At 34.4% G+C, this 144,179-nt stretch overlaps 1 protein-coding gene and 1 pseudogene across 1 annotated transcript; one reads left to right on the top strand and one right to left on the bottom strand.

Moving 5' to 3' along the window:
• Positions 1 to 10,328: 10,328 nt before the first annotated feature.
• On the bottom strand, positions 10,329 to 89,646 carry CENPF (centromere protein F). Its single transcript, XM_051996751.1, has 22 exons — positions 89,547 to 89,646; positions 80,571 to 80,811; positions 79,301 to 79,497; positions 75,953 to 76,068; positions 73,574 to 73,665; positions 66,988 to 67,270; positions 65,756 to 65,958; positions 58,020 to 58,145; positions 52,988 to 53,116; positions 47,173 to 47,295; positions 39,992 to 40,127; positions 34,550 to 37,947; positions 29,768 to 33,261; positions 27,360 to 29,555; positions 25,493 to 26,810; positions 22,884 to 23,036; positions 21,410 to 21,586; positions 20,090 to 20,251; positions 17,501 to 17,663; positions 15,329 to 15,811; positions 13,019 to 13,200; positions 10,329 to 11,083 (listed from the first exon to the last, which is right to left on the bottom strand). Exons 2-22 carry the CDS (start codon positions 80,730 to 80,732, stop codon positions 10,877 to 10,879), a joined length of 13,500 nt encoding a protein of 4,499 aa, XP_051852711.1. The 5' UTR covers positions 80,733 to 80,811; positions 89,547 to 89,646; the 3' UTR covers positions 10,329 to 10,876.
• Positions 89,647 to 113,753: 24,107 nt separating this feature from the next.
• LOC127561574 (casein kinase II subunit beta-like) lies at positions 113,754 to 114,839 on the top strand (annotated as a pseudogene).
• The last annotated feature ends 29,340 nt before the right edge of the window (positions 114,840 to 144,179 follow it).

The raw sequence follows: 144,179 nt of genomic DNA on the forward strand, positions 1-144,179 counted from the left end.
CTATTATTACTGTTCTTGTTCCATTGTATATGACTCTTCATGGCCCTGTTTAGGGTTTTCTAAGGTTGTTAGGGTTTTTGAGGCTTGCCCAAGATCACACAACTAGTAATTATTTGAGGCCAGATTTGAACTAAGAAATACATCTTCCTGAACTCTATCCTATACTCACTGTACTACTATCTAGCTGCCCCCATTGAGCCTATAACACTCCACCATAGATAGAGCAAACTCTTGTTCAAGTATACGTTGGACTAAGTGATCCCTGAGGTCTATTCCAATTATGAGATGCTATGAATCTGTTTTAGGAATTAGCGTGTCTAAAAAGGAACCCAAATCTCTAACTTCTTGACCTTTCATCTCTGGACCTCCGGGAACATATGGACAATCCTGACCTGCTTCAAAAAAATTTGCAATTTAAAAGTGAAATGTATTGTGCACAAAGTAACAGCAACATTGTAAGATGGTTAGCTATGAATGACTTAGTTATTCTCAACAGTACAATGATCTAAGACAATGAATAGAGCACCAGACCTGAAAATCTGAGTTCAAATCCAGCTTCAGAAATTTACTGGCCATGTGACCCTGGGCAAGTCACTTAATCCTGTTTACCTCAGTTTCCTCATCTGTAAAACGAGCTAGAAAAGGAAAGGACAAACCCACTTCAGTATTTTTGCCAAGAAAATCTCAAATCAGATCACAAGAATAAGAAACAACAGAAGAATCAGTTAGCAGAAGTTGGAAAGGCATCATGGAGAATATAATGAAATTTAGTCAAGCAGAAAATAGGTGAAATGTTCTTTCTAATTGGGATGTCTTCGAAATTCAGTTATCTTTTTTTCTCCTTCTCCCAATCCACTAAAACCATTCATTGGTAAAATCTGCTATAATCAATCTCTTCTCCTATTCATCCTACCATTTTTACTCATCTATTTTTATTCATTTATTTCATCACTTTAATCCAGACCCTATATGATTCTTACCTATAATGTGGTAACAGACTTCTAATTCATTTCTCCCCATCTGTTTTAGTCTCTTCTGCATCCATCCCATCCTGCCAGATTCATATCCTGCCATTCATCCATACTTTCTGCCAGATTCATCTTCTTGAAACATATCTTTGATCACGTCTGTTACTTATACAAAAAGATTCCCTGGTTTCCTATTATCTACTGAATATAGTTCAGACTTCTTTTTTTTTTTAGCATCATACATAAGTGTACCCAATAACTTGTTTATATATCAATAGCTAAATTGTAAGGGCCTCACACAAAATAAAAACAGCTTTCATTTTGCTAAGAACAATCAACAAAAAACTCAGAAGTAGAAAGATTATACCTTGTCCTTAAATTTTAACAACGTTTAACATTTTAACATTTTATTTTTAATTAAAATATCTTTACTAATATTTTTAACTAAATATATTTGCATTCATTTTTTTAACCTTACAAGATTGCTTTTTGATGAGCTGGGCATAAATATATTATGAATTTACATGTCTCCCCAAAATTTACACTGACATAACATAGTTGAGGTAAAGAAATTTTGGATGTTGCTGAAACAAGAATTTTGAAAAATATTTCCAAATATTTTTCTATCTCAGAATCTTTTTTTAAAATTTTCATTTATTTTAAATAAAAAAGAGGGGGAACATTGTCATGTGAACAACAGAACATAAGAGAGGATTCAAAATATAGCACAATATATTTTCATCTCAAGAAAGCCTAGATAATAAATACTACCCATTGTTTTAGAGTTGTCCATCTTTTCTACTTTGTAGATTTTCTTTTGTTCTCTGTTGTGTATATTTACTTTATTCTTTTTTCCCCTTTTCTCCCCCTATCTATGTCAAGAAGGATATAATTAAGCATGCATATATTCATATATATATATAATCTGTAATGTTCAGGCTAGCTTTTTGGAGGTCCTTTGGATAGGCCTTGGTCTCAGCAGGATACAATTCACGAGAATGGTCAGGAATAGAGTCTAGAGTCTTTATTCTGGCCCAGTATTGATCTTAGTGGAGGAATGCAGGAGATAGGAGAGCCAAATGGAATGTCTCATTTCCAGTCCTTCTCAGCCCTTAAATACTTTAGTATGATTGCATCATTACCACATACTGATCATGTGTGAACTAGAGAATCATTATATCACCATGCTAAGTACTAAGTATATGTATACTAGAGAACTATCATCTCATCAGTTCCACTGAGTTAACACCTTGTTTCAAGTATACTTCTCCAGAGTTTCGGCCCTCTACGATAATCTATATTCTCTATATGCTTATACACATATATACACAAAAATATTCATATACATTTTACTAAAGCCATATTATGCTTGCTCTGTGTTTCTCTGAAGGTGGATAACATAATTTTTCATAAGTCCGAGTCCTCCATAATTCTCTAAATCTACTAACTCATCATTACTTACATCATAGCAATATTCCAACCTGATACTATCTAATTATTTTAAATAGTCTAAAACAATATTAATTACTACAACAGACATTCTCTATTTCTTCCTTTTTGATTAAATCTATTTTGCTTTAACTTTTTCTGGAATCAATGATTACTACCCCTGATTATTTTTCTAGTGAATTTTATCTCTAATCATTATTATGTTTGTGTGTATTTCTTATTTCCTATCCCTGATGGCTCCTCTGTTTTACTTCTACTGGCTACTTTGCCTTGCTATCATTTAACCTATCCCTCTTCTAAGGATCTTTCCCTTCTCCTCTTCCCACCCCCTTTTCCCTCCCTGTTTATGCCATTCCCGTTTTTTTAATAAAAAGGTTTTTTTTTAAATTTTGAAATATATGTAAAAATAATTTTCAGCATTCACCCTTGCAAAACCTTGTGTTCCAAATTTTTCTCCTTCCTTTCCCCCAGACTCCCTTCTCTAGATGGCAGATAATCCAACATACATTAAACATGGGTAATTCCTCTATACATATTTCCACATTTATCATGCTGCACAAGATCAGATCAAAAAGGAAAAAGAAAAAAAACAAGCAAACAGTAACAAAAAGAGTGAAAATGCTATGTCGTGGTCCACACTCAATTCCTACAGTCCTCTCTCTGGGTATAGATGGCTCTCTTCATCACAAGATCATTGGAACTGGCCTGAATCATCTCACTGTTGAAAAGAGCCACGTCCATTAGAATTGGTCATCATATAGTATTGTTGTTGTCATGTACAATGTTCTTCTGATCCTGCTTATTTCATTCAGCATCAATTCATGTAAGTTTCTCCAGGCCTCTCTGAAATCATCCTGCTGGTCATTTCTTACCAAACAATAATATTTCATAATATTCATATACCATGATTTATTCAGCCATTCTCCAAGTGATGGGCATTCACTCAATTTTCCAGTTTCTAGCCATTACAAAAAGGGCTGCCACAAACATTTTTGCACATGTGGGTCCCTTTCCCTCTTTTAAGATCTCTTTAGGGTATAAGCCCAATAAAAACACTTCTGGATCAAAGGTTATGCAGAGTTTGATAGTATCCCATTCCCTTTAAGCTACAACCTCATCCATAATCTATTCTCTCCCCCATTTTATTTCTTTATAAATTGAGACTTCTATACTTTACTGGATATACATGTATTCTTTCTTTTAACTCATTCCTCATGAGTAAGATTTCAGAATGGCCAGCCCCATCTAAATCCTGTCAATTTTTCCTCTTTCACCTAATTCATACAATATAATTTATCTTTTCCTATAGTTTTGTTTTTTAGAATCAAATCATATTCCAATCTATCCTAGATTATGCTCAACTTTGATGGATATGATATAATGTAGCTACTGCTGGATCTTGTGTGGTCCTAATTGTGGCTCCACTCTATTCGAATTTTTTTTCCTTGTTGCTCATATTTTCTCCTTGACCTAGGACTTTCAAATTTTGGCTAGGCCTTTCCTGTAGGTATTCTTTATAAGATCTCTTTCAAAAGGTATTTGCTAATTTTTTTCTAATTTTAATTTCCCCTCTTCTAACATTTTAGGGCAATTTTCTTTAATTATTTTTTGTATTATTGCATTGATTCTTTTTTTGATTGTAGTTTTCAGGTAGTCTGATTATTCTTATACTTTCTCTTTTTTATCTGTTCTCTGGAGCAGTTATTTTTCTTATTAGATGTCTCACTTTCTTTTCAATTTTTTCATTCTTAACATTTTATTAGTTCTTGGTTTCTTATAACTTCATGGCTTCTTTCCCTTATCTAATCCTAATTTTCAAGGAGTCATTTTCTTCCTTGAAATTCTAGATCTCCTTTTCTACTTGGTTGACTTTCTTTTCATAATCTTATTTTCCTTAATTTATTTTTTAATTTTCTCTCAATCTCTCATTTGATTTTTGAAGTCTTTGTGGAGTTCTATGAATTTTTTTGGTCAGGTGACCATTTACATTACTCTTTGGGGTAGAAAAGGCTTTTTTTTTTTTTTGCTTTAGTATTCTCCACTGAAGGGAAACCCTCTTCTTCCCTATCCACATAGTAAATTTTTGTAACTGGGTTCTTTTTCTTTTGTTAGCTCATTTAAAATATATATATGACAGATTATTGGTATAATCCCCTGTAGTCCTGGAGGACTGGCCTAGAATACAAAACCGAGAATTCTGCCCTTTGTTAGTGCCCACAGGCAGCAATATTCCTGCCCCACTGCTCTTACACTCACCAAATATGTACTGGTTCCTTTTCTCCCCAGGCACACTACACCTACCATTCCTTATCAGCAGAGTTTCTCTCAATCTTTCCCAACTCAGATGCTCAACTCCTCACACTGCCTAGGAGGTGAAAATTCCTGTGGCTGAGGCTGCCTCCTAACCCTGCTAGCCCCAGAGATTAATTGTTTTCTGATTCAGCAAAATTAGCCTGGATGTGTTCTATAGCCACATCTCTGTCCTGGTTTTTTGTTTGTTTTGTTTTGTTTTGTTTTGTTTTGTTTTGTTTTGATCTTCTCTGTCTCAGGAAGATCACAGTTCAGTTTGTTTTTAACCACATTGTATGTTCACCTTCAGGCACTATTTTGTCTTGTTTGTGGGATATATCTGAAAACTTTGGAATTTCCTGACCTACTCCATCATCTTCCCAGAATCCTCCCTGAAATTCAGATTTCTTAACCTAATTTTCAAGGTCCTCCATAATCTTTCCCCAAACTACCATTTTCTAAATTTATTGATTTCCCTTTATTCATCCTAGGCTTTACCAAAGTTCTTGTTTCCTGATTACCACATACCCACCTTTATATCTTTAATCCTCTGAAAAAGCCTTCTTCCAATCTCCTGGTAGATACTTTACCCATCCTTCAAGAGAGAATTCAAATGTTAATCAGTCAATATATATTAATAAGCACCTATTATGTGCCAGGCATGATACTTAATGCTGGGAATACAAATGTAAGGGGACTTAACCATTTAATAATTAATAATGTAATGGGTATTTACCCCATTATACAAGGAAAGTTAAGACAGTTTCTGTTCTCAAGGTGCCCATGGTCCCTTGGGGAAGACAATGTGCAAATAAAAGTCCACACTAAATATGTCCAGAATAAATTGAAAATAATCCATAAAGAAAAGGCACTAGAATTACAAGGGAATTGGGAAAGACTGCCTATACTTCAAAGGTAAGATTTTAGCTGGCACTTAAAAGGAAGCCTGGCAGCCAAGAAAGAGCAAAACCCTGAACCATTTTAACTCTCCTCAGTATTCTAGGTAATTCTCCAGGTGCTAAGAAGGCAATGACCTATGTTAATAGAGGGAGTTCCATCACTCCAGTGTTCCTTCTATGAACAAAAGCAGAGATCCAGTCCCTAATTCCTCTTTTATGATTCGGATTAACCTCTAGTGATTATTGATAGTGTACAATTCTCTTGAGAACTGTTAGTTTTTGGCCAGTTTATCTATGGAAGAATGGGTCTCATTCTCATATATTTATGTCAATTAACCCTTTATCTTAAACATAAGACCTCTATCAGTGATATTTGAAGGAAAGATAAAAGAAATCAAATTAAATAAGTGAGATCTTACCTTATGCCAAAGAAATTGGCAAAAAAGACAAAAAAATGGAAATAGTCAATTTGGGATGGACCATAGAAAGACAGGCACTTTAAAATGCTATTGATAGAGTTGTGAATTGGTTTCTGAAAAGCTATTTGATGCTTTTTTAAAAGGTGAATGCCGAGTAATTTTAATGATATAGCTTGATCAAGGAGAAGAGATAAGAAAACACATCTCTTCCTCTCAGCAGAGATATCTGATTTGGGATTGTGTGAATATTACTTATGTCATGAGGCTTTTAATTTTGCTGAACTGCTTTTTATCTTTCCACATTTTTTCTTTTTTTTTTTTTTTACAAAACACATCTCAGGAGTCAGACAAAGGAAAGATATAGTTTTTTTATTTTTTTTAATGATAACATGAACATAAACAAAAAAAATTTGTTTAAAAATAAAACTTCTTTCTTTGTATTTTGTTTTCTTTCTCTTTTTTTCTTTTTTGATCTGTTTTTTCTTGCGCAGCATGATAATTGTGGAAATATGTATAGAAGAAATGTACATGTTTAACATAGATTGGATTATTTGCCATCTACGAGAGGTGGTAGGACGAAGAAAAAAATTTGGAACACAGGGTTTTACAATAGTGAATGTTGAAAACTATATGCATGTTTTAAAAATAAAAAGCTTTTAAAAAATAAAAATGAAAAAATTTGACACCCTCTCAAAAAAATAAAATAAATTGTAGTTTCATTCAATTCACACCCAAGAAAGTTGACTATTTCTGTCTATTGCCATCTTTTCCAATATTAGAAGAGCTCTGAAAAGGTATTCACATGAAATCAAAAAGTATAAATTAAAATGAATAAATTTTAAAGAAAAATGCATATTAGCCCTTCTAAAAACTTTTTAATATTATTCCCTAACTTACTGCTGGTTCTCTTAGTATGTCCTATACTACATTTTGTAACCCACTTATTGGCAAATTGCTTTTCACCAATACATTTGAAATCTAAAAATATTTCATGTTTTTTTTTCTTTATTAGACTATAAAATCTATTAAGTCAGAACTATCTTCTTTATTTTCTTTGTCATTCATCCCATATAATGATATGCCTACAGTGGATATTCAATAAATGCTTAACAATAGGTTTTTTTTTTCATATTTGCCATGAGAAGTGAGGATTAAATCATAGAGCTGACCAAGGGGTATTTACATATTTTAGTAATATTATGAACAATTCTTGGAAAGAATGACAATTAGAATTATACTCAGATTCTTCATTGCTTTTCTAAGAAGTAAGAAATGATTTGATTTCCCTTTTGGTGTCGTTCCCAAGATAAGATGCAAGTATTTCAGGACCTTATGAATTCACTACAACCATAGAATGTATTCTTCCATCCATTGTACTGGTAATTAGTCAATTGAGTTTGATGACCTTCCCTCTCTAGAACCATAAATTGTTGCTGTTTCACATATCCTTGATCAGTTATTAACCTTGGCATATATTTAATAAGGACATTCCACCCCTCAAATAAATAGGAAGAAAAAAAACAACAGGAAAACCAGTATGACATTTTCAGTGGGTAAAAGATCAAACCATACCTCAACCCTCCATAAGAAGCCCCAGTTTGAGCCTCGTCCCTCCCCATGCTCCCACTAGAACACCAATCTTCCCATCTACCTTTATCCCTCCCCCTCCACATCCTCAAACTTTCTCCTTTCTTAGGAAATAAAAGCCAAATAAATGTAATCATTGCTATTGGGAACCAGATAAAAGTTTATTGCCCAATGGTTCTATTTGGAATCATAAATTCAAGACTCGGGCAACCTATTATTGGAGCTTCTCTTTCACTACTAAGGATCCTCATACTTATCCCTTCTTGGTTCCTCCTCTACCCTCTCCTCCCTTTCCACAGTGCTCTATATAGAACCCTCTATTTGCATATTGTTTAACTTTCCTTTTAAAATTTCTTCTTTTAACTGTTCCTTGCAATCCTGAAAACCTGGATCTCCTCAGAAAACATTATTTTTGGACATACCCTCAAATACTAGACAGACCTTTTACACATACATACAGCCAAAAAGAGAAATTAGACTATTTGTTACCTATGTCAGATCATTTGCTGTCTTGGAGAGAAGGGACAGAAGGGATAGAGGGAGAAAAAAATTTGGAAAATTTTACAAAAATGAATGGTGAAAATTATTGTAATTGGGGAGAGGAAAAAGTAGAAAAAAATGAAAAAATATCAATCTCTTCAGATTTTTTTTTTAATAATCCTGGGGTGGGGGGAAAAGAATGTTTACTTTAAGTGACTCTGTCCTTTGAGATTCACTTCATTTCTAGATAGATAAGATAGATTAAATATAGATATGCATATCACTGATCATCTATAGAGGAATATGTGTGAATATATGTATAGATCCAATATCAAAGTAGATTTTTTTTTCCCAGCTTGCCTAGCAGAGATTTTCAATCTCTGACTATAGTAGCCAGCTTACCTGACTAGCTGCAGGCTCCAAGTATTCCTGTCTCCTCCCAACCCAAACTTTCTAAGGTGTCACTTCAAAGCTACCTACTTCTTCCATGGTGTTCTCAGGAATGCCTGACTGCTCCACAGATAACAAATGAGCTTTCATCTTAAAACCTTATCTTCTACTTACAATTGATTCTTCTATGAGTTTTCCTGGATACTCTCTCGAGTTCTTGCACGCTGATTCTTATCTTCCAAATCTCCGGTCATGGTGGGAGGATTGGAATGACTTGTTTACAATGGCACTTCTAGGTGCTCCCTTTACCAGATTCAGTAACTTCACTTCTTTTGAGATTCATATAACACATATTTATGACCCAATTAAGAGTCTGGTTGCTATTATTTACCAATATTCATCTGATTCTCCTTTCCTCTATGTCCTTGCTCATAATCTTTTTCTCTTCTCCAATTCCTCATGTCATACTGGGGGACTTCAATATATATTCTGATATTCCTTCCAATAGCCTAACTCCCAGTTCCTCAACTTTTCCTGTGATTTCTGTCCCACCTCACTTGCAGAGATAGTCATAATCACTTTGCCATAACTCACAAAGGTATCACTTCCATATTCATGAACTTTGAAATTTATCTGATCATAATCTGTTATCATTAATTTCACTTCTGATTTGCAACTTCCAAATCGGTTTTTTCCTTACTATGACCTTCAATCCCTTTATTCTTCAATTCTTTCCCAAGCCACCAGCCCTATATTAACCTAACTCTTCTCCCATCTTGACTCTGGTGAAGCAGTTCAATTTCTGTCTTCTCCCAAATCCCTTGTTCTCTTATCCTATTGAAGACCTTATCTCATTTTATTCCTTCCATTCCTCCTATACATGCTTCTAAATAAAGCTGGGGAAAAAAAAAAAACTGTGCTAACTGGATCGCCTACAAATGTGTATAAGATCATAATATAATCTCAATAGGCACCTAAATCAAGGTAATCCTTCCACAGTCCTACAATTAAATCACTACACCAACCCCATTCACCATAGTGTCTTTTCCAAATCTTTTCTTCCCTCCTCCAAAGCTCCTCTGACTTCCCTACTCTCTCAGCTGAGAACTTTTGCCTCATATTTCACTGAAAAATATTCAGGTCTTTAGCCAAGAATTCCCTCCTTCCACCTTCTTTATTTTGTATTTTCCAAATGACTTCTAACATTACCTGTTTTTGATAAAGAGGAGGTTCTATACCCTGTCGAGGTAAACCAGAAATTTCCTTTCATCTTTTCTCCTTCAGTGATTCTACCTCTTATCTGCCCTCTTTTTTCTTTAATCTCTCCATCGTACTACTTCCCTCCTGTCAACAAATATTCCTCTTTCTTCCTCCATTTTTAAAAAACCTTACCTTGATCTATCCATTCCTGTTATCATACTTTCTCTCTTCCTCCTTCCTAGCTAATCTCCTAAAGATATCTACAATTAATGCTGCTTCCTTTCCCCACTCCTTTAAATCTCTGCAATCTGGCCTCCAGGCACATCATTCAACTGAAAGTACTCAAACAGTACCAATGATCTTTTAACACCTTCCATCTTTGATTTGATAACATTAGCCTTCTGACTATTTCATGAACAGATAACTCATAGATTCTGGCATTTTCATTGGCTGTTCCCCACACCTGGAATGCTCTCCTTCCTCATCTTTTATTCCTAGCTTCCTATGAATAACAACTTCTACAAAAAGCCTTTCTCAATTTCTATTAATTCTGGTGCCTTCTTTTAATTACTTCTTATTTAGCATTCTCACCGTCTTATTTCTTCCTCTACTTCTCATACCAAGGTTCAACAGCAAGAATGAATGAATTTTGTATTTCCACAAGTAATAATTTTTTTTATTTTTAATCATATATGTTAGCTATAGACACTTCAAAATGACAGTTTTATTATAAACAATCTATACACATCTTCTATTTACTCCTAAAATACATGGTTTTCTTTTTATTTATTCAACTGGATATATGACTCATTATAATTCCTTCCGCAAAATATCTATGTCTCCTATCATAGACTGAAACAAAAAACACTTTTATGATACTATTGGTCACTTTAATGAATATAACATAAAATGGGTTTTATAGATTTAATGCATCATTCCCTATTTAGTTGGAGTATTTTACAACTTTTTCTACATAACTTTATACAGAATTTACATTATGTACATGGAGGAACAACAATGAGAATGACATACAAAGACAAGACAATCATTCTTGTTCTAACATTTCCATATTTAAAAAATAAAAACACAGATTCAACAATTGTAAGACTGACTAAACAAAAACCTCTATGGAAAGCTTTATTAAAAAGTTTGTTTACTTGTATAGCACTGATAAACTACAAAAACCTGTTAAAATTTATTGAACCCTACAGTTTTCTTCTTTGTTTTGTTCAGGTACAGTGTGTTTGCTTGGGGAATGTTTTCCTCTCTTGGCTTTCATACTCTCTTTAGGGATGTCAGCAGAAGTTTTTTTTGAAAGATTATTTTCAGAAAGAGGAGATCTTGTTGTGGGTTCTGTGATTGTCGCAAGTGATTGCACTTGGTGCTGATGGTCATCTTTTGCCTACAACAGAAATACCTTTATTTTAATATCTACAAACATTTCTGCAAAATTAAAAACACAGCAAAACAATGAATAACTTTAAATTGTCAACAATTTCCAACAATCTGTTCTTGTTTTTCATTTATTGAAATATAAGACTATTTATCAGGGAAGAAATTAGGAAAAAAAATAGGGCATAATAGAGTAGGCAGTATGGTAACAGAAAAGCTTAGGACTTGGAAGTCAAGTGATTTTATCTCAGTTTGAATCCTGGCTTTTCTCTGAAAATCAATTATGTGGCACCTAGAATTCTTGACTCCCAAAGCAAATGTTGCTTCTATTATCCAATGCTGACAATAATATATTTAAACTTAAAACTCTAATAATTCTTTTCAGTGATTTATAAAAATATACAAAAGACATTCTACCTGACCTTAAAGTACTAGAAATGGTAAAGATTATATAATGTTCTTCATTTATGAATAAACATTGACAGAGAGATGGCTGTCTGCTGACAATTCTCAGAAAAAAATTCTCCCTGTACTGAATTAGAACTTACTTTTAAAATTCAATTCAAACATTTAACATGCTCCTGTTAGGTGTGCTAGAGTTTAGAACTCTGTCTTCACAGAACTCTTAATTCAAAAACTAAGAGTTTAAGAATTGTTAATAAATAGATGAAAAGGGACAAGGATGTCAGATGGAAAGAAATAGGCCTATTTGTGGATCTTATGATAAGAAAGAAAAAAAATGTATTAAAGGAGTAATATCAATAAAACCTACACATGATTGAATTTGAAGGCAAAAGGAAAAGGCCTATATATTAGCCTACATATAATATATAGCCTATATACTTTGAACATAATGGGTTACTAATAAAACTATGATTTACAGGCACCCATTATGGCAAATCAAGTCAAAAGATCAAATAATTTTTTAAAAATCTTTCCTCTGCTATATAGCTACAACCAGTTTTTAATACAGGCAGGACATAAATTATGTAGTTTATATAAAGTGAAAAGAAAAGGAATTCAAGTAACTCATACTAAAGTAAAGTAGCGACAGTTTTGTTAAAAGTCATCTCAGTAAAGGCACCTGGTCCACTGACAAGAGCATTGAATCGGGAATCAAAGCACCTAGGTTCTTATTTTGGGCTCTGACAATATTTTGTGTTGCTTGTCAAAGATATCGTTTTTGTGGGTCTCAGTTTTTTCAACTGTAAAATGAGGAGGTTGGACCAGACTTCAAAATTCCCCAAATAACTTTAAATGAATTATTCTCTCTCTAACATGGCTAAGAGAGAGATCTTAAACAAACATGGAATATAGGAGATAATCTCAAAAGATAATAAAGACAATTTTAGTTACACAAAACTGAAAAGCCTCAAATCCCACATTGTTAAACAATCAAAGTCATGTCCAACTGCTCGTGATCCTATTTAGGGCTTTCTTGGCAGATACTAGAGTATTTCTTTCTCCAGCTCTTTTTCCAGTTGAGAAAATTGAGGCAAAAAAGGCTGGTTAATTGATTTGCCCAAGGTCACCCAGATAATGACTGTCTGAGCTTAGATTTGAACTCAGTCTTCCTGGCTCCTGATTCTCTATCCACTGTGCCATTTCACTGTCCTAAAGTCCTCTTTGCTGCCTTAGAAATCTTTTTCTCACCATCTGCTTTGGGAGTCTGAGGTAATACTCTTTCTTATTAACCATTTATACTTAACACTGCAGTGACCTATATGATCAAGGATTGGTCCATACAATAATAACAGGGCATTTTTTTTCCTCAGGCATTTTCACTGGGCTTATCTTTATTGATTTATTTACATCATGCTATAGGAAATGTCAGGCATCAAAAATCAATAAACAGAGGAGCCTGAAACCGAAGTGTATCTCCCCCACATAACATGCACAGATTTCTTATGATTGCAGACACGACCACTCTGCAGCAGTCAGTTACCTTTTGTGATCTACTGCCACCAGCTGTTGGTTTGGAGGTCTCAGCAAGATTTTCTGACTGTCCCTTCTGTAGATTCAGAGGTGAAAGCTTCTGTGCAGCAAGACGGGGGCTGGCCCTGGTTGCAAGGGTTGTTCTCCGAAAGATATAAGGGCTTGTTTTTCCTTTTGGGATATCAGCAAATCCTGCAACACAAGTTTATTTGTTTTTTAAAATATGATTGGTTTTGATAAGGTAGGAATAATAAGTGCCACTCTAACCTGGAATTGAAAACAATATTTATCTACAGAAAGGAAATAAAAGTTTAATTTTTAGAAAAAAGCTAATTTTCATGAACACTTCACACTGGTCATAGAACACATTTTGAGCTATGACAGAGAATTTTCTTAGAATTCTTCAAATAAGATTTTCTGTCATGACAAATTAAAAAGATGACAATTGTGTGTGTGTATTCATATATGTCTATGTGCATATATCATGTGTACATGAAGATTCTGATCAAGGAGGCAAGAATCACCAATTGAATGTATCAATTCTGTGCATGATTTGCTGTAGTACTTTATTAGCTTTGGGCCACTGCCACACTTTAGGTTAAAGTATAATCAGGGAAGGAAGAAAAATATTAAAGTAGGAGAAAAAGAGAAAAAACAAAGAACAGAACTTATTATTTGTGGGTAGAAAGTTAAAAAAAAAAAAATAGCCACAAACTCAAAGACAGCTTGGGTAATTATATCAGTGACTACTTCCAACTAAACAACAAATTGGTAACCTTTGACCTAATACCCACACCACTGAACATAAACTCAAAAAAAGCTTAATAATTTTTATATATATATAAATACATAACCTATACAAAAAAATATTCAAAACACAAATCCTTCGGGAACAAACTGGGTACCCATACATCGTGTAATGGCTGACAAATTGTGGTGTGTCAATGTAATAGAATATGATCATATTGTTTAAAAAAATGAATATTTTTAAAAGAATTAAAGAATAGAAATATGAAAAAATATTACAAGACTTTCTATTGAAATAATGCACAGTGAAGAAAGCAACAACAGGATAATACACACAAAATCAATGAAAAAATATTTAACAAGCACCAAGAATTATGCTATACACTTGGGATACAATGGGATGAACATTTTCAGAGTAAATATAAAGTTAAATAGCAGGCAGTGGTGTAGAAAGGGGCACCGGAAGATAGGGGAAGTTGGAATTAAATTGTCATCGTTTTAGAAGATGATACTTAAGCTGTATCTTTAAAAAAAAAAAAAAAAAGTTACGGTTTAAAAATGCTAAGCATACCCCTAGACTTCGACTTCTTAATTTGTGAGTCACAACTCCATCTAGGGCCTCAGAACAATGTGAGAGACATGAAATTATGATTATTAGTAAATGTTTAATGTGCAAACCAACTTTATATACCTATCTATCCAGGGTCATATAAAATTTTCTCAAGGAAAAGGGGTCACCAGTGAAAAAGTTTATCTGCTTTAGACAACAAACTGGCCTTCTTTTATCAATGCTCAGTACCAGATGGCTGGAATGGATTCTAACATGACTGTCTGTCAGCTTTCTTTTTCAAGGATTAGCTTAAGTACCACCATCTCCATGAATCCTTTCTGCTCAAAGATAAATGCTAACAGGTGCTCTACTATGTAGAAAACACGACCTCAAGAATAGGAACTGTCTCTTTTGTCTTTATATTCCAAGAACCTATATGCCTGGTACATGGTAGGTACAAAATAGTGACTGACTACAAGACTATTTATGACTATCCATTAAAATAACGTTTTCTCCTGGCCATTTGGTCACAATGAGAGTATTGTTATTTTTTTTTTTAAAGATAGTTCCTTTCTCTGATAGGATACTTTACAGTATAAACTATTTATCACTTATACCCAGGGATGAAACAAAAGAAAACGTGAAAGGCACAGTAGGGGCATTAGGTAGCGAGATCACCAATACTCTCCCATTGGTACACCAGGTTTTTAAATGACAAGTGATCAAGATATTACTGAGTTCCTAGGTTTTATGGGGGAGTCCCTAGAACTGAAATTCAGATCATTAAAATCTGTAGTTTTTAAATCCAAACCATTATTCTTCTTTAGATATTTAAATCAACCCACCCTAGGTGGGGAGGGGAGAAGAGTCTAAAAAAATTTGAATAACCATTTGCAAGTCAAAGGTCAAATACTGATATCAAGAAATTAAAATCAAGAGATACATACTTCATATTAGATAGCATTTTATTTCACACATAGAGAAGGCAGAAGGCAGGGGAAGTTATTTCAAAAGTAGAGTTACCTTTCTTTACCACTTCTGGGAGTCCTTCTGGCTCATAGTCAGTGTTCTCCAAGGCCTTTGAGAGGCTTGTGATACCTTTTGGTGTCACTCCTTTTTTGATTCTTTTAGTAAAAGTCTCTGGTGTAGAAGGCATTGATTCTCCATCATTTTCTTTGATGCCACAGGACCTTGGTCTCTTACTTGAAACTTTACTTTGACTAGCTGATGTCGTCTTTTCAGGAACAGGATAATTTGGAGAGTGTATTGAATCAGCCGAGTTTAGCATAGGAGAACTCTGAGAGCTAACTTTTCCTTGCAAAGAACTCAGGAAAGTAACCTGTGCTTCTAACATATCTTTAGTTTTTTCTAGCTTTTCATAACTAACAAGAAGGTTGCAATATTTATCCAAGTATTCATCTGTCTCTTTATTTTTTTCTTCAATAGTTTCTTTCAGTTCTTTCACCTCAGACATCAGTTCTTCTACATTAACACCTGGGGCATTATCTATTAAAAAGAAATGTCATATCAGAATTAATTAATTGAAGATATTCTGATTGTTAATATAAATCATTAACATTTGCCTTGGGACAAAAATAAATCTACTAGAATACATATTAATACAGATCAGCCAAATCCCTGATTATTAAGTTTGAAAATGTAAACTTAATGGTTTGATTAAGTTTGATTCACACAAGTTGGTCTTAGCTAAATCATCAGATCTCTACTCCTAGAAAATATTTTGCCATGGCTACTTACAAAGCCAAATGAGTAAAGAGGAAGACAAAATGTGAGCCTGAATTTCACTCCTTACTTTACCCACACTTTCTGCTAACAATGATAATGAACAATGAAAAGATGAAAAAGAGATGGAACAAATGGTCCTGACACAGGCTCAAATAAGACTGTCCTAAATAATACACACACATACACACACACTCCTTCATGTAGTCTATTAGCTCAGTGTAATAATACCAAAGAAATACATTCTCCAGTGATCATATCCATTCATAAAATCTTGTTCAACTGTGTCATGGATGTAGGGATGGACTACATGAATGTTTTAGAAGGCAAAGCTGTCCACAGTGGTGATTCTAATTTTGTTATTAAATATAGGATAAAATTTTAATCAACTCACTACTTCCACAAATTACCATAAAATAAATTTCCCTGATTTTGTTATTCCCTCAGACGACTGTCTTTTATCTACCCTAACTTCTCCACATTTTGTCTTCCTCTTTACTCATATTTCACTACCTTTCATCAGTCTTACCTGTACAACAGAAGCTGTCCCTTCCTCAATGGTCTCTCTGCCTCCAGTTTTACCTTCAACATATTCTTATCTGCAAATAATTTTCCTAAAGCACAGGTCTGACCCCATCACTCTCATCTCAAAAATCCCTAAAGATTTGGTATCAACCTAACTTTATTTTAGGGTGAACACCTGCAGGACAATTGGGGTTAAATGACTTGCTCAGGGTCACACAGCTAGGAAGTATTCAATGTCTGAGATCAGATTTGAACTCAGGTCCTACTGATTTCAGGGTCAGTGCTCTATCCACTGCACCACCTAACTGCCTCCAACTAAACTATTCAGTATGAAATCACAGTGCTTCCCTTCATTAAATATACATTTCAGGCTAACAAGGTTAATAAGCTACAGCATCCAACATAGACCTTAAGTCTGTTCTCGGTGTATTTGGGCAAATAGAAAGTACTTATTACTCACTTCTATGTATCCACATTCTGAAATCTTCATCCCTTAAGGAAGTCTCCCTTGATGAAAGAATCCTCTCCTTTTTAACACTTAGTATGCATTTTTATCTTACCTCATCTATGAGACTCTCTATTGTGCAGTGTACTTTATTATATATGTATATAAAACATGCTAGATTCCTCCTCCCCAGACTGAAAGCTCCTTAAAAGGCAGACAAGGTATGACTTTTCATCCTTGTTTCCTAGAACAATGTTTGCACAAATTGAAATGTTAGTAAATATTATATATGAAGCTATTAAAGCATGAAAAATGTAGCTCCAACTTAATAGCAAATTTGAAAGCAGAATTTGAAATTCAGAAGAATATAAATTGACGTTTCTAAAATACCACCATATTTCAAAAGTAAAAGCATTCCCTGTTTAAAAAAAAACAAAACAACCTAATAATTCTGGTTATTATTCCTCTTAATTAGTGCTTACTTTGTTTCTGATTCTCTTGTAAAGCTTCAAAGCCAGTAATTTCTTTCTGTAATGCTTCCTTTTCATTCTCCAGCTGTTTACAGGTTTTGATCAACAACTGTATTTTTCCTCTAGCATTTTCATTCTCCTTCTTCAACTGAGTTACATATTTCATATTATCCACCTACAAAACAAAAACATTCCAACTATAATGAAAATATACATTTTATGGTTTGTGAAACCACTCACTTTTAGGCAGGAAAACTGAAATAACAATTAAGTGACTTGATTAATAACATAATACCATTTGTGTGACTAAATCAAAGCTGATTCTCCTATTCAGTTGTTTTCTATACTTAAAGCTTCTTAAACTTCGGGTCAGAATCCCATATGTGATCTCAATTGAATGTGGAGGTTGGAAAATTATGATATATTATACCAATAATTTTTTTTAATTTATATACCTATTTTATGTACCTATAATATCCAGGATTACCTAAAAGTTTCTTGGGAAAAAGGGAATCACAAGTAGAAAAAGTTTAAGATGCCCCATTCTATGTTATATAATCTGTGCCACGATACTATCTGACCAATGGCATAAAGCAACAAAAATCATTATGTCATATACTTTTAAGACTATTTTTTGTTCAAATCTAAAGATCCGATGAACACACTGGCTGATTTTTCCAAATGCTTCTCCATCACAAATCTAGAATTAAGAATAGGATGTTGAATTTGCCAGTTAAGGTGTCTTTAATAGTTAGAACAATATGTATTAATCCATAAGGACAGATATAAGTTTTTAGGTAATGTTTCTTTAGTTTTAAATGACTGGATGACCTTCAAGATCCTTTCTAGCTCTAAGTCTATGATTCCATGACATATGTTAAATATCAATACTGAATTAATTTTATAACATAAATGATTTATGAAATTTACAGATACAAATCCAAGAAAATCATTAGAAGTAGTACGTGAGGAGTGAAGAGAGAGATGTTATATTGCCTCCCTTGTCATAAGGGTGTGAATTGGTGGGAAAGGAACATTGAGCCAGGTACTGAACTCTCAGGGGAAGAAGAGAGAAAGACCTGGGGTCTAGCCAATCTCTGCCACAAGGATCTGAATTAAATGATAAACCTAGAGGAATTGGGCCACAACTCAAAATCATGTGAAGGAGTAGAAGCACAAGTATATGTAAGGCCCATGCTAAGTTTTTAAGTATTTTAAAGCCAAATAATGTGATCATTAAGAGGCAAGAAAAACTTCACAAAATTCAGAGAGACATGAAAATGTAATTATTCCCAAAAAACTGAATGACAACTTGTCAAGAATGCACTAATAATCTAGTCTTCTTCAAGTAGAGATTAAAATAATCTCTGAGTTCATTTTTAGCTTTGAAATTATGTACCATTTAAAAATTTCTTAAGAAGGCTAAATCCTTTCCAGGAACAGCCGAATATAACAAAACAATTGAGAGAAAATAGCAATGTTTCGATTAAAAAAATAAATGGAGGATCAAATTTGAAAACTTTAAGTCTAACACTCCAAAATGAAAAACTCACATCAAGATTCAAACACAGAAGCAGAGAGGAGCTTCATTATGAAGAATTAAAAATCAGGGAATCATACTCAAACAAATTAGACTGAACTAATAAGAGGCAAGCTGAGGTGAGTTCCAAGCTTTTGAATGAAAAACAAAAGAGTAAAACTTTAATCAACAGTCTTACTACAAGTCCAGTTCTCAAGCCACCTCATGTTGACTAGATAATACTATCATCTTTAATAGAAGAAATTTGGTATATTTTATTGGAAAGACAGCATCTTCAAAAATAGGGTGGAGACCTACTTGGCAAAGATGCAGCAGGAGTCAGAAAACAATATAGCTAAACTTAATGAAGCTACTGCAGAGCCTGAATCTAGATCAGACAGGGCTTCACTAATACGAACTGCTAATGAATCTCACAAGAATGCCAAATGGAATCAGCATCCAATTGCCAGAACAACTCAGGAACAGTGAGATTTTAAGGAAAGTTACATGTTTTAAATAAAGGAAAAAATAATGTACACATATGGGAAAAAAATTTCTTAACAAATGTTTCATTATTGTTTTAAATTCTTACATATCTTTGAAATTAAAAAAAAAAAAAACCACACACATTTAATTCTGCCACTTAACACAATGACTTTCCCCTAAAGTTGAGAGATTACTAGGTCATTTAATATAATAAAATTTTCACAAAAGTACAAAGTACTGACCTGGTTATCTCCATATAAGCTTCAGACAACTACGATGAAACTTAAGGAATTGATTTAACAATAGAATTAACAAGAGAACTTGGGGAGAAAGGCTGTCAAAACACATATCTACACATGTGCACAGACTGGAAAAGATGGCTAGTCATTTATCAGTATTTTCAGCAACACAGCCAGTGACTTCAATAGTAGTATCTCCGAGTATGAGTTATTTATAAAATTAAGTGAAAAGCAAAAAACATTTAACTTCAACACTGCAAATTCAATGTAAAGCAAATACTTGAATTAAGTGTCATTATATCATTAATGTCCTTAAAATGTGCCTTAACATAAGCTGAAAATTATTGTGGAAAATACCTTGGTTTTCTTCAATTCTTCTAAAATCTTACTAGTAGATTTCAAAGAATTAGTTAATTCTTCTTTATTGGACTTTAAAATCTCCATTTCTGACTTGTGTAAGCTGAGATCCTGTTCTTTACAAATTAATTTCTCCTGATATGCTTCAATTTCCATTTCATGCTAAGAAAGATAAAATATAATTTTGGTCAGGTAGCTCAAGAGAACAAATTTACACAACATCTCACAGTGCAAACAAAACAAAACATCATTTCATGACCTGGAATTCTGGGCTTCAGAATAACAGGTTCTACAGTGAACCTCATATGACATAACTTAAAATTTATTATCAATAGATGTTTAGTTTTTATATCTATTTTAGAATTTTACGAATCAGGTGAAAAGAGGTTCTGATTGGAAAGGGAACACAAAGCAAAGTGATAAATGTTGATGCAACTAAAAAACAAAAACAAGCACACTAATGGCCTCCTGATAGAACTACGTATTGCTAAAATCACTCTTGAAAGCAATGTAGAATTATGCCCCCAAAGTCACTACCCTTTGATTTAATTATAGCCATACTAGGTATATACCTCCAAAAGATCAAAGAAAATGGAAAAGGACCCATACACGCACATTTATAGCAGCTCTTTTCATAGTAGCAAAAACTAGAAACTAAGGGGATGATGGAGCACCTATTAAGAAAGAGCTAAACAAACTGTGGTATATAATTGTAATATTATTAGACATAAGAATGATGAAATAGACAGTTTCATAGGAAACTAGGGAGATTCTCATGAACCAATAAAACCAAAAAATTATGATTTTAATAATTATAAGATTTTTTTAAATGTTGGAAATCTTTATTAACTCTGATAAATGTAAAGACAAATCAAAACTGCACAAGAACAAAAATGAGGCATATGGCCAAGTCATGTCAGAGATGATGGAGTTAAAATACAGAGTGAAATATATATATGTGTGTGTGTGTGTGTGTGTGTGTGTGTGTTTCTTTTTTGGCCTTAGCCAGGATAACTTGATCAATACTGCTCTACTACACATATTTCTTAGTAAGAAAAATTGTAAAATTAAATTAAAAACAAAAACAAGTTGTTACATCAACTTGGAAAAGTTATTGTCCAACTATAATAAGGAAAGTGACCAATCCATTTTACTGTTAGACAGCTTTGATTTAAGGAATTTTTTCCTTATAAAGGACTAAAACCTATCTCCTTATAATTCCATAGATAACTATGAGAGAAAGTAACAGTTTTACTCTCTCATCTTGGAAGATGATATCTTCTATCTACATGTCATATCCCCCTAACTAAAGCTTTTTACCTTTTTATTTGCTTCCTTGAGTAAAGCTTCATATTTTTTATTGGCATCCTCAAGCCTACACTGATAATCTGATATTTCATCTCTTGATTTTCCTTCTCTTTCCTTCAGTTCTTTTTGTAAACAATCCAAACTCTTCTTCAGTTCACACTTTTCCAAAATTAGCTCATCCAGCTGCATCTAAATGCAAAAATGGTATTTAACAATTTATTATTTTTTAAATTTAAAAATTAAATTAAATTTTAAAAAATCTTAAATATGAAAAAGCATAATAGCCATGAAATGCAAACTTCTGAAGGGAAAAAAATTTGCCAAAGAACATAAGCAGAACCTAGTAGTATGTTATAGTTATAATTTTTTTAAAAAATGATTAAATCTAAACCAATACATGTCAATTAACAATCATAACAAAATTTTTACATTATTTTAAATGTCAGAGGAAGCTGTTAGTTAAATATGAAAACAATATGACTATACTAGTAAGCCATGGACATTTTTTTTCAATTTAATGTTCATCATCCACCATGACATCTTAGTGATTCTGAATAACTGAAACAATAACATAAGCTAGTATGTTATTTTCAAAGTTTAGAAAACTCAGTGAATTTGGGAAAAGCTAATTTAACTTCCTTTCAAATTGTGTCTATTTTTTGCAAGAACACATTTACTTGACACCGTTAGATCATTACTTGCCAATAAGAAATTCCTGAGATAAGTGGAAAAAATTATTCCTTAATTCCTTAATACTCTAATACATTTTGCTTCTTAAACATTTTGAAATGAAAGCATACATGAATTGTTTTTATGTCTAAATATAATATTAAACTTTGCTTGATGACTTGAGGTTATTTTAAATATCAAAATAAGATTGCACTTAGAAACTGGAATAGATAGAGGTATTGCCCCTAAACAAAATGACTCTAAACAGCTGAGCTTTCACAGCTATCTTTTCTTCACTGAAAGTGACCTTTATGTCTACCCTTCATGATACTCCAAATTTTAACCTGAATTAAACAAAGAAACTCACTATCAAGATTACTAGAACTGTATAAAAAAATAAAATCTCACATTGGTAAAAAGACACCAAGAGTTCTCCCCCAAGAAACACTTAATTTACTGTTTCTAAGTCTTACTTCTTAAATTTGTTATTTGTAGTTTTAGTTGGGTTGAAGAATAAATAAAAATAATCATTCAGCAGCTGATATTTATTTACAGTGTTAAGATTTGAAAAACACTTTATATTCACTATCTTATTTGGGCTTTGCAAGAAGTCTTTTAAGCAAATTTGATAAATACCATTAACTTCATTTTTCAAAAATGAGAAGGTAGAGAAGTCTAATCAAAAGATGGACTAGATGTCACTGAATTTGAAAGCAATGGTTTTAAATATGTTTTATTTATCAAAAAAGGCCTCCCAGATAGTACAGAAGACTATTAACTTGAAATTATTTTAATTATATTTCAGAGAGTAACTTACTTTATTCTTCTCTGCTTCTGCTTCTGTAATTTTTACATGATCAGTAAACCTGTTCTTCTCTCCAGTATATTCTTCTTGCAAAACTGTCATCTTTTGCATCATCTCATTCATTTCCTTCTTCAGGAGAACTTCATTATGTGTCATTTTATTTATCTAAAATAGAAGTTTTCATTCATCTCCCAAATAATACTTATGTAATATTTAGATTTTTAACCAAATTAACTATGTATTCTGGATATTTATTTTACTCTTTAAAATATATTAACTTGATAAATCCTCACTTTATTAAACCATTCTAATAATTTTTAAAGCCCCCTAAAACATTCTTTCCTTCTCATTAAAGATTTAACAGAAAACAATAGAGGAATAAAGTCAAAGGATACTCCTAATTCTTCAAATCTTTCACAAACATACCAATACAAATACAAGCAACTTTACTGAAAACATATGAGCTAAAAATACTCGATGAAACAACTTCTTGCATTTAATCAGCTCTAGATTTATTGCTAATCTCCATTATGTGCTGATCTAAAAGAAACATCCTACTAGAAAACCTGTTTAAGAACACTACCTTTATGTACACTTAGTTTTAAAAATAAAAGAGTTTAATCATCTCCAAAATAACAGCTAATCCAGGCTAACAGTACAAAAAAGCCCTAAAGTGTTTTAAATAAAAGGAGGTATGGCACAGTGGATCGAGCACTATCCCTGGAGTCAGAAGTACAGGGTTCAAATACAACCTCAGAAGCTTAAGACTTACTAGCTGAATCATCTTGGGCAAGTCACTTAATCTTAATAATCTTGAAAAAAAAAAAAAGGGGGGGGGGGCGGGGAGAAGTGTTCATAATTGAATTTTTTTGATTTACTAGTTCCATGTTTTAATCCTTCCTATTAAGGAAGAAAAAAGCATTAAGTGTCTACTGTGCATCCATGGCACTGTGCTAGTCACTGATCATATAAAAATGAAAACCAATATAGTCATTTTCAAGGACTATACACAATAGTTTAGGAAGTCAAAAGAAACATTTACATAAGTAAGGATTTTTTTAAATAATGCTTTATATTAGCAAACTATATGAATATAGTTTTCAACATAAACCTTTGCAAAACTTGTGTCCCAAATTCTTTTTCTCTCTCCCTTCCCCCTATTTCCTCCCTTAGATGGCAAGTAATCCAATATATATGTTAATTGTGTTCATTCAGGAAATCAGGTTGTAAAAAAGAATATACAAAGAGTATGGAGAGATAAAAAAAAATTAAGGAGGTAAGCAACATTTCTAGCAAGGGAGGAGAGAAAAAGAATACATTTATGTAGCTCCTACTATGTGCCAGGAACCATGTTAAGTGCTTTTTACAAAGAGTTTACAAATATTATTTCATTTGATCTTCAACAACGATATAAAGGGTAAATGTTATTTTCATCTTACAGTTCTGAAAAAAAGCAAACAGTGGTTGCATGACTGCCCACGTTCCCATAACTAGCACTTGAGGCCAAATTTGATGTCAAGTCTTCCTAACTCCAATCCCAAGCCTTTAATCATTCTAACACCAGAAGCCTCCAGCAAAAGGAGGTAGGGGGTAAGGTAGAAAGGAATTGAGAGGTCACACTAACAAAAGTTTTATGAAGGTGATAACACTGAATTGAGCATTGCAGTAAGATTCCAATAGGTAAAAACACAGAGGAAATCTCTTCTTGTCACATAAGACATCCTGAATAAATACAAGGATAGATACAAATAGGAATGCATCAGGAAATAGTTCAGTGTGGCTAAAAAAAATCCAAAGCACAAAGGGAATAGTGTGAAGGAAATAAAATTCTACCTTAATATAATCAACCTTTCTTGTTTTAATAATCATATTGAACATAATGTTTTTTAGAAGATTAAGGATTACGAACCCAAGGTCTGCATTCTGAATATCAATTTGTAAGACAGAATTATGTGAAGGCAGAAGGCTTAACATACTGTGCAAAAACCATGCTAATACTAAAACATATATCTGATTTAAGCTGTCTTATAACTAGTCTCTCCGAAAAAGCAGAATAATGCATCAAACGGTTTCATCAAATTTACATTTTATCATAACTCTGGTCAATAGATACTACTTGACGTCAAGAGTAGATATTTCTAACCATAATGCTCTCAATTCCTTTACAATCCCTCAACTTTGAAATCACACAAATATAGATTCTCATTATCATGATAATCTATATTATGAACACAAAACAGCCAAGGAGTAGAAAGATGGCAGGACAGTCAGGATGACATTCAGGTTTTACCTCTGATATATATATTGACTGTATGAAACTGGGAAAGTCACTTGATTTTTAAACAGTCTGCTTTAAGACTAAGCCTAGAAGTTGCAAAAGGGTTATCCATCTGCATTGGTAAAAGTTTCCACAATGGAAGTTCCTTACACCAATGTAATTTTACATCTAAACAAAATTTTAAAATTACATATACTAGTTTTCTAGTGGGATATTCTGGACTGCTTTTCCCACTATTATTCAAAATTATTAATTTAAAAAATTTTCAAAGTACTCTGCTCAAAACAATCTATGAAATACCTACAAAGTTGGAAATAGCATAATTCACTTTTACATAATTTACCTTTTCAAGAAGAGATGAGTTTTCCCTCTTTGTCAATTCAAGTTCCTTCTCCAGATTTGCATATGAACATTGCAAAGCTTCTAAACTGTCATACAAAGTTTCATTTTTGGACAGTTCTTTAATCTTTTCTTGTAATTCCACTATAAGATTTTTCAGCTGTAATTTTTCTTTCTCCCAGAGTTGCTGCTGTGCCTCCATCTGGGTGAGCATAGTGGAGAGCTTTCTGAGGTCTTCAACTTGTTTTTGAAGGATTCTGTTTTCTTCAGTCTCCTTCTCTAATTTTTGTTTGTTGTTTTCTGTTTCTTGAATAAGGTCATTCATAGAAGATTTCAGCAAAGCATTGTTTTTTTTGTTCTCTTCAAGTTGCTGCAACAAATGAATTTTCTCATTTTTTATACAATCCACTTGACAATTTAGATCCTGTTCATTAGCTTTACATATATTGTGTTCTTGATGTAAGGACTCTATTTTCTCGTTTACATCATTCAATTGTTTTTGAAGCAACTCTACTGTATGGTTAGATTCTTCTTTAAGTTTTCTCTTTTCCTCTTCTTTTTTTTCGAGTAGGCTTTCAAATGAAACATTTAACATTTTTAGTTCTGAGATTTGATCCTGTTTTTCTTGTAGTTCTTTCAAAATGTTTTCTTTGTCTGACGACAAGGAAACAACTTCAGTCTCCAAACATTTTAGGTTTTTGGTCATCTCTTCTAATTCACAAATGCGACTTTGTTTTTCTTTCAGTTCCTTTAACATGCTTTCCTTTTCTGATCTTAAAGAAGTAATTTCAGGTTCCAAAGACCTTAGACTTTTGGTCAAATCTTCTAAATCAGATACTTGACCCTGCTTTTCTTGTAGTTCTTTCAAAATGTTTTCTTTTTCTGATGATAAAGAAGCAACTTCCTTTTCCAAACATTTGAGGTTTTTAGTTGATTCTTCTAATTCACACAGCTTCTTCAACAGATTTTCTTTTTCTGAAGTTAAAGAAGCAACTTCAGACTCCACACACTTTAGATTTTTCGTCAACTGTTCTAATTCAGATATTTGACTCTGTTTTTCTTCCAACTCCTTTAACATGCTTTCTTTTGTTAACCTTAAGGAAATGATTTCAGTTTCCAAACATTTTAGATTCATGTTGATCTCTTCTAATTCACAAATTTGATCCTGCTTTTCTTGTAGATCTATCAACATACTATCTTTTTCTGACTGGAAAGAAGCAAGTTCACTCTCCAAACATTTTAAGTTTTTGGTCATCTCTTCTAATTCACAAATGCGACTTTGTTTTGCTTCCAGCTCCTTTGACATACTTTCTTTTTCTGACCTTAAAGAAGCAATTTCAGGTTCCAAAGACCTTAGACCTTTGGTCAAATCTTCTAAATCAGACACTTGACCCTGCTTTTCTTGTAGTTCTTTCAAAATGTTTTCTTTTTCTGATGATAAAGAAACAACTTCCTTTTCCAAACATTTGAGGTTTTTAGTTGATTCTTCTAATTCACACAGCTTCTTCAACAGATTTTCTTTTTCTGAAGTTAAAGAAGCAACTTCAGACTCCACATACTTTAGATTTTTCGTCAACTGTTCTAATTCAGATATTTGACTCTGTTTTTCTTCCAACTCCTTTAACATGCTTTCTTTTGCTAACCTTAAGGAAATGATTTCAGTTTCCAAACATTTTAGATTCACGTTGATCTCTTCTAATTCACAAATTTGATCCTGCTTTTCTTGTAAATCTTTCAACATACTATCTTTTTCTGACTTGAAAGAAGCAAGTTCACTCTCCAAACATTTTAGATTTTTGGTCATCTCTTCTAATTCACAAACGCGACTTTGTTTTGCTTCCAGCTCCTTTGACATACTTTCTTTTTCTGACCTTAAAGAAGCAATTTCAGGTTCCAAAGACCTTAGACTTTTGGTCAAATCTTCTAAATCAGATACTTGACCCTGCTTTTCTTGTAGTTCTTTCAAAATGTTTTCTTTTTCTGATGATAAAGAAACAACTTCCTTTTCCAAACATTTGAGGTTTTTAGTTGATTCTTCTAATTCACACAGCTTCTTCAACAGATTTTCTTTTTCTGAAGTTAAAGAAGCAACTTCAGACTCCACACACTTTAGATTTTTGGTCAACTGTTCTAATTCAGATATTTGACTCTGTTTTTCTTCCAACTCCTTTAACATGCTTTCTTTTGCTAACCTTAAGGAAATGATTTCAGTTTCCAAACATTTTAGATTCACGTTGATCTCTTCTAATTCACAAATTTGATCCTGCTTTTCTTGTAGATCTTTCAACATACTGTCTTTTTCTGACTTGAAAGAAGCAAGTTCACTCTCCAAACATTTTAGGTTTTTGGTCATCTCTTCTAATTCACAAATGCGACTTTGTTTTGCTTCCAGCTCCTTTGACATACTTTCTTTTTCTGACCTTAAAGAAGCAATTTCAGGTTCCAAAGACCTTAGACTTTTGGTCAAATCTTCTAAATCAGACACTTGACCCTGCTTTTCTTGTAGTTCTTTCAAAATGTTTTCTTTTTCTGATGATAAAGAAACAACTTCCTTTTCCAAACATTTGAGGTTTTTAGTTGATTCTTCTAATTCACACAGCTTCTTCAACAGATTTTCTTTTTCTGAAGTTAAAGAAGCAACTTCAGACTCCACACAATTTAGATTTTTGGTCAACTGTTCTAATTCAGATATTTGATTCTGTTTTTCTTCTAACTCCTTTAACATGCTTTCTTTTGCTAACCTTAAGGAAATGATTTCAGTTTCCAAACATTTTAGATTCACGTTGATCTCTTCTAATTCACAAATTTGATCCTGCTTTTCTTGTAAATCTTTCAACATATTTTCTTTTTCTGACTTGAAAGAAGCAAGTTCACTCTCCAAACATTTTAGATTTTTGGTCATCTCTTCTAATTCACAAACGCGACTTTGTTTTGCTTCCAGCTCCTTTGACATACTTTCTTTTTCTGACCTTAAAGAAGCAATTTCAGGTTCCAAAGACCTTAGACTTTTGGTCAAATCTTCTAAATCAGATACTTGACCCTGCTTTTCTTGTAGTTCTTTCAAAATGTTTTCTTTTTCTGATGATAAAGAAACAACTTCCTTTTCCAAACATTTGAGGTTTTTAGTTGATTCTTCTAATTCACACAGCTTCTTCAACAGATTTTCTTTTTCTGAAGTTAAAGAAGCAACTTCAGACTCCACACACTTTAGATTTTTGGTCAACTGTTCTAATTCAGATATTTGACTCTGTTTTTCTTCCAACTCCTTTAACATGCTTTCTTTTGCTAACCTTAAGGAAATGATTTCAGTTTCCAAACATTTTAGATTCACGTTGATCTCTTCTAATTCACAAATTTGATCCTGCTTTTCTTGTAGATCTTTCAACATACTATCTTTTTCTGACTTGAAAGAAGCAAGTTCACTCTCCAAACATTTTAGGTTTTTGGTCATCTCTTCTAATTCACAAATGTGACTTTGTTTTGCTTCCAGCTCCTTTGACATGCTTTCTTTTTCTGACTTTAAAGAAGCAATTTCAGGTTCCAAAGACCTTAGACTTTTGGTCAAATCTTCTAAATCAGACACTTGACCCTGCTTTTCTTGTAGTTCTTTCAAAATGTTTTCTTTTTCTGATGATAAAGAAACAACTTCCTTTTCCAAACATTTGAGGTTTTTAGTTGATTCTTCTAATTCACACAGCTTCTTCAACAGATTTTCTTTTTCTGAAGTTAAAGAAGCAACTTCAGACTCCACACACTTTAGATTTTTGGTCAACTGTTCTAATTCAGATATTTGATTCTGTTTTTCTTCTAACTCCTTTAACATGCTTTCTTTTACTAATCTTAAGGAAATTATTTCAGTTTCCAAACATTTTAAATTCACATTGGTCTCCTCTAATTCACAAATTTGATCCTGCTTTTCTTGTAAATCTTTCAACATATTTTCTTTTTCTGACCTTAAAGCAGCAACTTCGATCTCCAAACATTTTAGATTTGTAATTATTTCTTTTAATTCACAAATGCGACTTTGTTTTTCTTTCAGTTCCTTTGACATGCTTTCTTTTTCTGACCTTAAAGAAGTAACTTCAGGTTCTAAAGACTTTAGACTTTTGGTCAATTCTTCTAATTCATACATTTGACTCTGCTTTTTCTGTAACTCCTTTAATGTGTTTTCTTTTTCTGACTTTAAGGAAATAATTTCACTTTCTAAAGATTTTAACGTTATTGTCATTTCTTGTAACTCACAAGTCTGATCTTGCTTTTTTTGTAGTTCCTTCAACACATCTTTGTTTTCTGACTTAAAAAATCAACTTCAGTTTCCAAGACTTTTAAGTTTGTGGTCAACCCTTCCAATTCAGACACCTGATTTGGCTTTTCTTGTAATTCCTTTAACCTATTTTCTTTTTCTAACCTTAAGGAAACAATTTCAGTTTCTAAATCTTTTAAGTTTATGGTCAGGTTTTCTAATTCAGACACTCGATCTTTTGTTTCTTGTAAGTCTTTCAAAACATTTTCTTTTTCTAACTTGGTACTGAGCAGTTCTGAATCTAAGCATTTTAGAATTTGGACTAATTCTCTTAAATCAAAAACTTGATAATGATTTTCTTGTAATTCCCTAAGTGTATTTTCTTTTTCTGATCTTAAGAGGGCAAGTTCGGTTTCTAGACATTTTAGAATTTTGAGCGACTCTTCTAACTGGCAAAGCTGATCTTGTTTTTCTTTTAATTCTTTCAACATATTTTCTTTTTCTGATCTTAAGGCAACAACTTCTGTTTCTACACATTTTAAGCTTCCAATCAATCCTTTAAATTCATATATTTGATCTTGATTTTCTTGCAGTTCTTTCAACACATTGTCTCTTTCTGATCTTAAGGAAACAACTTCAGTTTCTACAAATCTTAAAGTTTTAGTCAATTCTTCTAATTCAGACACTTCACTCTGCTTTTTTTGTAATTCCTTCAATATACTTTCTTTTTCTGACCTTAAAGAAGCAACCTCAATTTCCAAACACTTTAGGGAATTGGTCAACTTTTCTAATTCAAATACTTGATATTGCTTTTCTTTTAGTACTTCATTTGATATGGATTCTTTTTCTTCCCTCAAAGCCACAAGTTCACATTCTAAATATTTTATGGTTTGGGTCAATTTCTCTAATTCAATCAGGTGATTTTCTTGTTGGTTTTTAGACATGTTTTCTTTTTCTTCCCTTAGAGCTATAACCTCCATCTCCAAAGATTTCAGGTTTCTGGCCAAATCTTTTAATTCGTGATCACTATTTTCTTGTAATTCAATAGGCACAATCTCTTTTTCTAAGCTTAAAGAAGCAAAAGTGTCCACACACTTCAAGTTTTGAGTTAACTCTTCTAACTCAGACACTCGACTTTGATTTTCATGAAGTTCTTTTAAAATATTTTCTTTTTCAGACCTTAAGGCAAAAATTTCTGTTTCCATTAATTTCAGATTGTTATTTCTCTCTTCAAATTCAACCACTTTACTTTGTTTTTCTTGTACCAGTGCTTTTGATAAATTTTCTTTTTCTAAGTTTAAGGCAATAAGCTCTGTTTCCAAATGTTTTAGCATTTGATTTGATGCCTCTAATTCAGATAATCTATTTTGCTTTTCTTGTAGTTCATTCAGCATATTTTCTTTTTCTAACCTTAAAGTGACAACCTCAGACTCTAAACATTTGGAAGTTTTGGCCCACTCTTCTAATTGAGAAGTTTGCTCCCGAGAATCTTGAAGGTTTTTCAATATAGTTCCTTTTTCTGAAATTGAAGTTACAACTCCAGGTTCTTCATATCTAAGATTTTGGACCAACTCTTCTAATTCAGACACCCGATTTTCCTTCACTTGTAGTTCTTTCAAAGCAATTTCTTTTTCTGACTTTAAAACAACAAGTTCTGATTTTAAACAATTTAAGGTTTGAATCAAATTTTCTAATTCAAATCCCTGACCTTTATTTTCTTGTATTTCTTTCATTATGTTTTCTTCTGAGCTTAAAGAAAAAAGGAATTTCAAGTTTTCAGCCAACTGTTCCAATTGAGATACTTGATCTTGCTTTTCTTGCAACTCTTTCAATATATTTTCTTTTTCTGCCCTTAAAGCAACAATTTCTGCATTATTTTGTGACCTTAAAGCAAATGATTCTAATTCTGAACATTTTAATCCTTTGGTTAATTCTTCCATTTGTGTTTTCAGTGTTTCTAATTCAGACTTTGTATTCTCAGCATCTAGAATCACTGCTTCTTGATTTTCTTCTGACATCTGTAATTCTCTTTCAAGTGCTTCAATTTTATCCTTAAATGAGTCAGCATTACGTTCACTTTCTTTTAGCTTTTCTAAAACATAGTGTTTTTTCTTTTCATCAGCTTCTATGCGGATTTTTAGCTTTTCTATGCCAGTTCTCAGCTGATGTACTTCTTCTTGTGTTGAATTCAATCTTGCTGCAATCTCTCCTTTCTCAATTAGAGAACTCTCCAAAACCTTAGAAAGGTTTACATTTTCTGCTTCTGATTCATTCAACTTAGATTTCAGATTTTCTATTTCTCTTATAAGAAATTCTTTTTCATTGGTCAGTTGACCAATTTCATGTTTCAAGTTATCTTTTGTTAAATTAAGTTTCTGTGTATCTTTTTCTAAATTCTGAAGCTGCTCTTGGAGATCTTCTTTGTCTTTTAATAGTTGGTTTACATGACAAGTCATAGACTGAAGAAGTTGTGTTTTATCTCTTACCTCAGACTCCATTATTTCTACATGTTGCACAGATTCCCTTTGATTTGACTCTAACACTTCAATTTTTTCCTTCAATTTTTCACATATTTCTTCTATTTGCATTTTTGCCTTTAATACAATTTCAAGTTCTCCACTAAGGTGGTTTTTCTCAGCTATAACTAAAGACAGTTGTTCATTGAGATTGGACACCATTTTCTGTTTGTTATCATTATCTTTTTCTAAACTCAGATTCTTTGTTTGAAGTTCTTCTAAGTCACCTTCAATGGAGATGGCATGATTCTCAATGTTAGTCTTTTCAGATTTTACCTTCTTCAATTCATTTTCAATTTCAAGATATTGTTCTTTCCAATCTTTACTCATCATTGCTATGTTTTCTTCAATATCTATAGTATCTGTGAATATAACTTTATCTGGACTTAAACAAGAATTTAAGTTTTCAAAAGTTGTTACTCTCTGGAGTAATTGATGATTATCAAAAGAGAGGGATTCCAATTTGTCACTTAGATCTGATTTTTCTTTTTGAAGTTCCTGAATTACTTTTTCTAATTCTGAACATTTGCATATCTTAAGAGTTAGTTCAGTCTTTTGTAAGTCCAATTTATAGTCTAATTCTTTGATTTGACTAAGCAAGCTGTCAACTTTTTTATTACTTTCCTCTATGCCACGAATTAACTTCAAGTTTTCATTTGAAGTCTCTTTCAGCTTCATTTGTAGATTCTGAATGAGCACCTGATTCTCTAGGAAATCCATGGCTACTGTAGTATCATTATTAGAAAATGATAATTCATGAATACACTCAGAATTATTTAGGGTTTTATCTAATGGATTTCTATATTCACTTTCTAAGTTCACTTTCCTAGAAGATGCTGCTGCAGAGCGGACACCATCATTTTCAGCTATTTTCTGAGATTCCAAACATAAGGTTTGCTGAGCATTTTGCTCACAAATGTGCAGACTGTCACTCTTAATTATCTTTTCATCAGTGAATGAACTATGTTCTTCTGAGTTATCTGAGACACTGTTATCTTGGTCATCGTTAATTGCCTGTAATTACAAAGTACCAAAAAGAAAGCATTTTATTTTTCACAAAGGAATACAGAAGTAAGCTAAAATTTAATTGCTAGATATATTTTACCACAATAAGGAAGTTTAAAATACCACTTTCCTCCTCTTCACCTCCCAAAGTGGTGGTCAGATTTCCATTAGGAGTCTCTTTAAATGTCTTTAAATGTTATCTTTTGATTTAAGATACTTAATCTTTTACATATATATATATATATCAGATAAAATTGATGTAGGTTGGAAACATTAATAGTAAAATAAAATTTTTCTTTTCCTGCCCATAAAAAAAAAAAAAAAAAAAAAAAAGTGGTAAATTCCAACCAACTCATATTTCACTTAGCAGGTATTGATTTAACTTATTCAAAGTTATATGATATATATATATACATATATATATATATACATATACACACACACATATATATACATATATATATATATAAGATTTCAAGTATTTGAAACAAAAATGAATGTATTTAAAGGTATCTAAAAATAAAAATATGTCTGAATAATAATTAACCAATGAAGGAAAGATGTTTTAAAGCAATAAGAACTAAATCAGTTATGTAACAATAACTCACTAGACCAAAAGTTTTCAATTACATATGCTAATTATAAGGCAATATTTTAAAAGCTCTAATTCTAAAATATATTATTATTTCTGAAAATGACTGGAGGGGTCAACTCCATCATGTAATCTTTTATTGTCATGACAAATTTATAGAAACACAAATTTCCTAACATTGTTAACCAAGGTCAATTAACAATTGTCATTATTATTTTTAATCAGATTTGTACAAAATATATTATTAATATGAAGTTGAACATTTCATAATGTTCAACCACTCATTTAGAAGATATTAAATAATCATCACTGATGTAATCTAGCAAATGATTCAAAAATATTTTTCTTCACTTGAAATCCTATCAGGGAAACAGTAATATTAGGCAACATATGCTTATAGATCACCACACTTTGAGTGATAAATAACATATTCATTTCCTCAAGTTCTTGTTCAAACATTATAACATTCCTAAAAAGCAGTCACCCTCAATATACTATAGTTGTGATACTATCAATCACTGTAGTAATTTGTTAAAACATGAATTAGACTGTTTTTATGCAGTAGTAATATAGTTCTTAATAAATTTTAAAAACAGAATTTAGAAATATAGTAAACCAATCAAACCAGATCTAATTTAATAGCCCTTTTTTCCTTTGATGTCATTAGATATAAGGGGGGAAAAAAATCTTGGTGAACATACTTACATCTTCACTTTCAGCAATAAGGAAAGAACGGGAACTTAAATCAAGACCCTGAAGTTGAAGTCTTGCTACTTCAAGTTGAAGTGACAAGTACTCGGTCTGTTTCTTTTCTGCTGCCAACTTTGACTCCATTTCCACAGTCACATTTGTAAGTTTCTGTTGCCACTGTTCATTTTCTGCTAAATACTGCTCTCTAAGGGATTGTAATTCTTTCCTTTCAGAACCTATGAGTTGCTTAAGTTCTTGAATCTCTTTATTTTTTATAATCTCTTGACTTTGATATTTCTCTTCAAGATTCTTCAGTGATATCTGATAAGTTTCACAAAGTGTTTCAAGGTCTTCAATATTCATACTGGGATCAGATCTAGCAATTTTCTTATTCATGCATTCTACCACAGAGCTGCTAAGAGAGGTTTCATGTGTACTTGTACTGGACTGACTGTTTAAAATAGTCTCTTCTAAACTGTTCGAAGAAGATGTTTCTCTTGGTTCTTCAAATAAGTCCTTATAAAAAGAAGATTCCACAAAACTTGTAAGATTGGGGATTTCATTCATACAAGAGGATGATAAAGATCCCCCCTCTTCTAGTGAAAGTTCTTCATTACCAGGTGAGTACTGCTTCATCAAATCAGTTTGTAGGTTTTTAAGATTCATTGACAATACAGAATTTTCAGCTTTTAGTGTGTTAATGTAAGAACATAGTTCTGACAATTTGGAGTTCATGCAACAGTGCTGTTCATGTAAAATTCTGTGCTCAACTTCTAAAGATGAAAATTTTTCTTGTAACTCAACAAAATGCGTTTGAACTTCTTTATTTGATAGTTTCAAATGTTCATAGTCACCACCTGCATCAATATTGCTCTCTAAAAGTTTTAAAGAAACAGACTTTTGTTCCATATGTTGTTCCCCAAATTTATCTTTACCATTATGTTCATTAAGATCACCAGGAAGGTTACTATTTTCATTATTTAGTGTTTTAATTTCATTTACAAGTTTCTCCATTTTTTCTGCCATTTTGGTAGTTGCTAAGATACATTCCGATTTTGAATCATTCAGCTCAGATGTTAATTTTAATTTTTCAATTTGAAGAATCTCACACATTTTCTCTAATTCATTTAGTTTACTGGCTGCTCCCTGCAATGACGTCATCAATTGTGCATTATCATTTTGGCTTGTTGATAGTTCATGTAGAACTGAAATATACTTTTCATCCATTTCTCTTTTACAATCCTCATAACTATTGGTTTCAAATGACTGGTCATATTGCTTACCTTCCATTATCTTTGAATCCCTAATTTCTAACTCTTTCCTAATCATTTCTAATTCTTTCTGTAAGAACTCTTTCTCTTTTTCACTTTCTTTAAGTCTTAGTTCCATATGTTTAATAACTTCCTCAAGTCGTACCACTTGTGGATTACAAGTATTTAAAGAACTGTCTTTAGCATCAAGATTTATAGGAAACATTTCAACTTTAATCATCTTAAAATTATCTGATTCATTTTCATTTTGATTTACAGACTCACTGATTTGTGCAGAAGCTGAACTGCCAGTAAGAACCAATGTATTCATTTGTACATCTTTTGCCTTAATTAATTTCATCAGTCGATCATTCTCTCGAAGCAAGTCATGATATTGTTCTTGTATTTTGTTTTGTTCATGCTTGAAATCTGAAATTTCTTGTCTTAAGCAATCAGCTTCAATCTTTGAACTATTTTGAATGGCTGCATTCTCAGTTCTCAGTCCACACTGTATTGTCTCCATCTCAAAAATTAATTTCTCATTTTTTTCTTCAGCTAGAGCTAGCTTGCCTATGTAATCTTCACGTTCTCTTGCAAAAGCTCCTTCCAGGTCTTTTAATTCATTATTTCTGTCTCCACAAGGAGTAAGAGTATGGTCACTTAGGATACATTCCATTTCAGTATTCTTTTTCTCCAATGATTTGTATTTTTCTTTAAGAAGTTCAAGTTCCTTTTCAGCTTCTTCACATCTCTTTACCAAAAGAAGCTTTTCCTCCATTTTTCTATCAGATAACTCTGAAAAATTATTCTCTTTTTGAATCAAGCAGTTTGAAAAGTCGACATTTTTTTGTATTAAGTTCATTTTTTCAATATTTAAAATTGCATTAATTTCCTTGAGATTGCGATTTTCTTGGGTCAGTTCTTCAATTTCTTTCTTGTTTTGAAAGAGAACTGAATTAATTTCTTTTTTTTCAGAATTCAGAGTTTCAGACATCAATTGTAGCTCTTTTACTGACTTTTCAAATAAAAGCTTATTGGTTTTTAAATCTTCATCCTCTACTTGTCCAGATTCTACTTGTTCACTCAGCATTTGAAACTGTTTGTTCACAAAACATCCATGCATATGTTCTGCTTTAAAAAGATTTTCTTCTATTTCACCTTTGATTGGTACCAACTCTTCACAATGTTTTTGTGAGTCTGAATTCATCTGCTTTTGAGACTCTACTGAAAACTCAAATGAAGAAACTTCATGCTGTGGTAAAGCGGCACTTTTTAGACTCTCATCTCTTGAACATAACTTAATTTTTTGACTTTCCCTTTCTAAAGGTAAGCTTCCTTGAATTTCAAGTATATTTGTAACAGAATTGTTCATTACTGGTTCTTCAAACATTAAAAGATCCCCACAGTGATCATCACTTGTCATCTGAGAAATATTTTGGGATTTTACTAGACTATTGATCCTTTCATATTGTATACATAATTCTTCATAACGCTGATCTTTCTCCACGATTTCATTGGCTATCAATTGTAGCTTTTGTTTCAGGTGTTCATCTTCCTCAGTTACCTGAACTATTTTCAAAGAAAGATTTTCTATTTCCTTTTTATATTTCTGTTCTGAGCACTCAGATTTTTCCTGAAGTTCATCATAGGCTCTTTTCTGTGCTTCTAATTCTATACTTTTTACTTCTATTGCATTCTGAAGTTTTATGATCTCCAAGCCCAAGTTTTCTTTTTCAGTTTCCATTATTTTGAAGCTTTCATTGGCATCGTGATTTTTCATCTGCTGAGTCTTCAGACACAATTCCAAATGATTAATTTTGCTCTCTAAACCTTCTTTTTCTAACAAAAGCTGATTCAAAAGTGATTCTTTCTCATTTTTCCACTGAGAAAATATAATTGTCTCTTTTTTGAGGCTTTCACATTCCTTCTCCTTTAATTCCAAGGTACTCAGTAATTCGTCTGTCTCTTTCTGTGTTGTACTTAATTTTTCATTTAGCTGTTCAATATGATGTTCCCTTTTTTTCAGAAGATCTTGAGAACAATCCCGTTGTTTCTCTAGATCAGCTACTGCAAGCTTCAGTTTTTCTAAAATGAAAGACTTTTCCTGTTGATCAACTTTTTCTTGAAGAGCTTTTAAAGTTTCCTCTTGAGTAGCATTCTTATCTAAAAAACATAACACTTTTAATTAATTATGATCTATAGGACAATAAATTTATATAGGCCAGATTATAGTGAATTACTAATTATATACCATTGTAGACTAATGTGAACTCATTATTTGGGTTTATATATTTTAATAAGGAAAATATCATTTATAGGAGAACAGTAATTTAAATAATATAGAAAATGACAGTAGAAAATAAACCTTCTCAATGTACTGAAAGCTTTTTCATTCTTCTTTTTTGGGAAATTAAAGAAAAAAACAGACTACAGAAAAGCCAGAAAGGAACCACCTTCCTAATTACCTTTCCTAATGCATAGTTCCCATAATCTATTGTGTTTTTTAAAAATAATCTGAGAGTTTGATTTGTCCCTGCCACTCTGAAAAAGATGCTGCTAGATTGACCTATAACTACAAAACAAACACAGCTGCAAACATAGCAAATGGTATTATAGCATGGAGGACAGCTATGTGGCAAAATTGACAGTGTGCCAGGACTGGAGTCATATGGCTTTAAATCCTTACAAACTGTGTGACCTCAAGTTATTTAATCCTATTTTCTTCAGTTTCCTCACCTGTAAAATGAACTATAAGACGAAATGGCAAATGACTCCATTATTTTTACCAATAATGCTCCAAAATGGGGTCACAAAGAGTCAAAAATCAACATGATACCTGAAAATTCAAACCAATTATAATGAGGGGAAGTTCCACAATCTGTCCCAAATAACCGATATTTTATAGCTAGGAAAATGGTAGTAAGAGGTCTTTCATGCATGACATCAGTCCAGTCTGTTTTTGAAAATGGAAATGGTAATCTACCTGAGTTTCTTTTACTTTTACACACAAAAATTAATTGTAAATTCATATATTATAAAGGAAACATTATTAGGATGCAAAAATCATTTAATCGAATAAGAAATCTAAGGAAATGGCCATTGAGGGCTTGGGAAACAATGCAGTTAAGTAAAGTTGGCTATTAATTTTAAAATCAAAATTAAGGTAAATTGAAGCACAAAGTTCTGGACTCATTCAATCTATCGGTGAGGCTAGCATTTACCAATAAAAGGAATTTCAATTCCTCATCAAGCCAAGACCCCCTAATAAGGAGCCAACTTTCTTTTATAGTCAAAAGGAAAAGCACTCAGAAGAGAGCAGTATTATACATGGGGAAAACAGTGTGACTTACTACAAAGCTTACAGCATCATAAATGGGGAAAACAACTATGATTATTTACATCAGCTGAAGCATCACAAGTATGATGAACAAATGATTGACTAAAAAATGAGGAACTAGAAACCACCTCTCCTTCCATACTAGCACTAAGAACTCACTATTTTGAGTTCTCCTGCAAGGATAATTTAGTGAGAGTCAACAAGACTACCTTGGATAACAGATAAGACTCTTTGAAATTCCCCAGCATTCTTCAAAAATAAAAGATTTGAAATAAGGAGAGCAATGATTAGAAGACTCAACTTCTAAACTTAACTGGATTCTAAACATAAACTTAACTCATTGTGTTTATTTACAGATTTACAGTGATTTACAGAAAAGCTGAATTTCCAAACTTAACTCTAACACAAATGAAACATGACTTGAGACAGTTACAGAAATACCAGGCAGTGATACCAAATAAAATTAATAACAAAATAAAATCAATTTGATTTTCCCATTTTCTTAAGAAAAATTATGAATGATGAAAGGAATAGCCTTGGTATAACACATTTGGGACATATAAAACAGTGTTGTGAGGCAAGTAAAAATAGTGATCTGTTTTTAAGATATTTGCCATTTTGCTTCCAAAGAACTATAAATCAGTCATTTGGGAATAGTTAATTTAAATAATCCCAACTATCATAAAACAAATTATGTGTAAAACTATGCACAGTGCATTCAAAGTCTCAATCTCTTCCCCACGCTAATCAAAAACAAAGGACATTGTCGAAGAACAACATTAACAATTCACTTCAACTTCAGGATATATAAAGATTTGTTGTTTTCTCACAATGAAAACAACTTACATACCAACTAGTCATCTAATATACCTTTCATTTCTTCTGCAAGATTCTGATTCTGCTTTAGACAATATTTAGTTTTCTTGAGTTCTTCCTCCAGTAGACAGACTTCTCTTGTTCTTTTATCTAACTGATGACTGAAGAGCTGTTTTTCCTGCATCATTTCCTAAAATATTGTTAAGAATTCTTGATTATAAGTCAAAAAAATATTTTTCTAAAAGAACAAATAAAATTAACTAAAAATTTGGACATTGCAAATTAAAAGAACTGCTTCTATCTTAGTGTGGTATTGGAATATGCAATTGTGACCAATGGATATAAATACAATAAATTTAATAACCTCAATATAATGCTACCATAAAAGTCATCTATGAGAGTCACTACATAAAAGAAATCATCTAATCACAATGTTCTTTTGGTACTTCATTAAATAAAAGTTCCTTGAGAGCTATTGAAAGACAAACACACAGTTGTAAAGTCTTTGAATTAGCACAATAATTACTAAAAGATAATTAGGAATTAAAAATAAAAGTGAAGAAAATATCATATCTTTTGAAGTAGAGATTCTACTGCTAGGATCCTACACCTCTAAAGAAGTCAAATACATAAAGGTCTATTATATATGAAAATATTTACAGTGGCAATTTTATATCAGCAAAGTATTGAGAATGAAAGAGATACCAATATAATGAGGAATATCAAAACAAATATTGGTATATGAATAATGGAAAATTATTGTGCTTTAAGAAACTATATAAGCAAAGGAATTCAGAGAAACACTTAATAATTTTTATAAACTAATTCAAACTAAACAAAAGTAGGAAAATGATATACACAAGAACTACAATAAGAATTTAAAGAATAATAAAGCAAAACTTAATACTGTGTAGTTACAATAATTTTATCCTACATGGACTATACCCCTCTTTTTTCTGGCCATATAACAATTTTTTTAATAATAATGAATGTGATGATGAGATCTTACAAAATTTTCTGAATGTAGATCAAAAAAGTAAATTATGACAACTAAGTATGAGAGCAGTATAACTAATCATAAGAGCTGAGTCCAGATTCAGCAAAATCTGGTTCAAATCTCATGTACAACACATATTGGCTGTATAACAATGACTACAAAAAAATTAGTTACATAAAACTATAAAAAATTAAGAAGGTAGCTATAAAGGATTTAGAGAAGTGCTAATTACCTTTGTGAATGAAGCACAATAACCCCCCAACCAGCCAATAATATTCCATTATGTTCATATTCCATAGCTCGTTCAGCCATTTCCCAAATGATGGGCATCCCCTCAATTTCCAATATTTTGTCACCACAAAAATAGCTCTTATAAATATTTTTGTACAGGTAGGACCTCTTCTCTTTTTTTAATGATCTCTTCTGGATACAGACCAAGTTGTGGTTTTGCTGGATCAAATGCACAATTTGGTTGTCCTTTGGCCAGTTTTAAATTGTTCTTCAGAATGATTGGATCAGTTCAAAACTCCACTGATATTTCATTAATGATCCAATTTTCCCAACCTCAACATTTATCATTTACCTTTTCTTCTTCTTAATCTAAAGTGAGTAAAGTGGTATCTCTTTACATACTTATGGATAGCACTGATTTCATCAGCTTAAAAGTGCCTTTCGTCATTTATCAACTGAGAAATGGCATATGTTCTTATAAATTTAATTCAATTCTCTATATATGGCTTTTATCAGAGAAGTTTGCTGTAAAAATTGTTTTCCAGCTTTCTCCTTTCCTTTTAATTGGGGTTGTAATGGTTTTGTTGGTGCAAAAGCTTTTAAATCAAAATTATCTATTTTTACATTTCAAAATACTCTCTCATTTGATCAGTCTACTCTTCTCCATATCTGTGACAAGTAAACAATTCTTTGCTTTTCTAATTTATTTATGATGTGACTATGTCTAAATCACATACCCATTTTGACCTTATCTTGGTATGTGGCGAGAAATGTCAGTCTATACCTAATTTGTGTCCTACTGTTTTCCAATTTTCCCCGCCAATAACACACTCAAATTCACTAAGATTTGCATGCTATACCAATTGGTGCATATATGTTTAGTATTAAAGTTACTTCATTGTCTATGTACTAAATAAGTATTAAATAAGTCTATTTTTGCTTCTGCTTTGTCTGAGATCAAAATTGCTACCCTTACTTTCTTTACTTCAGGTGAAGCAGAATCTGCTCAGGCAAAATTTTATGCTCTACAAGTCTCTTTATTTCAACTGTGCTTCCTGTAAAATGCATATTGTAGGAATTTGGGCTTTGCTATACACTGCTATGTGTGAACTTCCATTTTATGGGAGAATTCATCCCATTCACATTCAAAGTTATGATTACTGAGTATTTCCTTCCATCCTATTTTTTTCTCCCATTTGTCTTCTCTCTCATTTCACACTTTTTTTCTCTCCTCCAACTTTTGGCTACTGTGCCTCCTCCCCACTCTTCAGTGTCAAGCTCTCTCTTTCTCCACTTGCTTCACTTACTCTTCCCCCTTCCTACTTTCCTGTGAGGTAAGATAGATTACTATATTAATCTATATTTCTATATAATCTATAATATTAATTATATTAATCTGTAAGTGCCTGCTCCACCATACCGGGCCTCAGGATCTCCTGCAGGTTGGCTGAAGTGGGGTCTAATTGAGATTCACTGGGACACTTTCTTGTCTTGCATTATGTTGCCCCTCATACACAAATGAGAATTTCCAGCAAATCTTCAAAGTTTCTTGAACTAAAAAATAGTTTCACATCATCTTTTTGCTGGTTCTGCTTTTGCAGAATCTGTTTTGGGAGCATTTTGTGGTGGTTTAGGTGAATATAGGACAGTTACAGAGATTTACTGCTTATTCTGAAATCTTCCCTCCAGTTTATAAACAAGTTGGAAAAATAAGAGAGGCACTTGTGAAACTGTTCAACTTCAAGTTTTAGCTTGTTTGCAATTATACTTTTTAAATGCCTCCCACCAAGACTACTCAAAAAATGAAATAAAATGGATTCTTCAAAGAAAAAATATATAAGTACTGCCCTCCCTACAACACCCTGCTATACTATTAGATAACAGATGGTGTTGGCATTGTTATGTTGGAATACTGCCTTCAATTATCAGCCTAGTTACTACTAGCAGATGGGTACCAATGTAGGAAAGCCAAATGCAAGAAAAGAGAGAATGACTAGGGAAAAGTACTTGGAAACTTACTGGCAGCTGTCTGTTCAAGTATATATTTTTAATTTTGTTATTGAAATGGAATCTCATCAAACTTTAATTATTTGTTTCCTAGTCCCTGTCCCTTTATTGACCATAATGACACTACGGTCAATTCAAGCTCAGGGGAATGAAGTATCAAGTCACACTAAATGTCAAGATTATCTGATTGATAATTCTGTATAAGAAATTTCTGGATAAAATTTTATAACAAATAATCATTACAGTTGTATCATTACACAGTAGAAATTTTCACAAATAACACATCTCTAAATTGAGAAAATCAACATTCCTTATTCAAACCAACATTTAAACATTAGCCAGACCTCTCTGATTCATGGGAAGAATAACTGAATGATGTTAAATAAAGCTTGAAGTTTTCTCAAACCATAGATTAACTATTGATATTTGTACAATAATTTCTTAATTTCTGAAATGGTAATATAACAAATGTTATTTGTTCTAAAAGTCTTGATAGGGATGAGGAGGGAGAGGTTCTTTGAAGGAAAGTCATTTGAAAAAGCTAACAAATGCACAAAGAATTTTACCTGCACTTGTATTTTCCTAAATATTTTGTTGAAAAAAAGCCAACTTCAACCATAAGCTAATTATCTCATCAAATTCTTGTTTATACAAAAAAAGCTAATCTTACAGCCAACAGTCTAGTAAGAATACAGTTGTTATGAAATCCAAAAAATTTTTAAAGCTAAGATTAACAAAAGTGAACATCTGAAAATGAAATTTCAGGCTGGCAATCATGAGTAATTAGTTTCAGTGTGGCTGCAGTTACTTTAAACTTGATTGGGTAGCTTGTCAATAACAATGAGATAAGGATACAAGGATATATTCTCCTAGGCATCCTCACATAATTTGCAAAACTGCGGTACTTTCCTAGAAAAACACAACAAAAATCCCTATAACTATGTGCCAGCAAGCAAAACCACCCAGATTCTACTATTTTTAGGAGAAGCAAGGGAGGCATCATTTCCTAAGGCTAAAGGAGGCAAATTTTAGTTTCTATTTGGTACTTCTCAACTCCATCCAAGAATAAAATTTAATTTCTCCTGATGGAGGAAGGCTGGATCATCATGGAAATGTGGATTGGAAGGGTTATTTTTCTTCTATATGTTTCACCCATTCTTATGTGCCAAAACAAACTCCTCAGAGTACTTAGTCATTCAGATTTCCATGCTTGGAAAAGTCCCCAGGCAAATGTTCATAGATTTGGATTGTCAACATGATAGCATTTTACCACACTACATCATAATGCTACTGAGTTGGCACTGTAACATGGCTGAAGTTATTTCTGTATTATATTTGATTTGATACTACAGGGTAACTTTATCCATGATTAGACCACTAAATTGCATTTCTAATATTGATAATTTCTCATTGTGCCATTTTATTTACTAAATGGAGGACAAGAAAATATTTCCGTACCCAATATCTATAAACATACAAAACTTTACAATTACAAAAGAATTACATGCCATTCAAAATGCATTTACCAAGATCAAAAGGGCAGAAAGACATACATCTAAAATGTTCACTTTATGTAAAATGTGCTTTACCTCACCATAATTTTTTTTGTTGCCATAGGTAAGAATGAACATTACTAGTATAATAATAGCAAAAACCAAGGAATATAATAGCAGTTGAAGCTGCTTAATATACTTGAAAGACCACTTATTAAATCATTTTTCAATCCCAGATCATAATTCACAGTGCAATTAATCTATCACCAATCATCCCTAAACCCTACACTCTTTTATAAGAAAACAATGTTAAATTATTGTGTAAAATTTGGATTTGGCTTCACAGTTAGTTTTTCTTAGGCATTAGCAACATCTGAAACTAGTATATTATTGTGGCTAGCTATTCTGCAATTATATCTAAACCAGCAATTTACATCTTGGGCAAGTTAAGATGTAAAAAAGATTTAAGAAAAGAAAACCTACAAGAATGCCTAGAAGGGCACCATAATTTGGCCAAGAAAACAGATTTTATAAGTGTTTTTAACCATTCTAATCAATCTATTGTTTTTACAAAATGTTTTCACCAGCAGCCAGTAACATCACATGAGAACTGGCTCAAAACAAAGCGCACAGAGGACACTTTTCAGTGCCAGTCTGCCTGTGGCTATGTCAGCAGAAGCATCTGTTAGTAGATCCTCCTGGCCAAAAGGCAAACATTTGTTTTGCTGAAACAAACACTTCCATTTCAAAATGTTTGCTAATAAAACCAACATTTGATTTGAAGTTTTTTCTACTTGAGCTCTGGCAGCTTTTCACTTACTTCTTCATACAGAACACTCCTTGGAAACCATTTATTTCTACCCCCACATTATATTTCTAGGCCAGGCCACAAGATTTCAAAGTTTTTTCTAAGATATGATTTTCATTTCTTTTTTTTTAATTTAATTTAATTTATTTAATTTTTAGGTAAGACGTGCAATGCTTCTAAAAATATTACCGCATTTATCATGCTGTCCAAGAAAAATCAGATCAAACAGAGAAAAAATGCAAAAAAAAAAAAAAAAAAAAACGAACAACAAAGGTGAAAATACTATGCTGTGATTCATATTCAGTCTTCTCCTCTATTACCTTAAATCACTTCATTGTTGAAAAGAGCCAAGTGTTTTTCATAGCTTTAAAATTCCATAAACATTTAACAATTAACAATTCAATAAAAATCAGGGAAAATTTTGACTTGGTAAAACAAAGTACCTGAATTATCATTTATATTAATTAGGAAAGAAAATTCACTTCAAAATTATCTAATAGCTAATATTTATATGAATGATATTTACTATGTGCTACACATTGATCTAATTGCTTTATGGTTGTCACAATTTTACATATGAGCAAACTGAGGCAAACAGAGTCTAAGTGTAACTCATTCAGCACCAAACAATTAATGAGAGTCTGAAAGCAGATTTAATCTCAGATTTTTCCTGACTCCAAGGACCAGAACTCCACTGTATCATGTAACTTGCAAGAGTTCTTTAATAGAGCAAAAAGTGTCATTTGCTTGCTACTACTTCCCTCAAAATTATAGCATCAGTTTATTAAATACTTCAAAAGACTAAAGCCACAAAATAAGACTCCCGAATCAACTGCATAAAATCAGTGAGCTATGTAAGTAGAAAATGATGCCGAGAAAAAAATACATTCACTTGTTCCTAATACATTTGCCATTGGAAATCTTCCTAATGAGCAAACTTGTATAACACGCAGAAAGTCATGCTGACTCTAGATTAATTTCCTATGCTGTACATATCAAGATAGTTGTTTTAATACAAGTTTTACCTATGAAATTTAATGCAAAACAATCACGTTTACAGACATAAGCCAATATTCCATTTGCTTCTATGAGATAAAACATTAAATTCTATTATACTCAAGGAACTTTGTACAAAAACAAAATTGCCAGAGTCCTTCTTTAAAAACTTGGATAAGTACAAGTAATCCAAGAAAGGACATGGGTCTTTAGTAACAAAAGGGGTTCATAAAGGTTTCAGAGAGGTAACGGTATCCAAATTGTGCCTTGAATTTTAATGGGATTTTGAAAAGTTTAACATAGGTTCTTTTATTTGACAATATTTCTTGGAATAAAAGTTCTTGGAATTTTTGTTACTTTTAAGAGTTATCACTTATATTTAAAAACTTCCTTTTCACCTTTCTCCTCAGAGTCACATACTTAATATAAACCAAATAGTCATATTCTTTTCATGCAAATTACATATTTCTATTATTTCTATCATTTAGTAATTTTTTAAAGTTACACTTCATGGGATGAATACAAATTCAATAAATTTTTTGTGCTACTTTTTTACTTAAAAAACATAATCCACAGATCTAAAATAAGCAAGCAGAAAGCAAATCCAACAAAAGAAAAAATGCTGCCTCCTACAAATACAACTATAGAGAACAATCTAAACATCCATCATTGATCTGCATTAAGACCATTACTTCTCACTTACCTCCAGGTTCTTCCTCAGCTCATTTTCCTTTGTCTGACTTGTCTGTAATGCTTGTTCAGTTCTGCAGAGCTTCTGCTTAAACTCATCTGAATTTCTCTCTAGTTGCTGTTTCACTGCTACCACCTAGACGAGAAAGAGCATATTCCATTTTTCCTTCTTACAAATAACACATTAACACAATTTATTTTCTATGATATTTATTGAGTGGATATTAAAAAAAAAAAACCTGAGAAAGCATAATTTATGCCAATCACAACAAACTTTAAAAGTTAGAAGGGACCCTAAAATCCACTTAGTCTAGGTGCCTCAATGATAATTCCCAATGACATTATAAACAATTCTCAAACAAGCTCTAATGAAGACTTCTAATGAGTTGGAGCCCACCCACCATCTCCAAAAACAATTCATTTCACTTTTAAATAGTTTTCATTTCTAGGAAGTTTTCTCAAGTCAAATTTATCACATATTACACAAAAGATTGATTTATTCAATAATATTTGCAAGTACAAAATTTAAAATGGGAAATTTACTTTGTAAAAGCTATTCTATGGATCTACAGATTTTCCCAGCTTATCTTTTTTCCCCAGGAATAATAATATTGACTTCCTTCACATTATTTCTAAATAGTGTGCTTAATTCTTCATTTCTAACATCCTGTAGCCTACTCACATCTAGCATTTTTGCTTGTCTACAATCTTCTGGGCAATTCTCAATTTCAGTTCTTTAAAAATTGGAATTCAATAACTACCTTCATCACAGGTTGATACCATTTTTCATTTTATTTCAATCTTTCTCCTGCACTTTTAAAATAGGAATTTGTTTTGCTTATGACTCACCTATCCTGTCCTTCTTTGTCCACATATCTATTTCCCTAATAAATTTAACTTATTTATGTACCATACTTTGAGTGGAAAGATGTGTTCCATTTTCATCTGCTGGATTTACATATCATTTTTCTCCTACTTAAGCCCTTACCCATATATTTGTACCCTAACTTTGTTTAAAAAAAAGAAAAAGTTAATTCCTTCCCCTTCTTTTTTTCTTTCCTTCTGTTCCGAAGACCATTAAAAGAAAACAAAACCATACAAAGGCTTTGCCAGTTTTATTTCACTTCCTCTAAAACATCTAAAGACATTAGAATTTTGAAAGGAAACTTATTTCTGACTTCTCGATTAAGAATAGAAATAATTTAGGATATACTGCAACCTATTTAACATGTAAAGGACTGCTTGCCATCTGGGGGAGGGGATGGAGGGAGGGAGGGGAAAAATCAGAACAGAAGCGCGTGCAAGGGATAATGTAAAAAATTACCCTGGCATGGGTTCTGTCAATAAAAAGTTATTAAAAAAAAAAAAAGAATAAAAACAATAATCATCTTAATACTTTCTTCCAATTGATCAAATTTATTTACTATTCTCTGTTTCTTGATTTTTGCATTTTGAAGTTTATATTCAGTTCTGGTCTTTTCATTAAAAATACTTAGAAGCGCTTTATTTTATTAGTGATCCACATTTTTCCCATTAGGACTATATAAATATGTAGAGGCCCACAGATAGTTGGGGAACTCTGGGTGAGGTATAAGACCTTTCAGCACAGAGGGAACCGGCTAATAATGTCTGATTCGGCTCCCCATCTCCCCTAAGGGCTGTCAGCTTTTCTGAGAAGTCAGGGAGCAGTGATAACCTGTGTTGTGCAGGTGGAAGAGTGATACCAGGTAACAATCTACATACAATGGCAAGTTGTTTATGTGGTCCTACATGCACAGTATATACTTAATGCACATGCAATGTTGCTTTGGTTATATAAGGGTATGAGGGTATATAAAGGAGAGAGAATTTGGAATAAATAGACTTCATATATTAACCATCCTCAGGAGTCTCACTTCATCACTCCCCCACTAAAACAGTGTGTTTTAATCACCCTGGCATTGGGCTCTAGAAAGCACAGTACATTTTATCACTCTAACTTGGGGGCTCTAGAAAGCACACAATAACCTGGTATGGAGACTCTAGAAAGCACAGTATGTTTTGTCACCCCAACTTGGGGCCTCTAGAAAGGACACTACATAAATATTTTACTAAATAGTTTATTCATTATAAACTCTTATCTTCTGCCTTTTAGTAGACTATATTCTAAGCTCCTCTCTCTAGCAGCTGATTTTTTCTGTGATACTGACTACAGTCCCTTTACCCTTGAAATCTTTCTCTCTGGTGACTTGCAGTAATGTTTTTCTAGACCTAAAAGTTCTGGGTTATGAAGCTCCTATGAAGTTTACTTACACTCTGGCTGTCAGTTATTAACATTTCTTGACATTCTTTCCTAATTGACTGATTTCCTTTAATATTACATTTTAAAAATTATTTCAATTCTTTTAGATTTTCTTTCAAGTCTTATAGACCAGGCATTCTTTTTTCTGAAGCGCTATTTGAATTTGTGAGCTCTCTCTCTTCCAATTTCTGACAGATCAGAATATCTGCCTCTAGTTTCTTTATCAGGGCTTTGTGATTGAGTCAAAAACTGCTCCTCCCGTACTCTGGAATGCTGTGTGCAAACCCTGCTTGATCATAGATATAATATGTTCTATCATCTCCAGGAATTAGAGGATTTTTGGCTTAGTCATCTGGTGTTTTGGCCATTGTCTCCTCCCCTTCTCCACGTCCTCCTTACAAAGCTCTGAAGCCTATTCTTGTGTCTGAGTCTGACAACTCTATAACTGCTGGCTATGCCAGGACTCTAGAATAGGTGCTGACCTGATATTTCTTTCTCCTATGGCTCGTTTCAAGTGAAGTCAAAGCATTTAATATGAGTATGACACATACCCAGTTATAAGCATTGGAAATAATGCAAAAATAAGGACAATATCTACCTTTAAAAAGCTTAAATTCTAAAGACAGCCAAAAAAGAATTGGAAGGGGAGATAACCAGATGGTGGCAAATTAAGAATAAGATGCATAATCAGGAGAGGAATAAAGGTTACCTGGCCTGGGTCCATATTCAGAATGAAGATTCTAAGAATAACTCACCATTGATAAAAGGGATTTGATGTAATCTGACTAGCTACACTCCTGCCATCACTTAAACAGGACAGTTTGGATACCTGGTGCTTCCTTAGTCATTTATTTTATTTAAATTTAATTTATAATTTAATTAATTTTTAAAATTAAAGGCAAAAGCCTTACACCTACCCTGGCTTGTTTTATGCTAAAGACTTTCAAAAGATTTTGGCAATCTTTTGTTTAGTACTGGATTTATAATCGTTTTCTTTTATGATTTTCTCTATCTCTGGCTCTATTTAAACCACTGTTAGAAAATTACTCTGTTAAGGAGGTCAATGAGAAAGAACAAATCCCATATACACCAAAATATTGTTAGCAGAACTTTTTGTGGTAGTAACAAAGTAGATGCCCATCAATTAAGGAATGACTAAACAAATTGTAATTTTAAAAGTTTGATACAAAGTGAAACTGAGGCAAAGGAAAATATATAAAATAATTACAACATTGTAAATAAATTTAAAAAACACCAAGAAGAAAAATAAATAAATAAAAATGAGGTAAAAGCTCAAGGTTATGTTGATTTTCCTTTCTCTTATCAGAGATTAGAGCATCCTTTCATATGAGTATTAAGAGTTGGCAATTCCTCTAAAAACTATTTGCTCATATCTTTTAACCTCTTCTCTACTGAAGAATACTTTTTAATTAATCATGTTTGTGAGTCTGTGTGTGTACTATTTATACCTGGAAACCAAATCCTGCCCTAATCAGAGTAATTAAATATGAAATTTTTTTTCACATGTGACAGCTTACTCTTAAGTATCCTAAATGCATTAAATTTATTTAAGCCAAATGGTTTTCCACTAGCATTTTATTTTCTCAAATATTAAACATGATTTTCAACATTCATTTTTATAAAACTTTGTGTTCCAAATTTTTTTCAATTTCTTCAACCCCAAGAAAGATTCAAACAATCTTTCATAAGTTATAATTTAACCTACATAATACTTGTCATATTGTACAAGAATAATCAGAACAAAAAGAGAAAAAAAAACCATGAGAAAGGGAGGAAAAATGAAAAAGGTAAAAATACTGCACTTTGAATCACAGTCAATCTCTCTGGATGAAGATGGCACTTTCCATCTCAAGTTGAATTGGAATAGCCTTGAATCACTATTGTGCCAAATATTTTAAGATGGTCGGATGCATTAAGAAGATTTTGGCAGCAACTTAAAAGATTGTGTGACAGGGAAAAAGAGATACACTAAAAATACAAGTGTTCTGAAAAGAAACAAGTCAAAGGAGGAGGGAGAACTTGTATTTTGACCTGAGGACTAAAGCCAATGAAATCTTACCTCTGACCAGTCAAAAGCAACAAGACCCAGAATCAACATCTAAAGATTGCCAAAGAAGGAAAACTAAGAAGGCAATACACCTACACCTGGGGCCTTCCAACACCAGCTTCTTAAACTGCACTTCACAACCCATATGAGGTATCGAAACAATGTGGGAGTCATGAAATTATTATCAGTAAATGTTTGATTTGTATATCTATTTTATATACCTATATACCTGGGTGACATAAAAATTTCTTGGGTGAAAAGGGGCTACAAGTAGAAAAAAATTTAAGAAACCCTCTTATAACGGACCTAAAGCTAGTGTTGCACCACAATCAGAAAAAGAGACAAAATCTGCACAACTCACACAATCCTACTACCAATGTACTCTCCAAGAGGCCTGCAGCCAGTGGTCCTACACAAACCACCACAAGGGATAGATCCAGAAAAGGGGTGGAGGGAAGGAGGGCCTTACCCACGATCTGTCAGGGGACAATAAGGAATGGAAAACACTTTTGGCTGATGACAGAGCAAATACAAGAAAGAATAAGCCATAGTTAAAGGCTACACTGGGATTACCAGGATACAAAAGGGGAGCAAGGGATTCCTGCAGATATCAATTACTCCACCAAGAATGTCAAAAGGAGGGGTCAGAACCGAACATAGTCTGCCTCTACTACCCAAACATATATGAGACAGGGCAGTCTAGACCTAACACAAAAAAAAGCAATCCAGAAATGGAAGTTAGAAATATGAGTGAATAGAAGAAAACACTGAAATGAAAAAGGAAATACTATGAAGTTTAAAAAAAGGCCAAGAGGTAAAAATCCAGAGAAAAGACTGATTCCACAACATTATCATCAACATTTAGGATTCTATTGGTCTCACTGAAGATATCTGAAGCTTGTCTGAGGATTCTATATCATAGGATCAAAAAGTCTGGATGGTTTTCCTTGATTTAGCACATGGTCTCAGAATATCATTTTTAAATTAATATATATGATAACAATTTGCAAATTATACTCCTTAAATCTTTGAGATGGTCTGAGGCTAAATAAAAATGATATTCACATCCAGATAGAAAACTAATGAACTTAACAGGACATGTTAAAGCATATTTTATTATCCATTTTTATCCTTCTCTTTTCTTATTTTGGACATGGCTAATGAAGGAATTAGTTTTACATGACTATACATATTTGTAATGAGTTTCATTTTTCTTGCATTCTCAATGAGTTAAGAAAGAAGGGAGAGATAAGGGAAAGAATTCAAGATAAAAAATAGAATTTTTTGAAGAGACTTCAATACCAAAAAGATCAAACCAAAATAATTCATTTCTAGTTTTGACTAAACAGTATTGAGAAAAACATAAAATAGTTTTCTTAAGTGGGTTCAAAGATTGGTCTGTTGTTTTTTTTTTTTTTTAAAGGCTGGGATATAGAAGCAAAATTGAGGTGAGACAGAGAAAACTGAAGATCAACTTACTTTATCAAGTTCAGCTTGTAATATGTTTTGAGTGCTTTTGGCTTGTTGTAACTCTTGATTTAGTTTTGTTTTTATCTGAGTGCTTTCCTGGTCCAGCATTTGGAAGGTACGTTGCTGATGAGAGAGTTCCTGAAAATTAAGACAACAAAAATAAATAAACAATAGCTATTGTTCAGGAGAAAATAGAGTTTAAAAAAAATTTATAGATATTTGATCAGTACACTAAAAAAGCTACAGACACCAGGGAGCCAGACTTCCAATCAATTTTATAAGAAAATATAATTAACACTAGTACTGGTTCTGGTAATCAAATTCAAGTCTGTTTAGGTAGGAAATAAACAAGTACTAATACGATATAAATAGTAATCTAGATTCAGAGTAGTCTGTCAGTCCACTACTAGAATACTAATTCAATTTTCTCTTTTATTTAGAAAAGAGTTTATTTAGAACTCCTTTTTGCAGTTCAAATATATGAATATATCTGATATTAACAAAATTAACAATTCTGCTCAAGCAGAATAAAAGACTTAAAATCCACATATGTAGCATTAATATTGAGCAAACTATTCATGAAAATATGAGGAAAAATAGAGAAGCTTATGAAAAGATAATTTTACAGTCATAAAATGAAAGATCAAACAGGACAAATTCATTCACAATCCTGACAGTTAACAAGTGAGACACAAAATGAGGAGAATTTGCCCATCAAAGGTTTTTGTTATAAAAGATTATATCCAGGGTGCAGTGGATAGAGCACCAGCCCTGAAGTCAGGAGGACCTAAGTTTAAATGCGTCCTCAGATATTTACCACATCTTAGCTGTGTGACCCTGGGCAACTGCCTCAAAAAAATAAAAAAATAAAAAAAAGATATCCAGTGTTAAGTCTAAACAGAATCATTATCAATATGCATTTATCATGGCAGCTGCTGGTCACAGAAGAAAAAAATGGAAGAAAAAAAAAAACCTCATTTTCTCAAGAAGCTTAGCGTTTACCAGGGTAAATAATATTTATATGTGATTTTTTTTTTTAAAATGTATGTTATACAGGGACAAGAGAAATTGAAGTGGCAATGAAACTGAATTTTGAAGAAAATTAGAGATTTTAAAGGTTTATAGGAAATAATAAATGCATTTCAGGTACTGGAGAGATTATGTACAAAGGTGAAGATGGAATATCATTGAGGAACAGAAAGGTCAATTCTGTTGAACTGCATATTATGTGAAGGAAAATAATGTCTATTCATTCAGGAAAAGTAGGCTGGAACTTGATTGTAAAAGGCTTCCAAAAAAGAAGAGAGTATATGTAGTTTAATTCTCCAGATGTTTCTCTTTCTAAATGACTCTGTTATTAACTGCATCAAGTTCTAAAATGCTGCAGATCATATTAGCAACAAGATGGTGAACTAGACACATTCTCAATCCCCACAACTTCATCAATCTCTCCAAATCAGAAGTTAGGCACCAAAAATAACTTCAGCTATTTTCATGATCTAGGATACTCAAATTCCCAAAAAAGAAGCAGGGGAGCAACTACAGACTGATGCTCACTGATCAAGTCCACTCAGCACTGTTGCTGCTCATCTGCTATTGGCAGCCAAGTCGCTACTAGCAGATCCAGTGATATAACACACTTATTACCTCAAAACCTATCCCTGTACCCAGTATCTCCTTTTCTTTGTTTCCAGTTCCTTAGAGTCCTCAGATCTGGGCTGCTTGGTCCTCAACAGTGTGGCTGGCTATTGTTTTTCAGGAAACAAAACCTATTTAGGGCCTGCAACCCAGAAGTACCAATACTGCAAAGTTTTGAACTTCCAAGAACTAAGAAACAGAGTGAATGGGATAGGCCACCAAGACAGGTCACTCTGTCTGTGTATACAGCACTTCACCAAGCCTGAGAAAAAAGCATACATTCAGCTGTAACCAGTTGGACCATCCCAAAAGTCAAGTGGGAAAGAGACCCCACTTGAATTTCCCACTGTAGGAGGAAGTTAAGAAGCTTTGAGATCCGATTCCAAGGAAACCACAAGGAAAAGGCAAGGAATAAGGAATTGAGTAACAAGGAAAATAAGGAGGGAAGGGGAAACAACTGAAAATATCAAAGAATTAAAGAAGAAGAAATCTCAAAGACATGAACAGAAACAGAAAAATCGACAAGGAAAAAACATAGAAGAAAATAAGGCATCCAAATCCAGTAAAAAAAAGTAGATAGAGCACCAGCCCTGAATTCAGGAGGACCTGAGTTCGAATATGAATTCAGACACTTAATACTTCCTGGCTGTGTGACCCTGGGCAAATCAGTTAATCCCAATTGCTTCAGGGGGAAAAAAAAAAAAAAAAAAAAAAAAGACTCATAGGCTTTCCAGAAGAACATGATGGACTAAAAAACCTTAACACTAAAATGAAGGAAATAAAAGAACACTGCCCACAATTTTTGCACTCAGAAAATGACATTTTAACTGAAAAAATTTTGAAAGCCTCCAGAAAAGACACAGCTGCAAATTCTAAGACTCATACTGGTTAAATGTAATGACTCAATTCACAAACAAGTTCCACAAGCCATGAGGGAAAAAGAACATCAAAAACAAATGAAAAGATACTTAAATAATACAATATTACTCCAGAAAAATAAAGCAGAAATGGAATAATTATTCCAAAGATCATTAAAGTTCAGAGTGGTACCTAAGATGAGCTATCATAAATCTCAGTTTAACTATATAAGGTAAAAGATGAATACATAATAATTTTTAAAAGTTTGAAACATTTTCAGAAAGAAAACCAAGATTATTTGCTTCTAGAACACCCCAAATAATAGAACTGCAGGAGTAACTAAATCGAAGACAGCAACAGCAACAGAATGACAACAGAAAGATGAGTAAGACTTTTTAAAGGTATACAAGGAGACCAGAGTGAAAGAAATCTGGTAGAAGTAACAATGAAGAGACAGGAGCACCATGGACAGAACCTAGCAATATCCTGTCTACACATAAATGCTTCTTTTAAAATTAAAAATTGTAAAGATACGTGATAGTGGGAGAGGGAAGCAGGAAGAAAGAGAGGAATGAGTGATGCCCTTGGGTGAAAACAAGGCTAGCAAACTGAGAAACGTAACAATCTCTAGAGTCTCAAAATGAATACAGCACAGCAGGAAGGAGGTAGGGAAGAAAAAGGAAAGGGGCAAGAGCAGAGGGCCTTATACTGAAGTTGGGAGAGATACCCACCACTGACTGCTCCTATGGATGAAAGGAGATGAGATCTGATACTTTATGAGACCAGGAGGATTTGAAATATGAAAAATTTACTTCTCAGAAGAAGAGGGAAAGTGCAGGAAACTCATATCTAAAGAAGCAGTAGAGCTTAAACACAGGAAGGAGATTTCTAGGCAAATACTGAGGAGGGAAGAAGGGGATGAGGCTAACAAAAAAGGGTATGAGGGTGGACAATGGAGAAGAATCTTATGGGACACTGTCCTCTCTGATAACTGCAATAAATGACATTATTCTGAAACTGAAGAACAACAGAAAAAGAGAATCCATGGAGTAAGTCCAACAAGCCAAAAAGAGAAAGCACCTAGAGAGCAGAACTTAATATCTTAGAAGATTTGATCATACAAAAGAATACTGAAAAAAGAGATACCAAATGATTATAAGAATTATGCAATGGAGAATAAGCATCTTAAAAAAAAAAAAAGGAATGCAGAAAATAAAGAGTAAAAGAAATTCTTTTTGGAAAGAACAAAAAATGAAATTAAAAAAACAATGAAAAGGACTAGCAAAGGGGGAAAAAGAAGGGCAATATACTTGACCAAGAAGAAAAAACTAGGGAAGACAAAATCTATAACCAGATAAAAGCAAGACAGAGGTAACAACAAAACTGTAAACGGAAAAGAGCAACAAAGATAAGATGGAGAAAAGAGGAGAGACTGCCAGTAGAAAGATGGTCACCTTTAAAAAAAAAAAAGTTTAAAGTAAAATATGTAAAAGAACAAAAGGCTATATTTACAGCAGTAAAGGAGGAAAAATCATAATTTGGGAGAAAAAAACAAATTATAGAGAAAGATGAAGGAAAAATATAAACCTAATTTGACTTTAAATGTGAAGAGATTAAACAATCCAACAGAGAGATTAAAAAAAAAAAAAAAAAAAACCCTACAATGTATTGCTTACAAGAAATACATTTACAAAAGCATGCACAAAATAAAATTGAGAGATTTTGATTAAATTATTTGAATTAATGTTCACTAATAATAGGATAATGTTATCAATAGTTTTCTTTTGGCGTTTTACCTTTCCTAGGCTTAAATATTAGAACTCTTTTGTCTCATAAAAAGAATCTGGAAGATTGCCTTTCTCAATTTTTGAGAATGAGTTGTGTACTATGGGTACTAAATGTTCTTTAAAAGTTTGATAGAATTGTTCTGGGATTCCATCAGGACCAATACCTACAACAATGTAAATAAAAAAACTCTACACTTAAATATCGAAAGTAAATATAACAAAATATAAAGATCACATGGAGCTCAAATGAAGAAAAATGAAAAAACATTCTGAATCTATACTTCGTAAGGTAAGAAAGGTCCACAAGAATTTTTACATTATACTTATTCTAACATTAAACAATTTAGGAAATTATATGGAAAGATTAACAGGATAATTAAAAAATGATAAAAAAAAAAGCTGACTAGAATCACAAAACCATTTCTCTGATTATCATATAACATATCAAGTTGACATCACAACTTTTCGCAGAATATCATGCCTTAAAGTGCCATGACCAAGGCAGCTAGGTGGTACAGTGGATAGAGCACCAACCCTGAAGTCAGGAGGACCTGAGTTCAAATATGACCTCAGACATTTAATACTTCCTAGCTGCGTAACTCTGAGCAAGTCACTTAACCCCAAATGCTTCATTCAAAAAAAAAAGTGCCATGACCACCAAAATCAAAATATATTCCATAAAAACACACAAAATTACAAACTTACGTCCATACACAAACTCACCAAGAACATTAAATAGTTTGTTCTTTCTTTCTTACCTCCTGATACTCCTTCTCTTTGTCCTTGATTTTCTGTTCCAAAGCACATCGGGTACTTTCTGCATTCTGTCTTTGGCAACTCAAATCTTCAGAAATTTTTTTCAGTTTTTGCTCCAGTGTTGTACACTGACAATAAACAAAAAAATTCACTGAAAAAAAACTTTTTTCAACTCAAATAGTGTGTTTTTTAAAATTGGATTTCCTATCTATGGTAATAATAATTTGTCTTGAGATTTAAACTTTACAAAAAAAATTTTTTAAAAAAGAGAGATTTAAACTTTACTATTGAGTTTTAGAAGATTCAATCTGAATTAAAATAAGATATTTCTCGCTGTATTTAAGTAGAGAGTTAAGAAAACTTTTACATAAAACGATTTTATGCAATGCACATTTGCCCCATACCATAGGGATGGAAGGCTGAAAGAAAACTGCACCCATTAAGACAGGGAATTTACACACAATTCAAGGAGTAACTAGGGCACATGGACAGAGAAGTGGGAGGAAATAAGAACAACACTCAGGGGACCAGGAACAGCCAGATGAAAATGGGTGACATACAGAGGCTAGGGAAAGACATGCCATGCCTATCATATTTTAACCTAGAACATTTCATTATGAGTTTTTGTTTAGTTATGGGGAGATTTGTGGGGGAGGAGTAAGGGGCCAATGAGCACCAAGATGAGGGACAGAAGTGGGAAGAGCAGAGTACTATATAATAAAACTAATATAGGGGTTATTTAGAATGAGGATTTCTTTCAGAATTCTTTATGTAAAGTCAAATTTGCTTGATGTACATTTACATAAAGCAGAACAGTCTGTAGTTAACATTAAAAAAAAAAAAACCTGTCATTTTTTTAATCTAAAATCACAAATTTCAATGTCAACTATCAAATCAATATAAATCAAAGTGAATAGCATTCTAGTTTGTTAAAGGAATCAAATTACATGTACAATTAAGCAAAATGGATTTTTTCAGAGAATCAGAGAATTCCCATTGCAAAGAACATCAGAGAATGGAGAAGACAAAAGGGTCTAAAAGCAATAAAAAGCTTCCTAAAAGGTTCCTTTCTTTCCTTTTATAATTTTGACTCTGATATTTTAGCAATAGTCTAATATGGTAGAGGGGATTTTTAAAATCAAATTCTCACTCTGAAATACTCTTATTTTAGAAGATATTATTAAATGTAAGATATTAATCTTCTATTTAACATTGCTAGTTACTCTTGAGTCTTATTTTAAAAAGTGAACTGCAACAAGACTTTAAAGTTACCTTATTTAAACAGTACTAGAACAGTTAGTTAGCTTGAGGTCAGAAATATTGAGAGAAATATGAAAAGTCAATTTTTGGTGATAAACATCTTTACAACTTATTTCAAAGTACTAAATTATAACTAAGTTTCCTAAGTTATAAACACTTGGTCTAGATTCAAGTCAACAATTCTACAAGCTATTAAAGAGGTAAACTGATGCAACTAAAAGATTATTTTATTCTCTCATACTAACAAATCTCTGATTAATGTCTTCATGCTCAAGTATTTTCATCTAAGAAAATAGAGATAACAGTATCTATGCCAATGATATAAAGGTCCAGACTAAATTAAAATGCCAATTCTACCTTACCTCACATGCCCATAAAGAATTAAGATATGAAATAATTTTTAAAAGCTAAAAAGCCCCTAACAAAAACATAAGTTATTAGTCATGAGAACAGGATATAAAATTCTTCAAATAAAAAGATTTCTTTTAAATCATTTCGATTTCTATCACAAAGAACTCTGGTTAATAGGACATCCTATAGAACTGAACTACAATTCTAAGAATCTACCACAATAATCTTTAACATAGAAGTACAAAACCATTCCCAAGAGTTTGTCAAATCTTGACAATTTAATAATTATGGGTTAATACCATTAACAATCTATATGCTGTATTGTATCTGGGATATACTGCAACATATTTAACATATATAGGACTGCTTGCCATCTTGGGGGGGTGGGGGTGGAGGGAGGGCAGGGAAAAAAACGAAACATAAGCGAGTGCAAGGGATAATGTTGTAAAAAATTACCCTGGCATGGATTCTGTCAATACAAAATTATTATTATATAAAATAAAATTTAAATTAAAAAAAAATCTATATGCTAAGGGGGGAAAAAAAAAACCTAAAAGACTACAATTTAACCAAATGAAATATGCTAAACATGTACAGTTTAGAGAAGTGATAGACTTAGTGTATATACAAGTAATTTTTTTGTTTGTTTTTAAACATAGCCAATATGGGAATTTGTTTTGCTTGACTATATATGTTTGTAAAAGGTTACAGCACGGGAGTTTTTTGTGTATTTATGTTTTTTGTTTTGTCAAGGAGTGGAGAGAGAAATAATTAGGCTATGAAAATCAAATGAAATTCAATTTTAAAAAATTAATGGTGCCAAAACAAAAGAAAAACTTTATTTTAGGAATTTGCTGAATAGCCAGGTTATCGCCATATATTTCATATATTTACCTGTAAATCACAGGTAAGCTGAAAAATAGAAAAGTTACAAAAGTTTTCAATGGCAATATAAAATTCCATCCTCCAGAAATTGGTAAAGGCATGATAACCAACATAAAAATATCAATTTTTCTAACCTTTAAAAGCTTCCATCTCACAATTTAACACAGGTGTGAAAATTAACTGGGTACCCTTGGCTCCTTCCACTGGATGCACTTCATCAAGCAAGAAGAAAATCTAAGAGGGGACTGATTTAATAGAATTAGACCTAGAAGGAATCTTAGCTTATTTTAATTCAGCTCCCTCATTTTACAGATGAAGAAACTGAGGCCAGAAAAGATAGGTGAATTACCTATAGTTACACAGAGAAGGAAATATGAATCTAGGCCTTCTGATTCCAAACAGGTGTTCTATAAGAGAGGTACTATAGGCAGACTTCTAAAAGGGATTTTAAATACAATTGAGCACTGACATTCTGAAATTTCAGCTATACAGCACCTGCAAGGATAGCCAGTCACCACAGGTGCCTCCAGGGTAAGTTTCAAGGCTGTGACATTCAGCTCCTATTCTACTTCCAGGTTTTCTAGCAACCAGAAACAAAGTCCAAAACAGGTGAAAAAACAGAAATAAAGTCGTTTCAAATGACTGTACCTACATCTAAAAATAGTGAAAACTGGCAGCCATAACTGGAGATTTCCATCAATAATAATGAAGGCTCAAGGACAAAAATAAAGAAGTCAAGAGACTAAAGTAAAAAACTCTTTTGATTTTCAAAGAAAATAAGAAAGAAAACTGTTTAAACACTAGAATTCTGCAAGCTTGACTAAAATTTTGAAAGAGATGGTTTTTATTCTGGAGAGCAATCAGGAATTATGCCCAAAAAGTTATCAAAATGTGCATGCCCTTTGATCCAGCAGTGCTACTACTGGGCTTATACCCCAAAGAGATACTTAAGAAGGGAAAGGGACCTGTATGTGCCAAAATGTTTGTGGCAGCCCTCTTTGTAGTAGCCAGAATCTGGAAACTGAGTGGATGCCCATCAATTGGAGAATGGCTGGGTAAATTGTGGTATATGAATGTTATGGAATATTATTGTTCTGTAAGGAATGACCAGCAGGATGAATACAGAGAGGCTTGGAGAGACTTAGATGAACTGATGCTAAGTGAAATGAGCAGAACCAGGAGATCATTATACACTTCAACAATGATATTGTATAAGGATGTATTCTGATGGAAGTGGATTTCTTTGACAAAGAGACCTAACTGAGTTTCAATGGATAAATGATGGACAGAAACAGCTATACCCAAAGAAAGAACACTGGAAAACAAATATGAACTATTTGCATTTTTGATTTTCTTCCTGATTTATTTTTACCTTCTGAATCCAATTCTCCCTGTGCAACAAGAGAACTGTTCGGTTCTGCAAACATATATTGTATCTAGGATATACTGCAACATATCTAACATATATAGGACTGCTTGCCATCTAGGGAAGGGGGTGGAGGGAGGGAAGGGAAAAATCAAAACAGAAGCGAGTGCAAGGGATAATGTTGTAAAAAAAAAATTACCCTGGCATGGATTCTGTCAATATAAAGTTATTATTAAATAAAAATTTAAAAAAAAAGAGAGAGAGAAAAGGAGCTACTGGAACTATGCTCAAAAATTATCAAACTATGCATACCCTTTGATCCAGAAGTGTTTCTACTGGGCTTATACCCCAAAGAGATACTAAAGAAGGGAAAGGGACCTATATGTGCCAAAATGTTTGTGGCAGCCCTATTTGTAGTGGCTAGAAGCTGGAAAATGAATGGATGCCCATCAATTGGAGAATGGCTGGGTAAATTGTGGTATATGAACGTTATGGAATATTATTGTTCTGTAAAGAATGACCAGCAGGATGAATACAAAGAGGACTGGAGAGACTTACATGAACTGATGCTAAGTGAAATGAGCAGAACCAGAAGATCATTTTATACCTCAACGACAGTACTGTATGAGGATGTATTCTGATGGAAGTGGAGCTCTTCGATAAAAAGAGCTAATTCAGCTTCAATTGATCAATGATGGACAGAAGCAGCTACACTCAAAGAAAGAACACTGGGAAATGAATATAAACTGTTTGCATTTTTGTTTTTCTTCCCGGGTTATTTATACCTTCTGAATCCAACTTCCTGTGCAACAAGAGAACTGTTTGGTTCTGCACACATATATTGTATCTAGGATATACTGTAACCTATTTAACATGTATACAACTGCTTGCCATCTGGGAGAGGGGATAAAGGGAGGGAAGGGGAAAATCGGAACAGAAGTGAGTACAAGGGATAATGTTGTAAAAAAATTACCCAGGCATGTCCTGTCAATTAAAAGTTACAATTTTTAAAAAGAGAGAGAGAGAGAGAGAGAGAGAGAGAGAGAAAAGGCTATCATTTGTCTTTCCTAATATTATAGGTTAGCATAGTATTTGGCAGAGTGTTTAATAAATGCTTGTTGAATGACTCATTAACTTTTATAATCCCTTTTTGGAGAGGTTTTATTTTTAATTCAATTTTTAGCTTTAAATATGTAGTATTCGATTTGCAAATGCCTTAATTACCCATTAGAAATTTTTGGACAAAACTGGACTATTAGGTATAAATCAGAATTTGAGAATGTGCTAGTCATATTTCTATGTACTTGGGATTTGGGATTTGAAATTAAAATTGGGTTTGTAGATACTTGTTTCATAGCAGGGTGTCAATAACATTTTTGCTTTCTTTATTTTATATCTTCTCACCTTATTTAATAAAAGGTACAAATATGAAAATACTTTTATTTTTAAAAATTAGTTGAAACTATTTTGTACATTGTCTACACTGACAGACCCACAACTAATCAATTGTGCAACATTTATTGGAAAAATGATTGATTTGAGGGGAAAAAAAGCACAATGTTAGATTTGTAATTAATATCTTCAATATCTTAAACATCAGAATTGAACCTCTATTATCTCTGATAAAGAGGTGTCCCTTTGGGGCAGCTAGGTGGCGCAGTGGATAGAGCACCAGCCCTGAAGTCAGGAGGACCCGAGTTCAAATCTGATCTCAGACACTGTCTAGCTGTATGACCCTGGACAAGTCACTTAACCCCAATTGCCTCAGCAAAAAAAAATAAAATAAAAGAGGTGTCCCTTCTCTTTACCAAGTTAAATCCCTCTACTTGTACTCTCATTCTAATCCAGGGGAGGAAAAAAACTAATAGTTTAAAATATAGGGCACCAACACTAAACAAGACCTTATACCTACATCCTCTGATCATTCGCTCTCTCACCATTTATACACTGCTTTAAGGTTTGTAAAGAACTTTATAATTATCTCAGTCCATGTTCATAATGATTCTGTAAGTGCTTTTATTATACCCATTTTCTAAATAAGGAAATCAAGGGAGAAGTTAAGAATTACCCAGAGTCACAGAACTAGTCAGTCACTAAGACTATATGTGAACTCAAATCCTTCTGATTCCAAGTTCAGTACTATATGTAATGGATAATCTAACTGCCCTGCCATCTTCACTATCTCCCTATATATAGGATTCATCATTAATAACAAATCTGTCAGCTCCCATATTTTTAAAATGACTATCATGCCCTGAAATACTTTGATTGAAATCACTCTTTTCATTGTATATACTAACTTCATCACCTTCTTCTCAACTTTCTATAATCTTGCTTCAATATAACCTCTTCATCCACTATTGAAATTATCTCTCAAAGTTTACCAATCGCTCCTTAATGTTTAAGCAACTGGTGTTTTTGCCAATTGATAGCTACTCTTGAGATTTCTTCAGCTTTTCTACTTACTGAGTATTATCACTATTCCCACTTTATAATCCTTCTACCATTAGGATCTGAGTTCAAAATTCTGCCTATAACATTTACTTAAGTGACCTCAGGCAAGTCACTTACCTCTGGGAGTCTGTTTTCTCACTTCCTGCTTCCCTCATTCCTAAAATGTGATGAGACTACCTGGCCTATAAGGTCTCTTTCTGCTTTTTTATCTATAATAATCTGGCACCCTGTGCTTTATCCTGGCTCTCTCACTAGGGAAGACCAATCTTTTTTAGTCTCATCTTCTGGATCATCATTGCCCTCCTACCTACTCTCTACCATGACTCAATCCTGGTCTTCTATTCTTCTCAGTCTCTGGTGAAAGCATCCACTTCTGTTGTGTTATCTATACAAATAACTTCCAAATCTATATAGCTAACCCTATTCTCTCTCCTAAGCACCAATACCATGCCAACTCATTGCTGCACATCTCACTAAGACTTCAAATTAAACATGTCTAAAACAGATTGGATCTTCTCTATCCTAGCTCCAAATCAGGTCCTCCAAATATTCATATTAGGTTCCTAATTTAAGTTCCTATTTTCTGTTATAGATATTATCATCATCTTCAAGTCACTCAATATCATAACCTCAGTCATCATCAATTCTATTATCTCTCATCTACTTCCCTTCAATCAAATCTTCTACTATCTTAGCACAGAAATATAGAGGTGGAAAAAAATTCATAAAATATTGAGTCCAACCCATATTTAAACAAAAACCCCCTTCCAACCTCACAAAAAAGTATTCATACATCCTTTACTAAAAACTTTTGGAATCTATTACCTCCAGAGTTCTAATTGTGAAGATCCACCTAACATTTAAATGAAAAGAGATCTACAAAATTGTCAAACATTGTATATTTTCTTATCTAGCATCAAGAAAAACTAACTTAATCCCTCTTCTAAGTGATAAACTTTCAACTAATACAAAATACCTATCATGTTTCCTTCTCCAGAGTAAACATTCCTAATTTCTTCAATCAATCCTTTTATGGCATTGTCTCAAGGCCCTCTAATTACCTGGGCATCTTCCTGTGGAAGCTCGACATTATAATCAAAATTAACAAAATAAAAATTCATTTATTATGGGCAATAGTCACTAGACATATTCAAGAAATAAGAGTGAGAAGGTGGAGACTTTATGGTTTCCTTCTAATTCTGTGGTTTTATGATTTCTATTGAACACTGGAAGATGAGCTGAGCAATTTAATTTCACTTAGATGTAAAAGTTATATTTTCATATACCCTAAAAGTTTTCCTATAATTTGCTTTATTAAGTGTAATTACTAACATTTACTCAGCGTCTCTTGTTATATATAATACTTTTGCGGGAGAATGATTGGTTGAATGGAAATTATAAAATAAAATCCCCCAGAAGTACCTTGGCTGTTGCCTGATCAAATTGTGTGGTTAATCTCATCAGTTCATCTCTGGTTTTGTTCAAAACTTTCTCTTTTTCCGCTAACTCCAATTTTGTTTTCTCTAGATGAAGCTGTGTTTCTTGCCATTTATTCATGTGTCCTTTTATGTCTTTTTCTTGTCCTTGCAGTCGATGTTCCAGTTCATTAACTTTGCACCTTAACTCTTAAATCACAAAACACACACATACACGTGTACACACACACATACCACAAACAAAACAAAACCAAAACAAACAAAAAAAAGCACACTGAAAATTTTAGATTAACAATACACTTTTCACTTTATCTTTGCAACTAGGGAGTATGCAGCAACAGCACTACTAATCCAATAATCCAAAGAGAGCAAAGAAAAATGAAAAGGAATTTATATGTACAAAAATATTTATAATAACTTTTTGAGGTGACAAAGAATTAGAAATAAAGACAGTGCCCATCAAATGGAGAAAGGCTGCACAAATTATGGTAAATAAGTGTAATGGAATAACATTATGCCTTAAATTATTAAAAAGACAGTTTCCAAAGAACTTGGAAAGATTTATATGAATTGATGCAATGTGATGAATATATATAATAAAAACAGTTTATACAAAAACAAAAACACTGCAAAGAAAAATAAATGATAAAGACTTAGGAACTCATTAATGCCAATCAGAATTACACAGTCTAATAATGAAGTATCCAATCCAAATGTTTTAAAAACATGGGGGACTCAAGAATCAGAATGAAATATTTACTTTTGTATACAGCCAAATATGCTTGACTTTGCATATTTGTTTCAAGAATCTTTTTTTGCTCTTTTTTTTTAAATGGAGTAGAAGATGAGAAGAAGAGAAAATATTAACTGAAATATAAATATATATATATATATATATATATATATATAAAAAGTTCAAAAAAAATCTTTAAGCTCACTAAAGTAACAAGATACACTGTTGAATGCAAATTTTACTAACTAGATGACAGAGGAGATCTGAAGTCCAATCCCAGCTGTTTTATTAACAACTGGGAGAAAATTACTTCATTCTGTGTGTTTCTTCATATATGAAGTGAAAGAAGTGTTATTCCTAATATTTATTTCTAAGACCATTCTACAACTTGAAACTTTAATGCTTTTACTAAAAGTTCTAGAATAACTCCTTAAAATTTTCTAAGATCATATTGCAACTTAAACTTTAAAAAATTCAATAATTACCTTGGTTCTGGACTTTTATCTGATCCAGCAGGTGAGGATCACTAGGGTTCTCATGGAAACTACAATTAGTATCTTGCCAACTTGGCATCCTATTAGGTGTTGTTTCCTGTTCCCATGGAGCATGTAAGGCTGTAAAACCTCTCCTAAAGGGAGTTTCTTGAGCATTAGTTGAATGACGAGTAGGTGTCTTTTCTTGTTGCCATGAGAATACTGATGAAGAAGATTGATGCCGAGCAATTTCCCTGTGACTCATATTGTTTGAGGGAACTGTCTTACTTGCTTTCTGTAAAAAGATAATAAAATAACTAAAGACTTCTTTTAAAATGTCTCCAAAAAAAGCATCTGTGTGTACAAAAATATTTATAGCAACTCTTTTGTCAAGGCAAAGAACAGGAAATTGAGGGGATGCCCTTCAATTGGGAAATGGATAAATAATGGTATGTGATGATGGAATATTATTAGACTGTAAGAAATTATGAACAGGATCCTCTCAGAAAAACCTGGAAAGACTTACATAATTTGAAGTCAAGTGAAATGTACTGTGTATAATCAGGTTGTGGGATAATCAGTGACGAATGACTTTGCTATTCACAGCAATAAAATGATACAAGATTACTCTGAAGGACTTGTGATAAGAACTTTTGATACCCAAAGAAAGATCTGATTGCATCTGAATACAAACTGAAGCACATTTTTTTAAACTTTTTTTCTCTTGAGGGCTTTTCTGGGGAGGGCAAGGAGACCTATGTTTTCTTTTGTAACATGACTTTCATGGAAATACTTTTATAACTTCACATATGTCTTCTTCAAGAGAGGGGGGAGAGGGGGGAAGAGAGAAAGAGAGAGAGAGAGAGAGAGAGAGAGAGAGAATCTAGAACTCAATTTTAAAAACAAAAAATTGTTTTACATGTAACTGTGGAAAACAAAAATATTAAAACATGAGCAAAAAAAGAAAATAAAAAGAGGCAAAGGAAAAAAAAAATAATATAGTCACCAAATATAAGACAGTTTATTTTTACATAAAGATCACAATCACTTATATACAAATTCCTAAAACAACTAGGTTTAAATTACCATTAAGAACCAGAAATATCAACATCTACTTTCTTTTCTACAAACATATGTGTTGCCACATTTAACATACATTGGATTACTTGCTGTCTAGGGGAGGGGATGGGAAAAAAAGGAGGGAGAAAAAATTTAGAACACAAGGTTTTGCAAGGATGCATGCTGAATTGTTGGTGGAGTTGTAAACGAATCCAGCCATTCTGGAGAGCGATCTGGAATTATGCCCAAAAAGTTATCAAACTGTGCATATCCTTTGATCCAGCAGTGTTTCTATTGGGCTTATACCCCAAAGAGATACTAAAAAAGGGAGGGGGACCTGTATGTGCCAAAATGTTTGTAGCAGCCCTGTTTGTAGTGGCTAGAAACTGGAAAATGAATGGATGCCCATCAATTGGAGAATGGCTGGGTAAATTGTGGTATATGAACGTTATGGAATATTATTGCTCTGTAAGGAATGACCAGCAGGATGAATACAGAGAGGCTTGGAGAGACCTACATGGAATGATGCTAAGTGAGATGAGCAGAACCAGGAGATCATTATACACTTTGACAACGATATTGTATGAGGATGTATTCTGATGGAAGTGGATTTCTCTGACAAAGAGACTTAACTGAGTTTCATTGGAGAAATGATGGACAGAAACAGCTACATCCAAAGAAGGAATACTGGGAAATGAATGTGAACTATTTGCATTTTTGATTTTCTTCCCGAGTTATTTTTACCTTCTGAATCCAATTCTCCCTGTGCAACAAGAGAACTGTTCGGTTCTGCAAATATGTATTGTATCTAGGATATACAGCAACATGTTTAGCATATATAGGACTGCTTGCCATCCTGGGGGGGGGGGGGGGGGGGAAGAAGGGAGGGAGGGGAAAAAACGAAACATAAGTGATTGCAAGGGATAATGTCGTGTAGAAATTATCCTGGCATGGATTCTGTCAATGCGAAGTTATTATTAAATAAAATAAAATTTATATATATAAAAAAAAAAAAAAGGATGCATGCTGAAAACTATCTTTGCATATATTTTAAAAATAAAAATCTATTATTAAAAAAAAATATGTGTGTGTTTCAGCATTTCAAAATTTGGGAGAGAAACATCTCTAAGGAACAAATCTACAACATTAAGTTACAACCAATCAGACCAAGGTATAAAGCACAAGGAACTCATCAAACAACTTACTTTTCAAAAATATATACAGAAAGATATCAGGAACACAAATAATAGGAACACAACAAACAAAAGATCACAGTCTTGTTAATAAGTAGGGTTAATCAAAGTTTATTATATAGGTGGTGGAGAATCATTACTTTTGAAAGTAAATCCCTAGGCAGTAAAGGCACACTGGTCTATTTATATAATTATATACTACATCATAACTATAAAGTGAGGCCTCTGTGAGACTTCAAAAGTAACCAAAAGGGATGGATCAAAAACATTCACCACACCAAGGTGCACAATATTGGCAAATGAGAGATTTGGAAGACAACTGCCAAAGATAATATAAGGAAGATGATTACAAGGAAATAAGAGACATATTCACTTCTACATGAGATATGGTTCTCACCCTATATTGGAAAAAGATGGACAATACTTTTCTGTCCGGTTACCTTGGAGCAAACCTGGTTCTGGGATTTGGCAATATTGTCCATGACAAAGGCTCACTCTGTCAGTTTAAAACAGGCCAAATAGCAATACATTAGGCCCTCTTAATTTCCTCTGGAAAGCAAACATCTGTCTGCATTATAGTTTGATTTAGGATACAATATAGCAGATATAATAAATTTTCCCTTCATTAAGCAGATTAGATGAAGGTGAAAATTTGAGACTTATGCCCCTATAACAGGCACATTGCTGCCATGTCTCAGCCTCTCCACTGCCCAGTCTGGGGCACTATGAGCCTTGTAGTGCTCATGTTTCCACACTTGCAGACCCATTCTGATGCCCTAGAGCTATCTTGATGCCATGTTGCCTGGCTTAACCTCTCTCCTCACTCACAACTGCAGCTCCACTCATGGAGACTTGGGCTCAAGTCGGGAAAAAAGTTCATCATATCTAGACAGTCCCAAGACTATCCCTGATCAATTGTTCTATGGTTCCACTCAAGGCACAACATTGATTCTTAGCCAGAACTTGTCTATGTGCGACTCTCCCTAATGCAACCTCCTGGAATGTGAGGCCCCTACCATGTTTTTTTTTTTTTTTTTTTTTTGTATTTGCATCCCCAGAATTCAATGAGCTGCTTAGTGCTCTGTAAGCAATTATTAATAAATGTTTTTCATTCTTTAATTCATACATGCAAGAGACTAAATTTGGCACATGGCTGTCAATGTCAGAACTGATAAAACTCAGAATGAGCTGAAGGTGACAATGAAAACTTCAGTCAATAAAAAACTGTTAGCAGGGGCAACCAGGTGGGGCAGTGGATAGAGCACCAGCCCAGAAATCAGGAGGACCTGACTTTAAATCTGGCCTCAGACACTTTAACACTTCCTAGCTATGAGACCCTGGGCAAGTTACTTAACCCCAATTGCCTCAGCAAAAAAAAAAAAAAAAAAAAAAGATTAAGAAAAAAACTGTTAATTATAGTAAGAGGGGGGAAAAAAAGACACCCAGCAGAAAGGGAAGGCTCATTGTTGGTAGAAAAGAAAATATGAAAGGAAGAACTAAAAATGATCAATTTTAAATTTTCATTCTCCTTTTTTCTCTGCCAAATAAAATAGTCATGCACTAGAAAAGATAGAATGGAAATGGCTAATAAGGCATCTTGGTACCCAAGATAAGTGAGAACATTTAGTTGCCCTTGATAAATTCAATTTCTCTGACTCATGTGAACTACATGTTCTGGTATTTAAAAAAAAAAAAAAAACTGATAGAGATATATGCGACTTTAAGCCACGATTGCTGATATTGGAAGTAGAATGAAAAATTAGGTACTACATAATTTAAAGAGGACAGATCACCAACCTGAGAAAAACAGAGAGAGACAGAGAGAGAAAGAAAGAATCTGTAATTCTAAAGCAACCTAAAATTTTCAATTTTCAATCTATGCTCCAGGAACTTGTTTTGTTTTCTAAATTTTTTAATAACTGTATTTGGGATATTCTTGCTTTTTCTTGTAACCCCATATTATTTTTTTGCATTAAAAAAAATTATGCTAAAAAGTCTAAAGGCTTCATCATCAAACTGCCAAAGGAATCAAAGACAAAACATATTAAGAATCTCTATAGTATAAAAGCTTGTGAGCTTGACTTTCTCCCAAGGAAATTCTATAAGGAATCAATAAAGAGCTGGTTGGTGAACATCTAGAAAAGAGACAATTATAAAGAACCATGTTATGTCATCAAGAACATATTACGCCAGACTAATGTGTTGCCTCTTTTAATAGGGTTACAGAAGGAATTAGAAGAATGCTACAGATATATTTCACCTCGGTTTTTTGAAAGCTATTGATGATTTTCATGCCATTCTTATGGAAAAGATGAGAGATAATAATACAACTGACCAAATTTAGAATTGCCAAGTACTAGTCATTAATGATTCAATGTCAATTTGGCAGCTTTGGAATGCCAAATGGAATTCTTCAACAGAATACTTCAAAAATCTATGCTTAGGACAATTTTCAGATGAAGAAATTGAAACTATTACCACTCACATGAAAGAGTGTTCCAAATCACTATTGATCAGAGAAATGCAAATTAAGACAACTCTGAGATATCACTACACACCTGTCAGATTGGCTAAGATGACAGGAAAAAATAATGATGAATGTTGGAGGGGATGCGGGAAAACTGGGACACTAATGCATTGTTGGTGGAGTTGTGAACGAATCCAACCATTCTGGAGAGCAATCTGGAATTATGCCCAAAAAATTATCAAATTGTGCATACCCTTTGATCCAGCAGTGTTTCTATTGGGCTTATATCCCAAAGAAATACTAAAGAAGGGAAAGGGACCTGTATGTGCCAAAATGTTTGTAGCAGCCCTGTTTGTAGTGGCTAGAAACTGGAAATTGAATGGATGCCCATCAATTGGAGAATGGCTGGGTAAATTGTGGTATATGAATGTTATGGAATATTATTGCTCTGTAAGGAATGACCAGCAGGATGAATACAGAGAGGCTTGGAGAGACCTACACGGACTGATGCTAAGTGAGATGAGCAGAACCAGGAGATCATTATACACTTCGACAACAATATTGTATGAGGATGTATTCTGATGGAAGTGGATTTCTCTGACAAAGAGACTTAACTGAGTTTCATTGGATAAATGATGGACAGAAACAGCTACACCCAAAGAAGGAACACTGGGAAATGAATGTGAACTATTTGATTTTTGATTTTCTTCCCGAGTTATTTTTACCTTCTGAATCCAATTCTCCCTGTGCAACAAGAGAACTGTTCGGTTCTGCAAATATGTATTGTATCTAGGATATACTGCAACATATTTAACATATATAGGACTGCTTGCCATCTTGGGGGGGGGGAGGGAGGGAGGGGAAAAAACAAAACATAAGTGATTGCAAGGGATAATGCTGTGTAAAAATTATCCTGGCATGGATTCTGTCAATACAAAGTTATTATTAAATAAAATTAAATTTTCAAAAAAAAAAAAAAATCTATGCTTGGTGCTATTATACTTAAGAATTTTATCAAAGATTTGGATAGAAGGACAGACAGTATCCTCATCAGATTTGGAAATTGTTTAAAACTGGTCTTTCTTACACTTGGCAGTTAAAAAAAAGAAACTTCACAAACATAAAATGTAGAAGGCATCGTAAGAAAGCAATATTCCTGAAATAAATAATAAAACATGTGATGGAATTGGCTCATGTTAACAAATTAAATCAAGTGAGATCTTGGTCTTCCCAATCATCCTTTCATTTGTTAACATCTCACTCTCTAGAAAAATAGTTGCATATATGTCTATAAACCAAATTATGTAAGGCTTTTTGTGCTTCCATTAGGATTTATACACGGAGGTGAAGAATAACTAGCCACTCAATTTATAACCCTTTGTTACAAAGTCAATTTTCTGAGAGCCTCCACAGCTGTGGATCATAACATCTGGAGTTGCAGAGCAGCCTTTGCTGACAGATGTTGCGGACTGGGAATGAGATGAATTGGAGGCAGAGGGAAAAAAGAGGAGAGAGGTCAGACAGCGCAACAGAGAGGTCAGAGAACAGCAACTGCCTTTCAGTATCCTTGTATTATCCTCTCACAAGACAATATCAATTCTGCAGGTCTGGGTTGGATTTCCAGCAGATACTGTCAGGTGGCTCCCATGTATTCCAACAGCTCCTGTGTATTCCAACAACTCTTTAACTTATTTTGCACGTGTCTACTAAATTTCTTTTTTTTTTTAATGTAAAATAATGCAGACTATTAAAGCAAGTAACTTACATTCCTAAGTTATTGAAAACATGTCAATAATTGGGGGGGAAAATAAATTCTAATCCTATAACAAACTATAACAAAAATAAGCTTTTGAGTGTACATTTCAAACAATTAACTTACTTTAATTTGTAAAGCTTTAACCTCTTCCTCTAACCTTTTTCGTTCTTCAACTTCTTTATTATATTTTTCTTGTAGTTCTTCATACCTGGAAACTAAAATCAGACATGAAGGACAAATTTCAGGTAAAGAATTTCAGCTTAACAAAGCAAAATCCACAAGGTATCCATTCTAATACTTGAGAATCTGAATATTAACATTTCATAAATTCCAAATGAAAACAAAATGATTTTATCATAATAAGAGAATATATTTCTTAACAGAAGTTAAAAATATATGTAGAATGAAAAATATTAATTACACAGGTTTCAGAAAAACTTCTCAAGGGCTACAAACACATACACAAAAATCAAAATTCCTTTTGAAGATGTGAAAAATTAGAGGTCAGATCTGAATTGTTTAATTTCATAACAAGACTTTGATACATATATTTTAAAAAGTTTTATTTAGTCTTAGCCATTTACATCCAACAGATGAAAAACTAATGTAAAATGTGAAAATGTGCTTTTCAAGATTATACTGCCAATTACTATAGTTAGAGCAAATACTGGAATTGGGATGCCAAAAATACCTATTCAATGAATATCCAATTACATTTTCACAAAATTTGTTCATCCTAGAAAGACAACTTGGAATTAGAAAAATAGAGATCTATTCTTTTTAAAACTGAAGATCTTTTCATTAAACTTTGAAATTAAATTACTAAAGGACCTAATTCCTAAGACTTCAACATCATGTTTTCACATCCTTTTTTCCAGGGAGAAGTATAAAGAGCATAAACAGAAGCAGCTGGTGGTGCAGTGGTTGAAGTATTGAAGCCTAGAGACAAAAGAATTGAGTTTGCCTCATATATTTACTGTAAGACCCTGAACAAGTCACTTACTGTTTGCCTCATTTTACTCAACTATAAAATGAAGATAATAATAGCACCTAAGGTTGTTGTAAGGATCAAATGAGATAATATTTATAAAAGCTACTTAACCCAGTGCCTGGCACATAATAAAAAAATTAGATTTATTCCTTTCCCCTAAATTACCTTAAATTGGCAAACTATCATCTTCTGTGTAACTTATGGACAGAGATGCTTAAAAGTGTGATATTGTATACTTCTGATAAATGCTCGTGAAGACAGATTTTTACAAAGCAGTTGTTTGTAAAAAACCCTATTTTAGATGATAAATGTTTTTTGGAAGGAGGATAGTTTTATTGTTGTTGTGGGAATAGGTCTCTAAAACACCTGCCTGCTAGTTTGGAGAAATTCTTTGCATTGAGCACAGAAAAACAAATAGGCTCAAAGTAATCAGCGAATCAACAATTTCTGTACATTGTATTTCTAGGCTAAAAGGAAATTGTAGTGAAATAATATTTCTCAAAATGTTGACGGAAATGACATTTTGTTATTGCTGTGTATGTGGTATTGTAAAATTATAGGAACTCTAGATTGACACTTAGGAGAAAGGGAGTCAGTAGGATGGGAAATGCGTTCCATAATTCAAACTGTGCAGAAAGATGTGTTTAGAGATTATAACTAGGCTAAGACAGATATGAAATGTTTTATAGAAACCAGCTAATGTCTTATCTTTCCCAATTATTCAAATAAACTAAAAAATAATATGACTTAGAGATACTCTGATCCCAAAAACAGCTAAAAAAAAAAAAAAATGAAAATTACCAGCTTAAATCTGGAAAATAACAGAAGCTAGAATGGTGTCTTGGAAGTGAATAATTAGAGGCTAGCTATTTTTCTAAAGGAATACAGTAGCTGAACAGTTAGATAATAGATAGGAGCAAGAGCAGGATAACTGTGACAACCAAGGTTCTTCATCCTGTTAAACAAATTAATTTTTTTCCCACCATTTTCCTTTAGTTTAATTCAAAAATCATCATGTATCCTGCTTTTACTCAATACTATATTTACATGGTACTGTGTGTATGTGTGTATCTACAGATTTATATGTATGTATGCGAGTATGTATGTATATACGTATATACTAAAACCCAGGAATAAAAAGATAACCAAAATAAGTCAAAGGAAAAAAAATTGTGTATTCATGTATGGTTCAAGTGGGGAAAATGTGAGACTTCTGGAGGCCAAACAGGACAAGAACAAAAAGATATGGGGAGGCAGGGGGAAGGAAGAAACTCTCAAACTAGACACATGCACAATCTCAGTTTTCTCTCTGTGTCTCTCTAATATACATGGATGCAGATACTAAGAGAAGTAGCTGAGGTTCCAGCAACACTAAGTTATTATGGGAAAAAAATAAGGAAAGAAAACCTCAAATAGGATTGCATGCTGGAATTCTAGTACATTACTCATACTCTCCCCTTTGTCTAAGGTCCTTGCACTAAGCTCTTACAACCCAAGTACCAAATCCATACCACTTTGATGACTTGATTGTACAGGAGGAGCAGAACTCTTCTGTGGTGTACTGTTTAGTGTTGAGACATCTCCTGGCAACAATGCCAATTGGTTTCTCTCAAGTTCAGATTTATATCTGTTAAAAAAAAATTTTTTTCAAATGTTCCCCAATTATAGAAAATAGCAGATGAATTAAAGAAATTAGATATTTCTACTTACCCATAAATCATCTAGAAAACTGAAACCTACTAAAAAAACTGACATTACATATATTTGACTATTACCAAGTACAAAATGAAAATACCAACATAATGTCCTACATTTTTTTGTTATTTATAAAACAAACAGAACTACTTCATATTGATAAGAACATGGAAAAAAAGAAAAATGTTATATGAATATTATAGTTAGGTAATTCAGTGGCTAAAAGACTGGGCCTGGAGTAAGAAAGATTGTCTTTGTGAGCTCAAATTTTACTCAAACACTTATTACCTATATGACCCACATATTACCTATATGACCAAGATTAAGTGATCTCACTCTTGTTTGCCTCAGTCTCCTTTCAACTGTAAAATAAGCTAGAGAAGGAAATGGCAAACCACTCCAATTTCTTTGTCAAGAAAATGATAAAAGGGGTGACTAAGAGTTGCACAAGATTAAACAACAAAATTAATCTATAAGAATAGAAGCCTCTTCATTCTCAAAGAGCCAGTTAGTATTATGATACCCAAGCAATCAAATCCATTGATTCACATTCATAAGTACCTACTATCAATGTACCAGGCACCCAGGAATACAAAAACTGAAAACAATCTCTACTGTCAAAGAGAGAAAACAATAAAGTAACTTGAGACCAATATAAACCTATTAATGAATGGATAATATCAAGTCTCCACCTCAGATCTAGCCCATAGTTTAATTTTATCTAATATTAGTTCCTGACACTACAGACAGAAAATAACTGCTAATTTTTACTAGTTACTATTTTCCTAATAAAGGCTCTACATTTGGCCCATGTCAGACAATGGGCTGAATAGAAAATAGAAATGAATGAAAAGGTGAATTACTGGGAAATAGGGCAAATTAACATTTGGCACGGAAATTCTTAGAATAGCATTGGCATCTTTGCAAAGAAAAGTGAAGGACAAAGTAACATTCCCCCCCTACTACTTCCATACCTTAAACTGAAAAAAGGGGACTTTCAAAGATACAAATTGTCTCTAGTCACCACATTATCTGAAACTGACCCCAACCCAAATATACTGCTAATTAGATGGCTATCACAGTACTATCAGAATGGTAGTCTCGAAGATAGGAAGATTCAGAAACTTACTAGATACATGAGACCCTGGGCACCTCTCATTGCCTGTTTCCTTATTTGTTTAAAAAAAAAAAAAAAAAAGGATGTAACATTAGTACCTATATCTCATGAAATATTTTTAAAGTATTTGCAACCCTTAAAACTTTACTGAAATTTTAGCTATTATTATTTATCATAATACATCCAAATGTGTATGCTTCAGATAAATTATAGAGGACTGCTAGAATGCCACTTAAAACAGCTTTGAAACTCTCTGAGAAACTGCTTTCAGAATGAATAATGATCTAATTTGAATCCTCCAAAGGTACACATATAATCCACTTATGCCTTCTCATCTTGGGCAAATTTTGACCATAGTAGTCAGCACAGATCCTGTTTGATCACTTGACTGCTTACGAGCCTTAGTTCCAAAATACTTTTGGCTGCTTTCAAAATATCAAATTGACCCTCAAAAAGGAAAACTAGCTACCACTAAAAATGTTAAGAACAATATGTAGTCAATTTCAAAAAGTTTCAAACAGCAACAACATTACTAATACGTGGCCGTAACTTGAGCCTACTGCAGGTTTCCTAAGAATGAAGAAAGATTTGGACATGTTTGAAAACAACAATGAAAGAATGAATAAATAGAGAGAAGTTAAAAGTAAGAGAGAGAATTGAGGGAAGAAAAAAGTAATTGTCAGATACTCTTAATAAAAATTTCCAAGTTTGTGCTAAGTGAAATGAGCAGAACCAGGAAATCATTATATACCTCAACAACGATACTGTTTGAGGATGTATTCTGATGGAAGTGGATATCTTCGATAAAGAGAGCTTTAATTGATCAAAGATGGACAGAAGCAGCTACACCCAAAGAAAGAACACTGGGAAATGAATATAAACTGCTTGCATTTTTGTTTTTCTTCCCGGGTTATTTATACCTTCTGAATTCAATTCTAAAACTGCACACATATTTCTGCACACATATATTGTATCTAGGATATATTGTAACCTATTCAACAAGTAAAGGACTGCTTGCCATCTGGGGGAGGGGGTGGAGGGAGGGAGGGGAAAAATCGGAACAGAAGTGAGTGCAAGGGATAATGCTGTAAAAAAATTACCCTGGCATGGGTTCTGTCAATAAAAAGTTATTTAAAAAATTTTTTTTTTCATATATATATATATATATGTATATATTTTTTAAAAAAGAAAAGAAAAGAAAAAGAAATACTCTAGCTACCTTAGCAGAGAAAAGATTAAGGAATTATGTCACAAAGGTAGTATGACGGCAGGAATACTGGATCTGGAGTCAGATAATTGAAAATTCAGGATCCTCTGATCTGCAGTCACTTAGCTGTCACAGAAATACCAATTTAGGATATAGAGCCGATTTAATTCAATACTTTTCACTTTATAGATGATGAAACTAAGGTCCAGAGGCATAAAATGTTTTGTCCAGGTCTCCCTGAGGCAGTTTCCTCATATGCAAAATTATATTTACAAATATCATATGCAAAAATCCAAGATTTCTAAGGTCCCTCCAAACTCTAAATCTTTGATCTTAAAATCCAACCATAGAAAGGGTATCGCCCCTCTACCTCCCACCCCCTGGTAAACAGCCAGTCAAGATTTGAGGACAGGCATTACAGACATATAAATGTCTGGAGGGGAGGGAAAAAAAAAAAAAAAAAGGCTCTTTTAAGAGATAAAAATTTTATGCCTGGCCCAAATAGTAAGTTTAAAAGCTAGAATTTTAAGGACCTAGGGAGTCTGACTTCAAATCCCGTACAAATATTATACTTCTAAAAAATATATATTTTGAAAATATATTTGAAAATATGCTTCTCAATTGAACCAATCTATGTAATAAATCATGATATAACAAATTCCCAATATAGGCTATGCCAAAAAGAGTGGTTTTACAGTTTTAATACCTTATTAAATTAATGGCTTATTATTAGATTTCTCTCAAATTAAAATATTCAAGCTTCCACTAATAAAAATAAATGAATTTAATTAAAAACAAAATGCTGTAACAATTTTCTAAAAGGCTTATTACACGAGTTACCTTTTAAGTTCCTGTTCCAGTTTTTCTATTTGCTTTTTGCTTGAATTTAGCTGTCCTTCCTGAAAATTCACTTGTGACTCTTTGACTTGAAGCTCATGAGAAATCTTCTGCCTCATTTTCTCCAAATTATCACATGTTTCCATCAAGCTCTGATTCTCCCTTTTGAGGGTGGCCCCTTCATTTTTTTGATCTTCAACCTAATTTAAATCATAAGAAATAATTTAAGGAATTTAAACTAAACTTGCTGCCAAAGTTAAAGCATTCATTAATCAATAAGTAACATACTGAACAAAAATTAAAGTGCCTGATATATACAAGTCACTAGTTTTCTATTTCTGAGGGAAATGCAAAGGTCCGAGGAATTTACAATCTAATAAATCACTAAAAGTGATAATCAATAAAACATTTACTGCTACAGTAGTTTATTAATAAATCATGTTTTATTTCTTTGAAATAAACTTTCAGGTTAACATTTTTTAATCCTAAAAAAAAATTTCTTTAATATTTAAGAAAATTTTACATTATAATAGTTATCTATTGAAAGCAAAGTTACCTTTATACTACTGAAGATAAACAAACCAAACTATTCCAATGTTCAACAGTCCTCTAGTGCCATAAACGAAATCTCTTAGCTTGCTAATGTTTGGAGTTCCTGAGTCCCATTCAGCTAATTTTGGGAATTACTCCAGAAGTCTTGACTAATAAACCAGAAGTTCCTGGCTTAGATTCTGATATATCAAATCAGTATTGACAAAATAGTGGACTTGTCTTTAAGTGGACAGAGTAGCATCTTAGATTTTTATCTCAGAATAATTAAAAACAAAGTAATTTATGGCCTGAAAATTAAAATATCAGTGGTAATCTCCTAATGATGTACTTGTTCTTCTAACTGGTGACACAATTATTCTAATTGCCAACTAGAAGCAAAGGTACTTTAAAATTTATGAACAAAAAATATACTTGCCAAGTAATTATGTATTGTTCTAAAATTTATATATGTATTTTTTTTAAATTTTAAATGTCTCTTTAATTTTTTATGAGCCAGAAGCAATTTTCTGCCTTTTTCATGACACCTTTTTATTTAGAATTGAAGGAAAAAAGTTTTTTTTTTTTAAGTGGCCTATAATAAAACAACAAAAGCATTTTCCTCAAAATATAATAGATTGACTCACAACTTATACAAGTCTGTTCAGATATGAAAATTAAAATGTAATCAAGAAATCATAATATTCCCCATACTCCAGTGACACTTCAATCAATCATATATTACCTTCTTCTTCTGCTTTTGCAGGGCATCCTCCAAGGATTCCAGCTGAAATTGTCTTTGTTGCCTGTCTTTCTTTAGTTTGTCTAGTTGTCCTTCAAGCTCTTGAATTTTTTGAAGGGCTTTGGTAGATAGACCATCTTTCCATTCCTCTAAAGCCCAACTCATTTTGTTCTATATTGTTTCTTACTCAATCAACATTTAAAAATTTTTAAATAAGTTGAAAAGAAGAATCCAACCATTGCTCCTGTGGTATTAAAAATATATATATACAAATATATAATATTAAAAATTTTCAAGGAATTCAATCTCAAAGAGTATATAATCTGTTCATATGACAGTTTCATAAACATAAGTAAAAGTAATGGCCAGTTGGTACAGAGATCCCCTGAACAGGTATTTAAATGCCATATCCCAGGCATAAAACGTCTAATTTACCTGGCTATGAGATTCCAGTTACTGAGCTGGAATTATTTTTCTATTAAATCAACAACAATAATTATGAATAGACTCATTTAGGCAGGGTACAATGACAAGTTAGTAACAGCTACTTTTTGTCTCTGATTCTTCTAGCCTGTATCTTTTCTAATGTCTTAATTTTGCCTTTTTAAATAGTTTTGTTTTTCCACTGTTAAAAAGCAAATATTAAAATTTTCATATATAGTGTTTTTCATTTATTAGTATAATAAAAAATTTGATATTTTTTGCTAAGAAAAGGTTTTCTTTAGTACTTAAAGAAAACAAGTTATCACTGATGCAAACTCCAAGGCTCCATTATGATCCCAATACCAGGATTGTCCTTTGTTTATATCAGTTTGTATTCCAAATTGTTCTATCTCCCTCTCAGCCACTATAATGACCATGATCTTTTTATTCTTGGGGAATGGGGTGGAGAGGGGAACAAGTAGTAGCAATGACAATATTCTAGTCCTTTACTTGAGGTACCTGACAATAAAGCTATTATGATAGAAAAGGTAACTTCAGGTTTATAATCTATGACGATATACAGCTTATTAGTTTGGTTGATTCTGATGAAGATAAACTTTATTTTATCTTCTTTAAATATTTATTTTATTTGCTGTTATGTCTCCCTACCTCTCCCAACCCGGAAGCTTGGGATTTATGTCCTTTCTAGCATCATTATCAAAACTAACAAGGAGCTAAAGAATATAGTACTGTTTGTTAGGTGCTATGTGTTAAAAAGTAGTGAAAATCAATAATAATAGAAATACAAAATAAAAATTAGCCTGAAGTAATGATACCTCATATTCATAAAAGATGGGAAAACTTATGGCTAGAGACAAGGCAAGCACCCAACAAGTTGCTGAAGAGCTGTGAATTAAATCAAACATTTTAGAAAATTCTGGAATTATGCAAGAAAAGTTACTAAATTGCTCACATTCCTCCTAAGACACTACTTCTGGGAACCCTACATAAGTCCCTTAGACTCCTCCCTCGATCCCAATTTCCCTATCTGTAAAATTAGGGAGTCAAATAGGTGGCCACCAACCTCTCCCAATTTCTGAAGTAAGGTGTCTGAAAAAATTGTAGTATGTCAATGTAATAGAATATCACTGTCCTGAAGAGATTTAAAAAAAAAAAAAAAATCCAACGAGTGCAACTGCATCACATTGTCTACAGAGACCAAGAAGATGTACATGGAGTTTAACAACCAGATGAGATTTTCTAAAAGAAATTTACAGAAGATGGAAGGCAGGCCAGAGAACATTAAATAAATACAAGATCATGGCATAATCCTGGAAATTTAGTGTCAGAAACACTAAAACTCAGAATAAGCCATTGCTGGTGAAGGAAGCTAAAAACAACAGCTATAAAATAAAGGGGCAGAGGTTGCTGTAAAAGAGGAGAAAAATGAAAACCAGAGAAAGAATCTTTGCTTGGGGTGAGCAAGATTGTGATAACCCACGATAGAAAAAAGAAAGATTCAATTCTTTTGTATTTGATATTTTCTCTATCAAAAATGACTTAGAAATATAGAAATGAAAAAACACTTGATTAGCAAGTGATGCCCAAGATAATAAAGCTATTAAAACTACATCCTTATTCTTTCTTTGATGAATTCAAGTCATCCGGCCAAGACATCCCTGAGTACTAAAGAATTGGCAAAGGGGATTGCTGGGACACTACCCTGAAAGATCAAGGAAATAAGAGATGAACCAAAAGATTGGAAAAAGACAATATCTCCGTTTTCAAAAAGGGAAGTAACAGAGTCCACAAACTATATGCCAGTGAGGTTAGCTCTTATTTTTTAAAGAACTATTCTAGAAATTTCCTGTGAATGTCTGGCAAATACCTAGAAAAGAAAGCAGTGACTATAATCAGTATAATTTCCTCAAGAATTGATCATCATTGATGAGCAGGCTGATTTCAGAGAGGCCTACAGACACTTCCATGAAAAGTTGATGCTAAGTGTGAGAAGAACCAAATCATCATACATGGCAACAAGAAGACTACATGATGATCAATTCTGATGGATGTGACTTTTCAACAATCAGTTGAAATGGCCAGTTCCACTGGTCTTGTGATGAAGACAGAAAGAATACTGTGGAGATTGAATATGGATCACAACACAGCATTTTCACCTTTTTTGTTATTACTTGTGTTTCTTTCTTTCTTATTTTTTCCCTTTTGTTCTGATTTTTCTTGTTCAGCATGATAAATGTAAATATATGTTTAGAAAAACTGCACATTTAACTTATATTGGATTAGTTACTGTCTAGGGGAGGGGAGAAGCGAGGCAGAAAAATTTGGAACACAAGGTTTTACAAGGGTGAATATTGAGAACTATTCTTGCATGTATTTTGAAAAATAAAAAGCTATTATTTTAAAAAAATGATCATCACAGATTAACTTCATTTTCTTTTTTGAGAGGATTACCCCATGGTATGGATATAAGAGGTGGACCATAGAGGAATACAATCAGATAGATTCAGAATTGATTGAATGACTGGATCCAAATGTTGTTAACAAAAGATGTCTAGAAAAATATTTCAATATCTGTGATTGGCCTTGTGCTGTTTAATGTTATTATCAATGAAATGAATAATATAATAGATGGTGTTCAATAAATTTGTTGACACAAAACTGGATAGTATAATTAACACAGTGATTGAGTCAGAAGCCAAAAAGATCATGACAGACTAGAAACTAGAAATTAAATCTAAAACTGTGCATACCCTTTGATCCAGCAGTGTTACTACTGGGCTTATATCCCAAAGAGATCTTAAAGAAGGGAAAGGGACCTGTATGTGCAAGAATGTTTGTGGCAGCACTTTTTGTAGTGGCCAGAAACTGGAAACTGAGTGGATGCCCATCAGTTGGAGAATGGTTGAGTAAATTGTGGTATATGAATATTATGGAATATTATTGTTCGGTAAGAAATGACCAACAGGATGATTTCAGAAAGGCCTGGAGAGACTTACACGAACTCATGCTGAGTGAAATGAGCAGGACCAGGAGATCATTATATACTTCAACAACAATACTATATGATGATCAATTCTAATGGATCTGGCCATCTTCAGCAATGAGATGAACCAAATCAGTTCTAATGGAGCAGTAATGAACTGAACCAGCTACACCCAGCGAAAGAACTCTGGGAGATGACTAAGAACCATTACATTGAATTTCCAATCCCTATATTTTTTCCTGCTTGCTTTTTTTTAAATTTCCTTCACAGACTAATTATACAATATTTCAGAGTCCGATTCTTTTTGTACAGCAAAATAATGGTTTGGACATGTATACTGATTTTGTATTTAATTTATACTTTTAATTTATTTAACATGTATTGGTCATCCTGCCATCTAGGGGAAGCGGTGGGGGAAAGGAGGGGAAAAACTGGAACAAAAGATTTGGCAATTGTCAATGCTGTAAAATTACCCAGGCATATAACTTGTAAATAAAAAGCGATTTAAAAAAAAAGAAAAAGAAAAAGAAAGTAAATCTAATAATTTAATTAGGTACAAAAATTAATTTCATGAATAAAGAAAGGATTGGGGAATATGGATAGATAGCAGTTGCTCTGAAAAAAACTTAAGAGTTCTGGACTGCAAAATGAATATAATAAAGTGTGATATAGCAGTCGAAAAAGCTAATGTAATTTTGGGCTTCATAAAAAGAGGGATAGCTTCTAAAAAATAGGGAGATATACCAGATCTGCCCTCATCAAAGCATTTCATTAGAAGTACAAAAGTTTAGGAAGAACACTGATAAGCTGGAGTTGACCAGAGGACAACCAAGACAGTTAAGGGCCTTGAGTTCATGACATAAGAGAATTATTTGAAAGAACTACATATGTTTAGCCTAAAGAAGACAAAACTCAGGGGAGACATAATAGCTGACTTCAAATATATGAAAAGTTGTCTTGTAGAAAAGGGATTAAATTTGTTCTATGTAGCTCCAGACAGCAGAATCAGAAGCAGCAGAAAGACAAATTTAGTTTTGATGTCAGAAAAGGAATTTCTAACAATTAGAGCTATGCATAATTGGAATACACTACCTAAAAAGATAATAGGTTTTGCTTCCTCAGAAGTCTTCTAGGAGAGACTGAATAATTAATTGTACAATTTGCTAAGATACGGATTACATTTGTGTAGGGGTTGGACTAGTCCTCCACTGAGATCCGTTCTAACTCTCAAATTCCATGATACTTCACTATAAAATAGAACCAAGAGTAATAAAAAAAAAAAATGAGATTACTTGTATGAAATAACAGATTGAAGAAAGTCAAGCCAAAAAATGACATACTCAATGATAACAATGTAAATAAAGTCAATTACATAAAGGAAATAAAACTTTAAATACTATACTAAATACTTTAAATCTATGTTGGCACTAAAATGTAAAAATTAAAAACCACACAGCTTCCTTCTGTACTTTGAAGATTTATTTGGGTATTTGTTGAGACTAAACAAAATGTATCAAATTTTGAAACAACTCTTTTTTTAAGTGGTGAAATAAACAAAACTCATAAGAGATAAAAGAACCAAGCTCATTCATTAAGAATCAAACCCTAAAAAAAAAAAAAGTTTTAGCTAATAATAAAACAATTAATTTTATCCGAGAGGTCACTCAGCTACTCATAGCTCTATTATGCCTCTTTTCCCAAAGTAAACTTCCTACAATGGTGTTCAAAAGCTTCTTTGCCCAACTACCTCAGGTATTTTAATATAGCTCCGTCTTTCCTTTTCTTCCAACCAAGCTGATCTACCCAGATGAGATACAATCAGTAGAACCCAAAAATTTCAACATTTTTCAAATAATCTATAATGCCCCATATCACTAGTATCCTAAGAAAATGATGACTTTAAAAAAAAAAGTCATAGGTAGAACAAATCTATTATTTACAAGTTTGGCCTTTTCTAGAAACAGGGAATATAAACTAGGTCAGTAATACTGGAAAAGGATATTGTTAGGAGGAATCAACAATTCAGGCCTCATCACCATTTCTATAATAATAATCCACTTTCATAAGGAGATTTGAAGTATTGTGAAGCACTTTCCTTACAACCATCCAACAAGTCAAAAAAACTGATATCTCCATTTTTAATGGAGCTATCCTTTAACACAAAATCAGGGCCTAGAGAAGAGTAACTGCTGCTTATTGGGAAGAAAGAGGAAACCAATAGACATATAATTAACCATTTCAACTCCATATCTCTCTCCTTCAACTCCTCACCTCTCTCTCACCACTCAGCCAGTGTAACTATTCCCACTTCCCATTTAGCTTCTTTCTCACCCTACTGTATACTGCTAAAAAAAAAAAAAAAAAAAAAAAAAAAAACTTTCTCAAAATGGCAGTTCATTATCTTCTGTTCTTTGCTACTTCCATTTCCCTCATCCCCCTCACCCTTTAACAAAAAAACTGGCCTTCCGTGTTATGGAGAGAACAAAAGGCATCTGTCCTGATACATCTCTCTTCTCTTCAATTCTGTCTCAAAATCCTCTGACATCCTTCCTCATCCTCACCTCCAGCATCTAATGAAGAGGAAGGAAGCCATTCTTCTAACCATGTCAGACTCCTCCTAATTTTGTTCTTAGTTCCATCTCTTGCAGAGTTTGGCAGATCATTCTCTCCCTCTCCTTTAACTTCCTTCTACACTGATTTTCTTTCCCTAACTCCTGCATGTCCAGATCTCCCTATCCTTAAAAAAAAAAAATAAAATAAAATAAAACATTTACTTGACACTACCATTCCCTTCCAGCTAGCTTCCTAAATTAAATTGCTTATTCTTTTCAAAGATAAATTCATAGACAAAGCCTTCAGAGCTCTCATCTCCATTTCCTCACTTTCCACTCACTTCTTACATCCTTGTAATAAGATGTCCCAATTCAACTCCACATTTTACTGTTCTAGGGTTGCCAAAAATCTCTTAATTATTAAATCTTTTCCTAGTCTATCCTTTTTTATTCCTCTGACATCCTAGGTATTCTTTCTCATTACTAGACTTCTATGACAGTGCTCATAATTGTTCACCTCAAATTTATCTAACTACTCCTTAGAAAGTCTCCCTTGCTATATCATTCAGTTAATTACTTATGTGGAAGGTACTACACTAACCAAAGAATATACAAAGACAAAAGTGAGAGTTACTAGTCCTAAAGAGCATATCTTCTATTGGTTAGACAAAGCTCAGAACCCAAAGCTTGTTCTGGGAAACTGAGTTTGCAAGACAGTGGGTATCTTCATGAAGAGTATATATAGGATGGAAGGGAAAGAAGAAACCTGAGTCTCACAGAAAATTGACATATGGATACTAATATTCTCACTTACACAAAATGCAAGGACCACTTTCCAGTTTGATAAAACAAGTCAAAGTTACTCTAAACTGATCCTGGGGTACTTCCACAGAAGACGGGGGTAGGCACCCAAGCAAATCTGTCCAGTTCACTCCCAACAAAGAATATAGGAGGGAGGGAGGGAAAGACAAAGAGAGGAAGGGAAGGAGAGAGGTGAGAGAAAGAGGGAAGGAGGGGAGAGAGGCAGAAGGAAGGAGAGGGAAAAGGGGGAGAAACAGAGAGAGAAGCGGGGGAAGGAAGGAAGAGAGGAGAGAGAGGGAGGGAGAGAGGGAGGAAGAGGAAGGAAGAGAGAGAGGGGAGGCGGAGGGAGTTTGTGTGTGTATGTGTGTGTCTTCCCGTGCTTGTGTCATGGTCAGGGAAGGCACTCATCTCAACCCTATTCAATCATGCTTCAGTCTTAGGAGAGGAGAATAGGAACTGTTTAAGGAAGGGCCCTTGGGATCTTGTCCCACTTATCTGGGTGCCCCTTAACCACTCTTAAGTCAGAGGATGAGGCTAAAAAACTCTGATTGATATAGTGTATTGACCAGCCACAATTCCTGAGTCAATGATTATGCATTCTACCCCCCTTTTTGAAAGACCTGATGAACACAAATTGCAGAATGAGACAAACATTTGTGGGCATGACCAATGGGGAAATTTGTTTAGCTTTGACTATGTGTGGTTATTTATATTTGATGAAATGATTATGTTTTCTTATTTTAGGGGGATATAGAGTTAAGGGAAATTAAATACTTAATTTTAAATAAAAAAAACAATTTGATATTGTGAACAGCAAATATTTTGTGCTATTTTTAAAAAGATTCAAAAACATGTCAGAATATACTTTTACCCCACCGTCAAAATAAAATTTTATACTTTAGCATGGCAAACAAAAAGTGTTTATTTGTCCCTAGGATAAAACAGAAATGCCTTTATTGGGAATTTAAAAGTCCTTCACAATCTAATTTGAAATTGGGATTCTCAATCCTACTTCAAACTTTTGATACTGATAAAAAAAAAAAATCATAACTTCGAGACTCCCATATTGAACACCAAGACCCTATATGGAGTCGTGAACGACAGTTTAAGAATTTGAACTCCAAATCACATCCCAAGTCCAGGGCCAGAATTCATTCTGAGAACAGGGCCCAGAAAACTGTCAACAAACTCACTCCAATGTGGGGTAGGATGGCAACAGTAAGGGAAGTTCGAACAACGGAGATTCCATGACTTCGGAGAAGGGATTGGAGGCAAAGATTCCTTATATATCAAGAGATTCCTTGGTGGGGAGGGCAGGGGAAGGAGGAGGAGAAAATGAGGAAATAAGGAAAGAGTGGGGCAGAATATCTTGATTGGAGGAGGGAAGGAGGAAAGGAAGAGTGGGAGAGTAACACCTTCATTATGGAGAGGGGGGCAAAGACAAGAACACCTTCGTGTATTGATGTACCTGCTATCTAGGGGAGAGGGTGGGGGGAAGGAGGGGAAAAGTTGGAACAGAAGGTTTTGCAAGGGTCAGTGCTGAAAATTTATTCATGCATGTCTTGTAAATAAGCTATAATAACATACTTTCAAAAAATAAAAGAATACGTTCGGTTCTGCACATATATATTGTATCTAGGATATATTGTGACATATTTAACATGTATAGGACTGCTTGCCATCTGGGGGAGGTTAGGAAAAAGTCGGAACAGAAGTAAGTGCAAGGGATAATGTAAAGAAATTTTTTTCAAAATAAAATAAATAAAAAATAAAAGAACACCTTCGTTATGGAGTGGCTGGGGCACGAATGTTACCTTTATTATGGGAGGCAGAAGAATACCTTCATTATGGGGGCAGGGACAAGAATACCTTCAGCATGGGAACCAAAGGCAGGAATACCTTCATTATGGAAGAAGGGACAGACATACTTCATTAGGAGGAATGGGGAACAGGAATACTTCATTACGAGGAGAGAAAAAGGACACTTTCATTCAGGGGAGGGAGAGGCCGGGATTTCTTCACTATATGGCGTAGGGAAGAAGTGGGAGACGAATATCTTACCCACGCCACGGGTCATAGGGTTCAGGGCCCACTTCTACTTACGACCCGGGAGGGAAATGTCACGTTTTACACAGACAGCAAACGACTACTTCCACAACCTCCACCTCCCACCAGCCGAGTGTTTGTCCCACTCCTTACCTTACTCCACGGCGTAAAGGGCCTCCAACAAAGGCCCTGAAAGTTCTGGCGCAGCGTCTAACACCCCACAACCGAGAAAAAGTCTTGCAGAGTCAAATCCGGCGCCGTCTCCGCTACGTCAGTTACCTCTAGCGGCGCACGGAGCGCAGAGTGATCTTGTATCCCATTGGTCCAATTCTTCCGAGGCCAAGCCAATCCACTTCCGCACTCCAGGAGCGCGGCCTCTGATTGGCGCATTTGTATGGATTTAAAAAACAATCGGCCTCGTACTAGTGGCGGAGGCTGGTTCTGGCCGGCACGAGCTCCTCTGCGTGGTGTTTTTGTGTTTGCCGCTTGGTTGTAGGTGTTTGGGTTGAGGTCTCAGGGCTAATGCTACGATTATCCTAGATTTCGTCGCAGCGCCCACTAGAGCCGACCTTCTCTCATAAGCAGGCGTGCAAACCTGCTTTCTCCTGTCGCAGAGCTGGTAGCCCTTCTTTCCTGCTCCCGCCCTCATTCTGCACTTCTGAGTTATTTCACTACCGTAGTCTGAGAAGCGTAATTAATCATTTCTGACCCATTTAAAATCCTTTTGACAAACCCACACCAGATTCATCCATGTTAGCATTTTTTCCCCTGCAAATAATAGCTGCAACATTTAAGCTAAGATAATGAAACCAAGTACCGTCCCTTTTACTAATGGACTAATTTATAAAATCTTAAAACTGAAAAAATTATATCCAACCATATCCTTTGGCAGGTGGAAAGATTGAAGCTTCGGGAAGGCTTCGTGGAGTATTGACAAGAAATGGAAAAAAAAGTTGGGATAAAAGCATATTCTGACATTTTTGTGTCATTTTTAAAGTCGCACAAAAATACACAAAATAATAACTTATGGTTGAATGTAGAATGTTCTAATTTGCAAAGCACTTTCCATATAACAAGCCTTTGTTTTCAACAAAGCTGTGTCTCGTTACTTTCTACTGATTTGCCAGCTGTCTCCTGTTATGCCCACTTCACAAACGCTATTGTTATTCATCATTTTTAGTTGACACTTTGAGACCCATTTGAGGTTTTCTTGGTAAAGATATTGGAATGGTTTACCATTTCCTCCAGCTCATTTTACAATTGAGGAAACTGAGGTACACATGAAGTGACTTGCTTCGTGGCACAGCTGGGAGGATTTTGAGGCTCCAAACCCTGCACTTTATTCACTGAACTACCTATCTTCCCTTTCAAACACTGGAAAAGTAGTATTGTTTTGGCAAGATGATTTAATATTTGCAAAGCAATATCCAAAGAACTGTTAGAAGATTGAAACTCTAGGGTAAGAAGGCGCTTGAGAGTTCAATTAATGAATAAAAATTTAAAATGGTTAAATCACCATAGCACATGAAATGGATGAATGAAAGAACAAATAGAATTGATTTACTGTGTACCAAAAACTATTAAAAGCTGGAAATACAAATTACAAAGAAAATAATCCCTGATTCAAGGAGGTTACATTCCATCAAGACCATACACCTAAGGGAGTGTTACCAGAGAAGGGTATTTCAGTTTGGGGTCACAGGAATGATTAGACGTCTATTGCCACATCTTTTCCAGAGGCAATAGTAGAATTATAGTTTTGATTTGGTTGTTTATGAGTGCCATTGATGGAATTGAAGAGGTTAGAGAGTAGGTTGGAATGAGTATGGACCCTAGATAATGGTCCCTCCTCATCCCTTACCCCAACTCCTCCAAACAGATCTGGAAAAAACAACAGATCCAATCTGGATGAGAAAATACAAGGGAAAAAAAAAATCACAGTGAATCACTAATCAAGTCCGAGATAACAGATGCAAAGCAGACTAAGGAAAGGACTTATATCCAGGAATTCTGTTCTAGAATAAAGAGGAGTAGCAGATGCTGTGCTGTGTACCAAGCAAGGAGAAAATTCAGAAATAAGCAGCCGCAGTGTGGGTTGGAACCCTGGAGCAGGGCAAGTCTCACATCTAGACTCCAGGCTTCTGACTGGCCAAAATGCCAAGAATCCCTAGACCAAAGGGAAGCTTTCAGTTCTGTCATCCTGAACCAGCAGAGCTTCCCAGCTACCTCTTAGTGGCTGAGTCCAGCAGTAAACCACTAATGTTGTTATACCCAAATCCAAGTTAGGTAGGGATTAGGGGTAGGCCTATATAGAGACAGACAGAGAAATACAGACAAATGACAGAGAAACAGAGACACCGAGACAGAAAGACAGTAGAGACTGAGACAGAGACACAGAGAAAGAGACAGAGACACAGAGAGAGACAGAGACAGAGAGAAGATAATTAGGTAATGAGAAACAAAATTTCTCTGTTTTAGAGATGAGATATTTTCTATATGCTCCAAATCATTATTAATCAGAGAAATGCAAATTAAGACAACTCTGAGATACCACTACACACCTGTCAGACTGGCTAGAATGACAGGGAAAGATAATGCAGAATGTTGGAGGGATGTGGGAAAACAGGGACACTGATACATTGTTGGTGGAATTGTGAACACATCCAGCCATTCTGGAGAGCAATTTGGAACTAGGCTCAAAAAGCTATCAAACTGTGCATACCCTTTGATCCAGCAGTGTTTCTACTGGGCTTATACCCCAAAGAGATACTAAAGAAAGGAAAGGGACCTGTATTGTTATGCCACAGTTCTCTTTAACTGTCCTGACTCAGTTTCCTTGTACAAGTTTCCCTTGTCTCAGTCTTCCTAATTACTCCCCTAAGCTGTAAATCTCCCTCTGGCCCATGAAAGCTGAGGACCAATTAGTCTAAGGTTATAAATTATTAGCCCAAGCAAGATAAACAAGAGAGTAGACCTCCTGATTATCTTCTGTCCTTGAGAATTTACCACATCCCTCTAAAATATTCCAAGATAGTTCACTAACATCTTTATCTCTGGGTATTCAGACATCCTGTCTCTGGGTTCCTTTTTGATTGCCAGCTGGACTTCCCGCTCTTTCCTACTCTTTCCCTCTTCTTTGTCTCTAAAAGGTATATAAAGGTTAGAGATTACTCCATTCATTGCTGGAGAATGGCGGCTGGTGGTGGATGCTGGACGCTGGATTCTTTGAGATGATAGTCTCCTCCAGACCTGGGACCAACATGAATTCGTTGGTCCCAGTATATCTTTATCTCTGTCTGACTGGATAATTTGAGACGAGAGTCCTGTCCAGTCAATCTTACTCTCCCATTAATAAAATGTTAAAAACTCTCTAATCTCTCTCCTGCCTCAGTTTCTCTGGCATTACATTATGTGCCAAAATGTTTGTGCCAGCCCTGTTTGTAGTGGCTAGAAGCTGGAAATTGAATGGATGTCCATCAATTGGAGAATGGTTGAGTAAATTGTGGTATATGAACGTTATGGAATATTATTGTTCTGTAAGGAATGACCAATGGGATAAATACAGAGAGGACTGGCGAAACTTACATGAACTAATGCTAAGTGAAATGAGCAGAACCAGGAGATCATTATACACTTCGACAACGATATTGTATGAGGACATATTTTGATGGAAGTGGATTTCTTCGATAAAGAGAGTTAATTCAGATCAAAGATGGACAGAAGCAGCTACACCCAGAGAAAGAACACTGGGAAATGAATATAAACTGCTTGCATTTTTGTTTTTCTTCCCAGGTTATTTATACCTTCTGAATTCAATTCTCCCTGTGCAACAAGAAAACTGTTCAGTTCTGCACACATATAAACATGTAAAGGACTGCTTGCCATCTAGGGAAGGGGGTGGAGGGAGGGAGGGGAAAAATCGGAACAGAAGTGAATGCAAGGGATAATGCTGTAAAAAAAATTACTCTGGCATGGGTTCTATCAATAAAAAGTTATTTAAAAAAAAAAAAGAGATGAGATATTTTCTGTCAAGTTGAGTCAGGCTGATATTCAGAAAGAGATGACAAAGAAAGGAAAGTGAAGGGATTGGTGTTAGACTTTCATGAAAATGTATCCAAGCCTCAGAATTCCCTAGATGCTTCTTTGTTTCAGGATAAAGGAGATAGGAAATCAGAAACACTGCTTCAGTGAGAGTTACTAAGGCTTTTCCACTGTATTTTAAAAAACAACCCTTGAAAAGAGAGAAGGGAGCTACTTCCATGCTTTTTCAGCAGAAACTAGTACCTAACTTCACCCACCTAAGCCCTACTGAACCTGCTTAGTCTGCCTTCTTCCTAGCCACTTCCACCCATTGATGGCCACTTTAGGACCCAAAAAACAAAAAACAAAACTGTCCCAACAATCCATGTCAAATAATATGACAATATCTACCATGTCTCTTCTCACATCTGAGTCTTCTTTTTTCCCCAGGAGAAGCATCCTCAGTTCCTTCAGTCCTCATATGGCATAAACTTGAGGCTCTTCTTTATCTTATACGTATCTGCTGGATATTCTACAGTTTATTAATGCCTTTCTTATGCTCATGATATTCATAAGTGAAATCATTCTTCATATGCAGTCTGATCACAGTAGAATATGGCGGAACCATATCTGCCTAGTCCTAGACTCTCAAAGTGCAACATAAAATCATATTAAACTCTCTTGATTTCTATATCATATTGATGGGGTATGGATCGTGGCAGGAATATGGGTTGGTCTCCTACTTCTCCAGAATATCAAGTTAGGGCTGGTTCGCAGCAAGAAACGCTACACAAAAGGCTGTGATAAGAAAAGTCACTTTATTAAAGAGAGAGACACTAAGATGTTCACTTAGTGGGCAATGTCAAAGAATTGCAAAGAGACATTTTCTCAGGGCTTACTTTTATACAGAAACAAAACAATTTAGGCTTTGCATCCAAAAGGAACATACTTCAGATAGAGTGGGAAGAGAGTCTTTCCCAGGGAATGTAGATGCTCTTCTGGAAGAGGATGTATTGTACTCATCAATATTGTTGACTCATACTGAGTTTGCCATCTCCTAAAACCTTGAAATTACACACACACATACACATATTAACTGCTTTTTAGCTATTTTGTTATTGATTAGTCAATTGGTTATGTCCAACTCTCTATAACCCCATTTGGGGGGGTGTGGTTCAGAAAAATGGTGACTGGTCACCATTTAATAAAAAAAAGCTGGAGAGATCTCTAGAGGCAAAGCAAAGTTTATTATACATTCTCTTGAGAAGGGCATCCCACCCATCCAGCAGACAGTCAAAGGAAGGAAGCCCCTTCGGGGCAGGGTCAACACTTTTAATCCCTAACTCAAATACCCCCTCCCACCATTGACCCTCATCCTTATTGGCTGAGGATCTTACATTCTAAATGCGGGAACTATCCAAGAAATTGAACGTCACCAATAAGTACATAGTTGCCTATATTTGACCGAAACAGGAAGACACTGATGTCATAGGAGGATAGCAGGAAGGGGACTTAAGTATGCCCTTAATTCAATGAAAGTCTTTCAGGCCTACTCACACTTTGAAATAGATGAAGCCTTACTCGATTTTCACAACTGTCTTGAAAGATCTCACCTCATCTCATTCAGTGGTTTGGTGCAAAAGCCATTGAAGTGATTTGTCCTTTCCTTCTTCAGCTCATTATACAGATGAGGAAACTGAGGCAAACAGGATTAAGTGACTTGTTCAAAGTCACTTAGCTAGTAAGTGTCTGTGACTGGTCCTCCTGACTCTAGGGCTGGTATTCTATCCACAATACCTGCCTTCTGGGCTATCTAAGTAAGCCTTTCCCTCTTTTAACTTCTGAGGTTGATTTTTTTTTTTATCCCTAGTAAATCTTTATGTAAATAAGCAGCTTTTGGCCAGGTCCACAGATGACAAAGAACGAGATAAGGTGAGATCTTTCAAGATAGTTGTGAAAATCGAGTAAGGCTTCATCTATTTCAGAGTTTGAGTAGGCCTGAAGGATTTTAAGCATTAAGTCAAGGACTTAAAGTGTCTCCTCCCTGCTATCCTCTTAAGGACATCCTTATTGGCTGAGGATCTTACATTCTAAAGCCCCCTCCCTGTTATCCCCCTAAGGGCATACTTAAGTCCCCTTTTTTGTTATCCTCCCTATTTCAGCCAAATATGGGCAACTATGTACTTATTGGTCAAGTCCAATTTCTTGGGTAGTTTCCGAATTTAGAATGTAAGATCCTCAGCCAGTAAGGATGGGGGTCAGTGGTGGGAGGGGAATTTGCGTTAGGGATTAAAAGCGTTGACCCTGCTCCCTACGGTGCTTCCTCCCTTCATTGTCTGCTTGATGATTTTCGCAAGAACGTATAATAAACTTTGCTTTCCTTCTAGAGAGCTCTCCAGTCTTTTATTTATTAAATGGTTTCTGACCTACACAACAATAATTCAAGAGGTTGGAAGAAATGGAATCTGGTAACTGTGACCACTGGATGATTGACTGTATCTCAAATTCCTCCTGCTCACCAAACTTCAGAAAAGGTTCTTGAGCACAGAAGAACCAGGAAGGTGAGCAAAAGATGGAATGGGAAAGCAAAAAAAGAAAAGAAAACAAAAGAAAAAAGTAGATTGTAAAATGATGAATAGGATGACACAGAAGCTCTCATACTGAACTAAAGGACAGATCAGAACAGAAACTTGAGAATCTGTGTTGCTGACTTAGGATCTGTACCAAAAAAGGTGAATCCCTTCCCCCTTTTATTCCTCCTCTTCTTTCACCATGACCACCATCTCCTTTTTTTCCTTCTCTTCCTCTTCCCTTTCTCTTATGTCTTTTCCTTAAAGGTTTACTTTAGTTTCTAGTACTTCTAGCTGTGAAAAAATGTAGTGATGATGATGATAAACAGCTTTGCTTAATGCCCAAGGTTTTAAATGAAAAAGGCTGGGGGGAAACAGGGCAAATTCATTTAGAATGTAAAAGAAAGAGATCTTTTTTTAATTAGGCTGGAGACCTGAATCGGAGTCATCTTGGTAACTGGCTCTCTATAAACTTATGACACACTTTTAAGTTGAATCTACTTTACATTTTCTCCATAATTTTCTTAAATTAGAAATAAATATAACAATAAATCAACCCTAATTTATAACATTTGCTAAATTCTAAGGCTTAAATACTTACACTGAAAATTAGATAATCAGATAAAGAGAGCCAGTATTAGCTGGCTCCTGCATACTCTGGCTTTTAATATATATATATATATATATTTTTTTTTTTTTGGCTGAGGCAATTGGGTTAAGTGACATGCCCAGGGTCACACAGCCAGGAAGTGTTAAGTGTCTGTCTGAGGCCAGATTTGAACTCAAGTACTCCTGACTTCAGTGCTGGTGCTTTATCCACTACACTAACTAACTGCCCCAGTTTAAAAATATATATTTTTTGGAGATGAGAGAGAGGGACTACTATTGAACTGTTACAAACTTGGCTCCCAAAAAAAATCTTTAAAAAAAAACCCTAGGAATATTGAGTTTGAAATCAAGAACTTTTAATAAACCTAGGTTGCAAAAACAAAGTTATTTCCCATTCTTTTTCCCCCTTCTGCTTATAGTGATATGGCTGACACGGTATGAAAATAAAGCCATGACTCCACAAAAGGGAGAACAAGTAACTTGGAAAGGGAAAGAAATTACCCTAATGGAAGTTAGGGAAGCTCCACCCATTCAAAGGGAGAAGGATCAAATTGTCCAGCCAGGCATTCAGGCAAATCATCCAGATCAAGGAACTGACTGACACTTCATTTTGCCTTGTTCACCAGTGACACCTAGTGTCTGACAGTGATGTTTATTCCTAATTCGATTTTAGCAAATCCAACCCAAGTTTCTAGTCTTATGAAATCTTTTCAGAAATTTACTCTGTTAGACTCGATGTCATCTATCCTTTTTAGCTTTGTATGTTTTGCAAATTTGCTAAAATTGGAGTCCATTTTAAAGATACTACCTAGCAAAAGCAACAATACTTGCTTTGTTCTGGTTCTTTCTGACCTGGCTGCAATTGAGGTCATTGATTTTTTAAAAAATTAAAAAAAAATAGCTTTTTATTTTCAAAACATATGCAAAGATAATTTTCAACATTCACCCTCACAAAACATTGGGTTTCAAATTTTTCTTCCTCCTTTCCTGCTACCCTCTCCCCTGCCAGCAAGTAAACCAATATAGGTTAGAATGATATTCTAACCTATTAAATGATATTAAGGGAAAATGCTGGTTAAAGGGTGAAATAGTCTAAGTAATTCCATGATATGGTAAGAAACAGTGAAAGCTTTGCAAAGCTTATTATTACGATCCAATGATTTTGGAGAGCAATTTGGAACTATGTCCAAAGGACTATCCAATTGTGTGTACCTTTTGACACATCAGTGTCTCATTGGGTCTGTGTCTCAAAGAGATCTTTAAAAAAGAGAAAGGACCTACGTGTGCAAAAATGTTTATAGCAGCTCTTTTTGTAGTGGCAAGGAACTGGAAACTGAGTGGATGCTCATGAGTTGGAGAATGGCTGAATAAGTTATGGAATATTATTGTTCTATAAGAAATGATCAGCAGAATGATTTCAGAGAGGCCTGGAGAAACTTAAATGAACTAATGGTAAGAACCCGGCAACAAGATTATGTGATGATCAACTGTGATGTACATGGCTCTTTTCAACAGCAAGATGATTCAAGGCAATCCCAAATAGATCTGTGATGGAGAAAGTCAGTCTTTCTGCAGTCAGAAGGAGCACCATGGGAACTAAATGTGGATCACAACAGTCTTTCCACTTTTTTGCTGTTGTTTGTTTACTTTTTTCCTTTTTTTTTTTTCCTGGTTTTTCTAATGCAGCATGATATATGTGGAAATATGTATAGAACAATTGCACCTATCTAACCTATACTGGTTTACTTGCTGGCAGGGGAGAGGGTAGCAGGAAAGGAGGGAGAAAAATTTGAAACCCAATGTTTTGTGAGGATGAATGTTGAAAATTATCTTTGCATATATTTTGAAAATAAAAAGCTATCATTTTTTTTAATTTTTTTTAAAAAAAAATCAATGATTAGGTAGTTTTAATAAGTACTTCTTTGTAGTCAAAGACACCATCTTCTTAAAGAGTTCTACCTCTAATTTCTGGAACAGAAAGTAGTAGAAGGAAAAGTAAAAGAAGAAAAAGGATGTAAACTCAAAAAAAGTTATGAACATGATTTAAATGATTTTGAAACTATAAATAAGGTTGGGAATTGAATGGAATGACAAAAGATTTTCGCATCTTTAAAGAGAAGTTAAAGGACTAGAACTTAAGAGGAAAAGGAAGGGAAGAACATGTAGGTGGCACGATAAGTTAGGGGTGTTGGCCCTTAGGAGGATCTGTGTTCAAATATAGCCTCAGACACTATCTAAAGGTGATCCCTTAACCCTGTTCACTTTCAGAAGAAGACGACGACTTTGGGATTTTTTTGACTTCTGGAGTAGTTTGCTATTTCCTTCTCCAGCTCATTTAGTAGAAGAGGAAACTTTATAAATAATAAGCAAGATAAACTGAAGATCCTAACATAAGGAAGCAAATTTTATCTCATAAATATCATTAAGACGAGATGAGACTCATGACTATAATATGCTTCTGGAAGGATATATATCTTGTTCACAAGAATGACGATAAAATAGCAATAAAGCACTTTATTTGACAGAGCCCTTTATAAATGTTAACTGATTTTATCTCAAAACAATCCTAAGAAGGAATTATCATTCCTATTTAATAAATAAGGAAACTGAGGAAAGGAGAAATTAAGTAATTTTCCTAGAATCATTTGTGAAATCACATATGAATAGGAAAAGAAGAATGTAGAGGTAGGTGTTTTGTAGCTACTATTTTCATGAAGCTTTTCTTAGTAAATGTCTATGCTAAGACAAAAAAAAAAGTCTCTTAGGAAGTTTTTCCAAGTCTTTTTTCATCATTCTCCAGAAAGATTTTTTCTTTTTTCCTTTTTAAAAAATGTATCTATTTTAATACATATTGTTTTATGACTCATGTTGGAAGAGAAAAATCAGAGCAAAATGGAAAAACCATAGGAGAGGAAAAAAAAAAAAACAACAGTGAATACAATGTGTTGATTTACATTCAGTCTTCATAGTTCTTTTTCTGAATGAAAATGGCATTTTCTGTCCAAAGTCTATTGGGATGATTTGGGATTATCCCAATTATTGGGATTGCTTTGGATCACTGAACCACTATGAAAAACCAAATCTTTCATAGTAGATCACTGCATATTCTTGCTGTTATTGTATACAGTATATTCCTGGTTCTGCTTGTTTTGCTCAGCATCAGTTCATTTCTTTCTTTTTCTAAAGACTGAATCTCACCAATTCACCCAGACTGGAAATGCAGAACCTGTGGACATGTGCCAATTATACTATCACTGATCAGCATGGAAGCTTTGACTTACTCCATTTCCAAACTGATAGAGTTCTCCCTTCCTTAGGCTACTCGGTGACTCCCCAACTCCCATTGAACCATTTTGATGCTGAACTAATTCTACTTAATTTTATATACCAACTAGCCTTAGCCTCCCAAGTAACTGAGACCTGCAGATATGTACCACCACATCCATCAAAGAGAGCTTTAAAAATTCTCCTTTACCAGAAGCTCCACTCTCCCATACTGATTTCTCATGCTGCCTCTTATATTCCATGACAGGAGTCTTCTCAGCTTAAACAAAATACATTCATCAGAAATGTATGTATTCTTGGAGGCAGTTAGCCCAGCCTTTCCAGACTGTTAACAGTAGTATTAAATAGATTGAATCTGCCCAGTATTCATAAGTCATCAGTACCATCTGCCCCTCAACCTAAAGGGCAGGGCCATTAGCTCCAGGGCTTTTATTTAAGGACGGGCTTTTTTTTTTCCTCCACTGCTACACTGCTTTTGCACTTCTTTAGAACTCTCCAACATGCCCCCTACTTTGAATGAGCCCCATCACCCCCCAATTTTTCAGTTTCTTTTATGTGTTGTCTTTTAGCATTAGATTGTAAGCTCCTGGAAGACGGGAACTATCTTTGTTTTTATTTCTATCAATATCCCTAGTGTTTAGCACATAATTGGCATACAGTGTTTATTGACTGAGTAGTAAAACTTTGAAGGCTTTGTACTTAGACTACTCTTTGAAAAGGAATCAGAAGTAGATGTTCATGTCTACACATGTATAATCTATATCAAATTGTTTGCCTCCTCAAGGAGTGGGGAGGGAAGAAATAATGGAATGACACAATCAGGAACTCAAAATGTAAAATATAAATATTAAAAGTTGTTTTTATATTTAATTGTAAAAAAATTTTTTAAAGAAGATATAGAATACAGAGGCAAATAAAGTAAGGGACAATTATTTAAAACAAAAAAGAAGTGCATGGACAATATCCTTGTACTGACTGACCACTTTAGCCAGTATACATAGACTCCCTCCCTTCTCCACACAGAATCAGAGGATTTCTGCTATTTGTAGCTACTTTGGCCAAAGTGTTATGGAAGAAATATTCCACTTTGAATGCCTTCCCTACTAGGAACTTTTTTAATTAGGACAGAGATGTTGAGAGTAAATCAACTCAAACACTTCATGTAGCAGAAATCTAGAGATAAATTGAATTATCATCATGGAATTCCCCAGCTAGAATACTTCAAATGCATCTTCTTAAATAGACTTAAAGAGACTCATTTTAGAGAAAATATCATCATCAAGTCAAGATAAATTCTCTGTAACTTAGCTTTTGATGCCACTGGGATTTACATCCATATTTGCACAAGAACTTAGCTTGCTCACTGACCTATACTTTGAAATATTGGAAAAACATTTCATTCATTTCATTGAAAGAATTAATTCACTCCATTGGGAGAATGGAAAAGACCAAGCAGTCGCATGAACTGAATGAACTAAAAGAGATCATAAAACTTTTTTTAAAAGTATTTTTCTATTCTTGCCACTAGGTGATTCCCTCTACATTGGAAAGATTTTAAAAGCAGTTTTCTGCTTGAGTGTGCTCTTTATTCTCTCTGAATTCTCCAAGTTTCTCTCATTTTCTCAGTTGGCTCTTAAGAGAAGGGAAATTGGTGAAAATATATTAACAGATAATAAGTACCCTTGATTTGGAGAGTACAGAAAACATTCCCTTTCCATGTAGCCTGCTAATATCAATAACAATAAGAATTCTCATAGATGACATGATACTCTTCTGTCATACTTGGGCACTTTTTAAGAGATTTCCATTGCTAAAAAAAAAAAAAAAGTCAAATTACAAATAATGAGTTTGAGTATAATAGGTTATCATTGGAAATCTATCATTTCTGAAAAAAGATTTTTCTTGTGAATCTTGAAGCAATTATTATCTTAAGAACTAACTGTGAAAGCACTTTTTTAAAAAAATGATTATCCATGGCATTTTACATATAGCTTGTTTTACTTTGTTTTCCAAATTATCCCAGTCACCTTTGATTTATAACAACTTTATCTGGTTCATTATATGCTCTGTTTCTCAGTTTCCAATTAGAGTCAAAAAAAAAAGAAGATTTTTGTTCAAGTTCAAGGTCCCAAAATAAAATAGTGATGGAACCAAAATCCAGAAGGAATTTTGCTCAAGATGACAATCTCTATCATCACATGTCATAAATTTAAGCTCAAGCTCCCTTTTTCTCACTTTCATCCAGACATTAGGGCATATATCTAACCATCCCAAGATCTGGGTAACTTGGCACAATAAAATAAGGCAATAATAACAATTAAGAGAATTTCCAGAGATTTGTTGCACAGGCCACGAAAGAGCTATTAACTTGAGGAGAGATGAACACTATGCTAATACCAATTCCCTTATCTCAGAGAATTAGTCATAGGCTTTTAAAGCATAAAGGACATTAGTATTAAGTTATTACACTTATCTCTACCTCTGTTTCTTCATCTCTAAAATGAAGGAATCGAATTAGATAATCTCTAAGGTTCTTTCTAGTTCTCATTATCATTCAGTGTCCTTGTTCAGTTCCCTCATTTTAAAGAAGAGGAAAGTATGATTCAGAGAGGAGAGGCCCTGTAAAGTTCTTTCCAACTCTGATTGTGGGGGCCTGGGAAAATATCACGTAACAAAGGTCTCATTGAAAATTTTGGCTCTGGATCCCTTCTTACATTCCCTTAGATTCATTATGGGGTATTTTAGGTAATCATTTTTATAAGTTATGCTCAACCCTCTGATATTCTGAAGCTTCATTGTCTCTTCCGTTAAGAGGAAGGAATATGCATTTATTAAGCACTTACTATGTGCCGTGAGAGGAAGGAATATGCATTTATTAAGCACCTACTATGTGCCAGGCACTATGTTAAGGGTTTTTACAACTATTATCTCAGGTGTTGAGTGAGATAGACAGATGAAGTTTTCTCAAGAAGTCTGTGAGACTAGGCCTAAGTCATGTGATCCCTATTCCCAGAGGAATGTAGAGCCTGAAGATCAGGTCTTGAGCCCAGATTGCAGGAAGTCACATGATCTCAAGGGCTAGAAGTCTCTAAAGGCCAAGTCCCTATCGCAGTGACAGAAAGTGACATGGCCCAAAGGAAGCAGACAACATTGGTGGTTACTTCCTTTTAATCTATCCAATGAAAAGGCTTGGGTCTTTTGCCATTTAACCAGCTTTCCTATTTCTGGTTTGAAAGGCCAAGCACATATTGGGACTGAGATGCTTCCTGGGTGAGATTGGGCCTCTCTCTGAAGGAACTAAATAAATGCTTTCTCTTTGTACCTGAAGATGTCTCTTGATTAGTTAATTTGGGGAAGGGGGCCTAGCACACGATTGAACGAGATGAGGGGAGACCTTTCAAGATAACTGTGAAAATCGAGTAAGGCTTCATCAGAGTTTGAGCAGGCCTGAAGGACTTTGAAGATTGAGTCAAGGGCATAGGTAAGTCCTCTTCCTGCTCTCCTCCCACGACATCAGTCTCCCTATTTCAGTCAAATATGGGCAACTACGTACTTATTGGTCAAGTTCAATTTCTTGGGTAGTTCCCAAGTTTAGAATGTAAGATCCTCAGCCAATAAGGATGAGGGTCAGTGGTGGGAAGGGGTATTTGAGTTAGGGGTTAAAAGTCTCTCCCCCATGGGGCTTCCTCCCTTCCATTGTCTGCCCGATGGGTGGGATGCCCTTCTCTGGAGAATGTATAATAAACTTTGCTTTGCTTCTAGAGATCTCTCCAGCCTTTTTTATTAAAATGGTGACCCCTCACCATTTCTGAACCACACAGTATATATCAGTATATAAGCATATAGTAGGATGCTTAATAAAAGTTTATTACTGATTGATGGATTCCAGGACAAGCATTTGATCCACTAAAACACCTTTATAGGCAAAGGACTTCTTTGGCAGTTCAACAGTTACCAATTATAGTTAACCATCTCTATCACACTCTTGAGGAACCTACAACAGATTTGGGGGAAACTTCTCAGTGGAAATTGGGGTGTTTTTGGTTGGTTTTGTTTTTTGGGGGGAGATTAGCCTAACAGAGGGAGAGATCTTGTTTTATTTATGGAGGAGATTTTGTTTGTTGTTTAAACTATTTTGATCATTGCATTTCACCATAATTTTTTTTCTTTGTAATTCTATGTATTTAAAAATTCTAAGGAGGGGTCCATAGGCTTAACCAGACTACCAAAGAATTCAATAATACCCACGCAGAATTAAACAATTAAGAACTCAGAACCTTATGGAAAGAAACAAGCAAGCATACTCACCGTTGAGTAAATTCATGAAATTGATTTGGTTTTCCTTTGATCAATTCCATTCATAACAAAGATAATAAGAGAAAGAGACTGAGTTGGGGGGAAAAGTGCTTTGGAAAGTCAAACTGTCCCCTTTAAGAAAGCAGGGAGAGAGAAGATCAAAATGTGTGCATCAACATTTGAATGGATTTAAAGTTTCAATTCTCTAGTTCAGCATGATATATTGGTCTGAATTTAAATTGCCAGAATTGTAAGGGAATTTAGAAATATTATCTATTTAGGGGGGGAAAGGAAACTGGGAGAATGTACCCTTCTTTGGCATAGAAAAAAAGAAATTAGGAAAGTAAATTTAAATTCTGAGCCTCCAGGCAAAAATTTTTTGAAAGAATCCTTCTTATCTTTTGGTAATTGAGAACAAATAGCTCTAACCAACTCTCAACCCACTGGAGAGGGACATACCTTTAAAACCTAAGTTCCAGACTACCCCCCAGCCCCACTTCCTGGCAATTCTTCTCCTTATTGTTCCAAGGGTACTCTCGGGGAGGAAGCCTTCCTAGACAACAAGAGACAGACGCCTGGGAGTCAGAAGAGGGTAGTTTTGTCCTTGTCATATAACCTTCAGCAATTAATTTTTCTAAGTCCTAATTTTCTTATAAAATGATCCAACTTTCTGAGATGTCTGAATTTACTTACAGCTCTAACATTATAAGATTCCTTTACTATTAAGAGTCTAGAAATGGGCCCTTCTTGACCAAACTGCTTTTCCAGAGTCTCTTCATCCCCATAAGTCTCTTGAGATTAGGGATATTTTTTGTGTGGTAGCTCTCACAAGACCTTTGTTTAAATACAATACCATTTATCCTTTGACTTTTAAAAAAATTTTTTTCTTTGGCTGGCAAGTTCAAGGAGTCTAACAAATTGATCAGGTTCTTCTCTTGAAAAACCTTATCAACCTGCTAGAATGAAATTAAGTTTTCCTGAATGGGAAATAGGACCGAACAAGACAGGGCAAGAGAGAGTGTCTCTCCTTAGGTAGTAAAAATTGTCCCTCTGTACTTGTCTTGACAGAAGGCAAGAATGAATGGATCAAAAGTTTGTTTTTTTTTTTTTTATTTTTTTGTTTTTTTTTTAAAGCAGATAAAAGGAAATAACTTCAGTTGGTCAATTCTTGATAAATACTATTTAAAAATTGGTATTGTTTTTGCTTTCCTGATGGCTGAGTGACTAGTGGGAGTGAAATAGAAAACAAATCATTCTTTTCCCTCAAACACTTTGCTACTGGAGTGTTAATTCAGAGGTTTAGAGACATGAAAGAGGATGTGAAGGGGGAGGAGGGGAAGAAAGGGGAGGGAAGAGGGAAAGGAGAGAGAGAAACAGAGGGAGAGGGAGAGGAAAAGAGATAGATGGAAAGAAAGGAAGGGGCAGAGGAAGGGAGGGAAAAAGAGAGGGAGAGAATTCACAAATAGGTTCTAAAAACCAGAATTTGCCAACTAAAGCCTAGCTATTTCTTGAGCAGGTCACTTCTGGAATGGTGGCCATCAAGCGATTTTCTTCTTTTTGCCAGTTTCTTTTTATTAAAAAGTAGACAAATGTAAAACTCCTAAAACAGAAACTCCTCCCATTTTTGCATCTTTACAATGATGCAATTTATCTGTAATTTATAGATTTAGAGAATTGCCTGGGGGCCCTGAAAGATAAAGCAATTTGCCTAAACTCAACTAGTAAAGATCAGTAGTATTTCTGTAACCTAGTCAACATGTAAAGGACTGCTTGCCATCTGGGGGAGGGGGTGGAGGGAGGGAGGGGAAAAACCGGAACAGAAGTGAATGCAAGGGATAATGCTGTAAAAAATTACCCTGGCATGGGTTCTATCAATAAAAAGTTTAAAAAAAAAAAAAAAAAAAGATCCGTAGTATTTGACCTGAAATTGTTTGGTTTTGCTTCAAATTCAGCATTTTATCTTAGCTATTCATCAAATTACCTAAATTTTTTTCTGGAAAAGCTAAAGTGATTTGGATAACTCAGAATGATTTTTTTTTGGGGGGGAGGGGAGATTCACTAGATAAGAGTGTAATAGTGTAATTTTTCCACTTGCTACTACTTTTCACCTACAAAAATTTTACCTGACTCTAGATATAAGTATATAAAATAGGTATACAAATCAAACATTTACTAGTAATAAATCATAATTTTGCAACCCCCATAATCAATTATGAAACCCCGTATGGGGTTGCAAACCACAGTTTAGGAAGCTGGGGCTCAGCCTTCAGTAAAATGCACAGCAATTTTTGCCTCGTGCAATACCCAAGATGGCTATTTGGTGAACCTAATTCCAGACATGTATAATGGAAGGCTCTGCTTTCCACCTTAGAGCAATTCCCGGTATGCTACAATAATTTAATGTTTGCACACTATGTGACAAGGAAGGGCTTTTTGATGAGCTACTGAACAGGATGAAGAGTTTTTAAAAGAAACTCACCTGCTAAAGCCATCTTGCTCTCTCTGGCATTGTTTGAGTGAAGAGGAATAAATGCTGTTTGCCTTTTGATGGAAAGAGAGTCCTTTATCTCTCTATGCCAGAATTATCTGTAATCGGTGAGCATTTGGTCCTACGACTGTTTCTGACCCTGTTGTTTCCACTCTGTACTGCTCTTAAGCCAGGGCATATTTGAGAGAGCTGCAATTTAGTGAACCTGGAAAGGTCAGAAAAGTGAGCTGACAAAAGGTCGAAGAACTGGAGTCCATACTGGGCTTTGTTGGCAGCCAAGGCCAGATGAGATACCAGTGACTTGCTTGATCCAGAATATCAGTCAATTGAAAGCAAGCAAGATGCTGTGTTCTGAAGTAAGGAAACAATTTACTCTGATCCTATACTGCATTCTGAAGTGAAATTGGTGACACAAATATTTTGGAGCAACCGTAATTATTGTACTCGCTCCCAAAAGACTGAGGAAGTAAAATAAGAGTATAACACGTTCTAAATCACTATTGATCAGAGAAATGCAAATGAAGACAACTTTAAGGTACCACTATACTACATCATTGATTAAGATGACAAAAGATAATGATAAATGTTGGAGGGGATGTAGGAAAACTGGGATACTAATGCATTATTGATGGAATTGTGAACTGATCCATCCACTCTGGAGAGCAATTTAGAGCTATGCCCAAAGAACTATCAAACCCTGCAAACCCTTTGATCCAGCAGTGTTTCTACTGGACTTGTATCCCAAGGAAATCATAAAGGAAGAAAAGGGACCCACATGTGTGAAAATGTTTGTAGCAGCCTTTTTGTGGCAGAAAGAACTGAAAACTGAGTGGATACCCATGAATTGAAGTTATGGTATATAAATGTTATGGAATATTATTGTTATATAAGAAACGATCAGCAGGATGATTTCAGAAGCACCTGGAAGGTTTATATTGAACTGATGCTGAGTGAAATGAGCAGAACCAGGATAACATTGTACATAGCAACAGCAAGATTATACAATGTTCAACTCTGATGGACGTGGCTCTTTTCAACACTGAGGAGATTCAGGCCAGTTCCATTATTCTTGTGATGGAGAGAGTCATCTACATCCAGAAAGAGGACTGTGGGGACTGAATGTGGAACACAACATAGTATTTTCATTTTTTAAATTATTTGCTTACATTTTGTTTTGTTCTCATTTTTTTTTTCTTTCTGATCTGATTTTTCTTGTGCAGCATGATAATTATGGAAATATATATAAAAGAATTGCACATATTTAACATATTGGATTATTTGCATCTGGAGAGGGAGTGTGGAGACAGGAGAGAGAAAAAGATTTGGAACACAAGATTTTGCAAGTGTGAATGTTGAAAACTATCTTTACATATGTTTTGAAAATAAAAAATATTTTAAATAAAAATAAAATAATTGGGCAATAAATGATAATGAGAAATGCCAACTATGACTGGCAATTGATATTGGAAAGAACACACCAGACTGATGGCTTGACCTATCAGCATTATAAAGATACCCACAATCTCTCAGTGGTATCCCTATAACTCTGTTAGCAATGTGAATAGCTAGCATCATAAGGTCTCAATTTGAGAATTGGGATATCCCTAACATTTTTCTACAAGAAGGATGAAATTCAACAAACATTTTAAAAGAACCTGATGTATCCAAGGCTGTGTATTAGACTCTGGGGATCAAAAGTTGAAAAATCTCATAATCACTGCTTAAAGATATTCCAGGATATTAAGGAAAGTAAGTTTACACAAATAACTTCAATATGTAATCTGAGTACCAAAGCCCATTAGTACGGGACTCTCTTCTCCTTGATGAAGATCAATGTCCTGGGCTTGTATGAAGAGCAGGGTGGGGGAGAGAGGAGAAGTTCATGCTTGGAGACTTTTATGTTGTTTCAATTTTCTGGGAACCTCTGCAAGTTCTTTTCACTTCAGGGACTTCTGACTTCCAGCTTCAAGAAAGAAGCTATCAACTCTATTCAGGAAGGAAAGGACTCTAGGAAGAAGACAACATGAGAGGATTTGACAGTTTCCATCATGTCTCTATCACCAATCTATTATAAGAGACTTAGGGGAACTTCCCTTGGGGTAAGATCTAGGATGAAAGTAAGAATTAGCTCAACTCAGAGTTGAGTTACCTTATTCCCAATGGGAGAGCTTTTTTTTACTCTATTTTGTCTGGTATATATTCTTCTATGTGTACATCCTCTATGTTCTATTTTGATAGGGACTTGGGTTAATGGGTTTTTTATTACATATATGCTCATGGTAGACTTGGTAGTTGGTGGGAAGGGAATCAAACCTTGGTGCTCTGCTCCCCCGTTAAAGAAACAGTGCTCAGAAGTTAGCTTGAATCACATTCCCTAACTAATAATACTTGAGAGAATAATATTTATAATACTAGCCCAGCATCCCATCTCTGAAAATAGCAGAGTAGCCAAGCTTCAGTCTCCAACCTCCTACTTCCCTCTTAAAGCCTTCCTTTAAGAAGGATCTCCCTTTGAGTCACACAATGCCCCTGCCTTGTTACACCTGGGAGACAACTGGCCTTACAAATATAAATTCGAATATGAGTCCCAAGAAGAAATACAAAATGCAACGAGAAAATCAAAGATAGGGAGATCTTTTCTGGGAGAACAAATAGAACAAGGCTTCATGGGAGAAAATTTATTTTAAATTAACAGTCCAACTTTATTATTGTTATCAATTAAACATTACTAATAATGCATAATATTAAAAATCATAGCACATTGTAATGTGAGGAAGAACAATTTATCAGGAAGCATATGGTGCTAGGAAAAGAATGCTTTATTAAGAATTAGAAGTATTAGATTTAAATTCTGACTCTGCTATTTGGTACTAGAGTAATCTTGGGCAAGGCAGTTAACTTTTCTGGGCCTCAATTCGGTAATTAAATAGCCATGACTCTTGCCCAGATGATCTAACTATGGCATATAATACAAGAAGATCAACAGATCCCAGGCCAAGCTCCATTTGTACATTGTTTGGGCTCTGATTGGTATATATATGAAATAGATATATGTTTGTAGTATACATATATAAAAGTATATATGTGTGTGTATATTTGTGTATATATGTACACATACACACACATATATATATATATCTATCTATAAGAAATAAGGCAGAGAATGGCCTCTTTTAACCAGTTAAATATAGATATTTACATATCTATATCTATATAACTGGTTGTATATATATATATATATAATTGCTTAAATGAGGCCATTCTCTGCCTTATTTCTTATTTAGACTTAATCACTGATTGGGCATTACCTTATCAAACTGCGATTTATTAAAGGCCTTAGTTTATAAAGACCAAGGCTTCCCACGTCATTCAGAGCCATCTCTAGTTGTCCTGATCTAAATCTGGCCACTGAACCCACATGGAGGAGAAAAAGAGTCTGGTGACTTGGTATAGCCCTCCATCATTTAATTCCAATTCACTTGCATGTCAGACATCACCTCTCTGTGTCATAGTCCTCTTTGAGAATGAAGGACAAACAAAAAGAAGAATACAAGGAGATCAAAAACATAAAAATGATTCATATACTTCAACATATTTACAATATCACTCTCTTTGGTAGCAAAAACCTGAATATCTTGTTTTTTGAAATGGCTTAAAATTGTGATATGTCGCAATGATTATATTGTGATTATAAAAATGTGATATGAAAATTATATTATTCTTTATCCATAAAGAACAATGAATATGAAGAATTCAGGGAAACATGAGAAAACATAAAGTGATACGGAGTAGGGGGAAAAAAGTAGAACCAAAGGAAAATATACTCATTGACCATGATAATTAAGTGAGAAGAGCAGTAAAGGCAAGTTGATCTAATAATTTAATGACCAAACTGAATTGAGGAGAACAGATTACTGAATGCTCCCTTTGGGAGAGAAGCAAGGACCTACAGATGGGGAATGATGCATATACCTGCAGATACAGGTTATATGGTTTGTTGGACTTCGTTGTTTTTCTTTATTACAAGAATAGGTTCAATGGGTAAGAAATTGGTATATCCAGAAAATATTGTATTATAAAAAATAAAAAGTACCAAAAAATTTCTTTAAAAAACAAAATTCTTTAAATTAAGAGGTTGAACCAAATGATCTGTGAGAATCCTTACAGCAAGAAATCTATGCTATTCAAAGCACTTTAAGGTTTATGATATGTGTATTTCCTTTTTTTCCCCTGTCATAATTGCAGACCACAATTTATTTAGCCATTCTCCAATTGAAGGGCATCTCCTCAATTTCTAATCCTTTTTTTAAATTAGTGCTTTTTATTTTCAAAACATATACACAGATAATTTTTCAACAATGACACTTGCAAAACCTTGTGTTCAAAATCCCCCCCCCCTTCTTCCTATCCTCTCCCCTAGATGGCAAGTAATCTAATATATGTTAAACATGTTAAAATATGTATGTTAAATCCAATATATGTGTACATATTTATACAATTATCATGCTACACAAGATAAGTCAGATCAAAAAGGAAAAAATGAGAAAGAAAACAAAATTGTCCACTTTTTTCAAAACAATCTGATGACATATAGATGAGGCAAGAATTATTATCTCAATTTTACAGATGAAGAAACTGAGGAACAGAGAGATTTTAGTGATCTGACTTGGGTCATTTGATTCCAACACTTTTCATGATACCTTGCCATGTTACTGCCACGAGCAATCGAGGTATTGGGGTGCCTTTTTTTTCATTGTATGACTGAAGAGAAGGTGGAAGAAATTTGGATTGATTCTTGCCTGCTGGAGGCAGAGAAGCCCTATGTGTGTGTGTCTGGTGTAGAATGAAATTGTTATTCTCTCTTTGTGCCCTGCCATACATCCATTGCAGCACCTCTGTGAATGGATTCCTTGGGGAAATCTGAGCCTAGAGCCTTAGGATACATTCGATTAGTCACATTGAATTAATCTTTTCCTGACCTATAGGTTTTAATCTATGAAAGTAGAAAGAATTTCAAACAAATTTCAAATGAATAAACTTATTATCATCCTAATTGGCAATTTTAAAAAGAATCCTTGAGTTGAGACAGTGTTTGAAAGAGTTATCAAACTTTTATACTAAACTGTGCTAGCAAGTAAACAATCAGTATCATTATCAAATTCCCAAATACCTTTGAACTAAGCAGGAAATTGTAAATTATCTTGTTTTTGTGTCCACTAGGTGGACTCTAACCCGACTTCATGCTCAAGGAGGCAGACTTTATTTATCCATGTTTTCACCTAGGTCCATGAAACTGTGTACACTATTAATCACCTTGGACCATGTAGTATTGTAACATGTCAGCTCATGTTGGGTTTGTTTTTCATGATTATGTAATATAAATTCCTTTTCCAAGAGAGTATTCAAAAATGAGCTATTAAGTGAAATTCCAGAGAACACATAGCCCCAAATATGGAATTCTTGTTAATTATAATAAGCTTGCTCTACCTCTCCATGCCCTCAGTGCCCAGCCACAAATTAGTAAAATGTAATTTATGAGGAACTCTGGTTTGTAAAATGAGTAAAGCTTTAAGATTTCAAGTTTAAATATTAAATAAAGAATAAAAATGCTTATTAAGGTCTTGGGAGGTGGGTAGGGATGATGGTGATGTGCCTCCTGCTGTGTCTGAAATACAGGACCCTACTTAGCCAGGGGAACTGGATAATTTGTGTGCTCCTACCCATAATGAGTTTACTTTTAAAGCTGACATGATATAATGGTTGTGTACTATAGTGGGTTCAAAGAATTAATTTATTGATTAAATGTTTATTTGTCTAGGATATTATTTTGGAGAACTTCCTATTGTTCCTGACTCCTAGGTCAAAGGTAAGAACCAAAGCAAGTAACTGCTTGGAATTCTGCATTCCACACAACTTTTACAACTTGCCAGCTGGCTCCATCTTTTCCTGGCAAGGAGACCAAAAGGAAAGACAATGATTTGATTCTTATAGCTGAAGATTGTGCTGCGGTAGAGGCTCCTGAAGCTCTGAGTGTGAAATCAGGTGTGGGTGGGTGGGGGGACACCTCTTTTCCCACTGATGTGGATCATACTTGAATGCTAGGTTAAGACACATGGAGTCAGTTGTTCAGGCAGCAGTGAGATCTTTTAATAAAAGCCAGAGTAGACTTCTACATCCCCAAAAGGAAAGGTATAGGAGTAACCCAAATCCAAACATAGATAATTCAGAACACTCTGGGATCTCCTTGGTACAACTCAGAAGAGACAAAACAAAACTGTGTTTGGTTTGTGTGTTCCCATGACTCTATTGGGGAAGGCTTAGAGCTTCTCAAGGATGTACTGTACATAAATTCTTCTCTGTGACTTGATAGTATTAAAGAAACATTTAGTGTGAGTTGGAAGCCAAGTCCTGGGATTCTCTTCATGCCTTTTGTAAAGCTTCATCCAGATTCATCCAGAGGAGAGATTTTAAAGAAGCCCAAATCATCACCCAGTTAGAGTTGGTATTCCCAGATTGGTCATAGCCCTGGTGGGTTATACATGAAAGAGAGAGAGAGATCCAGAACAACTTGTCCATGTATAAGAGAGTTAAAAATGTGCCTTCTCCTGGTATTTTATTGTTTTTATTATTTTTCTTTTTAAAAAATTATCAATGCCTTTTATTCAATCAGAAAACCCATTCTGAATACTCTGTGTTAGCCAAAGAGCTCTCCTTACTATCTTATATACTCACTATATTCCTACTGTTTTCTGTACTTTCAGGCACTGTTAGTCTGGCTCCCTAATTCTCCTATTCTTCTTCCTACCTAATTAAATCCTTAACTAATCTACTTTAGAGTTTAAATAGTCTACAAAAATTCAGGGGTCCTCAAACTACCACCTGCGAGCCAGATACAGCAGCTGAGGACGTTTATCCCCCTCACCCAGACCTATGACGTTTCTTTATTTAAAGGCCCACAAAACAAAGTTTTTGTTTTTACTATAGTCTGGCCCTCCAACAGTCTGAGGGACAGTGAACTGGCCCCCTATTTAAAAAGTTTGAGGACCCCTGTAATATCTTTAGCTCCAGTCTACATTGACCTCCCCAATCAAAATGTTAGCTACTTTCGACTGTTTCTGGATTGGCATGTTTAATAAGGTGACTAAAAGAAAATGAAAAGAAGTTCCCCCCTTTTTTTATTTGGTTAATAACTCTTTACTAGTAGTTCCATATGTTTAAAAACTTATTATTCTCTGATTCTAATTCTGAATTATATAATATACCCAGAGAAGGAGAACAAAATTGACTTGAGTTTCTATATATGTTTCTATACAGAAGCCCATATTGTATCTGGCTTTGCAAAAATTCTATAATTGGGGGATTAGAAAATACACCAACAGAATGTGCAATACTATTGTTTGCTGTGGTAAAATTTGATGGAATCTTGGGTCTTAGTTGTAGGACTTTAGCCACCGACGCTGCTCCTCTCCTTCCCTCCAATCCCTCCACTCCATCTTCCCTTTCCCCCAGCCCCAGCAACTTTCTCCTCTTGCTCCCCAGCCCTGAACTGACGGCTGATATAAAGAAAAGTAGCTCAGAGGAAATTGTTTTGAATCTCATGATGTAGACTTTTGGCAATGGATTCTTCTGTAAGGTGGATGAAGATTATATCTAGGAGAAGTTCATCCTCACAGCACTCAATAAACAAGTGTCCTGCAGTAGGCAAGTACTAGAAATGATCCTCCCACTAGAAACTTGATGAGATATTGAATGATGATTCCAATTACAGTGATCACATTGAGAAGTCAGTTCCATAGACTTTGTAGACTGATTGTGTCTGGTACATCTTCACCAACCGTGCCATTGCCCAATGTTAAAATATCTATATGTATACAGCAGGTAGGTAGAAACCAGATCATGGTGTTCCTTGAACTGTCATACATATTAGGAGATGCCAAGGTAAAGCTGTTCTGCCCCAAGGGCATGGCTGTTTACCCATCAAAACTGTCCAAGCACCACCATACAGATGATCCTTACTTTGGCACTGGCTCTACCCATATGTTCTTCATGATGGATCCTGAGTGTAAGCCCAAGCAACCTGCCAACCAATTTGGGCCCAGGTTCTATGGCTTTAAGATCTACCCTACAACCTATCAATTACCCCTTCAGGTAGCCAACATTGTCAAGACCATCTGCTGACCCATTTCCCATCACCTTTCCCAATTTTCCAAATATTTTAGGCTATGGTAACCATTCTTGCCCCCATAACCTACCAAAACTCCTTTGCAGAATCTCAATTTTTTTTTTTTTTTGTTTAAGTTAAAAGAAATCATTATTTTGGTGTTATAGTGGAAGTATGAAATAAAAAAGAGGAAAAGAGCACAAAAAAAAAGAATGAAAATTACCTCTAATATTTGAGAGACAAGTAATTTTTCCTTAGGTTCTAGTCTTCCCTGAAGCAAGCTAGAATAAACACTAGGATAACAACTAGAATGCTCAAATTGGAATCAAAAGACCTGTGTTCAAATATTATTTGTAAATAGATAAATTCCCAGATAGATATAGATGTACATATATAGATATAGATGTGTATGAAGATAGATATAGATATAGATAGATAGATGAATGGATGGATGGAACAATGGCTAGATTACAGGCAGATAGATGATAGATCAATAGATCAGTAGACAAATAAAAAGATGGACAGATAGATGGATGGATGGATAGAGACAAATATTTAGATCAGACGGACAGATAAATGAGACAGACAAGATAGATAGATGGACAAAGACAGATAGATGGATAAATAGATAGATAGGTGGACAGATGGCTAGATCGGTAGAAAGATCATCAAACTCTAGTTTCTTGATTTCTAGTCCCACATCACTCATTACACATTTGACATTTTCTATTAAGTGTCCTGCTAGCATCTGAATTCAATATGACCAAAACAGAAGTCATTTCCTTTTCTTTTATATCCTACCCTCTTTCTGATTGCCCTGTTTCTCTTGAGCTCAGAGATTTTTATTTTTTTATTATTATTATAGCTTTATATATATATAGATACACACACACATACACACACACACACACACACACACACATATATCGGACTTTGAAATAGTATAAAATTAGCCTGTGAAGGAAATCAAAAATGCAGGCAGACAAAAATAGAGAGATTGGGAATTCTAGGTAATGGTTCATAGTCATCTCCCAGAGTTCTTTCACTGGGCGTAGCTGGTTCAGTTCATTACTGCTCTATTGGAACTGATTTGGTTCATCTCATTGTTGAAGAGGGCCAGGTCCATCAGAATTGATCATCATACACTATTGTTGTTGAAGTATATAATGATCTCCTGGTCCTGCTCATTTCACTCAGCATCAGTTCATGTTAGTCTCTCCAGGCCTTTCTGAAATCATCCAGCTCAGAGATTTTTCTCACTGCACTCTGTGTAACCCTGGATTTGCCCTCAACTCTTTATTCTTTCTCACATTTCCTATCTGATCAATCAGTTGACAAATGTTGCCAATTCTTCCTATCTCTATTCTCAAGGTTACATCCTAGTTCATGCCCTTAACATCTTCCCTAAACTACTTTAATAGCTTCCTAATAACTAAGGCAGCTAAATGGCATAGTGGATAAAAGACTGTTCAAATCCAGCCTCAGACATTTATTACTTGTATGACCTTTTGCAAGTCATTTACTTTCTGATTGCCTCAATTTCCTCAACTATCAATGGGTATAATAATGGTACCTATCTCCCACAGTGACTGAGTAAAACAAATTAGATATTTGCAAAGCATATGCCCCTATATAAAAGCAACTACTACTATTATGGTTTTCCTTCCTCTAATCACTGTTCCTTGGAATATGCCTTCCACATGCTGTCAAGTTGATATGATAGAGGAAAAAATGCTAGCTTTGGAGTCGGGAGACCTGGATTCCAATCCCAGCTCTATCACTTAGTGACTCCAATTGCCCCTTTTCAGTGTTTCCTCATCTCAACTCAAAATGAGTAAATTGGAATTGATGGTCTCTTTCAGCTCCATAATCTATGATCTCTGATTCACTTCCTTTCCCCAAATGCTCTATGGGAGCTCAGCAGTGGGGTCTTAAAGATGGGCTTGATTGAGAACAGGTAATTGATGCCAGATTTGGAGGGGGCATTTCTAATCAAGCACAGATGTGGTAGGGAAATTCTCAGGGGGCCACATTCAACATGAGGGGTAGGGGAACTTTCTAATCAACCAAACATTGGTATTTGTATTTAGGGATCATAGAAATGGATGTTGGAGTTCAGATGCTACAGTTGGCTAGAAGTTCTGTCCAGTGAGGAGCCATGATTGTTCATATGTTTGACACATGTGTAGAATGAATCAGTACAATAGAAAAGTATAGGCTGTCTGTCATTGTTTTTATGTTCATGGTCATTAGAACTACCTCATCTAAAAGAATCCTTACTGGAATCCCATCCCTTCTAATTACAACATCAAATAATATATTTCAAAATTAAAATTATCAAACTCATCCATATCATGTTTACTTAAAATCCCTTCAAAGCTCATTTCAAGGTCCACTTTTTATAGAAAATCCATCTGGATTCACCTCTGTTGGTGGTGACTTCACCTTCCTCCCCTTACTGAAAATGCCCGATACAGTATCTGGCACATAGGACCTATATCACAAAGGTTTATGGAATGAAGAATTCTGTCTCTGTCATTCACATTACTGTATGACCTTGGTCCATTCATCTGACCACATTGTTCTTCTATTACCCCTTAAAGGGTTGTTGTAAGGATTGAATCTGAGAGCATGCATGTAAAGTCCTTTGCAAACTTTAAATAACTATATAAATAAAATATATAAATAAATAAATAAAGTATATAAATACGAGCTATTGTTAGTAATTGAAAGCCCAGGCAAATGTCAGCTATTATTCTTCTCCATAATTAGAAGTATGAAATCATCTAAGCTGAATGTCAGAAGGAAACAGGTTTTATCAACCATAAAAATGATTGATATTCAAGATTAGCCCAAATAATTGAAATGTTATTGGCCATCCCTAAACTACATTTTTACTTTAGTAATGTAATATAGTGACTACCCTAGCCCCTACTACTGCTTGAAGTTCAAGGGGACTTCATTTCACTCTGCTCCCTGGCTTCTCTTTGACTCCAAGGCTTGTGTTCCCTTAATCACAGCAGGCTCATCTGCATCCCAGGATCATTAACCATTAATAGTCAGATAAGTTTTTACCCAAAAATATTTACTTCAGAAATATAATCACAAGTATACAAACTTACTCCTCCAACACTTGAGAAATAGAAACTTTCTCTGTACCACTTCCCTCTCTAGGGAGGGGAAGAAAATTAGCTTTATATGTTAGCTCAGTTCCCATAGAATACAATCCTAGATCCAAATTCAACCCCCTCAGAGTAAGATCCCATACACACCAGCTTCTCCGTGCTTCCATGCAACATTCTACCTGTGAGAATCATCTTGGACATGTGAAATTGAGAACAAACAACATAGACTGGGGGAAAAAACAGAAAAAGAAAAGTCAGAAAATCCTAGACTTGTTTCTTCAAAGGAGGGAGGGAGGGAGGGAAGGAGGCAGGGGGAGGAGAAACAGAGAGAGAGAGAGTAGAAGAAGAAGAAGAAGAAGAAGAACAAGGAGGAGGAGAAGAAGAAGAAGAAGAAAAAGGAGGAGGAGGAGGAGGGACGGAGTTTGTGTTGTATTTACCATGGGTGAACTGGGAACTTCACCTTCTGAATATAGCTGATAAGAGAGCAACAGAAAGAAATTGGTTCAGTCTTCCCAATTTTAAAGATACAAGCAGTCAGTCAAAGGAGATCACACCCACCCATATAGTGGGGGATTCAGGAGCATTCCTTTTAGTCAAACAGGACATGCCCCCAAAAGCCCAAATTACATTCATTTCAGCATTTAACTATTTTAGCCGGAATCTTAGGAGAGTAAAATAGGTTGAGTTGAATTTTACCTCCTGTACCTTTTGCTGCCCACGAGCTAGTTAAGAGAACAGAGAGTCTTTTTAGCAGAAAAATGAAGGCAATGAAGGAAAGAACTTGTATAGTTCATAAGTAAGGAGTTTGGATTAGATAGTTTCTGAGATTTCTTCTAGCTGTAGTTCTGTGATTTACTGCACCTTCAGAGTTGACAACATCAATGCAAGCAAGGTTTGCATGAATATATGTATATACATTTATGGTGATTAGGGTGATGGACTAAGAGTAGGGGAGATGGGTTCAAATCTTTCTTCAGATGCATAATACAGTTTGTGGCACTCTGGATCAACCGTTCTTTTAGGCAAGTGTATTTTTGGCTTTCAAACAAAGTGGCCAGACATCGGAGATTTGCTCTCTATGGTTGAGTTTGAATGCTTGACCATTTAGTTTGAGAAAGGACCTCAGAGGTCCTTAGTTTGCCAGATGATCTTCAAAATTTTTCTCAAACAATTCAAATGGAAGCCATTCAGGTTTCATAGGAATACAATAGAAAGGTCAGATATGTAATAGATACACAAGAAGCAATCAAAAAAGGGAAGCCACTAGCATTAAGGAAGATATCATTATTAGCATTCAATATTTGGATGAACCCTTAATCTTATTAATATGACTAGAAACCTGAGAAATCCTTGCACCAGGGCAGATTATAACCCCACTAAGCTTTCTCATTCTAAAATGGTCATTATCCATGTCTTTTCCTACCACCCCACCTCCCAGCCTTTTGTAGATCTACCTAAGGCCTTCTCTGAGCCCTAGTTTTCCTCATCTGTAAAGTGGAGATAATAACAATATCAAATTCACAGGCTTATTGTGGGAATCAAAAGAGATAAAATATGTAAAGTGTTTTACAAACCTTGAAGCATTAAGCGTTCACTTTTATCCATTATTAATGATTTATATACATCAGTGGACTGCCCATCTGTTATTTCTCACTTTTGATCTATAACTGACCCATTTCCTTTCTCAAAATCTGCACAGAAGATGCTAAGACTCATTAATTTAATATTAAGATTAATGAATATGAAAACAAAATGTGGTCCTATATTTTTCATCACTTTGTCTGATTTTTGCCAAGTTCGGGGTCTAAAAATGAGATTGCTACATTACAATAATTTGCCTAGAGAATGAATTTCTTAAAACCTCATATTTTTGCACTCTCTCTCACTTCTTTTATAAGATAGGCATTTTGCTTACTCATTCCTCAGTAGGACATTCCTGTCACACTGCCTAAGCTGGAAAGAGATTAAGGTTTCTTTTGACTGCCAGAAAATACTTCTTGCCCCCTTTCCTTTGCAAAATGTGCTCTCTTTCTAATTAGAAAGCAGGAGGTGCTTGAATATTTTTTCTAATCACAAGTCATTATTAAAGCACATTTTCTGAGATAACAAGCAAAAGAGAAACCTATCTTAACCTTGGACATGAAATAAAATATCTAAGTATACTGGGCAATCCAAAACTTGAGTATTCCTTACTAAGCCCTCTCAAGTATGGTGTCTACTCTCTGGGGAAGCTGTTGGAACAAGTTTTAAGGGACAGGAAAACTTATACAGAACAGGGAAGTAAATTAAAGGATAAAATAAAGAGGGCTGAAAAATAACTAGAATGAATAAAGAATAAGATCCGTGAATTTTTGGTAGGAATCTGAGTGAGACTCAGGCAACCCTGTGAAGGAAGTTAAACTTTGGCCACAGTTCTTATTCTCTTTTAAAATTTAGTCTTTTCACACTATGGTGTAAATGTTTGAAGGTTTAAAGTGTTATTTCCATTAAGGATATTTGCATTTTACCTGGCATCAAAGCTTTAAGATAAAAAGATTATCTGAATAGTGGAATTCAGAAGTTGGGGAAGCCCTTCCAATTTTCCCTGAAATGTAATCACACATTATAAAGCCCCATTTCCTGCCCTGATATAAGTAAGTAGGGGAAGGGATGGGGGAAAGCCAGGAAGGGAAGAATTGGCCTTGGTGATTTTGTCTGGTATGAGGAAAGAAGAAATATATGCAAACCTAGTTGTTTTAAGAAAAACTTTGAGCAAATAAGCTATTTGGGCCATTATAAATGTCCCAATTAACTATAAAGGACATGTGAAGAAAGATGTTGTTTTCATCCAGAGAAAGAATTAACAAATAGAAGTCTATATAAAATAACTTTTCATATATATGCCTATTTGTGTCTAATGGTAGCCATCTCTTGGGGAGGAAAAATTAGAAATAAAAAGGAATTTACATAATAACTTTGCTGCATATTTAAAAGGAGTAGCATGTTATACATGTAGATTTGCAGTTTCACATGCAATCCTATTTTTTATTATACTATGCTATGAAAATATTTGTTTTGTTCCATAAATTAAAACAAATAAAAATGAAGATAAATAGTATGAAAAGAGGTTACAAAAGTGAGTCTTTTAATAAGAATACATTTTAAGCACAATATATAGTTCTGATCACCGCATTTTAGGAATGAAAAGCTGAAAAATATCCAGGAGAAAACAACTAAAAGCAAAAGGTAACATGATTTGTCACTTGAGTCATTGAAAAATCTTAGAGGAAAGAACAAGTAGGACTTCGAGAGACAATAAAATTCTCTTTGAGACATTTAAAACTCTCCAATAATGTGTTTTTTCCTACTTTTCCATTCTTCTCACACCTCATACATTTCCCACCTCCCCCACCCCTCATATTCTGCAGTCCATTGACATTGACCTCTGAGATGCTGCTCTTTGAACAAGATATTCCTTCCTCACAGATACTTCCTGGCTTCCTGGCTTCTTTCAAGTTCTATCTTAAACCCAAACTTCTACAAGAATCATTCTTAATCTTAATCAACAAGAAATATCCCTTTTCTTCTGCCTAAACATTCTTAACCCCAGTGCCTTCTCTCTATTGATAATTTCCAATTTATCCTATAGATCTCTTTTTTGTACAGAGTTGTTTTATGTTATCATCCCTGTGATAACTGTGAGCTCCTTAACAACATCTAGTGCATGGCATACAGTAGGTATTTAATAATTGGTTATTGAATAAATGATTAATAACTACTTTCAATAATTTAAGATTCATCATATGGAAGTTGGATTGGATTTGCTCTTTTTGATTCCATAGGATAGAGTTGAGATCAGGTAGAAATTGAAAAAAGGTAAATTTAAGCTTGATTAATAAAAATAATTCCCAATCCTTCAGAATTACTCAAAAGTGAAATGGACTTTTTGATGCCTGATAGATAAGATGAATTGTGTGTTTCCTGTTCTTTGTGTCCTCTAAGCAAAAGCTAGTAATGTTATAGAGGGTTTTGCTGTGGATTTATTTTTTTGAACCAATAGTAGGTGGCCTCCAAGGTTCTTTCCACCTCTGAAGTTCTGATTCTAAGATATTGGTCTCTCAAATCTGAGTTTCAATGACTTTATATTTACAGATCGTTGATCTTTTCTTGTGGTGCATAATGTGACCTCTCATTTTTTGGTATCCTTTTTCTTCCTTGATAAAGAGGTTAGTATAATATTCCACGGTCTGAATTTTCTATAAATTTTGTATAATGACTGTATTACTTTCTGGGAGTAGAAGGGAGGGGAATAATGGAAACTTTGCTTAATAATCTGGCACCATCAGATTTTCCAACACAAGTCATGGACATCACATCATTCCATAATCATCAACCAGCATTCCTTTCTTCTTTCCTTCCTTTCTTCCCTTCTCCTTCCTTCCTTCCTTCCTCCCTCCTTTCCTCCTTCCCTCCTTTCCTTCCTCCCTCCTTTCCTTACTTTTTCCTTTCTTTCTTTCTTTCTTTCTTTCTTTCTTTCTTTTTCTTTCTTTTTCTTTCTTTCTTCTTTCTTTCTTTCTTCTTTCTTCTTCTTTCTTTCTTCTTTCTTTCTTCCTTTCTTTCTTTCTTTCTTTCTTTCTTTCTTTCTTTTTCTTTCTTTCTTTCTTTCTTTCTTTTTCTTTCTTTCTTTCTTTCTTTCTTTCTTTCTTTCTTTCTTTCTTTCTTTCTTTCCCACTTGCTTTCAGCATAGCAAAATCTCCATTAATGTTCTTCAGCAATAGAAATCCTTAAAAACTTCCTAGAATTATATAGCTCAGATCCACAATACACAGGCATGTAATGAAACACCTTTAAAACTGGTACTTTCTTAAAGGAGATATAACAATTTTGTATTACGCTAGGATCCTAAAACAAGCATAAGAAATAATGTAATGAAGTCATGGAGTTACAAAATAATATAATCTTAACAATAGAAGAGATCATATGGATCATCTGGTCTAGCTTCCTAAATTTTGCAAGTGAAGAAGCTGAGGTCAAAGAGATTTAATTACAAACTTCAACATGACATACAAATGTCAATTATTAAAAATGCCATTATTATTAGTTAAAAGATTTTGCTCTATGGTCACATAACTAATTAGTGACCAAAAAGGAGCTAAAAATCACATCTCTTATCTCCCAAGCAAATTGCTGGATCCTACCAAACTTACTAAAATTCATGTTTCTGAAAACTGGTATATATATTGATTTGTAATCAAATCAAAATTTGTAAACAAATGATGTTGCTGTTTGGTATTTAAAAGAGTCCTTTTTTGAACCTTTTTATGAAGTGAAAAATCATTTTTTAAAGGGAATAACAAATTTCTCCTAAGTTTAAATATTTGAATATTGGATTTCCCTCAAATTGAGAAGCAGACAGGTGGCACCATAGTGCAGAGAGCACTGGGCCTGAAGTCAGAGAGACCTAAATTTAAATCTGGCTTCAGACTTTTACTAATTTGTGACCTCCTGTCTGCCTTAATCCCTTCAACTGCAAAATGAGGAAATAACACCCATCTCACAGGATTGTTGTGGAGATCAAATGAGGTAATTTTCATAAAGCATTTAGCACAGTACTAGGACATAATAGATGGTATAGAAGAATTTGCTATTATTAGTATTAATTGAGGCACATTAATATTGTTAGTTTGACAAAGTTAGAATTCTAATTTTGGTCGCCAAATAACCAATTTACAATAAAAATGCTTCACTCTGCTTAATGAAACAAATGCCCTTGGGCTTAGAGTCATAGAACCTGAATTCAAGAGGGGTCTTAGTTTCCTCCTCTGTGAAATGATGGGTTTGGTTTTTAAAAGTAAGAGCCTTTAGGCTCTTAATCCATGATTGATTATGATAAGCAAATAAAAAGTGAAGCCTTTTTCATACAGGGGAATACAACTTTCAACAGATTTATAGATTACAATTTCTTACCCTTGGATGATGAATTTACCCACAGCATTTTATTTCCTGACTCCCTTTTTGTCTATGCCTACATAAAGAATGCAGTGGTTGTGTGTGATTGATTATCTGTTTGCTCTGTTAAGTACCTGTAATCAGGTTTTTAAATGACTAATCCTTATGCAGCAGGGAAGTTCCTGGGTTTTTATTCCCCATAGATTTGCCATCTACACTGAAAGTATTACTCAGGAGTATATCTGGCTCCATAATAATAAATGGGCTTAGTCATATGCAAACATATCATTGATTGGAAAGAATAACTTTTACCCATATGTGTAAAAATATTTATAGTAAAACTCATTTTTTGTTGTAGCAAAGACCTGAAAACAAAGTGGATGCCGATCAATTAGGGAATGGCTGAAGAAATTATGGTATATGAAATATGGCATATGAAGAAATATATGGTATATTATTATACTGTACGAAATGGTAAAAGGGAAAGATTCAGAGAAACTTGGAAGGACTTGTAGAAACCAATTCAGGGAGAGAAGAATAAAATCAGGAGACACACATTGTAAAATAACTGAAAATTTTAAGAACTATTATCTAATTGATGAATCATGCTTGCCATCTCTTGGCATGGAAATAGTGGACTCGAGATGGAGAATGACATATGCATTTTCTGCTAGGACCACTGTGTGTATTTGTTTTGTGTGACTAAACTTATTTGTTAGGATGGCTTTTGTGTTGTTGGAAGAAGTGAGAGTATTACTAGAAAAGTAAGAAAAGAATGTCAAGGAGTCATTAAAAACAAACAGACAATATCAGAAGAAAGTTCAGAATGGGGAAGGATGGTCACACATTGTTGGTGGAACTGGGAAATGTTACAATTTTTGGAATGAAATTTGAAATTATGCAAATAAAGTAACTAAAATGCCCTTTGAAGCAGAGACTCCATTATTGTGTTTATTCCCCGAGGAAGCCATTGATAAGAGAAAAAGAAAATCCTCTAAATACTACAAAATACTTGTATCAACACTTTTTGTGATAAGAATTGAAAATAAAGTAGATAGCCATGAATTGGGGAATAGTCACAAATTGTGGCATATGAATGTAATGGAATATTATACTGTGCTATAAGAAATGATGTTTGTAATAAATAAAGAAATCCATGCAAATATCTATGAACTGATGCAGAATGTAGAACCAAGAGTTAGATATGATTGAAAAAAATATCCCTTTTTCTCTTCCTTCTTTCCTCCCTCTCCAGTTCTCCCTTTCTCTCTCTGTGTGTCTCTGTCTCTTTCACTAATTCTCTGTGGGTTTCTCTCTGTCTCAGTCTCTGTCTCTGACTCTATCTCTGTCCACACATACACATATATATAGAATCATAGTTGCGGTCAAAAGATTAATACAAAAATTTGAATGCATTAGTGCCCTGATTTATCAGAGAAAATTTCAGAGACTTTGAATAAAATTCTCTATGACAGATGGAAGATAACTTGGCATATGGAAGTTGGTGATTCAAGATGGTTATTGTAGTTGGAAAAGCAGTGGATCTAAGATCAGAGGACTTGAGTTTTACCCTGCATTTGATGCTTCCTAATTATGCAACCTTGAACAAGTAACTTCATTTCTCTTTATCATTTTTTCTCATCTATAAAATAGGAGATGGTAATATGTCTTACCTACATCCAATTTTAAAACCAAAACGACTTGCAATTTCCATTCTTGCTTTTCATGTCTGAGGAGGAGTAAGTAAAGTTTACTTACCACAGACATTATTTATTCTTTCTTAGTCTCCATTGCTATTTGTATTTTGATTCACATTCTCATCTAAGGTTGGCTCAACTTTTAAGTTTCTTTCTTTTTTTCTCCATTCACATGATCAAAAAATGTAACTAATTTAATTTTATTGGACCAATTTATACTGAAATGGCTGAGTTTTTAAGTTTGAGTCACTGTTTAGATGTCATCAATTGACAATTTAAAAAACCACATTTATTTGGCACGGATGATGTACTGGTCACTGAAGATAAGACAGCAGAAAGGGAGAAACCTATATTCTGAGAGACTAAACATTTAAAGACTAATGGTACCAGCCCATCTAAGTATATTCAGTATATATTTATATTGTAAACTGTTAAACAGGAGGGACAAGTTTACCATCAAAATCTGAACAGTGGCTAGCACCAGAGTAATAAATATGGGTGAGAAATTAACAAAGTGTTATGTAATACATACTCAATATTCACAAGTAGTGCACCACATCATTGTCACTAGAAAACCAGGAAAGTTGACTTTATCCTTTGAAGTTTTTCTCTTTGGTTATCACTTGTTCTCAGATGGGAGAGACCTGAGTATTTGCTCCATGCTTGCACTTTTAGGTTGGCGAGCTGTGTCCAGCCCCCTTGCTTCAGTATTTCAGAAGATGTTTGTCTCCATCTTTGTGGGAAAAGAAGCTATAAAAGCTCCCAAGATTGAGTTCCTGCCTGGGCCATCTGTCTTTTTCCTTGCTATTTGCAGGAAGTTTCTTTAGATCCTCAGTGGTAATACCAAACCAGTCCTTTAATTGCCCTTGTCCGTGGTCTGTGGGAATTACTCAGACATGTTTGAAGTACCAGAGTCACATTCTGAGTCACCCCTACATTCCAGAGGAAGCAGCCAGAAAACTGGCCAGTTCTTAGGGGAGGTTATGATTTAGTGCTGGTGAGTTCTCTTCCATAGCTCTCTCTTATGTAGCCTAACTGTGTAGTAAGCAGGTAATTCTATCATCCCCTATCAAGCCCTTCTGAACTGTCTATGCTCTTTAGAATGGCATCTCAAAAATGACCCATTCCCTCCCCTGAGAAGGTTGTTCCTTCTCAGCTAATTACAGCAGGGTATTTCTCTCTCATGTCTTTTGCTGAGAGGGGGAAGGGGAAAGGAGGGAAGACACATGAACTACAGATGTCTGAACTGAACATATCCCTGTTCTCAGTTTACTTTGCAAACACTTTAGAGTCTGGGAATTTTAATTTTCATCACATTAAATATGGAACCATATTTTATCTTTTACTTGCAACCAACTTCTATATAAACTGTGTAAATCACATTTTAAAACTCCCAATTAAAAATATATAAACCAAAAAATATATCAATGAGAATAATTGTAATTATAGGCAAACTCAACATTAAGGGCCCTTGAAAAAGGGGGAATTGATTGTAATCAGTTTCCTCAAAATTTTCCCCTAAACTAAGATGATACCTGCCTAGAAATTAAGACCCTAAAAGTAGGGAAAAAAAGGAAGGGAAGAAAGGACACTTTTATTAGGTTGATGATTAAGGTAATGATTTAAGAAACAGTCAAATATTTTTTCTTTTGTATTTAGTGGATCAAAACAAGAAAATGTAAATTTAAAAAAAAAGATATCTATCTATCTATCTATCTATCTATCTATCTATCTATCTATCTATCGTATCCAGTAATTTCCTGATTGGCATTTTTCTCCATATAACAATGTGGGTGTTCTATTTTCCTTTCTATAAATTAAGATTTTAAGCTTTAACCCAGGCCCAAATCCCATTAGTGCCCAGAATTTTACTAAATTGAGATGGACTTTGTTTATCTTCTTCTTCAAATTTGGAAGCCAGAAGCCTCTGAAGCAACTGCAGAGCCCAATACAACTCAGTAACTAAAAAGACTTGTGTGGGACAGTAACCGCTAACCCAAAATAATTCAAATAGATGTTTCTCAGAGCCAGAGCAGAAAGCAGTTTATTCAATTCCTACAGGAATTGGGCAACACTTTCAAAGAGGATATTCTAGCAAAGGGAGGCAAAGCAGGGTTTTTATATCCTGGAATAACTTTACTACATCTTGGTCCCCGGTTGATTCTGACTGTATCAGGATTCACAATCTGTCAAGGGAATCCACTTTATCCTCAGATACAAGAACAGGGGGACTATAGATTGCAAAGTGGTTTATGTGAGATTAAGCAAGGATATAAGCAAGAGGGGTTTCCCTGGAACTATAGCCCTAAACTATGGCAGAGGTCAGTTTTTTAAGAAAGCCTTGAATCCATCCCACTAGACTAAACTCAGTAATTCAGACTGAATAGATTAGAACTCTTTCCATCTAATCAACTTTGATCTTCCCCCTCACACAGGCACAATGACATTGATCTCCATCATACCAATGGACTTTGGAGCTGGGTTACTTAAAACTTTTAAGACAAAACTTTCACCTATTTTAGGATAATTTGGCTTACTAGTTAAAGAATTATGGCATCTGTTTCTATGATTAGACTGCAACTTAAGACAGGAAGAAGGGAGATTTTGTTTTGTTTTGGTCTAGACTTGTGATTTTGGTGGTCACTTCCTAATGAGGAAACATTTTCTACTAATGGAAATGGAGACTGCTTATTTAGGGGCCCTGAGTGGTTAAGTAGCTTCCTCAGGATAACATAGTCAGTATATTTCAAAGAATTGGGTCTTGCTGACTCCAAGGATGTTTTGTAGGCCTACCAGCCACAGTGTCAAATCACTTATGAGATTAGATTGACATATTTACAGATATTATTTAGCTTTTCTCAGACCACAGCCATCAGAATCACCCCTGAAGTAGAGCAAATTTTAATAAGACAATTAATTTAAAGACAATAAAGATTTATTGAATAATAACTGGTTATTAAAATAGGGATATTTAAAGAATATGTTTTTTACTCTTTAAGATTGATGTTAAAAAGGAAAAACTATCTTATGTTCAAACACAAGCATCACTTTATTTGAATGATAAAGAGAGATCCTGGGCTGGATATACTATTGCTCTTCTCTGGTGTCACTTTTCTGTAGTTGTAAACTATAGAAGGTTGCCTAATTTTAATGGAAGCTCACTAAAATATTTTTTAATATAGCTGATATGCTATTATTTGTTATCCTAAATGCAAGTCCATTTTATTGACAGCTACATAATAGAGACTTTCAAGGTAACTTGCAAGATGCTATAAAAATAACTTTTATTTAATTTAGTAGCAGGTATGAATTTGTAAACGTAGGAATTTTGAGGTAATGGATCTGAGAAATGAATCAAAGGACAAAACTGAACTTATCATTACCACTTTAAGATAATTCACTTAAATCCATAGCCTCCTCTTATTTTTTTTAAATTAAAAAATTTTAATAGTATTTCATTTTTTAAAATACTTGCAAAGATAGTTTTCAACATTTATCTGTGCAAAACCTTGTGTTACAAATTTTCTTCCCCCTCCATCCCTATCCTCAAGACAGCAAGCAATCTGATACAGCTCAAACATATGCAATTCTTCTAAATATATTTTTGTATTTATCATGCTGTGCAAGAAAAATCATTTCAAAAGGAAAAAAAAACCATGAGGAAGAAAAACAAGAAAACAAACATTCCACCACAATAAAAACTGAAAATACTATACTTTAATCCACATTCTTCTCTTTCTGAATGAGCATGGCACTTTCCATCACAAGTCTATTGGAACTGTCTCCAATCACCTCATTGTTGAGAAGTGTCCCAAGTCCATCACAATTGATCATCATATAATCTTGTGTACAATATTCTCTTGGTTTTGTTCACTTCACTTAGCATCAGTTCATGTAAGTCTTTCCAGGCTTTTTAAAAAATCAGTCTGTTCATCATTTCTTACAGAACAATAATATTCCATTACATTCATATACCATAACTTATCCATCCATTTTCCAACTGATGGGCATCTACTCAGTTTTCAGTTTTTCGCCTCTACATAAAGAGCTGCTATAAACATTTTTGTACAAACATTTTCCCTCTTTTATGATCTCTTTTAGATACAGACCCAGTACAGACAGGCTGGACTAAAGGGTATGCCCAATTTTATACCTCTTTGGACATACCCCAAATTGCTCTCCAGAATGATTGGATCCTTTCACAACTCCACCAACAATGCATTCATGTCCCAGTTTCTCCCCATCCCCTCTAAAGTTCATCATTATCTTTTTCTATCATCTTACTCAAGTTGAGAAATGTGAAGTAGTACTTTAGAGTTGTCTTAATTTGCATTCTTCTAATCAATAATGATTTAGAGTATTTTTTCATATCATTAGAAATGGCTTTAATTTCTTCATCTGAAAATTGTCTGTTTATATCTTTTGACCATTTGTCAAGTGGGGAATTATAGCTTCCTCCTAGTTAACCAAAACATAAAGGACTATTCTCACCAACGTACTTGCTGTGTTCATTTCTTAATCCTTCTGACATTTTGCTTTCCCTAATCAGTAACCACTCATAACAGCTCTCCAGTGAGCTTTCTATTGTACCATGTGGTGGGGGAAAAGAGGAACCTAAATAGATATCAATAGCTATCAATACATAACTATCAATAAATACAATAAAATGCATAGCTATCAATAAAATGGAACTTGTGTTACAATTCCCAATCTCATAATATTTGAGATAATAGTTCCCTATATTTGGAGATCCCTGTTGTCTACCTGTAAGCATATACTTTGGCAAGAATGGCAAGGAATTAAGAAATTTTACAGCCTTACTAATCATGAATATTGAGATTTCATTGTGACTAGATATGAAATTTCTTAAAGGAATCAGGCGATTAGTCAAAAAGCATTCATTAAGTGCTTAGTTTTATTCCAAATATTGTGTTAGACTCTGAGGATACAAAGAATGACAATTTTTGGCAATCTCTACTCTTAAGGAGTTTACATTTTAAATGGGGAGAAATAAGGTAATCTTATGCAACCTGAGCTCCAAAGTCCATTGATATGAAACTTTTTGCTCATTGATGGAGATCAATGCCTCACACTTTTGTGAGGGACAAGGCATGGTGAGAGATTGTTAAAAAGAAGAGAAATCTAGTCCCTAGTCTCTTTATTTTTTTTTCCAAGTTTTTCTATCTTTCAGCATCAGGAGAGATATGTGAGGTTTCAATCTTTCTTTGGGGTCATGAAGGGAGAAAGACTCCGAGAAGAAAGTAGTAGATTTGAATGTAGTAGAACTTTCTAATTCCAGTAGCTTAGTCACTTCACCACCTAGTACAGACTTGCATTCTCTTTTGTTTAGACAATATATTCAAAAGCCTTCTAACAGGTCTTCCAAGTTCAATTCATCCTCTACTCAGCTGCCAAGGACATTTTTTAAAACGTAGGTTTGACCTGGTCCTTCCTCTACTTAATGGGCTCCAGTAGTTCCCTTTTATTTACAGGATCAAATATAAATTCTTCTGTTTGGTATTTAAAGCTTTTCATAACCTGCTTCCTTTCTATCTATGTACTTTATTATTTTGTTTCACTGGTTTACTTACTTCTCCTCACACACAATAAAGTCTCCATCTTCTGACTTGTATGTTTGTACTGGCTGTCTTCTATACTTGTAATATTCCACTTCTTTACCTCCACCTCAAAACTTTCCTCAAGACTTTGCTTAAATTTCACCTTCTACAAAAATTCAACTTCTGGCACTTTCCTCTTTCAGGTTACCTTCTATCTAATTTATATATGTCTTATATTTTTAATTCTTTAAATATCATCTTTCTCATTAGAATATGAGCTCTTTGAGGGTGTGGGGGTGTCAACCTTTACTTATATGTGTATCCTCAATGCATTGTACATGATGGGCTCTTAATAAATGCTCCTTGAATAAATGAGTGAACAGACTATGTCTTCCATCCATCCATCTTTGCTGCTTATAAAGGAGAGGTCAAATTAAAAGATTTTGAAATGGAGTCATTTTTTGGAAAGAAGGCTTTATGCAGTTTCAATTTTTTTTTTATCTATAAGTTAAAATCTCATTTTCTCATATTAAATTTCCATCTGGCTATTTTTATAGAATAAAAGAAATTAAGTTGTACTTTGGTTTATGATCTATTTCATTATTGTTGTATATGGGGTTTTTTTCTTCCCCTACAAGTGTATAAGTTAATACATATTTAACTATCAGATAGTATTATTGCCTAGGTAGTTGAATCATCCTCCATGGTGAGGATATAGTGAGTGGCAATGCCATGCAATTGTGTATTTCATTTAACATCAACACTACCAGGAGATGTCAAGTTCTCTATGATTCTCTGAAAGTTGAAAAATTCTAAACCCTGTCCTTTTCAGTAGATATAGTTATTTTTCTTATTAGTCTAGGGACACTGTCTATCTGGATTTATCCAATTAAAGTCTTGGCTTAGTCTCTACAAATGGGAAAATTCTTCCCTCCTTTCCCTGTATGGATCCAATTATGTACTTTATTATTTTGTATGTATTTATTATTTTAATGGATCCAAATTGTGTGAGCATGGCTTAATGGAATCAGTCACACAAGCATGACTTTGGATCTGATCCCCGTCTACTTTTGTACTCATAGATTCCTTAATGTTTAAAATTTAGTTAATCGAGGAACTTGGAAAACTGGAGCTGAGTCCTGAAGTCATTGTTTTTCTGTTTCTTGATGTGGCCAGAACACTGATTCTTATTTCTTAAGAGTTCGTTCATTATACAGGCAATGTGTAGTGGAATTGAAGGTAATCCAGAAACTAAATATCATTCCTTTTTACCTTTGATATGCCATTCCTCAAATCTCGGCTAAGTTTTGACTTCTATCCTTTCCATCCCAGATCTTTGACTCTCTTTGTGTTTATGGCTGGAATCAACCTAAGACACAGTGGCTTAACAGTGAGAGCATAGATATATTCTCCCACTTGACTCCATTTGACTGGATATTAAATATTTAGTCAAACTCCATTTGACAGATACTAAATACACAAAGTTAAGCTTGTATCTTAATTTTATTATGAAAAAGAATTAAGCACATCATAACTAGTTAGTAAATACTAAACATTCATTCTGATTCATGAAATAATGTGTTTTGTTTTGTTTTGTTTTTTTTTTTTTGCAGCCATGGAGAAAAAAAAAAAGTTTTCTTCCTCTCTTGACCATTTCCTTAAAATTAAACCTATTTCCCTACAATCATCACTTGATTTGTATAGTAGATGCCCATCATCTGAAATATGACAAAAACAAATTGTAACAATATTTTGTTCTTCAGTCATTTTTTAGTTATGTCCAATTCTTCATGAGTTGGAAACTCCCATTTAGGGTTTTCATGGCAAAGATATTGGAATGATTTGCCATTTCCTTCTCCAGCTCATTTTGCAGATGATGAAAAAACTGAAGCAAATGAGGTTAAGTGACTTCTCCAGCATCACAGTTAGTCTGAAGCCAGATTGAATTTAGGAATTTGTCTTTCTGACTCCAAGCACATATCACTTTATCCACTGTACTACGTAGCTCCCCTCCAACAATATTAGTTTTCCATAAGAATTGACGAGTTTTTTGAATACAAAAAACCATTGGAAGACCTAAAAATTTCAGCAAAATGAAATAAGCGGAATCAGAAAAGCATGTATATAATGACTACAATAATATAAATAGAAACAACAAAACACTGAAACTAAAGACAATGAAATTATAACAAATTCAATAAAGAGATGTGAGAAGATCTTTACCTCCCTAAGACCTCATTCTATTCATTTGCAGAAGCAGGAGACTATGGATGTGAAGCACTGGATATAATAAGAGACTGTTTCAACATGTTAACTTAGCTGAACTTTTCATTCTTTGTTCTTTTGGTTCTCTTGGAGAGGTAGGAACAGAAAAACATCAAGAAATGTAGATGATATAAAAACAAAGATAACAGTATTTTTTTAAAGATAGATCAATAATAAAGGAAATAAAAATCAAAATACTGCTATGGTTTCACATCATACCAAGCAAATTGACAAAAATGACTGAAGAAGGGAAGAATCAATGTAAGAGAGATTATGAAAAAGACAATTAACATACTGTTGTGGAGTTGTAGATTTGTTCAACCACTCTGAAAAGAAATTAAGAATTACATTTTTGAAAAGAAATTAAGGATCCATACCCTTTGACCCAAAGGTCTTATTGCTAGACATATATACCAAGGAAGCCAAAGATATTCTTTGTCTTTGAAGGTGTCATATGCACCAAAAAGTGTTTCCCTTTTTCCCAGATGAGGAAGCAGAGTAAACCAGTTTAACTGAAGTGTAGATGGGGTGTTGATTGTGTAGAGATGATTAGATGGAATAGGGCTGGACAGGTATGTTAAGAGTAGATTGTGAAAGGCTTTGAATTTCAGGTAGAAAAATTTAAAGTTTAATTGAGAAATAATATGGGTATTCAGAGTAGTACTTTCTATAATAGGAAAGAATTGGAAATAAAATAAATGCTCATTGATTGGGAAATGGCTAAATAAAGGATGGTGAAATAAAATATATATGTAAATGATGTAATATTATTACTATGCTATAAGAAATGATGAATATGAAAAATTCAGAGAGCATAGGAAGACATATTACCTGATGCATAAAAAAGTAGATAGAACCAGGAAAAAAATTAATGATTTCAAGAATGTGAAGTGAAAGAACAAAAAAAGGTCATAACTATATTCTCTGTAATTTTAATAATCAAATAAGATCAATTGATGTGTTACATAGATGTACTGAATATTTTTATCCTTTTTTTTTTTTTTAATAAAAAATGGCTCTTGAGGAAAAGGAGGGAAGAGAGATAGAAATGAAAGTAATATAAAAATACATCAATAAAAACTAAAAATACAAGCTGCACTTTTGCTCATTTCTTCTACATCATTTCATAGTTTTTCCAGTTTCCACTGAAACTGTCCATTTTGCTATGTCTTATGAAATAATGAGCTTCCATTATATTCATATATCATAATTTTAAAATTCCTCTTGTATAAGTATAGCTGGGTTAAAGGGTGTCTAGTTTAATAACTTTTTACATAATTTATACAAGAACATTGTAAAAAACAACTTGGAAAAACTTTAAAATTCTTACCATAGATCCAGAAGACTGATGATGAAACATACCATTTATCTCTTAGCAGAATGGTGATGGACTTAAAATGTACAGAGACATACATTTTCAACCATGGCCACATAGAAATTTGTTTGCTTACCTATGAAAAATGGACTTTAAAAAATATATCTATTTAAAACCAAGAACAAATATTATGTGTAATGAAGAAAAGTTAAAAGTTTTTCCAATAAAATCAGGAGTAAAACATGGATACCCATTATCATTGTAGTTTGCTGCTAATTAACATACTGCTAGAAATGCTGCCTATAGAAATAAGAGAAGAAAGAAAAATCAAGGTATAAGCAAAAGAAAAGAAGAAGCAAAATAATCACTTTTTGCAGGTCATAGTGAGAGTTACTTAGAAAATCCTAGAATCAATTAAAATTATTTCAACAAAATTGTAGCATATAAAACTAATTCATGCAAATCATATACTTTTTTGCAGAAAGAAAAAAAGATAGATCCAATATGAAAAAGTACAATACTGTTTAAATCTGCCTGCTTATTTTCTAGAGCTAAAAACCACCACTACCCCCAGCAAAATTCTCATAGAATAATAAAAGTTCAAGAATCTTAAGGAAAGTAATGAAAAACAAATGGGAAAGAAAGAAGGCTAGCAGTATTAGGTCTCAAATTGTACTACAAAGCAGTAATCATTAAAATTATTTTGTTTTGATTAAAAAATACTGAGTTTGATCCATGGAACAGATTTTGTATACAACAGGGAGAAGCAAAACAACACAGAAGCCCATATTTGGTAAACTCCAATACTCTAACTATTGGGATGATAATTTACTATTTAACAAAAGCTGCTGGGAAAAGTGAAAAATAGTCAATCAGAAATTATAGATGGATTAACATCTACCAAGACAAACTTCAAGTGTATATGTCTTACACATAAAGAGTAACATCATTAGCAAATTAAAGCATCAAGGCTTTAGATCTATGAAGAGGGGAAGAGTTCATTATCAAATAAGTGATAGATATGATTCCAGAAGAAAAGACTAATAATTTTGATTACATAAATTTAAAAAACTTTTGTACAAACAAAACTAGTTCATTTAAAATTAGCAGAGAAACAGGTAATAGAGCAGGGAGGGGGGAGGGGGGAGAAAGAGCAGGGGAAGGAGATCTCTGCAGCAAGTTTTTCTGATGATGGTCATATATCCAAGATATAGAAAGAACCAATTTAAATTTAGAAGGCTAAGACATTCCCCAATAGATTAAACAGTTAAAGAATATGAATAGGTAATTTTTAAAAGCAGAATGTCAAGCTATCCACAATCAAATGAAAATAAAATGTTCCAAATTATCAATAATTAGGGAAATGCAAATTAAAATTATTCAGGTTTTTACCAAGTTGGCAAAAATGATCAAAGGAAAATGACAAATGTTAAAGAGGCTATGGGAAAACTGGCATTTTAATGACATAAAATAAAATTCTGAACTGGTCCAGCCATTCTGGAAAACAATTTGGAATTATGCCCCCAAAGCCACTAAAACGTGAATATACATTGATTTATTTATACCACTATTAGTCAAATATCTCAAAGAATTCAAATGAAGAGGAAAATAACTCATATATTAAAATGTTTATAGCAGCTCTTTTCATTATAGTAAAAAGCTAGAAACTTAGGGGTTCCTACCCTTTGGGAAACTGCTAAATAAAAGAAACAGAATATTATTGTGACATATGAAATGAATAATTTCTGAGACAATTTAGTATATTTTTATGAATTGACATGTACTGAAGCAAATAGAACTAAAAGGACAATTTATATAGTAATAATGTGATAAAGAAAAACAATTTGGAAAGATTTTAGAACTCTGATCATTGCAGTATCAACTTTGATCACTTCTTGCCAGAGGGATAGTGAACTTAAATTGCACAAAAGAGACATATTTTTGGCCATATGGGAAGCTATCTTGCCAGAGTATGCATTTTTATAGGGTTATCTTTTTTTTTTTCATTGTTCAATAAAACAGTATTATGGAAAACAGGAAGGAAAATGCTTGTAAAATTAATAGATAAATAACAAAATGCCATTTGAGGACTGAGAATTAAGATTGTTATCTTGGTAGGTGAGCAAAGAAGTATTGAATGGTTGGTGCCAATTTGAAATGTCTTTAAAAGATTTTTGGGGGTTGAACAAGCATTCTAGGAGAGGCATTCTAGGCACATATAATGGCATGGAAATCAGAGGTCACAGAGAGTAGATCAGTTTAACTGGAGTGTAGAATATGTGAAGGAGAAAAAGAAGAAATAGGACTAGAAAGGTAAGGGGACACTGAATTGTGAAGAGCCTTGAATGTTAGGTAAAAGAATTTAAACTTTAATTGGAAAATAATAAGCAATTATTTTTGCATAAATGGATGACATTACCCAAATTTAAGTGTTAACATAAGTTATTCTGCAATGTGAATGAAGGATGAATTATAAAGAGGATGATAATGAAAATAAAAAAGATCTGTCATGAAGCTACTGCAAAAGTCCAGGGGATTGATAATGAGCATTAGCACTAGAGTGATGAAAGTGAGAACAGATGGGAGGGGATGAATTTGTGAGACTTTTCAGGATTAGAATTTCTGGAATTAAGAGAATTGAAGGAGCAAAACAGGTTAAAGATAACTCCAAAGTTATAAAAAATGAAAAAAAAAACATTAAATCATGGGGTCAGAGATAGAAATAGGGCAAACAGAAGGAGAGTACTTAGAAAGAAAGATACTATATTAAGTTTTATACATCTTCAGTTTAAGAAAGTGGTGAGACATTCAGTTGGATATCTAAAGGCAGATGGAGAAGCAGATACAAAATTCCAACATAATTTGGAAATCATACGATAGACCCTTTGGGTACATCTAATTAAGAAAACAGGAAGGGGTTAAATATCCAGGGAAGAAGAAAGGGGAAAAAAAAGGAAATAGAAAGCAAAAATATCCATAAATGTATCTCTGAAGCATAGGAGTTAGTATTTCCAATACGAAGTGATTAACTTGGTTTAAAACAATTGTGTTCTAGAACTTGGATCCGATTTATTTTTCTGTATGAACATTTATACTTTGGAAATCAGCAAATATAATCAGGCTTGATTTATTGTTTTTGTGTTGGCTAGACTTAAGAAATCGATAGAGAAAATGTTAGAGCTGATGAAATGTAAAAGTGTGTTTTATGTACATTCTCTTCTTAACCCAATCAGAAAGCTGTTTGTTAAACATTTACTAGCACATCCCTGATTAAAAGCCACAAAGAAATCAAAGAGAATTCAGCAATCAGAAGGTCACTGGTAATCTTTAAGAGAACAATTTCAGTAGGGTTGAGGGAAGAATTAAAATGTAAATGGTAAGAGACAGATTAAAAAAATGGAAATACTGCACATAAACATTTTAAGAACCCAAGAAATGAAGAATGGGTTAGAAGAATCCCAAAAAATTTAAAAAAATTTTTTTTTTCTTTTAGTGAGACTGATGGGGGTGAATCCTAAAACTGTTCAAATGATGAGGGTGATCTCTGAAACTCTCCTCTGACAGAGACCCAGCCTGCATAGCCACTAACATCAATACCTAATCACATCAGTAGATAGTTTGGACGGAATAAGAGGAGAGGGAGTGGTTGAAGATACTTAGATAAGAAAAGAGTTGAGATGAGGAGAGACTGGGATAAGGGGGCAAGTAGATGGTACATGATTGGAGCACCAGGCCTGGAGTTAGAGTTCAAATATGGCCACAGACATTAGCTGTGTGACTGGACATGTCACTTCACCTTGTTTGTCTCAGTTTCCTCATCTATAAAATAAATTGGAGAAGTAAATGGCAAACTACTCCAGTATCTTTGCTAAGAAAATCTTAAATGGGGTCACAAAGAGTGAGACATGATTGAAAATACAGAACAACTGGAATAAGATCCTGAAGACACACCTAAAGGGCAGTAATTCTTAACCTTTTCTGTGTACTATGGATTCCTTTGGCAGCCTGGTGAAGCCTAGAGACTCCTTCGAATGTTTTAAAATTCATAAAACAAAGTACATTGGATTACAAAGGAAATATACTAAAATAATCCTCAAAATATATTTTAAAAAGGGGGGGAGGTTCCCCAGGTTCAGGACCCCTATAGTGGAGCAGCTTTTTAAACTTTTTCAACTCCCAACCCCTTTTCACCTGAGAAAATTTTACGTGTTCCTGAGTCCGTAAGTACATAAGTACATAAAATAAGTATCGAAGTCAAATATTTACTGATAATAAATCACAAAGAAATTTATTTTAAAACAATTCTTTGGTATGCATATAATTTTACCATTTATTAAAAATGAAAACAAATTTGCATACTAATGAGATGGATTGCTTTTTATATATTTACATATTTTTACATAAAGAATTAAATATTGGTGGAATATTTGATACTTTTTACTGTTGCCAAATTTAAGACTTCCCCACATTTAGTTATGCAACCCCATAAAGGGATGCAATTACAGTTTAGGAAGCTTTGAGATAGAGGATTAATCTTAGAGATGATGACTTGTTGATACTTTTTCTATGATCAGAGGAAAGGAGAGAAGGGAATATGATGCTGCAAAGTGTTGAACAGAGGAGGAGGTTTGGGAGAAGTCATATGTTCACAGATTTAGAACTGGAAAAGTTCTCCAAGGTCACCTAGTCTACACATGTCAAACATAGTGTCCCCAGGAAGCCTAAAACACTTCTGAGAGTGACTTGAATCAGATTAAAATGCATTTGATTTTAATGCATTGATATATTAATTAAAAAAACAAATCCAAAAACATATATTGTTTTCCAAATTAATGTATGGCCCATATGGATCTTTATATATATGATTTAGTGGCTCAGTTTTTGACTCAGTTTGACACCAATGAATAGTTCTTTCCCTTCATTATACAAATGAAAAAACTGAAGAACAAAGAAATGAAGTGGCTTTCCAAGGTTATACAGGCAATAAGTGGCAAATTCAGGTTTCTTGACTCTAGACTTTTCTAAATCTTATCACCTCTGTGTTTTTATAAAGTGCCTGGGACATACATAGTAGGAACTTAATAAATATCTGTTGATGAATTGACTGAGATGATAGAACATATACTGTAAATGAGAAGAATTATGATTTGGAGAAAGGGGAGAAGATTTAAAAAATACTGTGGAAAATAAATATAAAGAATGAGTGAGGAATGCTGAAGGAGTACTGATCAGCACCAAAGGTGCAGTTAAGATTATGTAACAAATTTGTAATGGTGAAGTTCAGCTGCTTTATGATTTTTCTACAGTGAAGGTCTCATAATAAAACTTCCCTTCTCAGTAAACTGCAGTGGCTTCCTATTACTTCTAGACTTAAAATATAATGTTCCTGGTCTTTATGTATTTAATCACCTGTCCATTTCCTACTTTTCCAGTCCCTCTTCATGCTCTCTATGATCTGGCCAGGAAGACCCATTCATTCTTGGAACACTATAGTTCATCTCCCATATCCATACCTTTACATCCTCTATCCCTCATACCTGGAATTCCCTCTCTCCTCACCCCTATTTCTTAGTTCCTTTGGTTTCCTCAGCTCAAATCCTGCTTTCTGTAAGAAGTCTTTCTCTTTCCACTGATTGGTAATGCCTTCCCCACTAGATATATGTTGTATGTGTATGTATAATATATATATACATTATATATATGAGAGACATTGTAAATATGTATATGTGGTCCCTCTTATAGAATTAGAGCTCTAGGGTAAGGGACAATCTTTTTTTTTTTTTTTTTTTTTTTTGGTATTTCTAGCACTATGAATGCTTAATAACTGTTTTAAATTGATTGACTGATTACCTCAATCTATGCTTTGCACCTTTGGAGCAGGATTAAACCACTGGACTGTGAGGATGAAGATTCACCAGTCTGGAATGGCAGTAGGTGTGTGGGTGGTGGGGTGGGGCGGGTGAGGTACAAAATTTTCTAGGGTAGTAGAGACGTTAATAGTAAGCCAGTACAGCCATGGTAGGGAAAAGCTCAGCTTGGATAGGAGATTAGGGATGGGTCAAGGAACTGGAAATCTTAATTAGAATGAAGAATATGCTTAATGTAATAGTTGGAGAGAAGGAAGAATAGAAGATTGTGATTAGATAGTGCTCATTTGCTGTTTCTCTGCCCCCCTCCCTTCCCCAAAGTATAAGAAATCCGAGAAGGCTCCAACCATCATTTTTGTCCCCAAAGGTCCAGACTTGGTCAAGGTCGTAGATTTAGTCAGTGGAAGAGCCAGACCTAGAACTGTGGTCAAGGCTTCTTTTTCCCATCATACTGTCTTACTTTTAACATCATCTCCAAAAGATTTAGGGAAATACTCTTCCTGTGCCAGGCCCACGGGTGGAGCAATTATGTGGTACCACATGATCAGATAGAATGATACATTCCATTTATGTTTCTATTTATATGCATCTTTTATAGGCTGGGGGGGGGTCGTCAAGGAGACTAAGTCCCCGATGCTCTGAGACCAACCTGGACGAAAGCCCCTAAGCATGCTTAGGATAAGAGGATCCCTAGCTTTGTCCTAAGTGCTCTCTTCGGTGTCAGATGCTCCCGGAAGCTTGTGCGTGGGGTGGCCGTACAGAGGGTCCCCTTAAGGGGGGGTGTACTTGGTCTCTCCCAGAGGGTTTGGTCAAGTCCCTCCTATGGCTCCGCCCCTCGGGGACGGAGGTGGGCTTTTCCCTACTGCATAACTGCTGCAGTGTTCTTCCAGCGGACTAGCTAGGATATTATTGCTGTTTCCATTCTCAAGCTTCTTCTAACTCTTGGGTAGTAGTTCCCCTCGACCTCTTCTCACTATTGCAACTCTCCCTGCCCCCTCCTCAAAGCAAAATATTTAGAAGTCCCTGGCCATCTACCGGCCCTGCAACAGGAGCTCCAGCGGCCCCACATTCCACGGATTCCTGCTCTGTGACGTCCCCAAGGACGGAGCTCCGCGAGCCGAGCAGGGCTGCTTCGGCTCGGGAGCTCCAGCTTCGTGTTCCAAACACACACATAAAGAAACACAGACACACACAGACGCGCACCCGCACCCCCGCGCGCGCACAGAACCGCAGAGCCTGCGCCTTCGGGGCTCCCCTTCGGGCACATTCCATCCCGCCCCCCCCCGCCCCTCCCCGCGAACTCTCTTCTTCCTCGCGACACCCCAGCGCCTGGGAGCCCAGCCGGGTTGGGGGGTGGGGACGCCGCTGCCCCCGGCGCCTGCTTAGTCTCCTTTCCCCTGAGCGGCCCCTTTCCTCCTCCCCTCTCCTGCTTGCATTTCCTGCGGCTCTCCCTCGCTTAGCCCACGAAAGTCAGTGCAAACTTTTCCCTCCCCGAAGTGCAACGTGAGCAGATCCTGGGGCAGGTTGCCGTAACTTTTTATTTTTGCCTCCGCCCCGCCGCCCCCTCTTCCAACCTTCAGTTCTCCTGGGAGCAAACACAAAGTAGCTGCTAGCGGGCCCTCCCTCTCCCTTCCACCTCACCCCATCCTTTTGGGCCTTAAGCCTTGGGATCTCCCGAACAAAAACCCACATTGGATGACTCGCTTTCTCTTCTCACTCTCTTTCCCCTTTTCCTCCTGCTGTCCTTCTCTTTCCTTCCCTTCCTGGACTCTCTTCGCTTGATCAGAGCGGAAACCTCCCTCCCCTTTCTCCTCCTCCTCCAACTACTTCCCCCCCTCCCCTTCCCAAATCAGCCACTGTAATAAATTCCTTGGGGAATTGGAGCTTCTGCCGCTGCCGACCTTTTCGTGGGGAACTCGGGACTTCTGTCCTGGGGGGACGAGTAAGCAGGTAAGTGTGGGGGTCTGTAGCACACACAGTCTGCTGGCTAAGGCTTGGAACTCCGCCGTCCGTGCCTTTGCCTGAAGCCCCAGAGGGGCTTTGGGGAGCTTGGCTTTCAGCTCCGCGGCTGCTTGCAGATGACTTTGGCAAACACTTGGTGAGCGAACTTGCGTTCTGGCCGGCCACGGACCAGACGGACGGACTGACGGACGCCTCCGCTGGTACAGCAGTTGGCTGGCTAGAGGACTTATTCTCGTAGTGAAGGCGCAGAGCTTGCCTGGTGAGGATTGGAGGTCGCTAGGTATCAAATTAGCCGAAGCCTCCCTCAATTCCTTTGAGTTTTTTTTGGGGGGGAAAGGCTGCCTTTTGATGATATCCACGTTGTTGGGGGAGGGGGATCATAAGGTGTTTAGAACATTCTCTTCCTTGGAAGGGAGACAGCCTCCCGTGGTGGGATACCCCGCCGTCTAGCCCACTACGGGGGACCCGGTGCATAAAGAAGTTTCTTCCTGCCCCCTCACTAGGCCCCATGTTTGCCAACATTTCTTTTGGGCCCCGTAGCCCATATCTATGAAATTTCTTTCGGATCAATTTGTTTTTTTCTGGCCCACTCTTCCCTTTCAAGAAACACTCCTAACTGATTGAGATTTAGCAACTCCTTCTTCACTGGAAAACAGTTTTTAGGAGATCACTTTGCAAGTGGCTTACCATCCCTTTACCTGGAGGGAGCAGAAAGGTAAAACGTGCTGTCCACTCAGCTTTCTGCCCCCTTTTCTGTTTGCTCCCTGTAAGGTGAGAACTGAAGAAGGAAGCATGGCATGGTGTTCTTAACTGTTGCCTTCATGTGGGGACGCTTTCTGATTCTGCCTTCAAGGGTTCTTGTAACAGGGATCTTTGACAATCTTTTTCCTATTCTGATCAATTTGTAAAAGAAATGGTTCTTATCCCTCAGACATCAGATACAAAAAAAACAACCAGGACAAAATAAATCAGGACCTACTGACCACAGGAAAATTCAGTCAAGCAGGGGCCGAGTTAAAGATTGGGGTCAGTAATAATTTTTTTCTCCGATGGAAAAGATGAAGGAGGGCACTGATAAGTTTAAATCAGACCTGAGAGAAGGGACTTTTATATGCCCATATGTCCTCAGGTGTGGAGAACTTTACTATGGGCTCTGGTTTGTCAAAGGCCACTCCACTGTTACAGGCAAAGGGTTAGTTGCACCACACAGCCTTTCATTGTGGTCATCTTTGCTTACCGAGGTGAGGTGGCAGGCTCTAACAGCAGTGGGGGCTGCCCATCCATTTTAGGAGTAAGCCCACCAACTGAGATGTGGAAGTTAAATAGCTTGCCTATTTTGTGTAAGCGGTGTAGAGATCAAAGAACTTCAGAAATGTAAGTCTTTTGCCTTTGTCATGCATTGGTGAGAGCGAGTGCTTCTGTCTAATGCTCATTCTCTTATAAGTTACTTAGAAATGCTATGGTTATCGCCTCAGCATAGTTATAAGAAACACTTTCTTTTAACTTCAATTTTATTAGAGATGGATTGATACATGTAGGAAGTTCAACAGAATATGATAGTTTTTCATACTTTACCCTGATGATATCCTGTATAAGGTCCCTAATTTAGAAGCTCATTACTGTATACATAGTGCAAGTGT

The sequence above is a fragment of the Antechinus flavipes genome, chromosome 4 (assembly GCF_016432865.1).
Source record: "Antechinus flavipes isolate AdamAnt ecotype Samford, QLD, Australia chromosome 4, AdamAnt_v2, whole genome shotgun sequence".
NCBI lineage: Eukaryota > Metazoa > Chordata > Mammalia > Dasyuromorphia > Dasyuridae > Antechinus > Antechinus flavipes.

What these genes read in the sequence shown, in the direction of transcription:
- CENPF (XM_051996751.1), bottom strand. Translation starts at nt 80,732, where the DNA reads ATGAGTTGGGCTTTAGAGGAATGGAAAGATGGTCTATCTACCAAAGCC. An exon ending in TCTTGCAGAAGAAATGAAAG is followed by an intron (nt 37,948 to 39,991) that starts GTATATTAGATG and finishes TATGTTTTTTAG; the next exon opens with ATAAGAATGCTACTCAAGAG. An exon ending in TCAAGGAAGCAAATAAAAAG is followed by an intron (nt 20,252 to 21,409) that starts GTAAAAAGCTTT and finishes TATCTTTCTTAG; the next exon opens with CATGAAATGGAAATTGAAGC.